This window comes from Chlamydotis macqueenii, chromosome 5 (genome assembly GCF_036417535.1).
Source record: "Chlamydotis macqueenii isolate bChlMac1 chromosome 5, bChlMac1.mat, whole genome shotgun sequence".
Taxonomy (NCBI): Eukaryota; Metazoa; Chordata; class Aves; order Otidiformes; family Otididae; genus Chlamydotis; species Chlamydotis macqueenii.
The window spans coordinates 20,023,135-20,167,313 of record NC_141560.1 but is presented as its reverse complement, the minus strand read 5'-3'; the positions used below and the strand labels follow the sequence as shown (position 1 = coordinate 20,167,313).

The 144,179-nt window shown below is 40.6% G+C and overlaps 1 protein-coding gene across 1 annotated transcript; it reads right to left on the bottom strand.

Annotated features, from left to right (window-relative positions):
- Positions 1 to 62,536: 62,536 nt before the first annotated feature.
- On the bottom strand, positions 62,537 to 132,599 carry KCNK10 (potassium two pore domain channel subfamily K member 10). The gene is made up of 8 exons (XM_086749005.1): positions 132,499 to 132,599; positions 131,532 to 131,589; positions 102,388 to 102,716; positions 92,666 to 92,783; positions 89,391 to 89,551; positions 68,415 to 68,601; positions 65,120 to 65,262; positions 62,537 to 63,160 (listed from the first exon to the last, which is right to left on the bottom strand). Exons 2-8 carry the CDS (start codon positions 131,581 to 131,583, stop codon positions 62,537 to 62,539), a joined length of 1,614 nt encoding a protein of 537 aa, XP_086605131.1. The 5' UTR covers positions 131,584 to 131,589; positions 132,499 to 132,599.
- Positions 132,600 to 144,179: the final 11,580 nt, after the last annotated feature.

Genomic DNA, 144,179 nt, shown 5'->3' with positions numbered 1-144,179 from the left:
ACCCAAACAAGGAATTAAAGCTAAAAACCCCTTCTCTTCTTTTTGCCATCAGGACATATTTGGCCACTAAAATGCAAATGCTGTCCTGTAGTACACCATTAATTCTCATTTTGCTGGTTCAATCATATGTATTTAAATATTAAATTTTTAAAAATAAAAAACTTAAATGTTAGGTTGTACAAGTCTGTCCAATATGAAGCATTAGGCTCTTCTTCTTCCTTTTCCTTCTGCCTCCATTTTACTAGTCCTTGAACATCTATTATCTTCTTTTCTTTTGTCTTTTTCCTGAGTTCATTCTTCTATACTGCTCCACCTTGCTGCCTTGTATGTCCAGAATAACATTTATAAAATAATCTCTGCTTACCTTCTCACATCTCTGTTACTAACCTAGGCAATCCTGAGCAATGGCACAAAACAGGGAAGTGTTGTTTTTTGAGGGGAAGGAAAAAAAAAAGCGCTCACAAGGCATCAGTATCTTGTCTGGGTTGGAAAGGATACATTTACCACAATGATGACCACAAGCAGGATTCAGGAGAATTCTCTCATAGCCTGAATGAACCCCAGCGCCTACTGCCACGAAGTCTCATATGCATGGGATGTCAAAATAAAATGATGTCATGTAACCCAGGTTCCTTTTTACTGCAACCTTCTGGATTTTTTTTTTCTTTTTTGTTTTTCCTGATGTTTGGGGCTTTTTTGTCCCTGTTAATTACTTCTCTGTTGAACTTTTAAATATACAACTGAAGTAACTTAGAAAATGTGTTTCTAACATTAAATACTGTTTATTAGAATAAACGTCACGTCTTTAACTTACCTTCCCTTAGAATACTATGACCGTGATCTAAATTCACGTTGAATTTCAAGAAAGTACTACAGCCAGATAAGTCAGCTTTGCTCAGAAAAGTACAAGTATAGACATGATACTAACTTGATTGAGTGGTTTCTGAGAAACCTCTGATCCCCTCATGTTTGGGATGTTCCTAGGTCCTGGAGCCACATTCACCAACCTCTACTTAACTTTAGAGGCACTTTTTCAGAAAGTCCATGTGTTCATCTCTGAATTCAGGCAGTTCAGTTAGTAGCAGTTTGATTACAAGGATTCCAGTTTGGCCCAGCTGCCTTCTCCCAAAAGCTGGCAAGAGCACTTTGCACATCTGATCACCTTGGTTATTGTCTTTGTAACCACAGTCACTGCTACCAGCAGTGCCACTGGTGACATGCCACCATACTGTCAGCACCCAGAAGGAAGTACAGCCTTGCTGATGTTACAGTGATTTTCCCTGGCTCACTAAGGATCCTGTAAAATGCCCTTTTATCAGCCTCCAAATCAGAATCATGATGCCAACATCTACAGCCCATGCAGTTCCCACTTCTTGTCCCAGGTGGACATGCAGAGGAGTAGGTATTTTTATGATGGCAAGACCGTGAGGCCATGATGGGCTGTGCACGCATGTCCTTTATGTACAGGTCTTACCTCTATTTCCTTGCATGTACCTAAGCTTCATACCTAGATGTCTCTGCAATAATATAAAGTTTCAAATAATGGACCAGTCTTAAATTCACCATTTGCTTGAAGTCTCCAGCCTCCAGATGAAAGAGAAGTATTCTGCAGAATAGCTTATAACATAAATGGACAAAAAAAAATCAAAGAAAAGATAATTTATAGCTGTTTAAAGTTCCTTGAGATGTGCTGTCTACACATATATAAATTCCTGGGTTTGTAGCTTTTTTTTTTTTTTTTAGAGCAGTGTAACTATTGGTGTTTTCTATGTGTTTTGTTTTTTTCAGGGTAGGCAAAAGAAAGAAATATTTGTTAAAAAAAATAACAGATAACTTGAACACATTTATGAATTCATATTCATTTAAGACAAATAATTTAGAAGACAGTATTTGTAAAAACAGTACTGCTTTCTTTTGGCATTTTCTAAAACAAGCATGCCAGATTATTTGAAACAGTGTTCTCCTTATAAAAATTGCTAATATTTTGGAGATGTTACTATTTTAAAACTCAAAGCCACAATGAAATATTCCCATTTGAAACAAAACATTAAGTTCCATTTTTTGCTTTTCTATTTAAGTAGGAAAAGGTTATTCAATTGATTTTGAGGTGTGTCAGGAAACCCACGTAAAGCTCTCACTCTACTTTCATATTAAATGAAGATGAAGAATCTGGGGCATAAAGAGAAGTTATTTTCAGTGGAGCCAGCTATGACGAAGCTGGCCCCTGGATAGTAAAGCCTCCTGTTGCTGCTATGAGGAGCTCTGGCTCTTTCCATCAGCTCACGTCAGGCTTTTATTTCAGGAACGCTTCCAGTTTGTAAGTGCTGGTGTCACTCAGCACCATGCTTGGTCCACACTCACTGGAGAATTGTCATGTGCATCCTCAGAGGGCCAGCAGGACGGATCCTTAACCTCTTAGCACCATACTGCTCTCCCACGCACTGCTTTAGCTCTAGGTAGCTCACTGCTAGTTCATTTTGCTCTCCTTTGAGAAGGATAATGAGAAGAATCTTGCTGAGCCCTTACATCGTGTTAATAATTGTATGGGAATAAACACAGTATGAATGACTGTAGGGTGCTATGTTGTGCAGGAATAACAACTGCCTATTTAAAACAGGATGCTTTTTCCTCTGTTCAACAAAAGGCAGGGAAAAAATAAAGAGTTGCCAGAGAATGGGATAGGTTTGTGTTACTTCAAATAAATAAATACATTTCTTTGTCCTGCACCATCTACTGCCTGTAATTTTCTTGGGCTGACAATCTTCCCCTGGTCTTGTTGACTCAGCAAAGACTGATAGATAGTTCATAAGCTATATTTAGGACATCCATCATTGCAGTGATAGTTAAGGTAAAAGAAATTTAATAAAAGCTAGAGTTCCAAATGAAAACATGTTTTAGAAATTCAGACGTGAATCAGGCTGTGGGGATACCAGTGTAAGTTAATAATGCATGAGCTAAATTCACTGGCAAAAAACCCATTAATCCATTGAAAGCCTAATTAAGTAGTCAATAATGCTTTTCTAACATAGAAGTATGAAACCTACATCTAGACTCTTAAAAGTAAAAGTAAGTATCCACATTTCAGAACTTGAGTTACTACAGCACTGATTAATAATGACAGGGCTCCATCATGCCCTTCTCCTACAAAATTGTTCTCCACTGTCTTTTCATTATTCTCATTTCAAGTCACAAGAGAAGAAACTTTTATCATTAAGTTGTCCAATCTATAATCAGCTTTCATTGTTGAGAAATTTTCTTCATATTCTCGGATGGGAGTGGCAATGAGGAAAGTATTAGATTAATTTATTTGCTTTGAAATGTTTTCATAGATATGCAAGCATTGCAATGAAATGCTCAAAGGATTAGATGAGCTATACCTAATTAAAAGTTCCTTGAGCCTTTGACCGTGGAGCTTGATGCAAGATCCACAAAAAGCCTTTCCAGATCCCTCAGGAGTCAGCAAGTTGTTGCTTGCTTATCCTCTAAGTACAGCTTGCCAAGGAAGCACAGTTACAAGGACAGCCAGGCTGCTGTGGGATGGACACACAGACAGCACTGCACACACAGCTGAAAAACTTCCTAGGATGAGTAGAGAGGACATTCACAGGAACCTTTGGAAAGGCTTAGCAGCTGCCATTTCTGAGGGTGCTTCATCTGTTGACACATCAGCGACACCTGCCATTAACCTGTTCTGCTTCCATGCTGTGATTTCAGATATCGAGTCATGACAGCGTGTGTCTGAGCCATGACAGAACATGTCCTTTGATGATAGGAGAGAACATAGGTAGCAAAATGAAAGATGTGTTGGCTCTAGCTCTAGATCCTGCTGCTAGTATTGAATACTCAGCCCACAGTTTTTCATAGAATCACAGAATAGTTAGGGTTGGAAAGGACCTTCAAAGGTCATTTAGTCCAACTCCCCTGCAAGGACCAGGGACATCTCCAACCAGATCAGGTTGCTCAGAGCCCTGTCCAACCTGGCCTTGAATGTTTCCAGGGACTGGGCATCAACCACCTCTCTGGGCAACTTGTGCCAGTGTTCCATCACCCTCATGGTAAAATATTTTTTCCATATATCCAGTCTGAATCTACCTCTCTCTAGCTTAAAACCATTACCCCTAGTCCTGTCACAACAGGCGCTGCTGAAGAAATGGAGAGTCTCAGAGCACCGCCAGAAACACACAGGAATTTCCAGAATTGGTTTGTATGCATATAGTTTGTTACCACTCTTACCTAAAACTTCCTTTAATTAAAGTTACCAAAGTCTTCTGAGAATAAAAGAACTTGAAACTCAGTGTTTCCCCTACCCAGTACAATAAACAAGAGAAAGAGGAAGCAATCTCCCAGTTACTGTTTTCTGTAAAGCGTGCCATTGCTTTGAAAGTGCACAGGCTATTTAGCTTTATTGCTTTGTCGTTCCTACCCGCAGACTAAACCCATTTTCACGTTATCAGCCGAAGTAAGAAAATTAAGAATTAAAACAAGGAAATGGAGGCTTTTTGAGTTCTATTTAAATTTATCTTTCAAGAACATTGAAAAATGTCCTTCATCCTTCCCTTTTGCAATCTAGGAACAGTAGTTTGTGCCAGAGCTGAACTCGGGGAGGACGCATGCTCTCGCCTCAATTAGTATTGACTCTGTCATGGTCTGTAGGTGTAAACAATGCTGACAACACTTACCAGCAACAAAAATAGAACTAATCAATAATGGGTCAGGAGGACCAGTGGTACATTCAACTTCTGGGAATATAAATCCTTGGCAAGAAAACATGATTTCAGCTTCAGAGTCTGTCACTGCAGGACTCTCTGAAGTGTTGGAACCAGGTTTAGTTTTCATTCTCAGAATGTATTTTGCTAATGTTCTTAATAGCTCCCACCAACACTATTATTATTATTGTTATTATTATCATTCTCATTTCCCACTAACACAGTCTTTTTTCAAGAAAAAGTGTTTCTGTAATTCACCAGAAGAAAAACAGACATCCCAGTCATTTTTACTCTATACCACTCAAGACAGAACGAGAAAATACATGCCAGAAAGTTTTGTCAATAAGGAAGGTATCTGAAATTTCTGGTCTTGCAGGAACATGATCAGATTAAAACGATACTAAAGGAACATACAGGCCTGATCCTGTGCAGAGTTGTCTGTTTATGTAATTAGTATTAGCAGTAGCTGTACTTGCCTTTCATACTAAGCCACAGACAGGACTTTTGGTTAAGGTAGAGGCTTGTCTGCTGGGCCAGAGTCGCTATGGCCACGGACTCTCCCCTATCCTATCATGCTGGCATTGTGGGATGTTGTTTTGCTCTTTTCCTGTGTTGTGCATCACTTCTTGAGGATGCACTGCACACAGTCAGCAGGGGAGCAGCACACGTGCAGGTATACATGCGCAGTCATGGACACCTAAGACTCCTGGATAAGGGCTTTGCAGAGAATCACTGTAACCAAGAAAATTCCCGTTCCTGAATTATGGGAAACCATGACAAGATAGATCCTGTATCGCATGGACATCCTTACTTAACCAGTATTATGTCATCTTAAACACAGGTCACCAGCACAGTCTCTATTTTCTGATGAATATAAAAATATAAATTTTAATGGCCATTCTTTCCCAAATACCCATTTTTCTTCTGTAGTCATTATTAGTGAGCTGCTGCTGCCAATAGCATTTGAATTACCAGTGACTGCACCAGACAGTAAAAAAAGGCTATGGCTGTGCTAGTCAGTCACCACGTGTGGATATAAACCTCCTACAGCAAAGAAATAAATAAGATCAGAGTCTGAATACAGTGCAGGGAGTAGTCAAATTATATAAGTGTTATATATGTCATGCTAATATTGAGTATTATAGAAAACTGATGCCAAGCAGACAATACAGATCTCTGAAAATAACCTCTTGGTCCTGAGATAATTGTATTTCTTCCTTGCCATCAGTCATTTTTTGAAAAGTATTAAGTTTAGTACAAGGTGCTAAACTATGAAGATTCCTATCAAGAGGATATTGAAGGAGTCGTCTTCTCAGCATAGAATGGGAGAACCCCATTGTCTTCAACCTGGCTTTCATTTTTCTATCATCTATGGCACTTGAGAATTCACATTAAAAGTTGCAGCTATTAGAAATTTTCTGTACATAGTGACCTTTAACTATAGCATATACCTATTCAATATATTAATTCAGCTAAATGTAAAAATAGAATTGTGTTTCCCTTGGGTATGGCAACAGTGCTTGCCTTGCAGGGATTCATCTATCTGTAATAACACTGTTCAAAGCTGCATATGAATACACTGTCTTTAAAAAAAAAAACAACAGCACATTCTTATTCTAAAAATGTCTTAACACCCTTGGTGATTGCTGTATCTTCTGAAAAAAATAGCAGGGTGCCTGATCAAGGCAATTGGAGACATAAATTATTGGATGAGAGGAAATCAATATTTTATTAGAAGTACAAGGCTTACTATGATGAACCTTGCAGACATGTGCCTTTCTGTTTATAGGTAAATCATTAGATTTCCTAAAATAGACAGGGCTGCTAGACAGCTGATTTCTTCAGCTCGGGGCAATGGAAATTATAATATAGGCATAAAGGGAAAAGGTACAGAATGGGAAATGCAGCTATAAAAATCCTCTTGGAGGGAAAGGAGAGGGAGGAAGGTACAAAATGTGGCTATACAACCATCATGCATCTGCCTTCTGCTTTCAGAGCTTCTCTTGAATCTTATACTTATACTTCTCTTGAACCTTATACTTAGCAGTGTCCAAAGTTATTAAATGTAGCCTATTTACTCAGTAGTTCTGAGCATCTGAGACTCCAGCTGAAGTCTGTTTGCCAAGATCCTGAGAGGTCCTCGAAATCCTGTTAAGTCATTAATTATAGCTTATCCAGAAGCTTTGAAGAGCAAGATCCAAGACAACATGGTGCTAATGGGAACGGAGACTGATGAGCTCCCACTGACAGAAGCTTGAGCCCTCATAGAAGCAGGCTCTTCCTACCTGGACTGAGCAAAGTGTGATGTGAACTCTTTCTGTGAACGTTAGCGAGAGAGCTGTCAAACATCCACAAGCCCCACGCCAAACTTACACCTCTTACATCACAGTGTACCCTTAGGCCCCAACACAGGCTTCTGCAGACATCATTGGGCACAGGTATCTTTTTGGCATATTTCAAATATACTTCTCTCTTCCTTTAAGCTATCTCTTTGCAGGTAGATATGGTGATGAAGAAACAATGTCACAGGGCTCCACAAAGCTGTCAAAATCACTGTTCACTTATCCGTACTGCCAAACCCCACTATTGATTAAAACATATTTGATGAATTCTGGTAGTTCCCATCTGCAGATCAAACGAAACCAAGAAAATGCAGTTCTAAGTGGAAAGACTCAATTAAGTGGCCTTACTGGAAACTTGCACCTTTACCCAGAACTTAATTTTGCCTGAAACCCCCTGCAGAGGGTACGTTGGGAGTATTCCCTTCTCAGACTCAGTGACGGTGACTTTGTGAATTGAACAGAAATCAGATTAGAGAAGTGGCTAATGATAACTGTAGTAAGGTATATTATTTATTTATCTTTCTTATCATCTTGTCTTAGCTTGTAAATGTTTGTTTTTTTTTTCATGGAGCAATTTGCTCACCAAAATCAATATCAGTGTACAAAAGACATAAGCTAGCTCCCACCAGACTGCGAGGAAAGATTCCTAGTGACTTTGGTGAGATCTAGGCTACATCCTATTTCATAGAATGAGTAGCACTTGTGATATTTTTAACAGCAAGTTCAAATTTTAAATAGCAAATGGTATTTAATTGATGTGATTCACTTTTCCAAAAGTGTCATTGCTAAAAGTTTCATTTGGTTAGGCTGCTTTTTTGGAGTATCTCAAGTATTACTACATTGTTTTGAAAACACTGTATTGCAAATCTAACCGTAAACTGTAGCATTACCAAGAGCTGTCTTCTTCACACAAATTCTGGCATTCCTGTAATAATCAGCATTTCAGTAAATGATACAGTACAGTACATGCTGCTGTTAATGTGCCTGTCACCTCACTGTCACTGCAGAATGACTTTTTTACTAGTAATTATGTGCATCTGGGAAGCCCTATCAGTCAATCCAAAATAAACCTAGACACCATCAGCAGTTGTACCTGAACATAGCACATAGATCATCACTCTGGCATACTATTCTGGAAGTAAAACACTGCCCTTGGCTACTCCTGTGCAGCTCCGCTGCTGGTGCTGGGGCTGGGACACACAGCGCTGTGAGCACACCTGCCTTCTCCACTGAACTATTTTGGTAATCGCTGGTGATTGCTCCTGGTGCCACATTGCAGGCTGTTCCTGCTGGCAAGAAATTAGCCCCAGTGCTCTGCCCCTGTGTAAATCGGTATGTTCGACATGAACCATACCCAGATCCATCTGCTCGGATCCGTCTTTTTCCATCTGCTGCCATCTTCTGTACTATCTGTAGGACATTGTCTCAGAATTATGAATCATCCTCGCTAGGCTTTCAATATCCTACTGTATCAGATGGGCATAACATATATTCCATAACAATCATTCTGGACATAGTTGCCTTTTGTTATATTAATGAGTTAGTAAGAAAAGAGCCAACTAGCTGACACTACTAAATTACTGACCTTTCAGGTAAAAAAGGCTAAAGTTTGAGTTCACATTAGTAACACAAGAGAAGGCATACCTGTGAAACGATGCATTTCCTCATGGTTTGACTGGAAATCGATATGTGAGGTACAATCCAAATCTTTGTTAGTACCACTAACTATGGCAGAGTAATTCCTGGAGAGAGCAGGTATAATGAGCAACACTAAGGCTAAATAAATGGGATGTTCAACAACTATGATGTTTTGGCAATACACCAGTGAACAGAGAGATTTTAATTTATTAGTAGCAAAGCACAGATGAGCCCACAATAGGGCTGCACAGTCTAAATTTCTAAATTATCCAGGGGTTAGGAAACCATATTGCATGTCACAGAGATTCAGTATATTTGATTACCCAAAAAGAAAGCTGAGGAGTAATTTGATCACTTCCTTACATGTTTAGACATAGAAAATGTGTATGTGGCAGGAGGCAGCTTCTCTGCCTGGCTAGCCAGAAAGGCATCGCAGGACCAAGTGGCTTAGAAGGTGCAGTTTTGTCACATATGAAGAAGGCCAAGTTTCCTTGTGACAGAGGTATTCAAACATTGCTAAGTTCTCTAGGCAGCGGCACCATCACTTGGAGTATCTAAAATGATGCAAGATGGTTTCAAAAAATCTATAATCCTTTTTTTCCCAGGAAATATTCTGCTTACAAGGCTGCAGACTAGGTAAGGAGGATAGACTGTGCTGGCCCTTGAGCTGGTGAATCCTTGCCACTTTTCCTGAATGCAAGCTGAGATTTTCTGGGGTGGCTGTAGGAGCTAAAGTTGTCCCTTCTCCTGCACAGCTAGCATGGGAGTGTGTTTTATCTGCTCTGTGCAACACAAAGTGGAGAATGGGCTGTGCCTTGGAGAAGTTTCATTCCTTCTGCTCCCTCAGTATCACAGCTACAACTACTGCTCAAATTCAGTAACTCAATACTAAGGACAGGAAAAAAAAAAAGAACATGAAGCTTGGTAGGTGCAATAAGTGATCTGTAACTATGGCTATTTATAACAGTTAATAGCAGGAGAAAGAGGTTATTTTATAGCTATGGGATATTTTTTGTAATACATTACGGGCTAACATCGAGGGAGGCTGAGGCAGATCAGAATCAAAGAGTGTGGAGAGTTCTCCAGGCCTCTCACTCATTCTTTGAGTTTCTATTTGTCTGGCAGTACTGGCAGCTGCTGGTTTTCCTTGGGCTGTTGGGTTTTCTCTTAGCCTGGTTGTTTCCACCAGGTGTGAGGAGTGGGGTGTGTGCTGGTATCCACATAGGTGTCCTGAATATAGCGAATGGTTTCCAGTTCTCTGGAGGATTTCTTCAGTTACTTTGCTGATCTCTTCATTGGTGATGGGATTTTTCCCATCAACACCCCAAAATTTTCAAAGGAACCAGTTACTGTGTATTTACTTGGTCATGTATATAACATTTCAGTGCTGAAAATGGCAAAGCCCATCTGCATTTTACATATGCAAATTATTTTTTAAGACACTTGCCCATCTAACTTCAGAGGACATAGGACATTGCCAAACCCACAGCTTCCTTGCCTGATATGTATTGACGGTGTCTCCATAAGGATTTACTTCCATGCAAATAGAAAGCCAACTTGCTCTGAATATTGAAAACCAGGACTAAAATGTGCTTTTGCAGTATGGCTGTGGTAAGACCTAAAGTCAATATATTGTTCTTGATAAGTGACAGAATTAATTCTCATAATTTAACAGATTTTATCTAAAGCTTTTATTTTGTTTTCTGTAATCTCTTATTTGCTTTCAATTCCACAGTGGCTAATTAAAACAAATCCAAATATGAGACAAATTCAGCAGCATTAACTGATATAGCAATCATAATGCATATTTTTATAATGCAGCTTTCTAGTTATGAATACCCTTTAGACTGTGTAATTCCAGGCTATAAAAATAGTGCTTGCTCTGCATTTATTTAAGATTTGTACTAATGGCTCTAAGCACTGTATCATCATTAATAACGATAATAATTATATTCATGAATCATTAAAGGAATCACTTCTGCAGCAGTTCATGCTGTTCCTTCACCTGTAAAAATCTTTTCTTCTCTTACAGTGCTGAAGGGAAGGCTCTGAATCTCCCCATGCTTTGTCATTGCTGGCAATTAGCAGCGCTTGCTGATGAAGCACACCCAAGACATAGCTTTTGGCTGAGCCATCAGAGAAGGTCTGCTCTGTTGTAGGAACCTAGCTAGTAAGGGACCTTCTTTGCTTTGGGATTGCTCTTGATGGCACACTGGCAAAGAGAAAGACCTGCCTTTGTAAAGATCCTTCGACATCATGTAGCAAAGGGACATATGCTGGCAAGACAACGTCTCTCCTTCTATTCAAAGCACTTTCTCCTCATAACTCATCTATTAGGACACAGAAAGAAGCAGCTGATTACTGTGACTGATATACTGAAGGAGAAAAAAAACCTATCTTTGCTACTATTTCCATTACATGCAGTTGCCATTCTTTAAACATATTGCATATGTGCAGGTGGTAGGAGATAATTGATCTTCATTGAGTTTCTAGGTAATAGCTTTCGAAGTTTCTCTGGAGACAGCACTATCAAGATGGATTCATTCACTGACCAACCATGAGACACTTAACATGTTTTAATAAAAAAAATTCCTCCCTCAACCTGCAGTTCTTCACTCCTCTTGAAAAATCCAATGGAATATCTTTTGATAGAAATAATGTAGTTTCATACATGTACACCTATATGCACACATCTATCCAATATTTGATTCAAGACCACCATAGTTAAACTATGCTGGACATTAAAGAAGTATAAGAACCAGTTTCAGACTTGCTGTAATGAGGTGGAAATCCAGATCATGTTCATCCATGCTCTGAATTTGTCTTGAGTACTTCAAGGTTTAGTATTAGTTAATTGTAGGATTAATTTGGAGATATCCCACTAATGGAAAAGTGTGTTAATGATTCTTATATCTTGCTATATTTAGGTTTATAGAAGGAAAAAGTATAGTTTATAGTAACCTTAAAATGTCCAAAGGGACAGAGTTGTTTTAAAATAGTGATGTGGAGGCCAAAAACATATTGGCACAGAAATATGTAATTCTAAGGCAGCTGAGGATAAAGGCACCCCAGCAGCATGTGTGAAATTCAGCTGCAGTTTGAAAACAACTCTCATAGCAACAAACATTACATGACACTGCTATGAGTTTAAAAAGGAACTTCCATCTAACAGGGAATGATGTTACTATTTCCATACATCCACATTGACAGACATGAGCCATGTTCAGCTTTTTTTGCTCTGTAGACTCAAACATGAATGGATCAAAATGCTTTATGAAAAACAAACTGTCACTTCCACAAAGTAGATGTTATGCACTATAGACAGACAGAGTAGGATTTCAGAACTAGAAGGACTGAGAAACAGAGTTGTTTTGGGTACCTCATTCGTTATCCATATTCAGAAATTTGATCCATGGCTCAGACGTGCCCGGATGCTCTCAGGCAATGGCAGAAACTGGAGACCCCCCCGCCCAGGCTCAATGCTCTGTAACCTCCACAGTTGCACAGCTGTCACCCTAAAACCTTGAAGAGGCAGTGAATTGGTGATGTGGTTATGGGTCTGTTGCAAAGTTTGTACAAAATCTGTAAACAAAATCAAAGCTGACTATTCTGAAAAGGGAATAATTGCCAGATTGAATTGGAAAACAGATTGTTATAATTAACTCACTTGGATGACACTTCAGTCTCTATAAGCATGACACAATGACTCTTCATTCAGGCACACGGATGTGACTGTGTCTTCCAATTCTTTATCTATTCCACCATAATTGAGCATGAATAATGTGCACCGAAAGCCAAATATCAGCCAAGCTATTGCCATTAAGAATGCACGCACATCTTTCTGTGTAGCTGAACTATTGCTGAACCTGCAGACTTATCCAATTCTTGTCACTAAGAAGCCCATCAGCATTGTATAATGACACAAATGAGTAAGAATTGTTCTAAATCAGAAATAGTATTAAAAAAAAAAGTGCACTACATATCAGAATATATATCTAGAAAGCTCTTCTGTTTCTGGTGGGGGTTCTCAGCCACGTCATTATGCAAGCCACGCCAGGTACATGTGCTTCTCTCCTTACCCCCTTCTTTTTCTGTTTAGGCAAATAATTCTCACCTGTAATTTAACAAAATACATATACTTAGCTTGTATTTTGATAAAGATTTATAATAATGCCTACTAACATGAACAAGACTCACTTAAAGATTATAGACTTCGTAAAATGAATCTTTACACTTTTATATCAACAGAAGGAAATAATAGCAGGTAGCAAGACTCCCTGTTCTGTGTTTCCCTGGAACAAATATTTGAAGATCTCAAAATGCTCCACAGAATGAATTCATCATTTCCATTTTGAAAAAGGAGACACTTAAGACACACTAGACAATTCATCTGAAGTCATATAGTCAATGATATATTTCAATAATTTTGTTCAACCATCATATGCTTTTTAATTTCTAAGTCTCAGCCCTGCACACAGCTTACATTGCCTTTTTAATCCACAATGATGTTTGTACACACTCCCTTCTGTATCCACTCATATCCACACAGAAATGTATATTTATACTTCATTTTCTTCCTCTGCCATGTGTGCATACAGACTATAGTTAAGATTGGCCAGAAAAACTACAATTTCATCATATGAAACATTTTGAACTTTCAAATATATAGACAGAAGACTATTCATAACCCTAAAATCTCCTGACTATTTTTACTGAAATATTGAAATGTAGAGTTCCAGTTACTAATATAACCTAGCCAACAAAAACAACTGTGAAAAATCCTTTTAAACCTTTACTACTTATCCTCGTTATCAATAGGTATTGGTTGTTAATTTTAACTAATGCAGTGAAAGGGAAAGTGCAGAGCCAAGGCAGCCTGCTATCAGCCTCTTTACACTAATGGCTTGGAAGATACTGTTAGTATGCTCATGCCCCTTCACTTAAGAATAAAACTATTTCAGCTTTCATACACACAGCATTCACGTAAATTACTGGGGATGCCCTTTACCACTTGGTGCATTGCCAATTACCAAATGCCATTACTTTCAAATACAATGAAATATTTTGGTACCACAAGGTTAAAGAGAAAACTTATCTGGAATGAATGAAAGGGCAGAAAATGTCACATGCAGAAACAGAAAGACAGATTGAATAGTTACAGCAGGAGTCAGAGGTCCAAAGCACAGATGAGCTGGTTTCCCCAGTAAGATTGCTGGCTGTGAATTAAATGAGGTATTCACCTGAGATTCAGGACAATTTGCACAGTAAAGGATTGTGAAGTGTATGCTAACTGCTTTATGCAGTTTCCTATGAAGGAGAGAAATGTTTAAGTATTTACGTTTATGTGACATTGTGTTTAAAACATGTCAGAGAAAAAAATATACTAGAAAGTGCTGTGCTGTGTCAGGTCAGCCTTTCTGTATCTAAATAATGTCCTTTAATGGATATTGTTGGTCTGGGGATTTGGGTGGTTTTTTTTGGTGAAACAACTACAGCATGTCGAATTTCCATATTTACGTTCAAATACTGTGGTCTGTAGGTAAGAATTACCTTTGAGGAAAAGTTTGCCTTCTGTTACTTCATAAAAAGCAATTTGCAATCTAAACTGAAATCATTTCAAATTAAAAGCAGTCAAAAAGTCTGGAGTCCAGTTTCCATTAAAAAGAATCCCAGCTTGAAGTATAGATGTAAGTCTGGAGCACACAACAATTAAATTTACAAAAAAAAAAAAATATGGCCACTCTCTTCGACAGAATGAAATTATTACATGTATAGAAAATACTCATTGTTATGCAGGTATACACACTGCCTATCAAATCCAAGAAACTCCACTGACGTCAGAGGAGGCTTTCCAAATATGTTCTCCATGATCTGTTCACAATTGTGAGTAACCGCTAGCAAAATAAAAGTAGCATGTAGTCAGAAATCAACTGTCCAAATTATTAAAAATAAGTAAATCAGGATATCTAATTTCTTTCTACCCACAAAACGTGGCTCTGTAGAACAGCTACAGATTTTATCTTTTGTTGTTGTTGTCATTTTCTCTGTACTTGTGCCTGTTCCCCAGCACTCTCATCCATTTGTCATTCCATTTTCCTCCAGCTAGTGATTTATGCTTTCCCTTCTAGCTAATAGTGTCTGATTTCAATTACTTTACTTCCTTGGAAGTCCAGTTCCTACAATAAATTGAAAAAATGCCATTTTCTTTATTACCCTGGGCACTTTATTTTAACACAAACATCCTGTGTATTATGGCATCTCAGAAAGGCTTGTGCCTGCTGTCTAAAATTGCCTTAGCTGTACCTTTCGCCATTCACATTCCCCTTTCTGTTTTCGCCCTTTCAGACTCCTGAAACCCCTTTGAAAACTCTACTTTCAAAACCAGCTTTCTGTGACACATAAATGTGAAAACCTTTCCATGTCAATGAAAAAGATACTGGGAGAGTGGAAATAGTAAGACCAGAAGAGAACATATGAGCTCCAAAAAACTTGTGCACAGCAGGAGGTGCAGAAACATCCACAGAGTACCTCCTCTCCCTTACTCACACACAACATAAAACATCTCCCCAAACCCCTCTAACAACCTTAGACCTTTGATAAAATACCCACAGGCACAACTCCAAAAAAAACAGATGGAGGAAGCAGGTGAATTCAAGGACATAGTTAATGGTCCCAGTCTTTCCCTAGTAGAGAAACCATAAGATGAAAGAGATCGAAGGCTGTGATCCCATCCTACACAGCCATGGAGGAAACCATGAAGATATGAAGCATAGACTGGCCAGCTACTGGCCACCAAGCAAGCTCCACGTACAAGAAGGATTTTTCCATCAGTTTCTTTTTCAGGATCACAATATATTTCTAATATGAAATGTACTAATTAGAAAACTTCATCAGCTTATGCACAGTACCATATAGAGCCTAATTACCCTGCAGGCAGTGATGAGCATTATTTATCCCTGGCGGCGCTGAAGGTGTATTTTCATAGAATCATAGAATCATAGAATGGTTAGAGTTGGAAGGGACCTTCAAAGATCATCTAGTCCAAACCTCCTGCAAGGACCAGGGACATCCCTGACTAGATCAGGTTGCTCAGAGTCTCATCCAGCCTGGCCTTGAACGTTTCCAGGGATGGGGCCTTCACCACCTCTCTGGGCCACCTATTCCACTGTTCTACAACTCGCATTGTAAAAAACTTTTCCTAATATCCAATCTAAATCTACCTCCCTCTATTTTAAAACCATTACCCCTCATCCTATCACAACAGGCCCTGCTGAACAGCTTTTCCCCATCTTTCTTGTAGGCCCCCTTCAGGTACTGGAAGGCTGCTATCAGGTCTCCCTGGAGCCTCCTCTTCTCCAGGCTGAACAGCCCCAACTCTTTCAGCCTGTCCTCATAGGAAAGGTGCTCCAGCCCTATGATCATCTTTGTGGTCCTCCTCTGGACCTTCTCCAACTGGTCCATGTCCTTCTTATGTTGGGGGCTCCAGAACTGGACACAGTACTCCAGGTGGGGTCTCACCAGGGCAGAGTAGAGGGGGAGAATCACCTCCCTCAACCTGCTGGCCGCACTCCTCTTGATGCAGCCCAGGATGCAGTTGGCCTTCTGGGCTGCAAGGGTGCATTGCTGGCTCATGTTGAGCTTCTCATCCACCAGCACTCTCAAGTCCTTCTCCTCAGGGCTATCTTATTAATATACAGTTAAATAGGAGTCTCGTCTGGAATAAACTTTAATCCCTCGGCATGTATCTGGAAAACCTGTGACCTGTATTGGGGAATTGCTCTGTATTCAGGCTGATTTACTTGACTAAAGGAGTATGTTCAAGCAATGCCACAGTGCTACTTACCTACAACACAGCAATTCACAAGGCTACTTTCATTCAGATCTGGTTCAGTTTGCAGAGGTGAAGAAAGTAAACTGACTTTGAATGGCTGAAGTCCTTCACTGTCCAGCCCTCAGTTTCTCCCTGAACTACAGCTTTTCCAAGCAACACCACTGGCTATGAGAGAATATTTCAGCATGCGGATGCAGATAGAAATACAGAGACATGGTAACTGTGAGATCAGCACTGGGGGTATTCAAACAAGAATGATGTGAGGCCAGTCCAACCTTTCTCTCCAGTGAAACACGTAATGAGGGTATATCTTATCAAGTAAATCCTGCTTACTAATACATCACTTAACACAGCAAGCTCAGAGTTTATTTTTCAAGCATTGTGCCCATGGCAGCGACTCTCACAGCAGAATAAGAGAGCGCCAAGGAAAGTGTTCAGTGGCATGAGTGAGTAAAGAGGTGGAAAAATATTAATATATGAAGTATCTGGGATGGGTCTCAGTTTCAAACACACTAAGAAGTCTGTCGTGTGCCATCATCTGAGCTGACTGACAGTTCTCTCAGTGGCCAGTCTGCCAAGCGATGAGAAACTGAAACAAAAGTACAGCCTTGTATAAAACCCTCAGGTGCACAGGTAAAAAGGGTGAAAACAGGAGACAAACATTTCAAAAGCATTTAACATTTAAAAAACATTTAATTTGTGCTCCTAAACCCTTTATATACTTTTGATAATCTCCCCCAAAAGATATGTCACATTTCTAGAAGCAGATTTATGTATGCCTATAGATTTGAGAAAGCTTTTAAGGGTGTAGGACCAGCTAACACTTTGAAAGTGGAACTGATGAAAAATAAAATTAAAAATAAAATAAAATTATTAACATCATCCCTGCCTTTCTAGAAGGAAGTAGAGAGAAAGCCAGCACAATGCAAACTCTGCATGTTGGAATTTCTCTCTCCCCGCGTACTGTAACCAAAGCTATTTGTGCAGAAGACTGGGCTTCATCCCTCTCATACAGAAATCAGTGCTTATTGTTGTCAGTTGGGCTCTATGTGATTAGGAATGGAGTCCAGAATCAAGCAGAAGGTGAAGGCTATCAGCGAGATGCAGAGCAATTATCAAGGGCTCCTGAGCTGCTGCCATACCTCTAACCCCCTGCTGTGATTTCCAGCCACTCCTCTTTCCCCAGTGATGTAAATCAGGAATACCCTCCTGAAATCAGGAAAACAGCAGTAGAGTTATGGCTAGAGTAAGGGCATGGAGAATCAGACTTGCCTTTCAAAGAGCTATTTGAAAGAGAAACGGCAACCCTGAACTGCAGCAGGTAAGGTGATAAAGTACAAAACCTTCAACAACAGTGAAGGGAACAAAGGAAACCACAGACAAAGCACATTTCTCTCTCTGTAAAATTGCCCATTTTTTAAACTTGCTCTTGTATGAAAAAGATCTTTTGAAGTTTGAATAAAAAAAAAAGAGAAAGATAGCAGCATTTTTTGCTTTTACCAAAGCCAGTTATTTGCTCCAACTGGATTTTAGCTTGTTTGAAAGTCTCCTCTACAAAACGATTTGAAAGGATGGGGAAAGCACCTGTAGGTGAACCAGAGCTTTGAACCCAAAATCAAAAGCAGAATATGTAAGTTTCCTTACATATACAGCAATCATTAAGGGAAAAGAGAGTTTAATTACAGGAAGACAGTTGATTTTGGTTTTACTCAGAGTTATTTTTTTCAAAGAATAAGAACTTGTGGTGTTTGCTACATCAAAAAAGAGACATCCTATAATACATCTTTTCTGTAGCTATTCAAAATCCGAAATCCATTGGAGTGAGTGAGAATTCAAGGAAAAAGGACTTCAACATAAATCTCCAAGTCTTCTTTCCATACTCCCTGTTGGTATTGCTGGTCATTATATGCAATAATTGTCTCTAACATTTGCATAGTTTTTAAACAATTTCAGAGGAGTATCTCTGCCTGTATTTTTAACATCACTGTGCATGGGGAAACATCTCTTTCAGTCACCTGGAAAACAAATGCAGCTAGCCAGCCATCAGTTAATCAATGGGAATATAGTCTGTAATTGTTGCACAGAAATTCTGATAAATTTCCTTGTTTCTTTCCACTGTTTATGAGGGGAGCAGCTGAACAATCTGACAAGCCCTGAGTGTATTAACTGATGCCCTTGGAAGTCCAAGGATCTCATGGCTGTGGTGCAGAGACCTGGGACCATTAGGTCTTATTTTTATACTGTATCACGTAAACCTGCAGCGCTGCTATTGCCAGATGACGTCAGCTCCCTGTGCATTTATTTATACATTAATTATTGGAGCAAAGTGGGAGTAAAATATCTCACAAGGGTGCATTGAAAGTTAGTTCATTGGTGTTATAAAACCATTTGAGACATGCAGATGAAAGCTTATACGTTAAGTGTATAAATAGTTATTATTTTCATAACCATTTGCAAGGACTGATTTCCCACTGCCTCTTCTATTAGGCTCGTATTTCAGCTGCTGTGTTAATGGTCCTCAGCAGATGCAGTCTCAGCCTGATTCCCTGCTTCCCATGTGTGCCAGGAGAGACACTTAAATACTGGACATTTTTCCACAGCCACTAGAAGCGGTCCTTTTCATGATACATCATATTACTGCCATGGAGCTAGATGTTTGATGTCCTTATGGTAATCTTTCTGCCAACCACTGATTGACAACAACAAGGATTGGGTTCAAATTTGAAGGGATTGCTAATAAAATGCCAGCTGGAGCATCTGCTCAGAAACTCAGGGAAAACAAAACTCAATTTTCTGTCTTGACTTTCTCTTAGGCAAACAACTCAATTGGCTTAACAATATTATCTTAAAGGGAGGAAAGAAGGGAAAAAAAAAGAAAAAAGGAGATAAAGAGAACAATGCATGACATCTAGTTCCTAAAGTACAACAATATCAGGCAACTCTTCCCACCAAGGCAGGAATTTGCCTAGCCCAGTGTTTTCCCCCTGCAGTGACACTGCCACTCCAGCCAGCTGTATTCACAGCTCTTTTCTTTCTGCAGCTCTCATATGTGTGGAGAGCTCAGGGTAAAGGCATTTTTGGGTGCCCGCATTAGTCTGCCCATCTCCCAGGACAAGTGCAGGCTCAGGGCAGCTTTAACTCACTCTAACAGAGAGTCTGCTCTCCGTGTCCTACTATTTTCACAACTTTTCTGCTAAGATAGCTAATAAAAATGCTTAAAACTATTCTCAGTAGAATGTCATAATTTGCAGGGTGGGGGTAGATCTTGGTATGTATTTGTCTGATGGTGAGTTGCACATCACCCCATGCCTCATCATGTTAATACATTCAGTTAAAGTACAGGAGAGAGCAAATGATGGACAGAGACAGGTATACATAACCCTTCCTCAGATTGTTTTACCTACCTTAACTTGATTTTTAATCTGTCCTCAAATTGTGTCTCTTTTCTCATTCTTCCACACTTTCTCATAAAGTACCATAACAGCCAAAATAATATGACCAAGCTTATTCCATACGGTACCCCAAGAATTAGTTGGGCCTGGTTTCTGGTCCATCATGGCTCAAGCTGTATTTGACCAGTGAACTGGATGTCAAAGGCTTGTTTTCTAGGCATTACTAACCTTTTGAGTTATCCACCTCCTGGTTTATAATGGAAAATAGTTATTCATTGTCACTATAATTGTTCTGATCCATAATCAAGGAAAAACAGCCTTGACAGATGGTCTGGGACTGTCTAGGTAGAGGTAAACATCACGCAAGATTATGAAACTCCCTGTGCTGTAACCTTTAGTATTATGAAAGGATTACTCAAAACTGTATAATAGTCCAATAAATAAGAAAATCAGACTCACGTAAGTGTTAATTGCTGCCAAAAGAATACGTTAAAGATATTGAAGAGCTCAAACATTCTGAAATTACTATGCCTTTCTAGACCAGTGTTCTTCAGAATAAAAAGGCTAAGGGGTGAATTCTTAACACAGCAAAAACTTGTCAAGAAAAAACAGTGTTTGAACAAAGGCTATCTGGTGCTAGCAGGAGCTTTTTCAGTGTTTAGAATTGTGTTTTGTGCACACACTGACACTTTTTAGGGGTCTTATTTGCCTTTCTATAGAGTAGCCAGAAGACATCTAGTTAAGCTTAACTGCAATTATCCTTAATTTAGGTCTGAGGGAGAAAAAACACCCACAAGAATTACTGAATACCAGATTTTCATCAAAATGAAAATCTCATTCATGAGTTGCTGAAATTCCAGCCTTTTCTTTTATTTTATTTCTCTATAAAGCGGCTTTTGTGCTTAATATGTCTGAGTTTGGTTTGTGGTTGATCTTTATGCATAAAAAGTCTGATTTTCAATAGTGTCCAGAACTCCAGCTGGGCTCCAGCAGAGGTGCAATATTCATGCTTCTTAGAAAACAAGCAGTTATTTGAATGAATTGTGTGTCATCACTTCTGTAATCTCTGCATTCTGAATAACCTAATCTTCACAGTTAAAGCCTGATGTGCTGAAGGTTGTGCCCATATGTTATAGGAAAGCTAATTTACCCTGGATTAGGAAAAAAAGGTCTCCTATTTCACCTGTGACCCTTCCATCACAACATGTTAGCTCTGGCTGCGCAGGGTAAATAATTGTGTGGGACTGGAGGCAGAGCAGGTGACTTGGAGCTGCTCCAGACCCTAGCCCATGCCAACAGACAGGGAGATACCTGATTTCACATAAGCAAAAAAGCCTCGGCACGTTCAGTGGTTTAGCTTTCTCCCTGTCATTGTGCTGAAAACCTGTATCCTTAATTTTTGTTTCTGTTGAACAGTTATAAAGCAGGCAAGTGAAATAGATGGGAAATCAGATATCCTTTTAACGCACTCCAGTGTAAACTCGCAGGCAGTGTTTCAGATCTGTCCCGCATGACATCCTTGTCTCTAAATTGGAGAAGCATGGGTTTGATGGAGAGAATCAGGAAGAGAAGAAAATCCATGGGTTGAGATAAAGACAGTTTACTAGGATAGCAAAGGAAAAGACAATAATATGTATATATTATTATAATAATTATAATTATAATAGGAATAACAATAGGAATAATAATTTTTAAAAAATACATAACGAATGATGCACAATTTTTCACCACCCAAAGACCTGATGATCAATACAGCCCATCTTGAGCAGCACACACAAAAGAAAATAAATACTCTAAACAATCATAGAATCATAGAATCATAGAATGGTTAGGGTTGGAAGGGACCTTCAAAAGTCATCTAGTCCAACCCCCCTGCAAGGAGCAGGGACATCCCCAACTAGATCAGGTTGCTCAGAGCCTCATCCAGCCTGGCCTTGAATGTTTCCAGGGATGGGGCTTCCACCACCTCTCTGGGCAACCTGTTCCAGTGTTCTACAACTCGCATTGTAAAAAAATTTTTCCTAATATCTACCTCCCTCTATTTTAAAACCATTACCCCTCATCCTATCACAACAGGCCCTACTAAACAGCCTCTCCCCATCTTTCTTGTAGGCCCCCTTGAGGTACTGGAAGACCGCTATCAGGTCTCCCCGGAGCCTCCTCTTCTGCAGGCTGAACAGCCCCAACTCTCTCAGCCTGTCCTCATAAGAGAGGTGCTCCAGCCCTATGATCATCTCTGTGGCCCTCCTCTGGACCTTCTCCAACTGGTCCATGTCCTTCTTGTGTTGGGGGCTCCAGAACTGGACACAGTACTCCAGGTGGGGTCTCACCAGGGCAGAGTAGAGGGGGAGAATCACCTCCCTCCACCTGCTGGCCACACTCCTCTTGATGCAGCCCAGGATGCGGTTGGCCTTCTGGGCCACAAGGGCACATTGCCGGCTCATGTTGAGCTTCTTGTCCACCAGCACTCCCAACTTCCTCTCCTCAGGGCTGGTCTCGATCCATTCTCCGCCCAGCCTATATTTGTACCTGGGACTGCCATGACCCATGTGCAGGACCTTGCACTTGGCAACACAACTATCCTTATGACAGAGCCCATGGCATCATTCAGAACTATTAGGACCAAGATGAAAAAAACAAACTTTTTGTTACTGCAAGTATTTCATCTGCTTCAAGAGTAAGGCCAGTGGAAGAAAGTAGATGTCTGTGCTATTTAGCATGTTTACCATGTTTACGTGTATCTGTGCTGCCTGTACTACAGTTAGCCAGTAGCAGAACTAGTATAGGGTTTCACATCTGTTGGCTTCTGTGTCACCTCCCAAAAAAGCCATCTCAAAAGTTTTCCACATATAAACGTTCAGGCAGATCTCCTTGCTCACTCCTAAGGGCTGAATACTTGCAGCTCTCACTGAAACCAAACCTTCACCAATATTCCTATTTGAATGAATTGTAACCTTAATCTAATTGCATATCACTTCCCAGTTTTGCATCTCAAAGATGTTGCACTTTGCAAAATGCAGACCTTGAGGAACTTTCAACTGTTTTAAAAGGCACACACTTCGGGTTGTAAGAAATATAGAACTATTTAAATAATTTGAGCTACATTGATTTAACATATCTGCTTAGACTAAACAACACATCTGTTTCATCCATGCCTAAGGACTGTTTTCATGAAAACTTAATAAACATGAAATTGGTGCTATTTTGCAGAAGCATTATGAAGTGGGGAGATGGAATTTTCATACAAAACCTACTTTCATGGTAAATGTTTCAACCAGATTTCCTTTCAGCAAACTAATGCATTGCTAAAAAGGTGTGTAAGGGGACCTAGGGAAATGGTGGATTTTGTTCCTCTTAAAAATAGGGGGGAAATACCCTCTGTAAAATGTTGATACTTCTGCATTCAAGCATTTTTTACAAAATCATTCTTACTATTTCTTAGCCCAGTGGATTAAGTGACTACCAATATCCTTTATATTTATTTTTTTCTTACACAATTTGTAAATAATAATGCTGTGGTTACTAATAATGCCATGAAATCAATTACTACTTTGGTAATCTATACAGGAATCTGCAAATCCAATTATCTAACAAATGAAATTATTAAGCAATGTCATCTGACAGGTTTTTCAACCTCAACCTAAAACCACATCTTTTCCTCTCTTGTAGAAAGGGAACTCTAAATATTTTCCTCTTTTGTTCTGAAGTGGCATCTTCAAAAGGTACTTAGCTTATGTCATGTACCATTAAAGTCTTGATCTCATGCCTGTTAAAATTAATACATCTCTTACTACTGATTTCAATGAGATTTACCTCTGACTATTAATCTCTAATGATTATTACTAGCTAATTTTTTACCAGTTAGTTTAAAGTCATAAAGCATAAAGTGGTATGTTGTTAAAAATAGCATTAAATGTAACAAAAAATGTATTTCCATACTACTATAACCAAAAAGACCCCTGTAAACCACCAGTCTTTACATAAAAATTATTCAGATATTCATCTCAATTTATCACGTTCGTTGCCCTTGAACAGAGACAGAGAGAGAGACAAGGTGATGTCTATGATGATCTTTAGGCTTTCTGCAAATTCCTTGCTTCCAGCACTTAAATAATTGAGTTCTGTATCCCAGACCTCATGAAAATCTCCCATTAAAGTCCATTGGATATTCTGCCATGGACGTTAAATATTATCTGGAGCTACACAGTTGTAGGTGAGGACACTGCTGTTCATTAGTCTTCAACTGAGCCCAAAGGCGCTGAAGTCACTGGGAAATTTGCTATCAAATTCAAGTGGGCAGCTTTGCCCCAATGGTTTCCTAAAGCTCCTTGCAGAAGTAGGGCCTATTACAGCTTAACAAGAGTAATTTACATGTAACTAATTGCCACATGTAATCGTGTGGCAAGCTGTCTTCTAGTCTATCAGACACTTTTTCCCTTAACAGGATTTTCCCCTCGATTTAAATAGAAGCAATATGAATATTTCATTAACTTTTTTTTTTTTTAATGACTGCTATTTTTAGGCAAAGAAAACCAAATTTTAGTCTATGGAGCCCAGACAATTGAGTCATCTGACAATTTCAGGAGAAAAAATTGCTGAGCTAATGGTATGAGGCAGTTTATTCAGCTGAGTGTTTATATATTTGCAGGTGCCAGGACCTCAGAATATATAATACAGCATTCATACTTAAGGATTTTTTATCTCTTTAAAACATTGCTATAAGAGGGCCTATTTCTGTTTACTACCAGGAGTCTTCCTATGAGTAGCGCCCATTTCCATCTTCCTTTAAATCCATCTTGCTGGCTCCTTGAGCTGGCAGAAGACAATCATATTCAGAACTTGAATGGAGATAAGAAGGGGGCAGGAAAAACACTGAGCAGTGACAGGAATTTTCCTAGGAAAAAATACTTATTTGTATCTATGTTCCAAAAACGTATTTCTGCTCTTGCTTGCACTACTCAGTTCCCTGTCATCTGAGCTTTAAATTAAAAAGATTTCAGCTTTGCCTGATATATTTTACCATAAACAAACACTCAATCACCATGACAACCATGTTATTTATGGTAGTGCTTTTAACTTTTGGTGATGGGCAGGGAAAGCTTCATTTGCCTTCTACAATTTATTTAATCCTTCTGCTGTACAGTTTTGCAGCCAGTGAATCAAATTTTCATTTTAGTCCAATTCCACTGCAACGACCCTAGTTCTACCAGAAATTAAATTCCATCTTTTGTTTTCGATGTGCAAAAACAAAGCAAAAATATTACAAAGTAGAAGACATGCAGTATGTGCATTTAGCTACTGGATACCTCTTCTGTATGAATAGCCTTGATGCTCCAGCTTTAAGCTGGAGTACTCCAGTGCCATGGCTGTGATTCAGAGGCAGCTCACATGGTGAGCAGCATCAGGTTGGGTCACTGTTTGATGGAGCTCCAAGGAACACCCACACGCTGCAGGAAACGGTGAATCAGATGTTAGCAGCTTCCCCTCAAAAACACCACAAAACAAATGCCTTAGTATGGTGCAAGGGTGATGGATTAAAAATTAAGTTAAAGCTTAAGCTAGATCATTTCAGATCACATAGCTGTTACAGCCGTTGCAGCCTAAGGATAGAACCTGCCTGCACTGCAAGCTGTTACATAGCATTTGGCTTGGTAGGAGCTTACTTCTAGCTAGTGATGACTGCAAAGCCTTTTGGCTAACAGAGATTCCTGCTGGGGACTACTGTGCGGGCATGGTGTGCTTGGGTGTCTTGGTATGACGTGGTCAGGTACTGCCTGTGTGCCATCACCGCATGGCACAGGAGGGAAACAGGACTTGAGGATTTTAAACTGGAGGTTTATGAAGCTCTGGTGATGGTGGGCCACACCGTTCCCAAGGTATAAGGGGGTGCTGAGGTATGAGGGCCCTGGTTTTGACCAAAGATTGTTTTGCCTAATATCTCTTGCATTTCTTCAGACAAACATGGGTGCAACCCACAGACATGCCTGTCCCCTGCATAAGCAGGAATAACAAGATCAATACCTGGAGCAAGCTCCCACCCTAATGACTATGTTATTCCTTGGATTCTCCCTTGCAGGCTCAAACAGCTGTCACCACTCACAATCTGCCTGGTGTTGGGCTGTGTGGCTGTTCATCCTAACTCCAAACCACCTAAAAATGGGCCCAGGATGAAACTCAGTTGCAGGGTTTTGAGAGATTGTATTTCACAGCATCCCCTGCCATTACAGATGTGAAAGAACCATCCAGCTTGATTTCTGTCACAATCTTCATGGACTCCAAAAGTGAGGGTGGCAAGAAATAATATTCATTCATCTGAGAGAAATTATAGACTCATAGAACAGTTTGGGTTGGATGGGACCTTATAAAGATCATTTAGTTCCAACCCCCTGCCATGAGCGGGGATACCTTCCGTTAGACCAGGTCGCTCAAAGCCCCATCCAACCTGACCTTGAACACTTCCAGGGACAGGGCATCCACAACCTCTCTGGGCAACCTGTTCCAGTGCCTCACCACCCTTATAGTGAAGAGTTTTTATTTAAAGGGTCTTTGACACTGAGCGTCTAGGAGAATGTGGGCCACATCCTTCGCATGTTTCTCCTCACACAGCATGCACATTGCAGCTGTGTTAACTGTAATGATTTTCTTGTGATCACTGCAGCAGAACATTTCCCCACTCTACGGTAGTTAGGATGACTGAAAGGAAGATATAAGATCATGTTTAAGGTTTTGCAACAAATAATCCAGCTCTATTTTAATTTGCTGGTTTATGTATACCTACTATTAGCTAGAGACTTTTTGGTGATGAACAGTCCTTTAGACAGACTGCAGCCTTGACCTCTAGTAGTGTTTGTAATGTGTGAAAAGATCGCTATTAGCCCAAGTATTCTCCAAGGAAACATTTCATATATTGCTGCTTTTCCTTGCACTCTGTGGCAAGCTACACTATAAATCTCATGCGATGTATGAAAGGACGGAACATGACTCCCATAACTAACCTCACATGCTCAGCTGCTTATTTATTGCATTACACATAAATTGTAACCTGAGAATTTTTCAGTAAGGGAACTCACAAATCTAATAATTAACAGGTCCAAGACTTTGCAATCTGTCAGCCAACAATTCAGGAAAAGTGTAAATCCTCAAATAATTTTTCAGTGAAAATCCTGTTTCCTCCATTGCATACAGGAATTTTTTAGCATCACAGAGCTTGTATGGAGCAGTAGCCTGATCCCCTTACACAGACTGTTCTCATGTACTCATTCACTAGATACCTCTGTAAGCCAGACTCCAAAAGGCTGCAGGGAAAATGTTTCTTCAATAATGATGGTTTTGCTATAAGACTGTGCAAAAAGGTGACAGTGGGAGCGGTAGATCAGAGCTAAAACAGAAAAGGCATCACAGAAGAAAAAACATGTAAGTGCCTAATCTTTGTAAACAGAAATTATCCAAAGTAATTATTTTTCTACTAGTCTCTTCCACCAAAAAGATGTTTAATAAAAAGATCTATAACCAAAAGAAAAGCTTTTACAGTATCACCTAACCACTGGCTGTGCTTTGTTTTCTGTGGTGAGCACACGCATGAACAGTTTAGTGTGCCTGTCACAGACTATTTGTGTTTAATGTACCTTTGAAAAATACTGCATGATTCAGTCATAAAGTCAACACATTCATGTGGACTTTCTTCTGGATCTTTCATTATCTGAATCTGGTATATCTTGTCTAAACAAAAATGTGTGACACTTCCATTTAGAATTGAAGGTGAAACTCCTGCTTTCTGCACCGAACTCATCTTGCATTTCTGCCTTAAAATAAACATAGCTTGCAGTTCACTGCCTTCTGACTTCAGGCAAGTATTCACCATGATTTCAAGATATTGGAGTCTTGGTTTTGGTCTTGGTCTCCGTGGAATGCCTGTCTATATCCAGTTGTGCAAGCAGCCAGTAAAGGGATTTCCTGCATATGTACTGTTGTTTAATGACCTTTAATTATTTTAACATTAATTTCCATCAGAATACTGCCCTGCCTGATGGACCATGCCATTAGGACTATTCATCTCAACCATTCTGTCCACAATTCAGTCTTTGAACACCAAGAGAGCACCAAATCTGCAAAATATTATGCAAAACTGGAGAAAGACTAAAGTATCTCAGACTCTCGTTGAGGAAAAAAAATGAAATTATGGAAGCCAGAACTCAGGTTTGATGGAGCAAGGGAAAAACTGCTTTCTCAATATACCCATTTGTAGATCAGAAACACTCTCAGTTTCCCTTGGATAGATTCTCCAGTTCTCCATTCACCCAGCAACCAGGAGGTTCTCAGGTGACTTCCTTCAAGCTGGTAGAAGCAGACATGTACAGGCTGTTTCTACAGTGGTCTTCTATAAAAAAAATTCTCACAATAAGCTTCCTATTAATCAAGATTTTGTTATCTCAGAAGTCATACAGAATTGTCATCATTGTAGACACCAGATGGATTACTAATGACAGGGGATGTGAGTGGGCAGAATGGGGACAAAACAGCTAGAATAAAACAGAATGAACTTTGCAGGCCAGACATATTTGGCAACTGTACATTTGTGCTTTTAGTATTTGTTAGGAACACAGTTCAGCCTTCTACTAAATGTTGGTGGTTTGGTATGTGGAGTTTCATAACAGCTTTAGTCATGACACAATTGCTTTAGTCATGCAACAAGTTTAGATTCATGGCTTCCGTTGCTCATTTCATTTTTCTTTGACAGCAATGTAAAGAAGATACACAGCGACAAAGATATCCTTCTTCTTTCACTGCCTCTACAGGAAAGCCCAAGAACTGTTCTGATTCATCAGGTGTTGAATACTTTTTTTTCCACTTGATAGGGAATTAGGTGGTACAAGGTTGGTGACTGGTTATAGGTCATCTTATGTTACAGGAGTTCTCATCTGCTAAAATCCCTATTGACCAGCATCATTACCACTTGTAGTTCTTTCCTCTGTACGAGTTGAATAACTGTCCATTGTCTGCAATATATTTTTGCACCTTAGGAAGATTTTAGTTCTCTCTGTGAGAGTACAACAGTTTGGATGGGCAATGGAAGTTGGACAAGCATTCTACTAAATCAAAAATACCACCACTGCATGTGCTGAAAAGCAGAAACAGGTTAACTATGATCACATTTGTCTAATATGCAGAAAAATTACAATAATGCAAGTAGAGAATTTCAGGACAAAGCTTACTTTTATGTGGGAAAGGAAGGGAAGGGAAGATGAAAGTAACAGAAAAACTTTGGTCTTATATTATTCATTGAAAACTGGTGAATAATTGTCTCACAGTATAAGGCTGGATATTGCAAAACTAAATTCTTCAAAACAAAACCCAAGCGCTTTGTGGGAACTCTTCATGGAGGTAGTGTTTGATTTTATTAAAAAGGCTTTAATGATAATGACTTGAGGTATCTCACAGCCTTCAGATCAGAATAAAGTAGTAAAATAGTCACCTAGTAAATTAAGAGGTAGCTTGATTTACTAGCCAAGTATCAATACAATACATAATTGACAGTGAAGTCTGCAGATAAAATATACAATCCATTGATTCTGAGAAAAGATGACCTTCCAAACTCAAGCTAATCAGCAAATGTCAACAAACTCTGGGCTTCGTGCCCCCCACCCCCCAGCCCCACCATGATTTTAAGACTGAACCCAGCTGTGGAAAGTGTGCTTAAAACAGTAAAATAGAGGGATTGGAATTTGGTTGCCCCTCTTACCAATTGTCCTGGATTCATTCTTTCTGTTGGAAACCTACAATTGAGGCAATTGCCACAAACATGCAAAATGTTGTATCTGCAGAGCAGGTACCTGGCATTGAGCATGACCTACCTCATTGAGAAGTTTTCTGTCTGTGTCACTGCATGCTAGAGTGTAAAAGAGGGTCCTTTCGGTGGATGCTGACACATCATCTGCAAAACCAAAACTTTCTAGAGAGACTGGACTCGGTCAAAGGTCAGGCTGCTACTGGTGGATCAAAGAAATTGCTTCCCAGGAAGATATCTGCCTTACCTCCTAGAAGGAAAAGTGGGGTAGAAGTTGAGGAGTTGCTCACCATGGGGCCACCTGGTTCACACAGGCCCCTGAAATGGCCCGCTCCATCCCTGTGAGGGTTGTACCCATCTGCCAGCAGTGGCTGCAGTGCAGCAGGGACACAACCTCAGAGGAGAAATTGTTGATAGTCTGTTTTTTTCAGGCCTGTTGGAGAGAGACAGAGAGAAACCACCTTCATTCAAAGCAGGCAAATGAGGCCTGACTGAGTCCCAAGAAGGGCATGTGATTAGAAACGCAAAGTTGAGTGGAACAGGCAGCACTAGAATGAATGGTGGGTACAACACTTGCGCACAGCTTGCAAACTCAAGTCCAGGCACAGGCAGCATTTTCTAAGGCAGTGTAGATACAGCTTCTAACACCATCTAGAGTTCACAGAGTACCCAACCCAAGTTATTTTTGTTCTACATAGATTTCATTCTACATTGGCATTACAGTTTTTCAAAGCTGGAATTTTATGATTTGTCTAGATCAACAGTTATCATGGCAAATCTTTTAAATTACTACAGTTTGTTTGCACTAAAGAAGAGGGAACAGTCATGTGAAGGAACATGAGTATTAGATTTTTGTTATGTTCATGCCAATTCAAACAGATGTATCAGTCTTGTCCCACCCATTAACATTTTAAGTGACAAAAGATATCATTTGCTGACATACAGAGAATATATAATTAAACAGCTGTCTAGTAAAAGAAACAGCTCACTGAAGAACATGTTGAAAGTAAACTGCTAATAAATACATTTGGAATCACACCGTAGTATATTAACTCATTTAAGTAATCCAGCGGGAACTAAGATTTGCCATAATAACCTTTGGGGTTTTTTGTTTGTTTTAATCTACCTGGCACACTACCACAATCAAATGGCTTTAAGAAGGACTTCAGAATATAAATTCCTGACCAATTAAATGTTTCAACAATGAACTTAACCACACATTTGTTAAAGTTCTGTTTGCAGCGCCCCAGCACAGCAAGCTGGCAAGACAAAACCGTATTCACTCTCATATGGTTTCTGCTGGGAGACTTTGAATATGATTATTAGGAATTGGGAGGAGGCATGGGAATCGATGCTATAATGAAATCCACCAATTTATTATGAGTGGAGAAACGACGATCATTCATTTATTACATTTTTTTACACTGAGGAATAACTTCATGGAAATAGCTATTCCATTTGCAGTGTTTTCCATTAGAAAGTCAGCATTTACCCTCACGTATTGCACTACACCTACAGGAGCTGCTGTCAGGTACTGTAAGGGCAGAGGAGCATATGATACTTTAATGTTCTGTATATGATATTTTTATGTGCTGGATAGTTGGAAAAAGTTGCTGTAGTATTTAATTCTGCAAAATATTAGAAACATATGCTTACATTTAAAATTCGTAAACATACAAAACTCTCTCTGTTCAGCAATGTACTGATCCTAAAGTACTGAAGGTCTTTGATGCGCAGTCGCTTTCCTAGTTTGAACACTACATGTGTTCTCCAGCAGTAAGCCAGGCCCCACCTTACTGAAAGAGCAAATGCACCCTATCAGTACAAACCAGCTTTGGTACTGAAGAGGAAAGTCTTCAACAGACAACCAAAATTAAACATTATTTCCTGCTACAAATACTGAATACTCATTAAAACCATGTCAGCTGGTATTGCTGTAATTCACAGCCAGCCTGAGCAGAACAGCACCATGTACCTGACATAGCCACTGACACCTGAAACGCTGATCATTTCTCAATGGTCTTTCACTGAAAAATGATAAGAGTGAGATTGTGGGCACATTTTGTTTCCCATATTTATGTGTCATGGAAACACCTGCAGTTTAAATAAAAGTTTTACTAATATATTTTTCCTGTGTTCAGTCTGTTTAAGAATCTGACCATGTCAGCTGGTATTTCTAAATCTTAGTGGTATTTTCTAACACAGTTCCATTCATAAGGATTAACTGCAAAGTATCTTAAAGGCATGTTATAGACATGACCAGAAAGTTACCGGTTAGAGGCATGTATTTAGAAAGAATTATAAACAACACTAAGTAATATATTGGATTTCATAAGCTATCTCAATATGAAACATCACTGAAATCTCCTCGATCTTTTCTCTTTTTCTGCTAGCCTCAGATATTCGGAATATTCTCCTGTCTTCCCGTAATTTCCTTCTGGCTGTCACAGAATTAAATCCTTCAAACAAAAGCAGTATGACTTGTAAAACAGTTATTAGTATTTACAAGAAGATTTCCCTCACAGTGTGCATCCATTTTTGATATGTGAATGGGAAGCTTTTGAGATTTCAGTATCACTATAGAAAGACAGGAGCCTAAGTATCTCTAAAACTTGTTGTCAATGTATCCAAATTCTCTGCAATTTGGCCCTTGCAGAAGTATTTGTACACGTTCAAACTGACATCAAACCTATCCGATCAGGCTTGCCCTGTGCTCTCCAGGCAGAGCTCTGAAGGGTGAAGCAGTGAATAACCACGCTATACATGTCAGCCACATCACCACTGCGGCCTGCTGAAATAGCTGTCCTTTGGCGGGGTTGGAACAAGCCAGAAAAGGGGAAACATAGGAGGAAATGTCAGAAGCCTTCACTGAAAAGCTAAACACAGAAAGCACTGCAGGTAAAAATAGCACTAATGAAAAAAAAGAGATTCAAATATGTTCAGCATCAGAGGACATTTGCAGTCGCTGCTGTGCTACAAAATACATGGCTCAGGTTCACCTCGCTTTGAAACACAGCTTCTCTTGTGTTTCCTGCCTTTGCCTCAAATTTTATTGCTCGTGCAGCAGATTGTGTTGATCTGAAGAAATCAGAAAGTATCTTGGAATAAGTGGTCATAGCAAAAGAAAGCTGTCACATGGAAGCAGACATCAAAAAAGATTTTAAGACACATTTTCTTTTCTCCTTTCCTGTACAGTCTCGGCTAAAGTTACAACCATGACAAGAAAGCCGGGGAAGAGATAGCAGTGTCTGTTTTCAGAAAAGGCTGTTGGGTGCAAATCTGAAATTATTTGTTCAGAGAAAGAGGAAAATTTAGAAACAATCTAAGAATCACTGCAGTATTTATTCTTAATCCACCCATCTGAAACATGGAGCTCTGTTATAAAGTACTGCAGAGAAATGGGGTTACGGAGGGAACAGCAGTGGCCAGGCTGTCACAGTTCAGTGATGGATGGGGAATGCAGCTCAACACGCTGTCAAAGAGCTAGCTATTGCCACAGACAACTACTTGCTTCTGTACCTGACAGATGAATTATTTTTCAAAAAGAAATTAGGGTAAAAAGGAGCCTTGAAATACATACTGTGCATTATTTTAAACTGTTAGTTTTACCTAATTCTAGAATTGGTTTTATCAACAAAACAAGGTATTGGTTTAGGATTGCAATGGAAGCAGCCTGGTGAAATATGTCTCCACAATCCACAAAGATCAATGGCTGACAGGGCTGAGAAACTTCATTTTTAATCAGCTGCTTCTGGCTAGGAGAAAGAAAAAATCAGGCAGGAAACATCATAACTTTCTTTTATATCAAACTTCCATTAAAGTCACTGGTTTTTGCCTATTTTGACTACTACACTGACATCTGTCTACAGGTCTGACATTGTTCCAGTCTTGTATTTTTTCACTCGTAGTCAGTTGCTCTTTCTTAGCTAGAGCTTGGAGTTGAAAACTGCTGACTACATATGTGAGCAACATCAAAAGACAAGATAGTTCTAAATAAATTTGAATCTCATACCATGCATACAAATTATAAGACACGTGCATTTTAGGATTTATATATATAAAAGCACAAATAAGCAGACAACCCAGTGAGTACTGCACTTCAGAGAGTGGGTGATCCTTTATTTCTAGTCCAATGGGGAGTGAGAATTCTCAATTTCTGCTTCCAATCCAGAAGAAAAAGGCAGCTCAGAGAAAGCTGTTTAAAATTTGACTATTTGAATTGTTTGGCACAAAACCTGGGAAAAGGCAGCATTGCCCTGTATTTACTTTTTAATTTTGTGGGGTTTTAAAATATTTGCCATAAGATGGTAGCATTTCTTATTGATCTTAAGTGGGATATTTTAGCCTCTTTAGATGTTGATTTAGATGCATCTGAAAGAATTTCCAAAGGATAAAAATTATCAGGGCTCATTAAGCAGCCTCTGATCACTCTGACCTGTTTGAACAACCTTGCCTGCTGCACTTACACTCAGTTTGGGACCTTGATGACAGAAAGCCAGCAACTAATGGTGGATAGCAAAAGAAGTTAAGTAACCTGCTCCTTTACCCAGTGAAGGGGTTGCACTGGAGAGCCTATCCTTTCCTGTGACTAAATGCAAAAATTCATAGGAAAAGAAGTAACAGACTCTGTTCTCAGAAATAAAGCAATTTGTGACCTAGGCAAGTCAATACTAGAGGGGATTTCACTAATCTCTGTGGTAGTTTTTCAGCTCTCTCCTTCTCTGCTTCCTGTTCAGACAGAAATATCTGTAGTTCCTGTAGTGCCCTTTCTAAATCCTCCTTGTGTCAGCACAGTGGTGGTCCAGAGCTGAGCTGGGATTAATCTTACTTCTCCATTCTGCAACAATATCCCTCTGTAGCCCTCTCTTCCACTGGAGGGGAGGCACAAGTCATTTTTTTCTGGGTTGTGAACAACATGACATCATATAATGAGAAGTGGAGGAGAGAATTTAAGTAAAGAGCAATGGAGTATGATCTCCACTTTTTTTGGGGGGAGAGGAAAATAAAGGGTACAAGAAACAAAGAACAAACTTTTTGAAGAAGAGAGAAAGGACCACCATCCTACTTCTAGAAACTTTCCTTTCAAATGTGAGCAAAATAGGCTTAATGGAAAAAAAAAAAAAGACATCACCATAAAAACTACACAAACTTCCGAGGCAGTTTTCAATAACTGCTGTGTAACATCCACCACTTAAGACAGAGACTCATTTACCATATCACCTCAAAATACAAATTTAATATGGTGCATTTGGTACAGCTAAAAAGCCATACATGACATGGAGTAGTTTTAGCAAGGTGATTGCGGGAGTGTCTATACAATGCAATTCCTGTTGGTTGAGTTAAACAAGCGTAACCTGTGTTTGAGCTCTTACATCATACCAAAACTGGCTGTACCTGTTTTCCTTAAGCTGGTAAATTTATGAAAATGTCAGCCACAATAACAAATTTGTGGCTTTGCAGGTATGCCAGGAACACATGCTCATAACAGGACTTTTCAAATGAATCTTTAGAATGCAGTTCAGCTGGACTTGAGCTAAGCGTAGCATATTCCCACAGTCACTCATGTTGACTTACGTTTCCCAAAGTCATTTTAGTTTAAATTTTATATGACTACTGTTTCAGTACTATGGATCCACTTCCTGGGAATTGATTACCAGCTAAGATGAATGGACAAACCATTATCTCCACAAAATAATTACTTCCGTCCAAAATCTCCTTTTCCTGGTGCTTATTAAAAGCAGAATACCTGCTCATCAAAGTAAATATAGAAAGGCATTCAGGAAAGCCTTGAGGAGTGGGGTCATTTATTTGGTTTTTGACTTTAGTCTTTCAAGCACTTGTTTCATAGCAATTTGGTCAAAATCATTAGTTGTGCAATGTGATGGTGATCTGGAAAATAAGGAAAATGGTCACATGGGAAATAAGGAGGTGATCGGTGACATCCTTGTCTCTAAATTGGAGAGACATGGATTTGATGGATGGATCACTCAGGGGATAAGGAATTGGCTGGATGGTCGTACCCAGAAAGTTGCAGTCAATGGCTCGATGTCCAAATGGACACTGGTGACGAGTGGCTTTCCTCAGGGGTCTGGGACTGGGACTGGCCCTGTTTAACATTTTCATTGACAACATGAACAGTGGGATAGAGTGCACCCTCAGCAAGTTCACTGGCAACACCAAGCTATGTGGTGCAGTTGACACACTGGAGAGATGGGATGCCATCCAGAGGGATCTTGACAGAGTGAAGAACTGAGCCCATGCAAAGCTCATGAAGTTCAAAAAGGCGAAGTGCAAGGTCCTGCACATGGGTCATGGCAATCCCAAGCACAAATAGAGGCTGGGCAGAGAACAGATTGAGAGCAGCCCTGAGGAAAAAGGCTTGGAGGTGTTCATGGAAGAGAAGCTCAACATGAGCAGGCAATATGCACTTGCAACCCAGAAAGCCAACCACATCCTGTGCTGCCTCAAAAGAAGTATGGCCAGCAGATTGAGGGAGGTGATTCTGCCCCTCTGCTCTGCTCTCGCAAGACCCCATCTGGAGTACTGCATCCAGCTCTGGAGCCCAAACATAAGAAGGATGTGGACCTGTAGGAGAGAGTCCAGAGGAGGGCCATAAAGATGATCAGAGGGCTGGAGCACCTTTCCTATGAGGACAGGCTAAGAGAGTTGGGGCTGTTCAGCCTGGAGAAGAGAAGGCTCCAGGGAGACCTTATAGCGGTCTTCCAGTACCTGAAGGGGGCCTACAAGAAAGCTGGAGAGGGACTTTTGACAAGAGCATGTGGGGATAGGACAAAGGGTTAATGGCTTGAAAATGGAGGAGGATACATTTAGATTAGACATAAGGAAGAAATTCTTCACCATGAGGGTGGTGAGGCACTGGAACAGGTTGCCCAGAGAAGCTGGAGATGCCCCATCCCTGGAAGTTTTCAAGGCCAGATTGGATTGAGCTTTGAGCAACCTGTCCCTTCCCAGGGCAGGGGACTTGGAACTAGATGATCTTTAAGATCCCTTCCAATCCAAGTCATTCTACAATTCTGTAATTCTATTATCTGTGCAACCACTTGGTGAAACTGGGAGGAAATGATACCAAGGTCTGACTTTGAACACTTCTACATGCACATTAATCCACAAAAATATCATAAATTGGTTTTAATGCAATTTGTTACATATATAAGAAACATTAGTTCTGCATATACCTATTCCTGCTGGCAATCCAATCCCTACTTGGATCTGGGGAATAGCTTGGATAAAGGCTGGCCAGGAGTAGGCTGCTTCCATCAAGGAAATATAATTCTGCTCACTTCCCCAAGGGCTCCTCAGATCTGGTTTGTATGTCAGGGGTTTTACAGAGAGCACAGGACTAGGAATCACACCCAGACTGGTGCTTTCTTAGGCTACCATGTGCTACATACAAATCTACTTGAAGACCATCAAGGGAAAGCCTACAACGTATTCCACCAAACAGCACAAGCCACTTCCTTCAAGAAAATTAAGATCTGTGGTAAAGACCAAAAAAAATCACAGCTATGATGTACCACAGGAAATGAGAAGGAGGCATCAATGCCACAGATGATGCCACAGGTCTCTAAGTTTTTGCTATTATAGATCAAGCTGTAACTTGAAGTCCCGAGGCACCAAGAGACACAAAGCATACATGTGGTTCTCAGGTCAGAAAGGTTAGTGCTCTGGGAGAAGTTCACAAAAAGGAACTGACTCTAGAAAACAACAATAACTTCCAACACATATTTTTTCCCCATCAGTCAGATTTATCATTTATGGCACAACTTAAATGCTTTTCCTTCCTTAAACATTATTCTCCTTCCATCATCCCATCTTGTCCCTGAAATATACTTACAACAACTTTTTCTAACCCTCTCCCTGTCTAATTAAGCTAAACAAACCAGGGCTTGCTTCAAATACCAGGTTCCTCAGATCATCTAAGTGGACTTACCTGTATCTGTTCTAATTTAAATCTCTTTTTTGACAGCAATATGCAGTATTCTAAATCAAAGCATTCAGAATAGTAAAAGTAGGTTCACATCAGCTAAAATTCCTTTTCAGAGATTAAAAGCTGAGCATTTCTTAATAATCATCCAGTCAACCCATCTACACAAACTTTTCTCCTGTGCTTCAAATTGACAAGTCCACAGTTTAGAGCAAGTATTGTTCTTCTTAGTATACAAAGTGCATGATCCGTCTTTTTAGGCAGGTGAGCACCAGTTAGAACTCCGTCTAATTCTGCTTATACAGGGACTTGTTCCTTCTTTTGAGGCCAAAACCTCCCTACTTTGTTTCCTTCTTCTGTTGACCAGCATGGTTCTAGACAAATCAAATAGCTATCAAAATTTATCATTTTTGGTCCATCTATTATTTTTTTTTCAAGAAATCATTCTGTAATTGTAAGAATGTCTTTTATAAGAACTTTGTTGATTTGACTCTGGAAAGCCAAAGACAATAGGGATGTAGTCTTTCATTCTGGAGAGACAGACTGAAGTTCAGGGCTTCCCAGGGAAAAGCAATGGGTAATGGATTTCAGAAAGTTCAGTATTCCCTCCAAAGAGCAAGCACTGGTGGTATCTTGCCTTAGCTGTGTTCTTCTCCTCAAGAAGCGTTACAAGAGAGCCTAGCATGAGTCAATCCTTTCTCTCCCATCCCTTTGGCTACCACTGTAGTGGTTAATCACAAGTTTTTACTGTGAATTTACTGCAATTTTTCTTGTGCTTTGGTTTCAGTAGGCTAGCAGTTTGCAGGCATTTTTATGAAATAATATTTAGAATCATAGAATCATGTTTGATGCTCCATAGTTGAGACTGACTTTGGGTAAATTTCATCTGCTCTTCTACCCTATTAGTTCTCCAGTCCAGAGAATAACGAGGCTGAACCTGCCACAGAAAGGCTCTCAGGTGAATGTAACAAACAACAGTGTGAATTAGAAGTGATTCCATAACAATGAGCTTAGGAGGGTCCTTAGCTTCCCACTTCTTGCTTTTTTTAACCTATTAAAGTTTGAGAGTACCATGGAAGGGATGCTTTGCCTCCACACTGCAACTGAAGGACTCTTGATTGTGGAAGAAGAAATGAAAAGCAAGGGATGAGCAAATAATGCTAGACTTTGCAGATTAATAAAACATAGAACGGCCTTTCATTCTGAAAATTCTTCAAGTTAATGTTCAGACTTGGGAAACCAAAAAAAAATATTCGGTAGATCTCAGGAAATTTTTCAGTTTAATTATTGAATCTCAGTTTGGTAATTTTTGGGTGACAGAGGCAAAAATAAGATATCCTTGCATTGGAAGGATTCAACATCAAAACATGAAGAAAAACCAGCCAAATTGTCCTATCTGTCTTCCAGTAATCCCAGAAGACTTCAAGTCTATTATGAACAAATTGTTATGGGAAGACTTGTGCTGGTCTGTTTGGTTTTCCTGCATAATGACATAGATTTACAGTCCTCACAACCTATGAAATCTATGTTTCCCAGCATAGGCCTAATTTGGTATAGATCAGATCCCTTCTTTCCTAAACAGACCATGCCTGTAATGTGAAGAGGTACCCCAAATAGTATTAGCAGTATTATTTTCTACCTTCTTACACTTTTGGCAGGAATTAGAAGTCCAGGTCACAGGCTCGTGCTTTGTGGAGCACTTATCTAGCGGAGTGCTGCTCCTAATACAAATAAGTAGGAAATGCTACAGGGCATGTAACACGGACAGACTTTTTAAAGTCTCTTTTTTTAGGCTGCTTTATAAACTAAGGCTTAATAAGATTCTTAGCTTAAGCTTTATCGTGTCCTTTTGACCTGAGATGAAGGGAAATGTCCACAAGCAGGAGGAAGCACTAGAGCTGAACTTTTCACCTACACTTTAAAGAGGATCCCAGAATGAGATATGACTAGCTTAGGTAACCACAGACACAAAAATAAGCCTGAAGGTTAGAACTAGTTTGCTTTGATAATTTAGTTACACCCACTTACACCTGTAATGATGAAGCTCTCCATTAGCGGTCAGGTAATAAAGATGGGCTGTGCACAAGCACAGCATTCCTGTGGCCCTGGACTCACAGTCGGTCATGCTGAGGCTCTTGCCTTTGCTACCTCTCAACTTAGCAAGCCTAACAGCTTGGGTGAGGTTCAGCATTAGTGGCCTAGATGCTTATTAGAATTTATCAGTTTTGTAAAGCTTATAAGGATTCCAGCATGAACATGGTTATCTTCATGCATTAAGTGTGCACATGATAGTACCTTGAGCATTTTTTAATGCAATATTGGCTTTACAGTATTTCAATTCACTACTTTCAATAATTAACATTTTCTATAATTTTTTCATAAAACCTATGGGACACTTGGGAGGAAAAGAGATACTGATTCCTTTTGCTTCGGTCCCCAGCTCATATTTGGAATCAGCGCAGTATTTCAACTTTGACAAACAGAAGATTCTTGGAAGTGGGTTAATGACTGCCTGGGGACTAGGAAAAACAAGTCAAGATATTTAAAGAAGCTGTTTAGCAGTCATGAAACAAAAAAAAAAGCCCTGAATGTCACAGCTACAAACATAAATCTGAAACTATAGGCCCATAAATTCCTTTGGGCACGTTATCTGAAGAAAATGGGTGGTATGTAGGTAACTTAGAATTATAGAAGATTTAGGGTTGGAAAGGACCTTTAAAGGTCATCTCGTCCAACCCCCCTGCAAAGACCAGGGACATCTCCAGCTAAATCAGGTTGCTCAGAGCCTCATCCAGCCTGGCCTTGAATGTTTCCAGGGATGGGGCGTCCACCACCTCTCTGGGCAACCTGTTCCAGTGTTCCACCATCCTCATTGTAAAAATTTTTTTCCTAATGTCTAATCTGAATCTACCCCCCTCTATTTTAAAACCATTACCCCTCATCCTGTCACAACAGGCTCAACTGAAGAGTTTGTCCCTGTCTTTCCTGTAGGCTCCCTTTAGGTACTGGAAGGCCGCTATAAGGTCTCCTCGGAGCCTTCTCTTCTCCAGGCAGAACAGCCCCAACTCTCTCAGCCTGTCCTCATAGGAGAGGTGCTCCAGCCCTCTGATCATCTTCAAGCATAAAAGTTTTTTCTTAATTAGTTTCAACTAAAATCAAATATAAGTAACATTTTCATGCTTGACCATATTCAAGCAGAATTCATCTGCCTTTGACTGAATTTTAAGAGAGATTGTTTCAGTACACAGATTTCCTCCATAATGATTCCCTCTGCCAATAAGCAAGTTTGAAGTTTCTCACTTTAAACAAGCATTTCCACAGTTCTCTTGGGAGTAGTTTGGAGGGTTTTTTTCTTCTTTTATAATACAGCTGCACCTACTTCAACTAACCTGAAACACAGCTAAACTCTGTCTACACTGGAGTCATGTGAGTTTCCCCAAATCGCATCATTTGCTCTCCTGGGAGAAATCTCAGATAAGTTTATCCAAAATAACTGGTTACATTGAGTTTCTGTATTTCATAAAAAAAATGAAATCTTATCTTCTGTTTATGCAAAAATCTCACTTGAATGAAAAAGGTGGTGATAAACAGTGTTTAGAATCACAGGAATAGCTGTTTTCCTTAAAGGCACCTAGAAAGGCATGGGTTTGATAGACAGACCACTCGGTGGATAAGGAGTTGTCTGGATGGACGCACTCAGAGAGTGGTGGTTAACGGCTCGATGTCCAAGTGGAGACCGGTCACGAGTGGCGTCCCGCAGGGGTCTGTGTTGGGCCTGGCCCTGTTCAACATCTTTGTCGGCGACATGGACAGTGGGATAGAGTGCACCCTCAGGAAGTGCGCTGATGACACCAAGCTGTGTGGTGCTGTCGACACACTGGAAGGGATGGATGCCATCCAGAGGGACCTTGACAGGCTGGAGAGGTGGGCCCATGCCAACCTCATGAAGTTCAACCAGGCCAAGTGCAAGGTCCTGCACCTGGGTCATGGCAATCCCAGGCACAAATACAGGCTGGGCAGGGAATGGATTGAGAGCAGCCTTGAGGAGAAGGACTTGGGAGTGCTGGTGGACAAGAAGCTCAACATGGGCCGGCAATGCGCCCTTGCGGCCCAGAAGGCCAACCGCATCCTGGGCTGCAGCAAGAGGAGCGTGGCCAGCAGGTGGAGGGAGGTGATTCTCCCCCTCTACTCTGTCCTGGTGAGACCCCACCTGGAGTACTGTGTCCAGTTCTGGAGCCCCCAACATAAGAAGGACATGGACCAGTTGGAGAAGGTCCAGAGGAGGGCCACAAAGATGATCATAGGGCTGGAGCACCTTTCCTGTGAGGACAGGCTGAGAGAGTTGGGGCTGTTCAGCCTGGAGAAGAGGAGGCTCCAGGGAGACCTGATACCAGTCTTCCAGTACCTACAAGAAAGATGGGGAGAGGCTGTTCAGTAGAGCCTGTTGTGATAGAATGAGGGGTAATGGTTTTAAAATAGAGGGAGGTAGATTTAGATTGGATATTAAGAAAAAATTTTTTACAGTGCGAGTTGTAGAGCACTGGAACAGGTTGCCCAGAGAGGTGGTGGATGCCCCATCCCTGGAAACTTTCAAGGCCAGTCTGGATGAAGCTCTGAGCAACCTGATCTGGTTGGGGATGTCCCTGCTCCTTGCAGGGGGGTTGGACTAGATGATCTTTGAAGGTCCCTTCCAACTCTAACCATTCTATGATTCTATGATTCTATGATTTCTAATTGTGTTTTGAAACATAAAAAATATGATAGGAGTTTTCTCTCCCAAATCCAAATTTTCATCATGTTTTGGAAAGTCCATTTATTATGTACTGGTAGGTTTTGCATTTCAGTCATCAGGCCTGTCTAGACTCTGGTTGCAGTATTATCTCAGTTTTCAAAACATGTGCTCATGACTTTCCTCCATCACCTCCGCATCCAAGGAGGATGAACATGCCCGTATTTACCATTTCAAAGAGACCAGTCTTTTATCTCTGCTCACAGCAGTAGAACTCAAATCCTCCATAACCTCTAATCTCTTGTACATGGGTCATTGCGGAACACAGTTATGAAATCACCATCCCTTCTGGAAAAAAAACACTCAACCAAAACCACCCGTACCCTACAGCACGAGTCCTTTGTACTGCAATGCCTTCTCAGATGTCACCTTTTCAATCAGACAAAGTACAACTGTCTTGCAGCCTTACCGGCTTTGTCCTTCCCCAGTTATCTCATGTAGCACACTAACCTGCATATGGGCACCGTTCCCTCCTTCCTGCCACCACTGCCAGCTCATAGGTCTATCTGATTTTTCCCACACCCATATGCCCTTTCTACTCCACACCACCCATACGCAGAAAAGACTTGAGGACTCAGATAAAAGAGCCTCTGAATGTGCTGAGGAGGAAAAAAAAAAGTTAAAAAAGAGCAGGGAAATAAATGTCTTTAATTCACACAAGGGGAGCAAAGAAGCAATGAGCTGATTCTGCCCTTGACCTCTTTCCTTCCCCTGGACTGGCAGGCAGCCCTGTGCACCTTTGCCGGAGAGGAAAGAAGGGCAGCTAGTGCTGTCAGAGCTAAGTACGGTGTAAGCAATCGAAGGTCTCCTCCTGCCTGCCCCAGAGGAAGTGCCAGCGCCATGCACTCACAGGCCAGCTGGGATGTGAAGCGTGGCTACAGCCCTGCCCTGCCCTGCCCAACCCTGCGTAAGTGCAGCGAGCCCGGCTCCCTGAGGTCAGGCAGCCCTGCCCTTCCTCCTCCATTTGCACCTGTGAGCAACATAGCAGGACTGGAAAGGTGTGCTCAAGCCTACTGCAGCCATCCCTTGGTGAGCACGGGACTGGCTGCACACCTTGGTTTTGGAGAGCACACAGGGGAGCTGCCTGGTGTGAATCTTCACAGAGCTGGAGAGGGGCAGCCTGCCAGGCCAGCCTTGATGGGATGTGATGTCTCAGGTAGTGGGTCCCCATCGTGACACCTACCTTTAGGTGGAGCACTAAACACATTATGGCCATTGGATACCTAGCAAGCACAAGCAACGGAGCAATTAATATCACCAAGATCTAAGTAGACACTTACTGACTTCTCACCTCAGTACTGCCCGTAGCACTTCTCACCTGATGAAGGCTTCTAATCACAGATGTCTCAAACTCAAAATGCATCCTCCATCTCATTTCCTCACCTTTCAGCTGTCTTACAGTGTTATACCATCCCTCTCCTTTTAGTATATTGCTATTCATAATACCTCAACGGAAGTCACAGACATGAAAAAGCAAAGCAAACAAAGTTGTGGAAAGGCAAGGAATTGCACCCAGATTTACCCAGTGCCATGGTTAATGCACGGCTCTGAGAACTGAGAACTGTCATTTGGCCACCGCAGGCTTTCCAGGCTGGTGTCTGTTCAGAGCAGGCAGCTCCTTCAGAGTTCACACAAGACCAAACATAAACAATAAAATCAGAAGTTTTAGATATTTATGATAGTCCAGAGTGATGGAGGCTGAGATTTCAAGTGCATTTTATGTTCTGGATATTATCTGGTTTCAGATGGGTTCACAAGTAGAGAGCACTTCCCACCAGAAAGACAACTTCCACAGAGCAGCATATTTGTCTGATGTCATTATTCCTTTCACTTCCAAAGAAACAAGCTGTATCTAACTCTGAGAAATTTTTGTCTGAGGTAAAAGAAATGTATGTACTAAAATTGATCCCATAGGTCACTATAATGGAGAATAAGGGAATGTATCTCCATAACAAGCTTGTGGAAGATACATGGAAATTTAGGCCTGCCTGAGCACGTCTACACGCATGGCTGCAAGTGCATGGTAGCAGGGATAGGCATCTTGCTGCTCTCACCTTGTAGCACAGGTGACAAGAGCAGGGACAATGCAGCCACACACACTCCCACATGGCTTTGCAAGCCAAGCAGAGTGCAGATTTCCAGGGCTGGAGTTGTTCTCCTTCTTAGCACCAATCAGCTGGTGTCTATACTTAGTCTTCTGGATCTGTAACAGCCCTCTCACCTCCACTTTCTAGGTCTGCTCCTGTTTACCTGTGCTAGCTGTTATGAAGCTGCTACAGGGATGCCTACCTATGCTGAAATTGCTTCTGACATATTTTTTTTTAGCACTAAAAGGTTCACCATCACTGTGTTACCTTCTGAACTTCCAGCTCCTGCTATTTGCAGCATCAGAGTCAAAAGGTTTCTTTGTTAAATCTAGCAAGGAACTAATTTATTTTAAATTGTTTTCTATTGTATTTTACACTACTGTCTTGAGGCATCTGGATGATAAGTAGTAATATAAATGATCACTTCAATTATTAACACTGGTGACCTTTGCTAAAACACAGCAAGGAGGAGAAAAGTATAGCCAGGCTGCTTTGCTAATAGTCATAATCAGCTAGGAGGTCTCAGTGGGAAAGGGAAAACATAGAGCTATATTGTCTGCTTGTTTGAACAGGGAGGTGGAGGAGAAGCAGCAAGCAGGAGGAGAAGGATTTGGTGCATGTTCCACTCCTACCTCTATTTCTCATGGTACTGTCACGTAAAATTTAACGGGGAATTGAGACACAAAGCCAATACAATCACCTGGTCTGGCCCAGCACAACAATAGTCTTGCTTGGTATGGAGAGCTACAGCACATTTCTAAAATGCTCCATGATCCTCAAATAGACAAGTAGCTTCCCAGTAGTGTTCTGCAGTATTTATTTCCCTTGGATTGAACCTCTGAGGACTGCACACCATTAGTAAATACTTGGGTCTTGCCAAGCTTATTTCAAGTGTTTGGATTTATCACGATGCTCAAAGGGACTGAATAGGTAAGCGATCTTCTGCCCCTGGGGATGACAGCCTTAGTTTGTGCAATGTGTGGAGCTCCCACTTTTCTTCTTTTGATTGCAAAACTCCATGTTGAGTGGCAGATGGGGGAGCTAGTGCAGAGGAGATAAAAGCAGGTTTCCCTCCCATATCCACCTACATTCACTCCACATTGGGGGTGAACGCTGTAGCTCTGTCTTTAGTCTCAGCCAGGGAACAGGCTGAAAAACACCAGAGAGTGAAGATTAGCAAAATCAGAGCCCATTATGGCAGGCTGCTCAGGCGGCAAAGCTGCTCAGCTCCCTGAAGAAGTTTGTAATTTACCATCCAGTTGTTCCCCAGTCCTCAGTCAACTTCAGTTACGTGGTTTCCCCTGGGGCTATCACAGTGATTAATGGTGGTTTTCTCAAGTGGAGACATCGCTGTAGTGTTATCACTCAGTGGATGAAGTCCTGAGTGCTGGCTGGAGCTGGAGCTGGAGCAGGAGCGGTGTGGGTGAGCTCCATGTGCTCGCCCCGAGCAGCATGGTGGAGGCACAGCTTTGTTCACCAGTGCATGGAGCCCTGGAGCACTGCTAGCTCAAACACAGAACAATGTGAGGTTGAAAATCCCAGTGGTCTCTCTCCAGAGATTTCTGGTACAGAATTTAGGTGCCAGACTAGCAGTGTACTGGGTGCAATACAGTAAAGAGGTTAATTAGATTTTTTTACTGAAGTGTGAAAAATCTCTCTTTTCCTGTTGAGATGTATTGGTTTTGTTGCTACCAGTGACATTGCTGCCATAAATAGCTGTGCTGGAAACAGCTTTGTCCAGGGCACTTGAATCTCTTACCACCCACAACTAGACCTGTCTCACACGCTCCATTCCTTCCCCTGGCTCATCTGCTTCCCGCACACAGCTCTTCCTAACCCAGAGGATGGGGAGAGCTGCTTCACGGTCACTCTCCCCTTCCTCTCTAAACTGAATGGGAAGCACCCCGACTGTATCAGATCAGCCATCCAAGCCAACCCAGGTACAGTGACTTCAGAGCAAACAAACACAACAGCACACTAACAGCTGGCGTGGATACTCTGTGCTGCTGCAGCTGGCCTGAGACACTTGGTAGTAGTTGGATGTCCTCAGCTGAACATTGTGGGTCTGATTTCCCAGATTAAAGTTTTTATTAATTCAGTCTTCACAGTTTTTAGCAGGCAAAGCATGAGACTGGACCCTGCTCCTCCAGTATTAGTTACCTTATATGATGGGTCAGCTTAAACTGCATCAGTCCGTTTGACTGTGAGGCAAATACTCAATAGATGCTCATCATTGGTAAGTCACTCTGCTCTCTGAAGGACTTTGCTAAGTGCCTAAGAAAGAACTTCACTCCTCTCCCAGAGTAGAAAACCTTGGCAATATTGCCTTGTGATGCTTAGGCTCTTCCTCTCCCATGGGCTTGTGAATTAAAGAGGTGATGACTGCCAGCAGCACACGAGGATGCCCACAAGTGCAGCCTGGCAGCACTCCCTCCCTTTCTAAGCCCAGCAGGGTTTCTGTCCACAAACACAAGTCTGGTCATCAGTAACCTGCCCCAGGAGCAGGTGGCAGCTGTCTCCAGCTGCACTTTGTGCAGCACCAGGCACTGCAATTAGCTGTGACGTAATTAGGAGTGAGGAGCAGAACACACTCTGAAGAGATGGTTTGGGGGCCTGAGGCAAAAGGCTCCATGGCCTAAGTCCATGGGCTAAGTAATTTGGAAATCCTTGAATAAGTGATGCTGAGCTCTAGCAAGGCTTCAGATGATCAGAGAATGAATGTCATCTCTGTCTCATCTGAGAAAACAAACAATAAAAAGAAGGTAATAAGAAGTTCCCTGTGGCTTCTTTTAAAAGAAGTATCATGAACAACATGAAAAAAACATCAAAAGCTTGTGTATAAAAATCCACACAATTTGACGTGTTGACTAGAGACTTTCCTCTGATAGCAGGATAGTGGAAAAGCTATGTTAAAAGGAGATAAGTACTCTAAAAGGTAGGACCCAAGAAACAATGTCTTCGTTGCTGTGCTTCTGACAAATTCAGTTTTCAGTGACTAGAAGAGTATCTGCTATCCTCTCCCTCCTCATCATGGGAGTCATGAAGACATAGCACGGAAAGGGCAGGTGGGGAGAGCCTGCAGTGGGGAGGAGCTGCCCCTGCAAGAAGAGGCAGAGGAGGAAGACCGAGCCAGCACCTCATGGCATGGCACAGCAGCTATCCAGGACCGCTCTCGCCAAGGGTTGGCCATGAAGCCCAGAACCGCCCCAGCACATTCAAGGACATGTTCATGCAAAAATGGTCATCTCATCTTGGTGAGTAGATTCTGCATGCCTACCATCTGTTAATTGTGTATTTACTGTACAGTGAAGACTGAAATGTATTAGAATAAGCAAAATGTATTAGAATAAGCAAAAGATCAAGCCATATGGTTTCCAATAGTCTTTTGAATTATCTGCAGGCTCATCAGGAATCACTCAACCATCTAGCTGAGCACTGAGACCTCAAGGAGCCAGTGACAATTCTGCAGAGAGAATTTCGTCTCTTTCCTTAGAAGGAAGCTAGCATTTATTTATTCAGCATTGGGGAATCTCATGCTTCAGAGCCACAGCTAATCACCACTGCAAAGCAGAGGGAGCACCAGGCAGCCACATACAGCACTAAGCAAGGAGCAGAGCAGGTTTGTCATCTCCTTGTTTGCCTAAAACCACTTTATGACAAAGCATCCGGCACACAAAATAGCACTACCACAAAGGACAGCTGGTCCCAGGTGGTATGCCACAGTCCATGTTCTAATGGGAGAGCTCATCTCCTCTATCCTGGCTTCTTACTACCTGCAGACCTCACTTTCTGGATACTTCGGTGCCCATGACAGACAGTCAGCACGTGCCAGCCACAGTGACAGTACATCCCTCTGGATGAAACATCACAAGCCCTTTTTGAAGTTAGTCTTTAGTTAAAATGTATGAAGTCCCAAGAGGGGGAGGGAGACAGCCAGCCTCGTGGGTCTGGTTGAAAGAGGCAGATGTGAACACCTCTAAATGACATATTTGCATTTGCCTCCTTTCATTAACCAAAGGCCTTTGTTGCCTTTATGCCTGCTTAGGAGACAACAGAAAGGAGGTATTGTCAAGCCATTCTGTGTCAGGCAGGAATCCACATTAATCACTCCATACTGGCTGCTGATGATCTCAGAAAAAAAGGGCACATTCCACTTTGAACTAGCGTGACAGTTAGGAGCCACTTGTAAATTAATGCAGATAACCTCAGAAGCCTATGGCTGCTAACACAAATGTGGTGACTGACTCACAAAATGAAAAAAGAAAGGAAAAACATGATCAATAATTCAGAAGATTTCCTGAATGAGATATTATATGATGCAGTGTGCTCTAAACCCTCAGTTATCACCTATTTTCTTTCTGCTTACAGCTCACTGAAGCAAGTTAAACATTTTTTACTCCTCTTTGATGCATCTATAAATAGATAATCTAACTGAAGTGACATGGCATGATAACATGTATTGACGATGCTGGACATGCACAGCCCTATTTTACTTATCTATTACCATTAGCAAGGGTCTTCAGAGACATACTGTCATATTGAAATGAAGTCCTCGTCCTTATCCAAGGCACAACATTGTATACTGGTATGTAAATTCAGTATTTTCATTTTGGATTAACACACCTAGGAGTATAGGAGCTAGTCTTTACACAGTACTCCAGGACCTCACTTCTTGAAAAGAAGAAAATTGGTTTCAGGTATTTAATCCTATCTGTAGCAAAGGCTATCAACTGTTTTGCTCTTCCTCCAGTCTTTATCCATTAACCCCACAGGAATATTTTCTGAAACTTAATAAAAATCCATATTTAAATTTCTCCTTTTGAAATATGTGTTTTCCTATCACCTTTCCTACTTCTAAACTCTTCAGTGAAATGAGTACAGTGCTGTCAGCAGAAGGAATAAGAAAGACCTGTGAATGCTGGGTCTCTGTGAGAGATACCTGGCTGGTAGGAGCTTTCCCCAGTGACTGCAGGACATGTTCCAGCCCACGCTATGCAAGAACATGCCCTCTTCCCAATTTAAATTAATCTGACTCCTGACATAATCCCACAGGTAATCAATGCTGCTGTGGTTCTCCTTTGGCATTAGTACCTGTCTTCATCTCTGCATGTTTCAGTTCATTGGCAGTAAAACATGTTGAGTCAAAACACACCGCAGCTAGACTACCATCAAAAGCAGCAAAGAGAAAATGCACAGATACTAGTGGTTCCACCTTCATTGCCAAACCTCTGAAGATCTGGTGAATCATTAGTCACACCAAGGACAAGGAAGCATCTGAAAAATCCTGTCTCTTCAGATGTTTAGATATCCTGCTTCAGGTCCTGGAGAGACCTCACTGCACTAGGGGGAATAGTAGAGATGAAGATTCATCTGGAAGTAGATGTCTCTGCCAATTTTTTTCCACACAAAATACAAGGAGGATGAACGTATATTCAGGGCTTTGCTGCTTACAGAGCTAGTCTCAGCTATGGGATATACCTGGAAGGAATTTTATCCCTCATCCTCTCCATTTTCCAGAAAAGAAATATCCTGCACACTCCGTTTTCTAGAACAAGGCTCTTTCAATTGCTAGTTTTGTATAATATAAATTAAATATTGTCTGGGTCAGAAAATGGAAGCATAACTCTGTGATATAAGGATAAGATTCACACGAGGCAGCAAGGAGATACAGAGATCCTGACTAGTCCCCATTCCTGACAAGCGTCACACCGGCTCTGCCATGCTCAGTCGTCAGCTAAACATGAAAATGCAGCACATAAAGAGGTCTTTGAAAATGCTGCTTCAATGCCTTTGCAATTTATGGCTGGGAATCAGAACATTTCCTGATGGAACTGAAGAGTGAATTTCCATTTCTCTATTCCTCTTTGCTCACAGAGGTTGACAAATCCCTACATGAAACTTAAACAACTTACTTATATAAGAAGTAAAATTCCAAAGGTATTTACTGCCCTCCTTCCTCCGCATTGTTCATAAATGATTGAAATGTCCTTTGGTAATACTATGCCCAAGCTATTTCCTCAGTTTGAAATTGAGCTGAACATTTACTATATAGAAATTTCTAACTGAAATAAATCAGAACTCCTTGGCAAAACCTTCTGTTCCATGATTAATATTCTACTGGATTCAGAAGTAAAGGTTTTTGAGACACAGCCTATTACAGCTGGGCAAAATGCAATTCTTTTTTTCATTTCCAATCCTTTAAGTTACAATACCTGTAATAGACCTTGAACAGTTACAGGATGAGCCTTAAATTTTTCTCCTTGCAATTTTATAGGTGATGTGTGACATGTTCTCCCCTCTTCGTTTTAGAGAACAAGATTTTTGCACCTAGAAATTATTTAATCAATGCATAGGTGACTTGATCTCAAAACCAGCCGATAAACATTAAGCTGATGGTGTGGTTCTGCTCTGACAAGTTGCTATATAAAAGTGGTAATTGAGCTTGGCCACTTTGTGATGTGTATTCAAAGCCATAGCAAAGTAGTGCCAAAACTAAATACCTTCTGCTCCTTATTCCTGTTAATCCAGTACAATTAATGCAGCCAAGTGAGCGGGAACTGGACTTGGTTTTTTTCTGTATTTTACTTGAACCTCACTGAGATCAATGGAGTGGCTCAGCCATCACAGGAGTTTTGGCTGGAAGAGGTGTGTGAGGGATCTCAGTGGTGGTCCATGTAGGTCCACTGTGGGAAATTACAAGCTGCACACAGCTGTGAGAACGCAACCTTGAAGAGGGCAGCTAGGAGAGTTGTTATCTCAGAGAGGGGAACTCGGAGGGTTGTTATTGAGCAGTGTGTTGCTGTTATCCGGGAACCGCTGTCAGCCAGCAGGGCACGTACTTGGCAGGCCTTGCTGCAGGCGCTGGCCACGCACATCAACACCTGGTCAGTACTCTGCCACTGAATCTGCTGAGGGTATAAACAGAGGTGGCTCAGAGCAGAGGAGAGAGAAAGGACCCAGAGCACACTCTACGAACAAAAGGGGACACCCTGAAGGTGCTGCGCCTACCTCCCTTCTCTGCTCTGACCCCGCTGATCATCACCCTCCTGCTCAGCAGTGTCTCCTGCTTAGTGGGGCTGGTAAGACTCTCACAAAGGGAAAACAATACGCTGGTAACTGCTTATGCTACGAACTGTAACTGCTTATGCTGGTAACTGCTTATGCAAGGCTATAATAGAGCAGTTTTATCTGCCTGTTTCATAGCCAATAACATGCTCAAATCTTTGTGTAGCCAAAGGACACTGAAGTATCCAAGTTCACCGCTTAACAGGTTGACATTTCAAGCAATGTTTTTTGACCTTCTCCACGCCGGATACATATTGATTGCAACACAAGCTATTAACGATCGCATTAATGGGCATGAAAACCTCCTCCAAAGAGTCTGCAGGTTCTCACTATGAGCCTGTTTTCCTTCCCAAAGCTCACAGGGCTATTAAATAAAGCTGTTTTTCTGGGTCCATAAGCACCTGTAGGTCTCCTTTTACTTCTTAATACAAACTGACCAGTAAACTGACTAAATAACAAAGAAATATCAGCTCACACAGAGAGGAAAAGACTTAACTATTTCCTCTTATTGAGCTACATGTTTGGACATACAACACTATTTCTTTGAAACTTTTTTCAGCGCCTGAGGGCACCCCCGGTGTACCCATTTTCCCATAATCTGCACAGTCAGTGGGAATTTCCTATATGTGTTAATAGCAGACAAGTCATCTAGACCAATACGCAGAGATGCACACAGTGGCTGAGATGGTCATTGCTTAAAATAAACAGCCTCAGGACCACAAATATGATGTCACCGTCGTATTTATAGAAAGTACCTCAGTTTTCTTGGCCTTCACAGCTTCCTTTCACACATGAAGAAACATATATCAGCAACTACCTTGCAGAGAGCTTAGATTAAACTCACTGTAGGTAAGCCCCCAGTTAGGGTGTTAATGAGGAGCAGACAAGCAGGAATGGGAAACCCAGGGAGGGATGCATGCCTGAGGATGGGCAAGAGAAATTGCCAAGCACAGCCTGAACTTGTTTTGCTGTTGCATTGAATTGGCTTGTTTGGGAACTGCCAAATAAGAGCTAATGAGATCAGATTGCTTCATGCAGGATTGCAAGTGGGCACGGCTAATTTATTAGTGCTCAGCCTGAATGAGGGAGGTCCAATCTACAGAGAGGAGACCACCTATTTTAATAGATCACAGCAGATTTAGAAAGGCAGAAATGAAAGTAAATTAATTATTTAAAGCTCTTCTTAGGCTGTGAAAGATAAAATAACTTCCTACTAAAAAGGAATTCATATTTGCAAGGTGAGATAGTAAAAATTTTACTTTCCAGTTTATTTCAGGGCAAGCCTAGGCTTCACGGAGATTCCTCTTTTCCCTCCCATGAAATATCCAGTCATACAATTTCTCTCAAACAGCAAGACTATGCTATTTGTTATAAATCATTCTCAACAGGCAGCTCTGCAGAAGGGATTCAAGGGAAAAACATGACATTTGCAGCCTATAAGGGGTTTTTTGTTGTTATTTTTTTAACCTGATAAACTATGTTTAGTTTATCAAATTGAGCAAGATCAGAATGAGGAATGGAAATAAAACAATGTAATTGGCTTCACAGTGCAGCAGGCATTCCCCTCAAGACGGACCTGCTCTAGGAAAGAGTGTGGGCTGAACAGCCGAGTAGGCTGTTGTCTTTGAGACCCCCTAGTTGGAGAATTAAAGACTTCAGTGTAAATCTGCTAGCACAACTTGTATCTTTCTGCACCTAAGGCTCCCTGGAAATCTTGATGTTACTCAAATAATGCATGTTTCCCTTGTAACATGCTGTCATCATTGGTTTGTCCTTAATCCCTCAAAAGTCCGCTGCTGCATTCACACTGTAAAGGAGTATCACCCAGCCTGGCTCCAGCCTCTCAGTGCACTGTAATGGATGTGACAATGATTGCCAGAGCTCTTGTCTTTCCTGCTGCTACAGTCAGGTCTGCAGTGTGACATCATAAAAATGACCTCATGAGGTTCCTGTCTGTCTTTAATGACTCTTTGCAAAACAGCCTCATATTACATGCTGTTTTGTTTGCTGCACACTTTCTTTCTCACAAAACCTCGTATGAAGAAGAGATTTGCAGGTCAAACTCTGCCCTTCGTGGAATTTTCTGTCTCTTTTTCTGCCCGGATATTTATGCAGGGGGAAGCAATTAACTTGCAATTGTCAGATCTGTACATAGTGCATGCAAAGAATTAATAGCTAGCTGACTTTCTTCTTGCTGGATTAGCTCTGAAAGGTTAACAAGAGCAAAATGCAGTGTGCATGTCTTTATTTTCATTGATGCCACCTGCAAAAGCATGAAACGGACAGAAGTCTGGATATGTTCAGTGAGATGGTGGCTTAGGGAAAAGGTTTTGGTCTGGGATTTTTGTTGTCTGTTTTTCTTTTGGGGGGGGGGAATTACAATATTCGTGTTTTTCCTGCTTTTGGTTGAACATGAAAGTCAACTGTCTAATCTAACAGATTTCTGCTAAAAAGTAGGACTATGTTGCTGATTTTACACTCTTTTTAAAAAGTGATTTTCATGGTTCTAAATGAGAGAGAAGGACTGCAGTTTCAGACCTCCACCAATGAACCTGTTCAGCACATTGCAGTTCAGTTTAATAGTGTGGATATCATAAACAAGTCCTTTATGCGCATGACCAAGGCTCACAGTCCCAACGTGCTCTGGAACATAATACAACCTTATTTTACTGCTTTATTCTTCCTAGTCATATAATAATACTCAGATGGAAATAGTAGCTCAGGTCCATTTAGCTTACTGCTTCAAGTCAAACCTATGGTGTCCATCTATCCTGTTTAAACTTGGTTCAGTAATGACATTTTCCTAAAAGAAAGCAGGGGGCTCTGCCCAAGAAACGGCACAGTCAAGAGAGCACCATTATGAAAAACATCAGCATCTTGTGCCAGAAGGGAAGGGGTGACCCAATGGGGAAAGTCTCCAGTGTCCTCTGTGGAAATGAGCTAAAGCTTTGCCAGAAAGCAGTTTGACATATGCCAGCCTAAGCAATATGCTTTGAAATCTGTGTGGAATCCTCCTTCCTGCACTATTCAGTTTTAGTATGTTAGTTCTAAATTTATTAGATTTTAATATAACTTTAATCTTTTTTCTACCCTGTAACAATTTGTGTCAAAAATAGTTGGTGTTACGCAAAACAGCAGACTACTGAGAAAATCATGTTTCAGCAAGACTCTTACTGCAACCCTCAGCATCCTGCATACAGATTTTGGAGTGGGAAAAAACTATTTCACAACTTGTCACACATCCACCCTCTTGCTTTTTTTTTTCATTGTCTTTCTGAATCACCTCTAGGAACAATTACTTGGGTCAGCTGGCTAGATAAGTCAGCTTGCTGGAGGACTCTGAGAACAAAGTAGCCTTCTGTATATGGTAGGCAACAGGTCACAAAGTCAGAGCAAACAGCTGTAGCTAGACAAGGTCGTACCCTGGCAGTGGAAATTAAGTGAACAAGCAGAAGGAGAATGCGCATAAAATAGAAAATGCAAATAATCATTTTTGCAATAAAAAAAAATAAGAGTGATGCAGGGTATCTAAAGTAGGTCCAATTAAGAGACACATGCTCATAGGGCAAGGAAGATAATTTGGAAATAGGGGGTGAGCTTTGGAAAAATACATCTTGACTTACACAATTAATATACAACAAGTAGCAAGAACCAGTATGGACTGTGTAGCCTAAACAGCATTTAAAGAGTACCACAAAAACAGGGGAAATTTTTTTTGTCCGTTCAGAGAAGGCTTTTTTCTTTTTTTTTTTTTCTTCTCAAAGTGAAGAGAAGGTTCAGCCATGAGGGGTCTCTATGTGCACTACACAGAAGTATCAACCATGCTTGCAGGAATTTTTTGTCACTCCCATTTGCTGACAAAGGAACTGTAGTTCAAGTGTTTGCACCCACCCTCTGTGAGTGCACTATGACTGGCCTGTGTTGCAGTTTCCCAAGTTGATAGAAAAACGACCAGGCAGCAGGGGAAACTGAGGCCTCACATAGGAGGTAGTCAACATGAAGACACCAGAAAAGCTGCAAAAAGATGAAAGAATTCACAGTAAAAGACAACCCCAACTATGTCTGTGCTTCACAAAGTCAAAAAGCTTCACCTCCTCCCTCCTCTCTGCATTAGTAACTTCCTCCAGATATCCTGGCAAATAATTTCTATGGAGAGAGACTAGGAAAGAGAGAAACAGAGCCTCGTCGAAGCTCTGCTTCTGGCTTCCCTACTGACTGGTCACCACACACAGAAACATGGCTCAGTATGAGCAGAGATATGGCTGGAAATTTGTGCCTCTCTTTTGAAACCAGTCCAGCACCACTGCTTCCCAAATTAGAGACCCCGAACACACTGCAATCTGGATTGTCAACCAAAGATAAAAGGTAGGAGCGGCAAAAACAAGAACAAAACCCAGATCCAGCAAGAGCAAGATTTACCAGCAACAGTTTTCCACAGGGATACCCAAAATGGAAGATTAATTACAGCTCCTCTGCCCTTGCTGGATGATAGGACATCAGAAAGAGAAAAAAAAAACAGGAAAAGCGTTTTCATCATCCAGAAGGTCTTTGTTGCAATTTTTTTTTCCATCTGTGTAAAACATTACATCATAAAATAAAGACAATAGCAGCAAAACTTATCAAGGTGGTACAAGCACATTCTGCTCTGTACCCTGGTAATGACATGAAAATGCCTTTCTAAAGCACCATAAAATCTTATAGAGAGAGAAAGAGGGACAGAGAGACAGGAGAGTAGCTAGAACATCCTTGCAAGTGGATTTACTGATTGTTTATGCTATAATTTGATCAAGAAAAATAGTAGATCAGCATCCCACTGAAATGTCTCCCCAATTTTTAAGAAAGTTATTTTTCAAATTCAAGGCTGAAAGTTACTAATAACGGTTTCTCAGCCCTGTCCACAAGGTCCAGATTAAATTCTATTAGTACTTGGAAAAAAATCAGTCTAAAACTACATTGAAACACTGGCCTGAATAAATTTAAATTGTTGGGAAGCTGTGATCCAGATACAAATCCTGCCTTTTTCTAATTATAGCTACTACATGACTCCAGGATCTGAGAAACTGCTAAATGGCAGGCTGAAAGCTGGTATGTTTGGCTTATATCTCACAATAGGCACTATAAGCTTTCCTCTTTCAGCACCCAGCTCTCACAAGGAAAAAAAAAAAGAGTGTGTGGGTGGAATATATTTGGGAGACTATAGTATTCTCTCTCACATGCCAAATATCACCTGCCTGTGATTTGCTCTCAAGGAGTTCAGTCAAGGAAAGCAGATCCTCAAAAGGCCACCTGCTAGAGAAACGTCCGCTTTCCCCCGAAAGCTGCAGCACTGGTATTTCCTGGTGATAAGACTCAGCTCAGATGTGACCTGTAACCAGATATGAGGGAGCACAGAAGTTCACATCTACCTGCATGGAGTGGGAAGGCATCACCGCTAAATCTGTGTGCAAGAACCAATATGTGCTGTGTGAAGAGTGGGCATGTGAGTGTGTTCACATGGGGCCTTTTTTTCCACCAGTTCCTCAGAACTCACCAGTGTTGTGGATAAGATGTGCCTTTAGAGTGACCTTCTCAATCCAGCATGATCCAGCTCACAGAGCATGTGCTGGCTACATCACGACACCTCCAAATTAGCTTTCGCAACTGCTTGCTCAGTGTTCGATTTCAACAGCATGAGTCAACAGAGTCTAACTTCATTATGTACTTCAGTTGCACTGGTGGAGGAACAAAATATGGTCCAGCTCAGCAATAGTATTAAGGAGTGTGGTAGTAAAGCAGATGGTGACCTTGGGAAGAATTAGGCAACCTAAAGGAATTTTCAGATCTGTGGGTTTTTTTGCTGATATATTTCAGACAACTAGTTTCATACATTAATCTACAAGCCTTTATTTAATAGACTTGTGTTGATTTGCCTTGTGTTTTCATTGATATTTAATTGCCTAGGGAACTGTTTCTGAAGCTGGGCTTATTTGTATTTAGTATTGATATAATGCCATCCCAGTAAGTGTAAACAGCACTGTAGAGATGAGATAAAATAGCAGGTCTTTGCTCTAAAAAGCTTTAAAATAATAAGCTAGCTCCACTTCACTGCGCTGACTTAATGAAGGCAGATTTTGGCCTTAGACAAGACAAAACATAGTTCAGAACAAATAAATGTACAGGAAAGACTAAAGCAGTTTCCAGTCACCTTTCAAATTCATACCTGTTTAGAAGAAGACTTCTTGTTCTAGATTAGTACGCAACATACCATAAAGCTTGGTCTTTGCCTGTTATTTATTTTCAGTGAGTGATGTGAAAAGTGAGACTAGCAGACATCATGCAACCTGACAACACAAATAAGCCCCTGAGAAAACCAAAGCTGGCAAACAAACAGCCCATATACAGCATAAACACCAATCCTTCAGGAAAATGCAGATTTTTTAAGGACAGGATTTTTAACACCTTGAACTCACAGACATACTTTCATTTATTGTGGGTTAGAGAATTTTGCAGAAAGTCTCTGGCATAGCCCATTAGTGCCTTTGGAAGAAGCAGACTTGTACTAGAGACATCATAAAGCCAGATAGCAGACGCTCAGATGATTTATAATTTTATAGCAACAACCAAAATCAGATTTCATTAATACAAATCACTGGGTTCTTTTATTTACTATTATTTCTAATAAGATTTGTTAGAAATAATGTTCCCTATTAAAGGATAATAAAATTCACAGACTGCCACATGGATGAAGTTACAAATCTTTTCAAAACCACTTATGCAAAATCTGCACAAATTCAGTGATGGTTAATGGTTCAGGAGGATCCTCTAGGGCCATGCCAGAATCCTGCACAAGACAGTAGAAAGTGGAACTGCAAAGCTGAAAGCTGTATAAAAACAGAAGCTGAGTCATCCTCTATGTGTGAGGGCTGCGGCTACAGAAAATCCATGTTCCCTTTTTTTTTCAGGTCTCAATTCCCGTGTCAACTCACTTTGTGCTCAGGGCAGGATCTGAGAGTTAAAGTCAGTAAGTCACCCTTTTCTTTGACTTTTTATTTTCAGGCTGCTGTGAAAGGGTGAGATTTAGAGCAAGGAATTTTGGATATGGTTCAGATAACATTTTCCTAACACTTTCAATAATGGTGGACCAGCCTCACCAGAAATAACTTCACAAGTTTTTTTATAAGTATTAATAAATGCCAAAGGATGAGAATTTTAGCCATAAAAACACTTGATGTTTGAACTGAGATTCTCTCCCAAGCTGTTGCATACAACTAAAACCAAGGGCTGGCCTTCACAAAGGGAAGAAGCAATTTAGGACATTAAAATGTCATTTTAGTTGTCAGACAGTTCTGTCTGGCGCCCTACACAATACACCATTTGCACTTCCTATATTGTAATACAAATTACATATATTGAGGTATTTAATAGGCAATCATACAGGAGAGAATATTTACTCCAGTAGCAGACTGGCACTTTTCTCAGCAACTTTCACAGACACACAAATGGAGAGGAATGGAAGAGAGCATTCTGCTTTCATGTAAAAGGTCATCAAATGCTCTTTTGAGTCTCTCACTGGGAGTTTATTCAGCATCACCCTTTGTCCCTGAAACTATCATATCCCGAACCAGGAGCTGCTGAAGACACAGCTGAGAAAACGTCAGCCAGAGAGTCCTGCATGGCCAGGCAGAAACTAGGGAGAGACACACACACCATCAGCTAGAATCTGGACAAGCAGAACTCAGGAAGTTTAGAGGTTAAAAATATGCCAAGATTCCATTGTCCTTCTGCCCCATCACAGCAAACAGTTCTGAATTTGGCCACCAAACTTTGCCTCCTCAGTCACTTTGTCCATGTTGACCTGTTTTCTATTATTTGCCTGTTGTCAAACTCCCTGCTCACACAGACAGGTCCTGCAAGATAGACTTTTGCTTTCCCTGACCTTTATCAGCAGAAGTGCTCTGGCTGTGACTAAGCCTTATATTTCACACACAGGAAATGCATCTCCCATATCCTTACAGCTTCCCGTACATCTGTGCAGGATTTTCCCTTACAAACAAGCGTTTCTTGTGAGAAGACCTCAGTTGAGGAACAGACAATACTGCATGCATTATGCTGGTTTTGGCATTTGGTCACCAAGAAGAATTGTTAGCACAATCTGTATGTATTGCATGCTTTCAGAGTCAGATGAGATGCTTTTGTGTGCCTGATCCTTCATACAAGCAAAGCGCAGGACAGTGTGACCGGGCAGTACTTTAATTCCCAAAAATGCCTGTCTGAGCACTTCTTAACCTTTTCTGTAATTCAAATGCAAATCTAAATTGTAGCTTTTGGTCCTAACTTCCCACTAGGCCACAGTAAAGCCCCAGATCTGAACAACATAAAACCTTAGTACATCCAGGTACGCTTCATCCTTCCTGGCACTACAGAATTAGCACAACATGATTCACTGTATTTCTGAGTGAGACTTTAGAAGATTTGCTCACATGTGGCACTTGAGGCTGAACTTCATGCCAGGCCTGCTCAAAACCAGGAGGAACAGGAGGGCTAAAGGACTCCAGTGCTTGAACAGACCTGTATCTTGCTGGTGTATGCCTGTGGCTTGAGGAGGATGGCCACAAGCTGTCATCTGCGTCATTGTGAAGCTGAGTACAGGGCTGCGTGGCACAAAAGCCTCCAGGAGCCACAGCAGCTCTTGAGTCAGATGAAACCTTCCCTGGAGACTAGGCTTACTGCCCTGCCTCCAATAAGCTAAAGCCAGAGCGCAGCCCTGCACCTTAAGAGATTCATTGGTGAACTCAGCAGAATTCAATTTCTGTTGGATCTTATTGAGTTAATGCAATCCCAAATGACCTGAAATTTTTCAAACATTGTTTTTTCATCCTTAATTTTCAGACAGATTACAAAATTAGAAAGACTATACAATATTTCAAGTGAAGTGAACCAGTGGACAGAACATACTAAGGACTATTTTCCTCTTCTGCATGAGTGGAATTTGGCTCACTCCTGCAAATCATGCAGAGTTAATTAGATATGAAAATATGCATACTCAAAATTTGCATTTGCATTGCCATGCTTCTATTCACAGCCATGGCAATTATGTATTCTGGTGACCAGATAGATTTTGAATTGGCTCATTGTGCATAAAATCTCAGAAACTATCACAGAAAAGGAAGAGTGCATTTTTGTGCATGTAGACATGAGCATGCAATTCCAAAAGTCTGTGTCTGTATGACCTGCGAGTGTCTGTATGTTTGACTAACTTGTAAGATTGGTATGTCTCTGCCACCTGCATCCATGCTTACTTTACCTGTAAGCCTACAGTTTGAATTGCAGGAACATTTATGATTTTGTGAAGGCGCAGGGAAAGATAGACAAGATTGCTGGTGCAATCCTGTCTATCTCATTTCCAGCATGCAAAATCTTCTGTCTGCAGTGGCAAACACAGTAGCCCACAGGCTGAGACTACAAAAATGTAGTGTGTTTTGCAATTCTGATTAATTATTTTGCAGCCTTTTAAATGTGAAGTGTCCCTGCGAAGTCTAGGGACATTTGTATTTCTTATATCCATATATCCAGACATCACGAAAGATTTTTTAAAAATGCCCACAGTTTGGTTACGTTTCACTTTAGTCTAGAAATGCAGACAGCTCATGTTTAGATTTTATCAAGATAAGAGATAGCAAATGTCAAACAAAGATAGTACCTGAAAGGAAATAAAACAAATAATTCAAAATACTTGTTTAAAAAGTTACAAAATATGATAGCATTAATGGCACTTAAAGCTATAAGCACTTAAGAGATTACCACCATATTTTTCTCAACTTCTTTTCCTAAATTTCTTTTTTCTTTTTTTTTCCTAAGTTTGTGACTGCAGCTTATGTCTAAACCCAAATCCAGCAAAAGGGGCAGAGAGCCCTGAGATTCTATGGTTGCCCTGGCTCTCATGTGAATAGCATATATGCTCTTATGTCTATTTTTAAAAGTTCTGATTCAGCTACAGAGAACAGCAGTTTGCTGACATGCAAAAGCTATAGCTTTCCTTCGGTCTTTGTAGTCTTACAGCATTAAAATTGAAGGGGTTTTTTTCAGTGGTAGAAAGTGTGAATGAGAAATTATTAAAAAAAAAACCAGTTGGCCCACTGTTTTAAACATCTAGCCAAATATCATTAAATTAATGTTTATCTTCTTTTAAACAGCATAGTACGAGATGTTGCATTTTCTTCATATGCACTTTCTTGCTGTGACTTCACATTGAATATTTCCTACATGAGAAAAAAAAAAAATCCATTTCCTTTTTTTTTGTCACTGGTTAAGAGAAATACCCGCAGAGTTTTTTCTTCTTTTTTTTTAATGAAAAGAGCAATCCGACCCTTAAATATGTCTGTGTTGATTTTTCAAAGCAGCACCTAGCTGGTGGCTGTGTCCACGGACATTCTTTTGGAGTTTAGAAAGATAATGCATCTGATTCAAAAATGGAAAAAAAAAAAAAACAAAAAATCTAGCTTGGATCACGTGCCAAAATGTAAACTAAGCCTTACTGAAAGTTTCTAGTTCACTCCGATCATTTCTCCTCTTTTTAATCACCAGGGAAAGGCATTATGGATGCATACTCCATTACAAAGATACACTTTTTCATTCCTTTCAAAGGTTCTTCTCACATAGCTGCCCTTTGTTTAATATTATGCCATGGTAGGAGCACTCTGGTGATATTGCCACGGTTCAACCTCTTCCTTTGTCTCTTGCCTTGGTAATCTTATACAGGCTGAAATTTCCATGTGCGTAGCTTTCTGTTGCCATTCTGCAGTGCTGTGTTCCTGATTTGTTTTGGCAGCGCAAGCTTGAGTCTTTATGGCACAGTGAAATATTCTTCGATGCTATATAATTCAGACTGAATAAGGAGTCTGTGTAAGGCACGTGTCTCAATATATATATGTATATAAAAACACTAACATTGTTAATTCAAGTCAAGCATATTTTACATTTAATTTCTGTCTTCAAGTAATGCCTTGTTTTCATGTTCCCTTTCTTTGGTTTCATTGGGGATCACTCCGTTCTCCAGGTCTGAGTGCTGCTGGATGCAGTTGGTCAGGACTGCAGTGCTAGAAGAGTTCTCAGAATTGCACATCTTCTCTGTCTCCTCTTCCTTTTTCTCTTCATCCAAGGAGTAGTTTCGGAAGGTCTCATAAATTTTACGCACATCCTCAGGGATGGTCTTTTTGAGGTCTTTGTTTTTCCTTTTGGTCATCTTAGCAGACGACCCAAACTTGTTAATGATGTTGTCCTCAGATGCCCCCTGCCCATGTTTATTGAGCTGGTCTGACCCTTTAAGGCGCAGGTTATTAGGCCTGTTGTTGATACTTTCCTGAGATGAGGCCTTGAAGCGTCCTGTTTCCAAGGCAGTAAAGACAGAGCGCTTCTCTGGAGAGAGCATGTCTAAGGAGTGGGCTCGCTGGTCCAGGCCCAGGCGCCTGCGCTCCATGCTCCGGATGGTGGCTGCCCGCTGAAGTTTGTCGTGGATCTCCACGCTGAGCCGCCTCCGTGTCTCCCTGAACTCAGCTGTCACGTTCGCTTTCCACTCCGCTGCGTGGGCTTTTATTTCTCCAACCTTTACAAGAAATGAATTAAAAAAAAAAAAGAAAAAGAAAAATGAAGCTATAGTATTTCCTACAGAACAGCAGCACAAGCACTTTCTTCTTTGGCATAAAATCAGAGACCAGCCCCAGCTCCAGTGCATCCATCTGGACCCAAACTTCAGCAGCAAAGTGGTTATACTGGGCAAGCTCTAAACACACCAGCTAGTGACTAGCTAATGGCTTGTGTGTCATATAACTTGTCTGCCTATTTCACATTTTCCCACTCCACACATTTTATAGTGTGTTACATGATGGAGGTGTTCATGCTAATCCCTCTTTGGTTAAGAACGTAATTCTTGACTTATAATGTCAGTGACAGATGGTCATGAGTGGACAAAATTAATCACATGTAGTTATACCAATATGCTTGAGAACAGCACAACAAGCAGTGCAGCAATAAGTAATGTATTTTCTTATATTGCTCATGGATGGAGCTGTTCCGTCCCACTGAAGGTTCTGTTCAGTGCCACAGAACTACAGAGCAATTAATGCTGGAAATACCTATTAGATAGGTAGCTGTCTTTAATGGAGGTTTCCATTGCCTAACTGTCCAAATACCACCCTCTCAAGCCAGCTGGAGAAGTTTTCAAGACATATTCTGTGTGGGCACCATGAGCATGCCCTTAAATGTCTCACTGCTTTGTTCTGTTTTACTCCTTTGCACCTGAGAGCAGAATAATGGCTAAGACTAAAGCATCTACATGGTTGCTGTATTGAATAACTATTTCTTCCAAAATTAGAAAAAAAAAAAAAAGAAGATAAATGACCAAGTAATAACTCAGTCAACACAGATCTTTTCCGAAGTTCAGCTGAAGGAGAACAGATTCAGGAGTACAATGTCTGCAGGAGCCTGCCAAGGTCAATGGTTTGCTTAGGTTGCTGTAGCCAGAAATCAGTTTCTGCATTCAGTGATCCACAAGGAAGTCATCTTTGGCTCCTTGAGCCAGATGAGCAGGTGTCCATTTAGAACTGTATTATTTGTGGCAGCAGGCATCTCACATCCACCATGAGAGATCAGTTTCCCACATGTATGTGCCTGCTGATGATCAACCTGACAGCCAAACTCTCTGTGAAGGCCCCTTTATTAATGGAGATGCACAGGGGATGCACCGGGCCTCAGGTAGCATGGTTGCCTTCATAAATGATAAACAGCACTCTGCCAAATTTTATCTGTGTCTGCTCTTTGGCTAACCCTGGTAGGTTAGCTTTGCTAGTATTGCAGGAGGAAATTGCCTTAAAAATTGAAATTATATTATTAACATCCTCCACAATAGGCTTCAGCTCTAGAGTCATGGCAATTGCCTTCTATTTTCCACCCTTATTTGAGTGAAGCATTAGCAATACTGTCTTTGAATCATGGAGAGGATGTTCTAAGTGAATTTAATCATGTTCTCCCTGATGCTGACTACTCAATTTCTTCAATTTTTAATAATATGGTACTCAGTAAGGGGCCTAAGTTGTAACCTTTATTCAGAACCATATTCCTTGGCATAGGGAAAGGTGGGGAAACTCAATGTAAACTCCTGGTTTAAAGGCAGATTCTTGTTTCCTAATGAAGACAGCCAGCTAATGTCTTCAAAACCCATGCATCTCCAATTTTTAAAGAGAATACTGGAATTTTTTTCACAATTTTGTAGCTAGTTTCAGAGTGAAGGCTGGCCTCTCTTATTCCATAATTGCAATCCTACTGATGTGTTCTATGTATTTGGTAGCATTGATAGAGGCATAACAACCTAGGTTGCTTAAGTTGCTTTTTTTCCTCTGTTTGTGCAGCAGCTAAAGATAAGAGCTAACTGGATACCAAAGGCAGCCTGTGAGTAAACCATGGGGAACTGGTCATGCAGTGGAGCATCCTTCTTTAGACATGCAGGAATCAGGCACTTCAAGCTCTCTTATACAATGACAAACCACTGAGAAATTACTAATCATACCTCTTCTTTTGTCTTCTTGGACAGGACTCTTAACCAGTCTCCAATCATACTCAGGACAGCAGCGAAATAAGCAAGGCCAACAAGGATCCAGAACCACACTAAGGGTTTATACCACTCCCGGTAATGTATGTCAGCATTTCCTCCTGCAATAAGTATATACTTTTGCTTAGGAATCATGAGATGCCAAAATTATGACAAAATATCTGTAATTCTGAGAAGTTTCTGAAAGTATTTCTTGCCTCTTGCCAATACCACTGTAGTTCTAATAGATGAGAAGCTTGTCAGATGGGAGTAACATAGTCTGTTCTTAATTTAAAACTCTTCAAAGTTACCTATTTGTGTGCTGCTATGTGACCTCCCAGAGCACCTAGTAAACACTTTTCTTTGTATTGCTCATACTCTAAAGCAAGTCTGAAATTCCTGCTTTGATAATACTTCACATATCCAAGAAAAAAATTTAATACAGCTAGTCTTCCTTATTCTGAACTGCCTGCAGCCTGGTAGTTGAGAAACTTTACAGTTCAACTCCCTCAGGTTATAGAGTTTCCAGATTTTTTTTTAGTTTAGCTACAAGATTGAGAGACCTATGTGCAGAAGAGCTTTGTCTTCCCCTCCAAATCAGGTTATCTGACAGGAAGCCAACTATGCATCAGCCACGATAATACAGATATACTATCAGCTTGGGTAGCATTTATAGGGGTGCATTCTCTAGGCAGTGACTTGAGAGGATTTATGAATCAAATGAAGCAACAAATATCCTATATGGTCTTCATTAAAGTCTTATGATGAGCTGGTCAAACAAGTTTGTGAGATATTTAGCAAATCTAATGGACTATGAAGAGCCCAAAATAAGTGCAGTAGCAGCCAGGCTGCTGCCTACCACAGAATAGAATAAACTTTTCCAAAAGAAAGCAACCACAACCTCACTTTTGAGACTCACAGTGCTATGTGCACAGCATGAATGAGAGTCAGTGAGAGGTAGGCACAGCCCTGAGCTGAAGAGGGCAAGTGGCAAAGAGTCCGCACAGCCCCATGGGCACAGCTGTATCCCTCAGTGCAGGTGAACAAACATCACTTTGGTGGCACCTGTGTAAATCTCTGCCTGAAAAGCAAGACTACCAGGGGACTCAGGCAAAGGATTGCATATTTCCTGGACTCCAGCATTGGTTAGACAAGAGCTAGACACCAACCTGTACTTCTGTATGACTACGGGGAGATTTTAGGCTTTTCCCCCATTAAAATCACCAGACAACACAGTTCAGCATTTCCCCCTGAGCTTTTTGCAGCCTGATACATTCCTATAACTTTTTAATTTTATCCAGACTCAGTATGAGTGTACGTATGGCGTTTGAATATTCCCATGGAAGGTCAGACATTTGAGAACTGGCAGGAACCCAAGTATTGGTTTTGATATTAATTTCTCCTCATAGACCACATGAATCACTCTCTTTTTACCAGTCTTTAAGGGTATAAAACAATGGGAGGTGGGGACAGCTGTTGCTATGGTACGAGTCTCTTCTTCTGATCATACGTGTCCCTGAGGAAGCTTGCTCTGAAACAGATTGTCTGGGTCTATCTTATGGAGTAATCAAGCAACTGAGAAAGTATGAGGCCACTTTTTTCAGCCTATTAGATATTATGTTTTTTTCAGGCTACATCGACAATTGTTTCTCCAACAGTAGTACAAAAGCTTTGCCAGTTTGCCAAGAGATGGGACACGTTCTAGGTGGAATAAATCAGCATAACTCCATTGATGCTGTTTTACCCAATACGATGTAGTATTTTTTATTTGATGTTGAAGGGACAGAGATACTGAGACATTAAAGTGACAGAAAATAAAAGTGACAGAAAATCTGTCTCAAAACCAGCAATAAAACCCAAATCTCCTGGTGATCACCTGCCTTAAAGTTTTATCATGAGATCGCCTCTGATGTTTTCTCATTCAGGGTCTTCCATTAGATTTTTGAGAAATCCTGGTTGTTAGTAGCCACCCAGCTGTGTATTATATTCTCCCAGTCATGTTGGATATAAAATAATTTAATTTAATATTCAGAGATTTTTACTATTATATTATTAAAGAAAATAATACCAAAGTGTGATACACTTAAGAAAAATATTGTTGATTATTTTTATTTCACATTGTGATACCACAAGGACAGATGATCAGTGAGCTTCTCTTCACATTTAAATGGCAGAAATGGACCAATCTCATACAATCACTTCTGTATCTGAATGCCTGTAAAATACTTCTTTTTCATATCTGGGGCTCTCTTTGTTCAATGTCTTTTCTTCCTCAATAATTCATGTCTTCTATACCACTAAGTCATAGAAAAGGAGGATTAGTTTTCTCTACAAAAAGAATTGTCAGCAGCTTTTCAGCAAAGAAAACTTTGTATTTCCCTGTAGTTTCATTTGACATTTTTAACTCATATTTCACTGATTTATAGGAAATAACAAAACAGGAGCATAATATGGCTGTCTGTAACATAGGCATCTTAATGCCTTTCATTCGGACCACTAACAGGAATAAGGAGTAGAGGTCATGCACTAATGGGAAAAGGAATCCACTTATTTTAACCACCTTTTCGTTAGCAAAGCAGTTGTGTGAAAAAAAAAATCTGTTATCTCTCCAGCCAACAATCTGGACTCCCTATTTGGAAATTGATAAGGATGGATATTTATAGTTCCTACTAGTACTGTATTAATCTTGGAGCGTATCCTCCTAGCACTGAGATGCATACTTCATTAGTCGTTCTCTTCCTACAGGAGTTTTCCTTAACAGGGCAACTGCAATGTCAAAATTTCTGCCAAGGTTAGAGAACAAAATGCAGTTTCTGAAATGCTGCAGCTCCTGTAGTAGCAGCCCACTACTGCATCCAACCAGAGATTTCTCCAGCACTATGGCTCTGCCCTATCTTGTAAAACCTTCATCCATTCATCATTTTGGCTACTTGCTTCTGCAGTCAGCCTCAGACTGAACCCTAATGGACTAATACAAATCTTGAATTCAACAGGAAGGTCATTTGACTTGTGCATAATTCATTGCACGATAAAGGATAATCAGGACTTCCCAGGCTCCCGTTATCTACACTGCTGAAAGCTTGCAATCTGCAGATGGCAAGATACCTGGATCTTAAATCAACCTGATGTCCTATCACATAGTAACCCCAACAGAAACACCTGGCATCATTTCACTGGAATATAATACATTGTGAAAAGCCTCCTCTCTACAACAAAGAACAAATTCTAAGAGCCAAGGCCCTCGTGCAGAGCACCTAGGCTGGAAGCTGCTCACCTGCTACAAAGTCACCGAAGCCAACAGTAGTCAGAGTGACAACCACAAAGTAGATGGACTCCAAGGCTGTCCATCCCTCGATGTGTTTGAAGATAACTGCAGGAATGGTCACAAAGACAATGCAGCCTGCCAGGATGAAGAGGATGGTAGAGATCACCCGGATCTTTGTTTGACTCACTTGCTTTTTCTAGAAAAAAAAAGAAATAACAAAAGAAAAAAAATATTTTTGAGTGGATTTCAGGGACTATATACCTCACGAATGCCAGACTGATCTTCCCGGTGTCATCTGGTATGTCTCTCTCTGTCTTTTGTGAGCTTATTAAGTGGAATACAGCCTTCCCTCCCCATTAGTGAGAGCCCTGCCCAGATAATAGTGAACCTCTACGTCTGGCCTCAGAAAACTGCGATTCCCATTTTCCACGCACTAGGCAGTTACTAACCTACCAGAAACACAGCCTGGAAAAGCAGTCCTAAGCTTTAGAAAGGCTGCAGTACACTTCAGATCAGGTTCAATGTGCAAGAAAAAGTGCACATACATACACACCTCCATACATGTCTACGTACACCCACATTGCCTCACCAGCAGCAAGCATAAACAATCAAGACTAAGACAAAAATAAACCCTTTTTTTCCCCTCTAAAAACCTGAGATTCTATGTAGAAATAATTCATGCTTTGGGTTTTCCAGACTCAGGATTTTCAGCTTTCATTCATAAATATGAAGGTTAAATCTCCTTTTCAAAAATAGATAGCTATATTATTGGTTTACTCCGGAAATAAAGGATTTATGTCAAATACTAAACAACCTGAGATAAAATTACCTACGTAAGTCCACCTGGAAAGCTCTTGAACTAAGAGTATGTGTGTTACTGGCTGCTATAAACTGAATAGAAATATGAGCAATGTAACTGCAACATTTTACATTCCTAGATCATATAAACTCTCAATTTATTTAATATAAACTTAGATTTTGTTTCCAGTAATATTGATGCAAGCCTGGACTAACACACTGACTCTGGCACATTTATTTCAGATTTTCTCTGCTGTAAATAAACTGAAAATTCCATTGAGTTTCATGAGAAACCTGGAGATTACTAGAAATATTACTGTGGATTAATTACAGTGGCAGTGTAAATTCTCTATTTATCCCAGAAAATGAATGTAGCGGTCACTGTAAGTCACGTATTTCCAAATTAGATTTCCAAATCAAGCATCTCCCTTAACCCAGAAATGAGATCTCATTTCAGAGTAGGACACTGCCTAGACAGGAAACGAGGTCTCAGAAATTATCATTATAATATACAGGAGGGATATTGCCTGAACTGGTTAATATCTAACCAGCTTGTGAGCAAGTACTACTGCTTCCACTAAAGTATGAGCATTTCTTTCAGAGGTGCAATGTCAGACTCCCATTAGGCACTCATCTGATCTGGGATGCTCTGCATTTAGAATCCAGGTAGCAGCATAAGTGTGTCATGCTTCATAAATAGTTTTAGTTCTGAAACTGTTTGACATGATCCCTACACTTTTTTTTTTTTCCTTTTTGTGTGTGCGCATGGTTTTATGTGTCTGGCTGAACAGAAATAGTTAAATAAGGTTATTAATAGGCCATAAATAAGATTAATCGAACACAAGACATGGAAAAAAAACTGCCACGGAAGTATCAAGGAGAAAAACAACACAAGAATATAAAACCTGCCTTGACTTCTTACTTCCTCTCCTTCTCTGGAGAGTCATTTTGAGCAATTTGCTAAAACGCTAAAGGATGATCTAGCTTCTGTAAGAGGTATGGACACACATTCACAACGGCATGATTTCAGGCTTTCTGTATGTGTGGTGAAGGTTAAGCAACCGATCACATGGATGTTATGTGGTGTCTTAGATTGGCACACTTGCGTTTTGTCATGGAAGGTGAGGATTCAACCAACTTGTTGTTTATTTACTAGTTTGGCCAAGGTGACTTGTTCACTCCTACTAAATGCTTCAATCTCCTGATAAATAAAAATGAAAAGGCAGACACCTTGCTACAGTGGAAGGTAGGAGGCACGTGCAGTGCTGTATAGTACTGGGAATCCTTGCAGAAAAAGTACTTTGGAGCTGCCAAGTACTAATAGTAAAGCAAATTTATGCATAGCAATCCTTCCTCCAGCCCCCATATAGCAACATTAAAATGCATTTCAATACGTGTCAGGATTGTCCTGGCTTATGGTAGAAACAGGAGTGGAAAGAATGGCCTGCAAATCAGTACCAAATGTTCAGGACTCCACTTGTTCATGAGTGATAAATCCAGCTGAAGCTTGTTGGTTTTTTTAAGTCAAAATGGTAACGACAGTAATGAGAGGATCTGCAGAAAGGCCTGACTCGCGGTTATTGTGCACCTCAGTCACTCACAAAAAAAAAGCAGAGCAGCTGAGAGTCTATTTTTTCCTTACTCTTCCACTGGTACAAATGAAGTCAGAAAGCAATGGTGAATAAGGCACAGCATTTTTAGAGCTACTGAAAATAGCACAAAAGCAAGAGTCAGAAGTAGAATGGACAACACATGAAATTTAGGATACAAGTGAAAAGGGGAGCCTTTTTACAGTTAGATGTGCATTCAGAAGACATTCATAGTAGAGTATAACTGCTACAGATAAAAAAAAATGCTAAGACATATATGCCATTTTTAATGGAATATGTACATTGTTAGTAATGACATGTGACAAAAAGATTGGTTTGCATGGGGTTTTTTGCAGAGGGAGTTGGCCTTGCTATTTTACTCCAAAGAACACCATTTTGTGCTGACCAAGTTCTCAGGAATAAGGAAATGCAGCCTTTACATTCCAGTTTTGGCACAGTTATATCAAAATGAGATTAGATTAGCCTAAGCCACTGCAATATTACACTGTACCAAGTCATTATTAAAATAAAAAAATATATATAAAACACTGTGTATATATAACACTAAAGGCTGAGAAGTCTGAAAAGGTTCATACAAACTTCTCTTTGAAATAGCATTTGCAATCTGGAGCCAAACACTGGCAAGTAGCTGAACAATTCTAGCCAGGCTTAACACATCCTCTGAGATCATTTTGTGGCATAAATACAGGATTTCCTATAGGTGTCAAAATGAAAAAGTAAGAGACACCTTTCTCCAGGAAAAACAGTTCATCTCATAGTGGTTTAAGTAAAATAAAAACACTTTTAAAAGACATCTTTTCTACTTTTTTTTTTTAGTTTGGTTTTACCAACAAGTTTTCTCCACACTCATGAAGCAGATAATTTGTAAGACATTCATCAAATATAAATAAATTAGTGCCTGCTAATGAGAGATACTTCAATTTAAATCCACCTAGAGCTAATCTGGTTAAAGAGCAAAGGAGGAATCTAAGAAAAGAACAGAGAGTTTTCTGTGATATAACCACGTATGAGGGGTTATTTCTATTTACCATCACCAGTGAAGGTGCTTATTTTACTCTTAAGGTGCCTAAGTGCTAAACTGGCAACATCACAAACATCATCTTGCTCATATTAATTCAAATAACGTACTGTCAACCTGCTCTAATGCCAAAAGGGGTGAGGACAGACATTCTCATGTAAATACCCTCATCAGTGGAATTTAGTTCTTATGCATCATTTCCGTCAATAATTGTGACATCACTTTTTTGTTATTTTCTATTATATACACAGGGGTCTTATCAGTTTTGGTCTCATCCAATAATTTTAGGAGTTAAAAGAAATTCAATTTTTTTTTTTTTCCTTTTCTCTCTCTCTGGTCCTACACATCACAACTGATGAACTGGATTCTTTTACAGCTCCTGCACTTTTCAGGTGGATTAACTCAGGCACAATTTTTCTGACCTGACTGTTGAAAACAAAAGGACCAAACAAGGTTCTTAATTTCCCAAGCTGAGACCACAGGGATGATACATATTCCTTTGAAAAGGGAGCAGGAGACATTAAGTGTAGGATCAAAAGATGCTACAGCCATTTATCAGACTAGACTAAATGCTAAATATATGGAACATATATTCCATGAACAGCATATTTCAAATATGCTTATTCCAAGGTTTGTAGTGTTACCTCCCATTTCACAGAAACTCCCCCAATTTACAGTACTACTCAACCAAAAATAGCACTGGAACATTTGCTGCTTCACAGTGATCTCAGATGGTTCCTCTGTCTTCCAAACATTTTCTTTTCTGAATTCCTGACAAATATCTCCAAGACACCAAGCAAGTTGTTTACCTTTTTGGCTAGATGACCAATGTCATATTTTTAGTGCTAGCATAACATGCCTGCATGGAACATGCTGTCCTCACCTCTCTACAAGGCTCTGCATTTTGGAGCACTCCTCCAAAGAAAATACATTTCTTTAACATTTCTGTTGTCCCTTTCACCTACTCTTAACTTTATGCCCTCTCCCATGATGACAACTATTCTTGGAACAGATTGTCTCTTCCTGTGCACTAATTAAACAGCTTGTCTTCTAAATCACTTTCTCCACCTCAAAATATTTCAACAAGAGGAAACCCAATCTTTGCACTCAAAGCATAGAACAGAATATCACATTGGTTCTATTTATTTCTCTGCCACAAACATTAGGTATGTCCTTAGTCAAAATATTTTTGCTAAGCTACTGTAGACAGTGCAGATAGTCATAGGTTCACACTGCTTGTCTTTCAGCTCAGTCAAATGGAAGCCAGCCCTGGTCCAGAGCCTGGCACATACTTCTGTAAGGTGTGATGCCCATCTCAACAGGCTCTGCGGAAAGCCTGGCACAGCACTGGGCTCACAGAGCTCCTTGGTGATCAGCAGTGTGGTCTCATTAACCTCGCTGCTGCTAAGGCCTGTCACTGTGGGTTTCTTTCTAACTTATTCTAGCTCCTTCACATTCAAAATGAGACTGAAACTAAATGTATTTTAAATATCACTGGCTTAGAGATAACATCTAAGAATAATATAACAATCTTTTGTTCTTCTGTGTTCTCTGGACAAAGCCATTCCAGCTTGCTCCAATGGACGTACCGCAGGACACTGCTGAGCCCTTCAGATGAGGTGGTGGCACCTCTGGGAAAGTGTACTGAAGAAAGGGCAGGAATGCTGGACAGGCAGAGGATGAGGGTGCGGAGGAGGGAATGAGGGAATAACAAGGTCAGAGGAGTGGGAGGTGCTTCATGGCAGAGCAGGTACTTCCCTGGAGGGACGGTAGCCCATGGAGGATCAGCAAAGGACCAGAGGACAAAGGTTGAGAAAGAAGGAACAGAAGAGAGAAACCACTGTGTCCTGACTCCAACCCCTGTGCCATTCGCTGCTGCACTGGAGGGACCGAGTGTGACCTGCAGCAATAACATCGGTGGAGGAGAGGTGTCTGGAGTGAAGCTGAGCCTGGAAAAGGGGGAGGAAAGGCATTTTGAACGTCTGTCTGGTTTTGTTTCCAAACACCCAACTCAGTAATTAAATATTTATGCTAATTGGCAATAAATTAAGTCAAATTCCACAAGTCAAGTCTGTTTTGCCTGTGACAGTACTTGGAAAATGATTTCGCTGTCTTTATTTTGACCCATGAGTTTTCTCACTCTTGTTCTTCTATTTTCTCCTCATCCCACTGCAGGGAGGGGAGTGAGCAAGCGGTCATGTGGGTGCTTGCTGCCAGCCAAGGCCTACTCACCACATCAATGAAGAGGGCAACACCCCTTGAAAGCATAGCAGCAGAATTCTAAGTAATATATTTTTAAATATATATAATATTTCAGACACCTCCATGGGTTATGAACAGTGGTTTGAACCATTCCACTAGAGACAGGCTTCCCCTACTGTCTAACAAGCTCTCTTGGTGCCTCAGTGCCATTTTAATTCTCACGTTTTATAAAGAACAGTGCTATTGCAGCACAAGAAAATGCAAAATCCATCCCCTGTTTCTTAACTGTAGTAGGTACTATAGAGGAGATGAGAGATATAAAAAGCTGTAAGAACTCACATTTGTTACCAAGCTTGGGAGAGACAATCCTGAACACAGACAGGGCACGGGTCTGAGTAAAGAAGGATTTTTTTTTTCATTGCTATTTTTCCTAAAAAAAACCCACACTTCTGCGGGGTGGTTGTCTAGACCCAGATGGAATATGCAGCAAGTTTCTCACAGAGCAGCAGGTTTCTCTACTGTTATTTTTTTAAATCTCTAGGCATGAATCTTGCTGCAGTCATAATGTGAGTACTGATACTGTGTTATGAAAACACAGAAACACTGGCTTGGAAATTTTCTAGGCTTGATATACCCCTTTCCAATCTTCTTCTTTTCACTAGAAAGTACACATAGGGCCTTCTGATACACACTAAAATAGTTCTTGCATGTTGCTGATCATGCTACTGAAAAAAACCAAAAATAACGATCCCAAACCTCTGTTGCGGCTGAGCTGTATTCAGCCCAAGAAAAAAATAAATGTAGAATAAGCGGTATCCATGTATATATATGCTTTTCTCAGACATTGGAGCAGACAAGGGACAACAGAGGTTCATGTTGCAGACTTAAGAAATTTCAAAGGACGCTTGCAGAAGCCAAATTTGAATGTATTGCTCCTTCCTTCAACTCCCTTCTGAGCTACACCTGTATTCCCCTGTCCCAGGGAGGGCAAGAATGGGTTAATAATGGTTGTTCCACATCACTTCCCTGTACCTGAATGGATTTTACCTTGCCATTCCTGGTAACCCTGATTTTGATCAGGATTGAATCAATGCTTCATCTTGCTCATCAGTGCAATTCAGGGGAAAAAACCAAAATGTAGTTATGGTGGTGCAAAGAGAAGTGCCACATAGCAGCAAGGCTAAATTTATGAGTGTACACTCAGCATCTAATTAAGAAATGAACTGAGACAGAGAAAGACAATTAGTGTAGCTAGATCAATGGAAGGTTTAGTTATCTATTGCATTACATGGCCACTTTCAATGACTTAGCAAGAAAAAGAAAATTGAACTTCATTTTAGAAATATCTCCTCTTAGGAGGGTAGAGAAATTCAATATTCCATTTTTTAGCTCTGTTTGGGCTTACATTTTTTGTTCTGTTAATTTTTTTGTTTTGTTTTGTTTTCTTCCTCTACAGTGGAATAAAGCATCCAGATTCCATCATACCAGATTCCATGTTGAGCTTCCAGAACATTTCCCTAGTGATTAGGAATGTAACAATAGCATTCGTAAAGCTAGAGGGGATACTTTGTTGGACTAGATATTGAAAGGTTAAACAGTGACCATTTGAAACAAGGAGAAGATCTTCAGGCTAGACTTCTTGTATCTGTTTCTAGACTGCAGATTTAAGTTTCTGCTTAGTTTGAAATAACTGGCTAAGCAACCTTCCCTTGCCCTTCTCGGGTACAGTATCATATATCATTCTCTCCAATAAATTCTTGCAGAAGCCTCCAAAGCATATTTTATATTTACCATGAGATTTCTTACAGATGTTAACACTACAAAGACTGCAATATTGTAGTCTTTCTAGAGAGGAACACTATTTGTAACTAGCTAAGTAACAAGCGAGCATCCTGCACAGGGAGTGAATTTTGCTCTAGGTGCGATACAGAGCCCAGAAGAATGGAAGGAAAGTAAAAGGAAGAAGACAGAGCAGCATTCCCAGGTAAAAGTGTGAAAAGAGTGGAAAATGTCTCATCCCTGCAAGTGTCCCTCCATGCCACAACTCTCCCCCTGCTCCTCCCAGCCTTCTCCAACATTTTGCAGGAGCTGCCATTGCAAAGGTAAAAGGAGGGCAGGAAGCACCTTCAAAAGGAAAGGTCTGGAATAGGGCTCCAAACAGTTCTTGTTGCCAGAATGACACATCTATGTGCCATGGGAAAATATGACCATGTAGATTACATTAGAGTGTTTAATATTATAGCCTGACAGTCCTGAAAGGTGAAGGTTGAATACCTAAAGCAACATAATGGTAAACTTGCCATCTCCATCCAGCCTGTTTGTAACCTTAAAGTAGCATCTCTTAAGTGAAAAAGTAGCACAGTCCTCATGTCCAGGATGAGGCACCATGTACAGGTACCTGTAATGAAGAGAAGGCAGCAGCCTTCTCTTCATAGATAGAAATGAAGTAATTTCTATCTATTGCCTTTCAAGATCCACCACCTCCCTCATACTCAGTCTCTGATGCTTCCCCGAAGGCTCCCCACAGGAGTTTTGGAGGGTATTCTGAACACTAACTAGAATGCCTCTCTGTATCTGTTGGGGAAGAGGGGGGATCAACAATCACCGTAATATGAGTGATTCTGTGTTGCAGTTGCCTTTCTGTCTTGCTTTTCCTTTACCCTCTATATTGCAAATTTAAACATTAAGATTTTCTTTAGGATATAAACCAGATTTTCAGAGATGGCAACACCTGCTTCACAACCCTGGCACATAGGATTTGGTATTTCAGGACTACACTGTCAGGGACACAGAGGAGTTTCCACAATAATGTGACCAAAACTCAAGGCAATGAGAAAATAAGGATCTTCACTATGAGTGCTTAGGAAAGAGTTTAACTTTCAGGCTGATGGTTGAAAAGTGCACATATTCTTTGGCATTAATGAGTGGCTTCCACTGAGGTATCTTTTTTTTTTTTTTAAGCTTCATATAGAGTATCTAAGAAACCCTAGCTGCTCAGTAAAATCTTAAACATGCTTTCAGCTCCTGTTTGTCTTGTGTTTCATGAGAGGTAATTGCTTGAGACTCACAGGGTTTATTTCCAGCACACTTCACTGCAATTAAAAGTTATGCGACTAATACTAATTTTAGCAGGAAGCAGGCAGGTATAGCTTTATCCTTTAGAATAGTGGTTCCTGAACATTTCAAATTATAAAGAAGGACTGTTTAACTCACTTCCTTCATTGGGATTCAGGCTTTGCATAAAAATACAACTCCTTGCCACTGCTTACACTGAGTTTATTCTTAATACTAACCTGGTTTCAAACCAAATGAGAGGTGGCAAAGACTGGGCTTTGATATACAGAAAGTAGTGCTATCTTTTCTCACCATAGAAAACAGAAAAGAAACAGATAGAGGGAACAATAGTTGGCAAAATGATAGAGATCATATTCCAGAGATAATCTCTGATGTACAGAAAAAATAGCCTGAGTACACTCAAATTAACAGTGGAAGAAAACCCCTTCCTGAAAACTTACTTCATCATTACTCTATTATCTTAATGTTCTTGTTTAAGGATGATAAATCATCATCAACCATAGATCAATCCATCATCCACAGAAGGGTTTGGAAACCCTTCTACTTAGTGTCAAATGCCAAATACTCTCTTACCTTGCACTTAAATCAGTTTATTAGCCACTAATTGCCTACTACACCCATCTTTGGTTTATTAATTAATTCTATGTAAACATTCAAACAGGAGCTAAAATATTAGTCACCCTACAAAAGAAAAGCTAAAGCAGATGAACTAAAACTCTGAAGATAACAAAGGATCTTGGGTCCATGTACTACAACAGCTGTGGTCTATCCACAATGTGAAAGCAATGTAATGAAAATTGCTTCCCAAATGAAAAGTGAACTATTACAATTTACAGTAATACAGAGAGATACCTGAACAGTGATAAATGAAGCTTTTGTATTAATCATGGATTCCTGACTGGTTTTTGTACAGTAAGTTTTTAAGAGCTGTAAAATATTATGAGCACTGCAGTGCAGTGAGAAGAGTATGACACCAGTAAGAAGATTTATTGGTTTGAACCTCTAATAATTTTAAATAATTAAGAAAAAATAATGAAAATATATTAAAAGGCCTCACATAAGCAGGCAAAACAATAAAAGACTCCCTCTGAAGTGCCCTGTAGTCAACAGCTACACTGCACAGTGCATAACACTCACAGAAAGAGGTATTACAGTAATAGCAGTGATAATTACTTTGGGGGATGGACTTCAATGCATATTGGGTTTCAGTTTTGGTGCACTGGAGCTGACTTTAGATTTCCAGATAACACTATACTCTGGACTTAACCTAGTTTAAAGCCTGTTTTTAGAATAGTTTTTCCTCTTCTGTTTATACTATCATCTTTTTAATGAGACTGATTTGATTCTAAAATTGGAGCAATTATTATCTTGTCCTGGTGTTGACATCTTCTCCCTTCTTAGAGCTGCTGCCTTTTCTTTCTATCAACCCCAGGAATGCCCTTTCAGCTACCACCAGGTTCAACACCTCCTGGGGCTCTCTTTAGAGGTAAACTAACTTCAAGACCTTCAGGATCCTCTCTTTGAAGTTGCCTCAGGCTGAGGCTCTATTTCTCACAGCCATTACAGGCCTAACAGACATTGTTGATAAAACCAAAATCTTTAAAAGAACTTTCAGAGATGTCAAGATTTGAATGTAACTGTTCAGGTTAATATTAACCCTTAAATTATATGCCAATTTGCAAGAGGTTATTGATTTGCAGGATTAAAGAAAGATGTGCTCCAGAGCCAGCCCATGCAAGCTTTAGACTCTAAAGCTGTACTCAGCAACAAAGACCAGTGGATAAGAACAAATCAGCAGAAGGGTTGCTGCACTTAAGTTACCCTGAAGCAGATTTGCTGTAAGCATCCCTAACTGAATTAAATACCCAGTGAGATCAAATAAAATGCCAAAAGCTGGGATCCATATATTTTGTCTTAAATTTGTTAGTACTAACAAACTATCTCAGCACTGGGCAGAAAAAAGATACTCTCCTGCAGCTCAAATCCAATGGAGGGGGAGAATGATCCAAAGAGTTAAATTAACATATTCAAGACCATATCGCAAGCCAGTGGTTGAGCCTAAAATAGAATTCATAGACAAATTTGCCTCCAGTGGGTCAAGAGTCACTGCATGTAATGAAGTCACAGCCCAGCCATTAGTTGTTTAGCTCACCCAGAGGATTATTGTTTGCTAGTATCTTCTGTTGGCACCGGAGCACAAGGACTACTAAAGCAGGTGATGATCAAAAGCAAAAATAAAACTTTCAGTCACCATAATTAAAGCACCGAATAGAAACATCAAAAAAGATGCGGCCTGCAGTATCTCACGGATGAAATTATTTCAGAGGCAGGCATTGTAAATTTACCTCTCCTGCCTTTTATCCTCCAGTTCAACTGTGAAGAGTCTACAGTCACACTTCTGCCATTGCTAGACACACTACAGCGAAGTGTCCAGATGGCCCTGGGTCTGGAGTGCTTTACATCCAAGAAAAACAATTGAAGGAGTCCAGGCAGGAACGAGCAGAGGGATGAATATACTTGTAGAGTACAGAGACACTAACAGTCCTCTTTGTAACAGTTATGTTACTGATGAACTAGAGAAGAATGCACCCAGAGTGTTCCAACCCTGAGCACACATCTTGACACTGAAGTCCTGGATTTCAGGAGTGCTCATGCATTTTGACTTAAACAGTTGTCAGACAATATTTTTTGAAAGGCCTGAAACCTCCTTCCTCGCCATACCCTATTGTTTTCTGCATACATCCTTTTTAAGAGGATGGAAGGAGGAGTGCACCCATGAGAAGTGGTTCACAACTCCCTCCAGTGTGGTGGGAGATACACTATTTGAATTTCCATACGCTTAAAAAGTCATTGTGCTGAAGTCTTATTTTCTAAGGCGAGCACATCAGCCTTAAATTGCTAGAGATAAATGATTCCAAAGAGTGTAACATCTCAGCACTGACTGTGTTTTTAAAGACAGTTCGTTTTGGTCTAAATAAAATCTGATGAGGAAGACAAGCTGAACTAAACAGAAGCAGAGCATTTGCTGACTCTGGTGCGTCCATGTTCAGTATGCTAGCTGCTGTATATTGCTCTTCCAAGCTGTTCTTTCTGCCACGCTTTTTGTATACGGCCTACACAGTTGCTGCAATTTCTGGATTCTTACAGTACCTGCATTTCTTAATTTCACTTTTATCATCAGCTAATTTACAAAAAGCATGTCTTCAGATTTAAAACAGAGGAACTGGAAATGAAATTAAAATGCTCATCAGATTCATAAGGCACTGTGGATGTATTGCTGGCAAGAACTAGAGTGTATCTAGATTTTTTTATTATTCTTACATTATAAAGTCCATGTTCAGCCGAATATGCTTTATGAGGATTATGAAGGATAACACACTGTCTGCAGATCTCTTCTGCTAGTATTTGGCCACACATGTATCCATAAACTTAGTGTTAACTGCAAAATTCAGACCTGGGTCTAGGTTTTATTTTAAATCATCCCTAAATTTCAGGATTTGAAATGTACATTCGGGTGCATACCTACTTGATATAAACACCACCTAAGTATCTGCACACGTAAATCAACTCTTTGTTGACTTACAACCACCTCCTTTTTAAACTTGTGCAGGGAACTGTGACTCTTAGATGGAACTTCAAGGTGTTACAGGCAAAAGAACAGATAGTGAGCTGAGATGGCTTACATCCATTTGTTCTGAGCTTGTAAATCAGAGCTCTAAAACACTTCTTTTTATCTGTACAAGCTCTCACCACACAGGTTATTTTTTTTCCTGAGCAAGCTATTCTGCTGCGTGGGGAGAAAAACAGAAGCAACTTCAAAGAACAAAATTCCCAACTATCGAGAGAGGCACAGAATCACAGGAATCAAATGAAAAATGTTTCAAGTCAGCATACTTTACACTCTGCATAATGTTTCTCTCCAAGACTACATCATATTTGGTCTTTCTGTAACAAGGTGATCCTGTATATTAGGAAAGCATTTGGATCATTTCTTCCTCAAAGTTTTCCTGCACGTAACTTACCAAGCTCATATGAAACATTACGTTTGCTGGTGAAAGGGAATTCTGGGAATTATGAAGGAAATTTTCCTTTGCCATAGAATCGTAGAACCATTTGGGTTGGAAAAGACCCTTAAGATCAACGAGTCAAATCATTAGCCTAACACTGCCAAGTTCACCACTAGACCATGTCCCTCAGTGCCACACCTACAGGTCTTTTAAATACCTCCAGGGCTGGTGACTCCACTACCTTCATAGGCAGCCTGTTCCAGTGCTTAACAATCCTTTTGGTGAAGAAATTTGTTCTAATATCCAACAAAAACCTCCCCTAGTGCAACTTGAGGCCATTTCCTTTTGTCCTATTGCTTATTACATGGGAGATAAGACCAACACCAACCTTGCTACAACCTCCTTTCAGGTAGTTGTAGAAAGCGATAAGGTCTCCCCTCAGCCTCCTTTTCTCCAGACTAAACAATCCCAGTTCCCTCAGCTGCTCCTCATAAGATTGGTTTTCCAGACCCTTCACCAATTTTGTTGCTCTTCTTTGGACACCCTCAAGCACCTCAATGTCTTTCTTGTAGTGAGAGGCCCAAAACTGAACACAGTATTCAAGGTGCAGCTTCACCAGTGCTGAATACAGGGGAATGATCGCTTCCCTACTCCCGCTGGCCACACTATTCCTGATACAAGCAAGAATGCTGTTGGCCTTCTTGGCCACCTGGGCACACTGCTGGCTCATGTTCAGCCAGCTGCCAACCAACACCCCAGGTCCTTTTCTGCCAGGCATCTTTCCAGCCATTCTTCCCTAAGCCTGTAGTGTTTCATGGGGTTGTTGTGACCCAAGTGCAGGACTCAGCACTTGGCCTTGTTGAACCTCATACAATTGACCTCAGCCCATCGATCCAGCCTGTCCAGATCCCTCTGTAAAGCCTTTTTACCCTCAAGCAGATCAACACTCCCACCCAACTTGGTGTCATCTGCAAATTTACTGAGGGAGCACTCAATCCCTTTATCCAGATCATTGATAAAGATATTAAACAAGACTGGCCACAAAACTTAGCCCTGTGGAACACTGCTTGTGACTGGCCACCAACTAGATTTAACTCTGTTCACCTCAACTCTCTGGGCTCAGCCATCCAGCCAGTTTTTTACCCAGAAAAGAGTACGCCTGTCCAAGTGATCAGCAGCCAGTTTCTCCAGCAGAATGCTGTTGGGAAATGATGTCAAAGGCTTTACTAAAATCCAGGCAGACAACATCCACATCCTTTCCCTCATCCAGTAAGTGGATCATCTTGTCATAGAAGGAGATCAGGTTAGTTGAGTAGGACCTGCCTTTCATCAATCTACGTTGACTAGACCTGATCACCTGGTTGTCCTATACGTGCCATGTGATGGGACTCAAGGTTACCTACTCCATAACTGAGGTCAGACTGAGGACAGGCCTATAGAACTCCAGATCCTCCTTCAGGCTGTTTTGTATATAGGAGTCACATTTGCGAACCTCCAGTCAACTGGGATCACCCTGGTTAGCCAAGACTGCTGATAAACGATGGAATGTGACTTGGTGAGCACTTTCACCAGCTCCCTCAGTACTCTTGGGTGGACGCCATCTGGTTCCATAGACTTGTGTATGTCTAAGTGGTGTAGCGGGTCACTAACCATTTCCCCTCGGATTATGGGTCTTCATTCTGTTCTCCATCCCTGTCTTCCAGTGCAGGGGGCTGGGTACCCAGAGAACAACTGGTCTTAATATTAAAGACTGAAGCAAGGAAGGCATTAAGTACCTTAGCCTTTTCCTCATCCTTTGTCACTATGTTTCCCTCCTTATCCAATAGAGGATGGCGATTCTCCTTAGCCTTTCTTTTGTTGCTAATGTATTTATACAAACATTTTCTATTGTCTTTTACAGCAGTAGCCAGACTAAGTTCTAGTTGGCTTTGGCCCTTCTAATTTTCTCCCTGCATAACCTCACAACATCCTTGTATTCCTCCTGACTGAATGGCTGTTTGCTCCTAGTTTCCCATTGTTCTAGCAGTATCTTCACATCAGCTTCACTTAATTTCTATCGTCCCTAACCACTTCTTCCAACCTCTCAGCCTCACTTCGTCTTTAATTTCCATCTGGCTTCTTCCCTCCAAAACCTTCTGCTTTACAACCAACCTGCCATTTGCTACTATCAATCACATCCTCTTCTCTGCCTATATATTTTCCCATCCATTTAAAAACGCTGTTTACAAATCAGTGTTTCCACAGAGTCTTAGTGCACTGAGTTCCTGGCTGGCTTCTATGGTATCAAAGTGCTAATAACCAATAACAGGATGTAATCAGATCTACTGTCTCTACTGCAACAATAAGAAATTCATACTAGATTATGGAAATGTAGGATTCCTTTCTGGTGACTGATTTTTTTTCTATTTCTCAGACATTTTATTTTGGTGGAAGCGACCCAGGAAACTGTTAGGCTAAGCTCTGAACACTGAAATTTCAGCTCATAAATCTTGTGTCATTTTGGAATAATACTGTCTATGTGCACCAAGTAGGTTGAATTTCATACCCCGTCCTGATACCTCTGTCCTCTGTCCACAGACAGGATGCCAGCAGATGGCAGATTGATCACTGTGCTGGACTGTTCCCCTGAGGAAGTTCTTGAGTAAATAATAATAAGAAAAAAAAAAAAAAGCAGCTTTTTTCCTTACAGAAAATCACAATGAATAACAGTATATTAAAAAATAAAAGATAGGGTGTTAATAGTCTCAGTGGATTTTTAGAGAAGTTTATGTAATAATACACTGATAATGGCTAGTAATGAAATGCAATAAAACAAAACAAAAGAGTTTGTGTTGATTTTTGGTATATTTTTATTAAATGTCAGGAAGTGGAGAGGAAACTTTTCCATCAGTCTTCCATTCACTTGATCTGCTCAGAAATGCAGCTGAAATGCAGGAAAGGTAGAGCTTTGGCAGTTGCTAGAAGAAAGCTTTCCACCAGCTCAGTGGGAGTCTTCCTCCTGCCCCAGCCCCATCTTCTGACTAAGAACTACTTTTGTAAGACTGTTTCAAGATCAAGGTAATGCCTATTGCTGTCTATCAGAAAAAGAAAAAAAAAAAGTGTGCATAATTTTCATAACACTTGACATGTCTCTTAAATCTAGAGCAAACCATTTCTGAAGAGATCGATGGGCAAACAGGTTCCCTAAGCTGAAAACCTGAAAGACAGGTAGCAGATTCTGTTCTAACAGGTCCCTGGTTCAATGAAGGTGAGTTGTTTACAAAGGAATTGTGTTTCTGTACAAAGTGCTGTATTTTCTTGAGACATGAGCTTCAGGGGTGCATCCATGTCTCTGGCTGCTTGCTCACATCCCAGTACTGCAATTCACACCCTACCAGCTGTGTTGTCAGGCCTGTCCTCAGCGTCATGCTGTAAGCCAGAGGAATGAAAGCAGTAACCAAGTCCAGGTACTGTTCACAGTGGCTTCACCTTAGAAGCCAGAAAATCCTGGAGTGCTCTCAGAAGCATGTTGTGCCCAGACCGAATGCCTGCATCTGTACTGAACTGCAGGGTGAGGGAAGATCTGTTGGGTTATTTTCATTCCATCTAGTTCCACTGAGAATCTAAACACTTGTTACAAGGTTTGAATGAAGACTATCTGAATGTAGCCTATATTTAACTAATGATAATGACAGCTGCTGTGTTCTGTCACTCTGTTCTGTGCACTCTGCCTATGGAGTACTTTCCTTTCTATCTTTAGATGCTTGCAGCCTCTATGTGCACAGAGCAAGCCAAAAGAATGGGGTTTGTTCTGCTGTTTATTATAGAAACAGTCTCAGGTTGTTCATAAGATCCCTTACATATGCAAAATAACAATAATACTTTTATGGTTTTATGTCACCTTGGAATGCATATTTCATTTCTGTAGCGTCTGGAAAGCTTTTCCAGGTAAAAATTATTTATAAGAATTATCAACTTTTTAATTAGATTTTGAGTGCATATATGGTTTTCTCGGATGGGCTGGGAGCACTGATTCATCACCAAACTCACATATTGAATGCTTGTGACCAGTGCATACACTGAATCTGGTGACCCTGTACATAGGCATTTTCTGGGGTACCACATGGCATGCAGGTGAGAACAGACTAGTAATCAGGTTCTGCCCCAGATTATTGAAGATGGGACATATAGGAATAATCAGTAGCTGAGTAGGTAGAGCTTGCATGGGGGATGCTTTGGTTTACATCTCTGACCTGGTTGATGTTTATTTACTTGTACCAAACACGATTACTCCAGTAGCACATAGCCAGTGTCACTCTGCCAGTGCCTCCCTTTCCTAAAATGGTACATGAAAAGTTCTTGTTTTTAAAAAGCATCATTTTGCAATTAAATACTTCCAGCCCTACCTCATCACAAATGAATAGTTGTTTTCCTGGTTACCTACACACCAAAATAGTGGCAACATTTTGGATTACAAATGAGCAGTGGCAGGTGTCCAGCTCCTCTGCTGAAATATTCTGTCAGTACTGTGGGGGTAGTGGGTATTTGATAAGAGCAGATCTCTCAGTTCAAATTGTTCTTAAAATTCCCACAGAACGTGTAGGCTGATCACTGCAATAGCTAAATGTGGCAATTTTAGGTTCTAATTTCTGCTGCTAATTAATGTAGGTTCAGTCGGGTTCCACAGAGGTCATGTCAGAGGCAGCAGAAGTGCACTAGCAGAACTCCTCTGGGAGGAATCTTCCTTTCATCTTTCCAGCTATGTCGGGGAATGCCAGGGGCAAAATGTCCCTTACATGGCATGGGCTCTATGCTCACAGTTACACTGTTGGATCGAGCAAGAGACCTGTTAAGGAAATGCGTTGGGTGAAAAGACTGCTGTGCCGACAGAGAAACCTTCCTCTCCTTCCCACCTGCCAGTGTACGCATATTGCCTCTTACCTAGCCTCAAAAATGATTCTAACCACAATGCAAGATCAAGTTGCCTTCAAATCCCATCCACCTGTACAGATGATGACAAAGTTGCAAGGATTTCAGGAACCCTTGGCTGCCCTGACACCAGCCGCGTAACATCCCTAAGGGTGAACGGGATAAACACGCAACTGGAGACAGACAGAAGCACATTCTCGAGGCACAGGCACATGGAAACTTGATATACTATAATGTCCAGGGCACACGCAAAGTTTCTTTCCATTCTCTTCCCCAAGGGTACAAGCTAGACTGTCCAAATTGTCTTTGAGCATGCACTAGAAGGCAAATAATAAAGGTACCTACTGAATGCCATCTTAGAGACTCAGCTAAAAGGCCTGTGGGGGCAGATCTAGCACTGATTTTCATTTCTGTTAATTGCTTTTTTAAACGAGATTATTAGAATTGCACGTGGTATGCATGGTGCAAGTGCATCATGGACTTGTGCAGTGGTAACATGCTCTTTCGGTTTTCAAGTCCTTTACTGACACTCTTTTTTCCCTTTTTGACTGCTGCTAAGTTTCGCAGTGTTATTTTCAGGCAGGTCCCTTTTGGAGTAGTGAAGTTTGATGCTATTCCTATATGAATTTTTAGGATTTCTTTTCTCAGACTTAAGAAATATATACTATTGTGTATCACCAACATTTGATTCAATTTATCATGTTATCATCCTTTTGCAGCTTCCATTTCAGCTATCCTGAGACATCTAGAGACATAATTTGCAGACACTGTCACTTGCATATTAATTTTCTTGTCCGACCCATTGCAGGGCCATCTCTATTAAAATAATGAGATCCCAGCAAAGACTCCAGTAGAATCATACCGGTAATGCTACCATCTAGTCCTAATCTCCATTTATCCTTTAAGCATGTACTGACATGTGAGACTTTCTCTCTTACCTCATCACAGCTTCATTTCCTTATAGCCTTTGATGAGAAAACTTGTCAGAAGCTTTCTGGAAATTCAATTTTTTATATCATTAGATCACTGATGCACACTCAGTGACTCCTCAGCTAGCTCCAAAAGAGTTGTGAGGCACATCACCCAACATTTTATTACGCTTTTTAGTGTCTTTTTGGCCTATGCTTGTTCCTTTTAGTTTCCTCCTAACTATTCTCCTAATTTTTATGTCCTCTCTTTAAAGGTTGTAGCAGGTTGCTTTACGATGCCCACAAGCATGCTGAATTTGAGTTCATTATGGAGACAGTTACAAAGTAAGAAACAAGAGTTACACATTGAACTAAATTTTGTTCACTGCTCCAGATTAAATCAAGAACTGTTACTCCACTTGTGGATTCATCTGATTAGGTCCAAACATTTATGGAGCCTAACAATGTAAAAACAATGTGACAATAAAATACATAATTACTAATATTACAATTATTATTATATTCTGCATTAGCTAACAATTTAAAGTATATATCATGTATAATACATTAATGATTATATATAATATGTCAGATGTTATGTAAATAACCATATATAGTCAAACCAATGATATTAAGAATATTTACTAAGATGCATGTAAATTGCAAACTATATCAGGAATATTTCAAATAGCTGAACCTCATTACTCAGAATATTGAAGGAAATTATGTATATCCTCGTCCAACAAATCACAAAAGAACAGAAATAATGGATTTTTGAGAATCAAAATAAAAGGAATAAACATACATCTTGGCTAAACAAAGTGACCACAAATCTCTAAATTGCTCTGGAAGCTGACAAAATACCAAAAAGGAAAATAAATAGTTTAGATGGTTATAAACAACAAGCAACTGCATTAACTCAGGAAAAGGAAGGAGTACTTTGAATACCAAAAGAACTCCCATTACGTGCCAAAAGGCTATACTCTATATGAAACATTAGTATCAGCATTCATCCGTGAGTCTTAAAATACTTTAAGTAGAGCATATATTATTTATTCATAAAATATCATGCTGACAGTTTAAGGGTCTTGTCCATGTCACCCAGAAAGCCAATACTAGAGCTGACAATTCATCAAAGGTTTTCTGACTCAATTCATATAACGACTTTGAGATTGTAGTTATTCTTGAGCAGAAGCAGACTAGAAGGTTCAGAGTCCTTTGAAGTGAAGCAGGTATAATAAGAAGCTAGGTAAAAAAAAGAAACGAGGGATCTTAGCTACTTCTGTTTTTGCAGGCCCAATCTGAGACACCTTTCAATAACCTTATTTTAATCTCATGAAAATGTAGGCCATTTTCAAGTGCTCTCTAGTCAGGCATGCATATGCTCACTCACCCATAATCACTAGTCACCTTTTTCCACATTTAGCCTGAGAGATACTCCTTATGGCTGGTCTGGGATACTTCACAGTAATTTAATAAAAAAGGAAAATTGTTCATACTCCAGTCTAATACTCAATTACTTCCTTTCAAAAACAGTTACAAGTGATTTGCTTTCATCTGTGGGAATGTCTTAGAAATACAGGCCTATTAAACTAACCAGTTTGGACAGGTTCTCATCCACTCCATCCCTGGAAAGACTTACCTCCAGTTATGCCGCCTCCATGAGAAGCATCACACAGGTCACTTTCTGCTTCAAAGAGAGAATCCCTGAAGTGAACCATCGGCAAATTAGCAGAACGGCATTTGCCAGGTCTGCAGCACTGCTTGCAAAGGAACTGCTCACAATGATACAGACTCAAAAGTAGAGGGTAATGGCAACATGAAGGGAAATTACATATAAGAAAGTCTATACAGAAATCTAGTGTAGGATGGATCCATGGTAGCCAGGGCAGGTAAATACTGTGAAGGCGATTCCAGTCAGTGGCATTAGGCCAGTTTTTGCAGCTGCAGATCTACTCCAGATCTGTCCTCTTGCAGTGAACGCACATCACTCAGCCATCTCTCTTCCCAAGTTCACATTCACTCCAGTAACCCTGCTTTCCAAGTCTTTTAGGCTTACTAGTAATACAGTCAGGACCTACTCTGCATCTCTATTCCTCCAGAAGTTGCACTACCTTCTCTCTGTTTTCAGTCAATTGATGTACATGTCCGAAGTAACCTGTTGTGTTTTGAAGGCTGTTTTACAACCTTACCTGGTAAAAAATCTAGCTTAGGAGATACATTCCCCAGAGATAGCCTCAAGAATGAAATTCAGAGCCTGATCTATAGCCTCTGCATCACCATCTAGAGAAGCCTCTTTCTCTCCACTTACTACAGAGGCCTCTAAGGACATTAAGCATCATCTCAACTAGACATGTAAATATTTCATGGTGCCCAACATGTAAAAAGGACTGCAGGTAATAGTAACAGAATTAAAGGCAACTTATACAACACAAGCAAAAAACTGACAGTGAACTTACTCTGAAAACTTTTTCCACCCTTGCAATACCCTTCCCAAAGATGGTTCCAAGTTGATCTCCAATCCCAGCCAGCAAGAAGCCAAACAGTGGAATCCCAAAGATGGCATACAAGATGCAGAAAACCTTGCCTCCAACAGTGCTTGGGGCAATGTTCCCATATCCTGAGGAGAAAAACAATTGTCAGACTCTCAGAACTTATGCATGGCTTTTTAGAAAAATTAATGGGTTTAGAAAAACTGCTTTTTCTGCAGGCATACCTTTGTTCCACATGTAATTCCTATCTACAGACCTTCCATGGCATGATGTCATTTCCCAGGCGAGCTATCACCTGTGATTTAGTTGTTCTTGTAGCCTCAGCTACCCGTATTTTTTATAGAGTCAGGTTCTATCTAAAGCTGTTGTTTGATTAATTAATCTAGCTTGATTTATCACAGCACAAAAACCTCTGTGCTGGCCTGGTGCCTGCACACTGATGTTCCTCTTGGGCTGTGCCAATGACTTCCTGATAGGAGTGTGATTCATCTGACAAGGCTCATTTTCAATGGTTAGCTCATAATTTCCTCAGCCCCTCATCACACTGACTAGTTACACTGCAGCCTCCAAACTGTACCCACAACTGTACTACAAAAATCTGCCCTTGAACTCTTTACTCAGTTCCCCTTTCAATTTGACAATAAAGAGCCTGACATTTATATTTCATGAGGGTTTTTTAACTTACTTTTAACTAGGAAGTTTTTAAACTTTCCCTCTGAACATTTTACTCCATTTGTATTTAAAAATCGTTATTGATAAAGGTACATACCTTCCATCCTCTGTTAGGGTAACCTGGGGCTATTGAAAAGATGACAGATTCTGACCAAGACATAATTATCTAACTGCATATTCTGAGTGAAAACTTTCATTTTGGCCCAAGTATGTTTGGGCATGTTTGGTTCCGACTCCCAGCTTTGTAACTCCAGATAAAATATTGGGAACATCTGATACTGGCAGAAAGGCAGCTCTCCACCTGCCCTATGCAGTAAACTACACGTAGTCATCACAGTTTGTTCAGGTATTTTTTCCGTTTCCCGCACCACCCGTGTGAATTTAACCTTAGGAACATAGAGTATTATGACTCCAATAGCCATGGTATTTCTGTTAACATATTAAAGAGGAAAAAAATAATTGTGGCAGCAATATTTGCACCTTTTTACTTAAGATCTGGTATCTTTATTAAAATGTTGTAGAGATTTGTATTCTGACTATACATAATTATTTGAATATTAAAAATGATCACACAATCACAAACCATTGATGAAACTGTGGACACATGGAGCATCCAGAGAGACAGAGATCTAAAAGAGTGTCTGCTTCATCTACAGCAATTCCTCCTGGTCCTTAGGGATTAAGGTTGGGCTCCCAGCTCCTAATCCCATTAGGTTTGTGACACTGGCACTGGATATATCTCTCTCTCATGGGATGATAAAAGGACTACTCTGACACACAATACTCCCTCACCCCAACCCACAGTTCTTTTCATGGCTGCAGCCATGATCCCAGATTTCTCTTACAAGTCCAAGAAAATCCAGGCTCCACAGATCAGGGGACTGAGGTTAACCAGGTAGTCTGCTGAGTGTCTGCGTAAGAGGAGCCCTAACAGGGCTCTAGTGGATAAAATAAAATAATTCTGATGCCCAGACACAATACATAGACCTTATGCAGCCTATAAAAATCTCATTCATGGAGAATTTAAAGCAAATATGGGCAAAAAGCCAAGCTCTTTTCAACAAGTTATTTAAATAGCAGATGTCAATGAATATGCCTACATAACTATGCCTACATAGTGGCATTTATTTTAATCGGTAATTTAAAAGCCTGTCACTTGGGTCTATTGACTAAACAAATATTAAGGGAGGGTTTTCTTACATTTGATTCAGAAATGTTTTCTTTCTTGCCACCCGCTGGTTTTATACTACAGTTAAAAATACACGGTAATGTAGCTTAGTATATAGAGGAGCACAGGGAGGAGCACGCTCTTTGCAATTGCTCTTTCATCCTCACTCTGATAACAAAGAAAAAGCAGAGCTAAAGGCACAGAGTCCACTGTTTGAGATGATCACCACAGCAAGTCTTGTAATGGCCACAGGATTTTTTTTTTGTTGTATTATCTGCATAAAGAACTTGCAGAATCCTGTCAGATTCTCACACTTTAATGAAGGGTTATGTGGTTATCAGATTATTTGTCTACACAGTCATCAGTGTGTGCATCACAGTTGTAATACAGAGAAGTACTTTATCCAGTATTTAATCAGAAGAACACTCAAAGACAATGCAAACAAAAAGTAACAATTTGCCAGTGATTTCCAAAACAAAATCAGAACTTCATATCAGCAGATTAATTTTATCATCAATGTTAACAGTTTATCATTTTTTTCCTTCAGAACATCTTCTGAAACCCCAGCAGCTTGAACAATCTCCAAAAGAGAAACTGACTCACAGAGGAGAGGATAAAAACCTTAGCATATCTAAAGCCAGCATTCAGAGATCAAGTGACTAAATACATTGGACACAATGTATAGGTGGGACAGATGATAAGGGCCCGAATAATGAACTTATTAAAATTAGTGGTTTAAGAAAAGTAAATGGAGTAGTTCAGGATAAACTTAATCTAATACAGAGAAATGTGTCAGTATTTCAAGACTGCGAATTATAAAATGGAAAAAAACTGGAGTTTTTTACACAATGTACAATTCATGGAATTCCTTCCGATTATTAGTATAAAAGTAAGGAAGGATCTTAAGGGTTGTGATACTCTAGTTCCAAGGAGTAGAATATGAGAAGAATTACTTATATCAAACTCCAGTGCATAAGCCAATATTAATTGATGTACTTTAAAAACTTGAAAGAAGGTTACCCTTATGAGTAAGTTCAGCTATAATATTAAAATTCAAATTCCCAGCAACGATAGAATAGTTATTTCATCAGGTATTGGTTCTATTTTAGTGAAAATTAAGACCATCTGCATCTACATCAAGAACAGGGTTGTAAAGCCTTAGCAACATCAGTACTACTTGTTTTCAGTTCAGCACTCCAATTCTACCCTAATTGTGTAAACAGCTTCGGACATTTATGCAGAGGCTAGGTGCCATTGACATATACCAGAGGCATGCCTTCTAAGAACTGAGAAGAATACAGTTCTGCCACTTTATTTCTTTGTGATCTACTTTCCTCAAATTTATTTCATTATCCAGGTCTCAGTGTGACTATGTATTTTAAAAGATAAACAATAAACATACCTATTGTTGTGATGACTGTTCCAGCAAAGAAAAAGGCACTTCCGAGGTCCCAATGACTGCTGTTGTTAGAGGAATTTCCTATGGGACTGACTCCTGCATTATCAGCATCAATAGCATGCTGCAAAGAAAGAGACAACAAATCAGCCTTATGCATGCCTTACCATATCCTGTGCAAGTCAGTATAGGCTCCAAAGTGAAATATCTAGGACCATGAGAACAGCTTAGATTTAAACTTTTTAATACCCACTCATAGTGGCATTCTCTGTACACAAGAGCTGAATATACAACTGAACTAAATATCTGTTAAGGTGGAAGAAAGATACAATGCATAGACAAATGACAAAAGATACAAAGCAAATGAGAAGTAGAGGACTGACATCCCAAAGGGATCCATAAATATTGTTCCTCTAGTAATAACTGCCAAAGGAAAAATTCCCCAATGGGAATAGCTGATGTTAGAACCAGTAAGAAGGGTGGTAACCAGAAATAATGTTTGTGAAGTCAACAGAAGCTAGTCAGCAAAGGATTTTCATTCTCAGACAATTAAAAATTGATTAAGTTCTTTATATTTTATGCCAACTAAAGAAAAAAAAAATAGGATCTCTATATCCCATTTGAAATTAACAAATACGATAGCTATGGAAACATCATAAAACAACTTTGTGATTAGCTAGGACTTCCCAGTTGCCACACTGGACATGATCGCATGTCCACAAATATAGCATGGTACAGAGACTCCTAGCTAGTGCTTGAATGAACTAAATCCAGAAGAGAAGCTGAGGTAGCGATACTGCTTCCAGGTAACTGTCCTGTGTTTCACGCAGCACTGAAGCAAACCAGGCAGACATATCAGCCTGCTGAATGTTTGCTCAGGAATTTCTAAAAATGCACCATAGTGTATCTTGGGGACATACCCATTTGCCTTTCATTGCAGCTTCACAGTCCCAAGAAGACAGAGCTAAATACATCAGCCTCCAAAGTACAGAAATAAATCTCTCATCAGCATCTGGCACATTCAGCAGAATTGCTCTAAGTTCACTTTTGAGATGCCCTTTGGTACGTATTCTCTAGTTGCTTGTAGATCTCATGCAATCTGTTCCCATTGTAGAGCAATTCAGACCTCACTCTGCAACACCAGCTAAAATGACTGCCTTTCAAAGTAAACCTTTCCTTCCTAAATGTTCCCAACTGAGATTAATTTCCATAAAACCAGTGCAAAAGAACCAAGCTTCTCTCTTTCTGCCTCTTACCATTTCCAACTCTGCTTTTCTCCCGTTCTGCTCCAATCTCACTTCATGCTGCTGTTACCATGCTACTCACACTACTGCCAGATTTTCCCCTTCTCTCTCACTCTGATATTTGCTCCTCCTTCTAAATATTGCCACTAGCCTTTAGCCTTGTTTATTTCAGTGAACATATTGCTGAGCTCAACAGCAGAGGCAATGCATTGCCTCTTACATCCTCTTCTTCTTCGACTTTGTTCAACACAGAATTCCCACCTATCAATACAGGTTTGTTTTGGCTTTTTGTATTCCATTTCTTTAACCACTTCTCTTTTCCCTGACTTACGATCTATGAATTGTCATTGTGATTTTTTATTTCGCATTTTCTATACAGTCCATGTGCAAAGCAAGGTTAACCATTTTATTTTACTGTTGCTCCACTTCTCATCTGTTCATGTCCATTATTTCTCTCCTGATCTTCTCCATATCCTCATATTCTCTTGTGCTTTTAGCACTGACTTTTAAATACATCCTTTTAACACCTCTTCTGTCCCTAGCATTCATGAGACATTTTTCTCCTCATTCACCTCTACCCTCTGATGGCTCATTTATCCCATTTTTCCTTTTCTTTCCATTCCATTTTGCACTTCTGCTCATTCATTTTTTGCCTATATTTCCAACTGACTTCAGCATCACAAATATTCCTCTAGCATATTTTTTCCCTTGGGCTAGTTTCAGCTAATCTGCTGCCCAGTTTTTAGTTATTCATAGCATTGCCCCGCAAAAAGGAAAGGAGTAGGAGAAGAGGTGCACGGGCAAGAACAGAGGCCAAGTATATCTAAAGAGATCAGTACGGGAAGCCTTTTCTAACAGTAGAGCTGCTAAGCTGATGTGAAATTACAACATGAGCAAGCTCCAGACTGGACTGGTTGCATTTCATGTGGACAGAAAGCCAGGGTTCCTCAGCACCTGTCCATACCTCAAAAAAAACAGGATATAGAGAAAGGAAGAGTTTAGGACCAAACCCTTTGAAAGGGCTTCTGCACCAGTTGCTGGCATATTGCAGGTGCTGTGAAAGCAGAGATCACTTGTTTGTTTACCCAGAAGAGTGTAAATCGGCATAACAGACAGGTTGCCTGTTTAAATAGGCCATGACACACTATCAGCTACCCCGGCATGTTGCTTCTGCCAAGGAATGCTGCTTGCCTTCCTCTTGAGTGTGTGAATGTCAGCAAGCTAATTACAACACTTTAATCACATTTGAGTTTACACAGTTCAGCAAGCCTATTAGGGCCAAGTACTAACCTCTGAAGTGAAGGAGCATCATGTTGCCTTAGGTAGCTTTGAGCTTCTCAGACTGCCTTCTCATCCAGAACAGATTCATTTTTTCATTAAAGCTTGGCTGATATCATTCATTTATAAATATCCAACTATCCCAATGCTATCTTTTAATACATGGTATTTGGCATTCAGTGATGGAGGACAGAAAGGGAGCAGTAAACAGGGGTGCAGCCCTGCAGTTAGCAGCACTTAAATATGCAACTTCAGGTCATGCGATGAGTAAAGGATGCCTTACTACCACCACCACAAGCCCACCTACACAGAAGTATCCTGCTAGATGAAGAACGACAGAAAACTCAAACAAGACTCTCCCAGCTCACACAGAACATGAAATTTTACAACAGTTTCCCATCTGTGAAACTTCAGATAGGCTTTGCAGCATAACCTGAAGAGCTGCATCCTCAGGCTGTCTTGGAGTAGGGAAAGAACCAATTTCCAGAGTGCTAACTGCTCTGTTGGCAAACCTTCCACATTTGAGGCATTTTAAACTAGTAGTTTCAGGTATTTTTATAGTTGAAGCATCATCAAAAGTAACAGGTCATCAAAGTACCCATAGCTATTTCACATTTATTCTTTTCCTGATCCTTTCTTCTTTCTCAAGAGGAGTTACATGGACAGTGCACAATATTTTTACAGTATTCTTTATTAATTCAAAAAGCATTCTTCTTTGATGAATAATTATTAATCTGCAGTAATTTGTCTTTTGAAATGCCACACGTTCAGGGAAGGCAATAACTTGGAATATCTCAAAGGGCTGAAATTGTCTTTCTTGCTGTTCAAGTAATGGATGTGTTCTAAAGCCAACAGGCAGATAGAAGAGAAGGAAATGACAAAACTACCGAAGTAAATCCAAGTACGCAGTATTATTTTTTTAAAAAAACATATATTTCTGATCATAATTTTCAGCTTGGATCTCTATCATTGTACAGAGGTGTATTTTACTCTTGGCCCCTTTGGTATCAACACACTAGAGTCCCTCTGTAACCAAAAAGACATGATCTGGCAAATCTACATGGAATTGAAGGTAAATACCACAGCAAAAGCCTAGCATATGTGGTGATACCGGGATGACTGAATCCTGTGTTCCCAAAGAGAGTGCAATACAGATTCCACCTCAATCTGGAATTTATCAGTTCCACCTGTTTGTTGCTATTCAGGCAGCCATATGTAAAGGCTATGAGGCATGGGCCCACCTTGGCTGCCTAGTAGCTAACATACAGGACTCAAAGTCCAAAGAAAAGTATAGTGATCACTAACTTGTCTCACCAAGTGTCAAAAGTTCCCCCTCACAACATAAGATCGAAATAGTATCTCTTCTTTATGGATAAAATCAACAATATTGCCCTGCCCTGCCCTGCCCAGCCATAGGCCCTGACGAGCTGAGGCCTGATCTGTGGGTTGATGTCCTGGCCCAGCCTCAGCCTGTCCCCATCCCCCATAGTCCAGGCTGGGGGATGCCCCTGGCTGCCATCCTCCCTGGCTCACAGTGGTGGGGTCCACAGCTGCCTGCTCCCTGTCCCCTGGGGTGCAGGTGGTCCTCACTGTGCCCAGATACTCACATATCTGATCCTCCTTGGTGCATGAGTGAGTACATGCCAGCCTTCACCAATGTGTTAGGTACTTTGATCACTAATTAAGACAATTTTATCAAGAAAAAGTCTAGTTATGCCCACAGGCAACAAAATAGCTGGGAGCTAGTGCAGCTGATGAGGAGACAGGAACCAAACAGACTGTTTCTGGTTTCTCTGTGAAGAAAAGCTTTTATCTGGTTCACTAGCTCATGTTTTTTTAATTTCTCCAGTAAGATCCCAAGCATGAAGCAGACAAATCTTTTCCAGGGACAAGCATAATACCTTCTTGAGTGCTGAGCTACTCAAAGGATGAACCCTCTATGCAACCAAGGATAGAAATTTGATAAGAAAAGAAAAGAAAATTCTTGTCATCTTTTTTCTAGTTCCATTAATTCCTCTCCACAGAACATGCTAATCCAATAATGATTATATTTCTCTACAATTCTTTTCCAAGCAGATTCCTATCAAGCATACAAAAAGTTGTTTCAATTGCCTTTCACGGTCTGATGTTACTCTATTATGATTATTAGGATGCTTCTCATTAGCAAGCAGCTTTTAAAGACTAATTCCTTAATAACTTTTCTCTCTACTCCCTACCTCTCTACTTATTCTCACCACCTTTCATACGGTGATGAAGGGATCCTCATTATAAATTCCCATTTATTCACTTTTCCACAGCAGCATTTTCGAAGGACCAAGGCCAGCAATTTTTGTTCAGGTATAATCAAAAGTAATAAGCTTTGAAAGCCCATCCCTTAAATATTTCTGCCTATCCCATAAGGTCCTTAGGTGACCATCAGCCAGATAGTGATCTACCTACACTTACAGGGCAGACCTATGGCATTCAACAAGGGACATGCACAGAGAACTAAGTCCAAAGGGCTTAGTTCCCTGCCAGCTTCTTAACTAAGTTCTGGAAGCAATGTAACTACAGGACAGCTACACACTTCTGCAGCATCCTACGCTCAATCTGTCTCCTATGTAACGGGAGTATCTCTGGACTGAAGTTACAAACTAGAGTGCCTGCACCAACTTAGACAGGACCCAAGAGATTGGAATTCTTTTTTCATATCCTTTTAGGGGGAATAAGGTAAAATAAAAATTGGGGCAGAAGGGTAGTTTGGACATATAGAAGACAACCAAGACAACCTCCAGAGGCACGGGCAGAAGGCTCAATAATCAGATGTTTACTGTTGTTTTTCTTCACATTTCAAATAATCTTTTCCTGTCTTCAGCAATAGGCAAGTCTTCCCCATAGTTAACTCAAAATACTTCTTTTCTTTTTTTTCTGCTCGATCTAGAGCTTTCTTCTAGCACATGAAAGCCACACAAATTCTCTTAATTTTAGAAGGAAACACCCTGAAAAGATAAGTTGGCTTATGACACTAGTGGACCTGTGAAACAGCTGAAAACTAAAACACCTTTACAGGATGTTCCCTTTTTTCATTACCTTCAGGGCAAAAGTAGTTCAGAACACTAATCGAAAGTGCCTATCCAAAATATGAACTCTTACTAACATAATTAGCCAGTAAAGCCTGACTAGCTTATTTCCAGCTCTGCTTCCTTTTCAGCTTACAGACTAACTCTAATGAGTTGCTGTAGTCATTAGTGGACATTGATAATCTGACTTAGTTCCCAGGTGGGTGATTTTTTTTTATATACTATAATCACTCACACTCCTAAATTAAACCCTGAAGGAAAAAGAAGAAGAAAGCAGCCAGCCAATAACCTAAGTAACTTCGTACAGTAGCAAGCCACTCTATCTTACGTCATTGTACAGGGCTCATTATTAAAGCAGGGCTCATTACAAAAGTTTTACTCATACATGGTGCACAGGCTACACAGCAACAGAATTTTAATACCCTTATCAGGTCAATAGGAATTACTTTGCCAAAATACATTGATGGCCTTACTGCCTGCCTCTTCTAATGAGAGATAACATCTGATGTTTCTGAGAGGCATAACCTCCCCATTATGCACAAAGGCAAGATGACTTCTTTTTTATCCCAGCTACTAATAAGCTTATGCTATGATATATAAGAACAAAAAAAAAAGTTTTGTAATATATTAGCACGTGTAACTACGTTATTTTTCTTTTCAACTGTATGTCCAGTCACTTGAGTCCTGCTGCCTTCTGCTATTTGTTCAAATGCGTACACTATAGCTAAATGTACTTGAAGCACCTGAAGTTTCATTGTCTTTTAGCATATTCTGATTTCACTTCTCTCTAACTCTGAATACTCAAAAGTGTTGAGATAGAGCTGATGATTTTCTCATTTTCTTATTCTGGTATTCACCATGTGCCAAGTTGTAGATCACTTAAGACATTAAATAATGAACTTGCTTCACTGCAACAAATGTCTTCAGAAGCAAAAACAGGCTTTAAAAATGTACAGTTAAGAGCTTCCACTTCAGGTGACTTTCGACATTATAGACTGCACTGTGAAATACTTGCTATTGTTAAGAAAAAAAAATTATGTCTTTGTGTTAGTATTAGGCAGACCTGAACCAAAACCCAAGAGATAAATACAAATTTAAAATACCTTGAATCTTCTAGGGATTTGCACTGCTTTCATCACTAGATTACTTCTGAAATCTATGAATGAACGTCACAGTCTGGACTCAGCAATTCACTTTTGTGTTACTAGCATTAATATTTGCAATGGGTTATTGGAGAACAACTTGGAAAGGATGTCTCATTGTCATAGTTCAGCCCTACTCGGGACCAAGCTACGCAGTCTCTCACTCACTCCCTCGACCCTCCAAGGGAACAGGGGAGAGATAATATAACAAAAAGGCTTGAGATCTGAGACAAGGACAAAATCAACACACTCATCCACACTAAATTTTAACAGCTTCCTCATCTAGTGCAGTACATCTTCCTTATAGATCTTCCAAAGGAGAATCCTTTGAAAGATTGAAACTTGGGCAAAGGGATAAATTTTTCCATCATTAGCCTTGTAAAGACCATGACACTCCTTTCCTCTTCTCTGTTCCTCTGACTGTTCCAGAGCCACCCCCACAGTGAAAGGATACAAGCCAGTTCTACAGTCTCTCTTTTTGTATTTTGTCCATATCCTCCAAAGCACAGAGGTGAATCAACACAGTCATTCTGGAGAGTATGATCTGTGTTCATCTAAAGGCTTTCAGGTAGTCAAATAACACTAATTATAAATAGCTCCCTTAGCAGTAGCGAGGTGCTGACTGCACAGAGAACAGAAGCCAGGACCCGTGGAGGCTGCCACATCAGTCTGAAATCACAGCTGTAAAAGCAGATGCAGCATTCTGTCCAATGCAGAAACGCATTGTGCCAGCCAAGGAGATGTCACTTTTGAGATCATTGACATGAAGGCATGAAAGCGCAATGTTAAGCCCCTGACATTATCTTCAAGCAGTGGTTCACTGTCCTTCTGTGCAAATCAATTACAGAGTTTTCTGTATTAGCATACCCAACTGCATTTCTAGAGCCAGTTTCTCCCCCAGACACACAGAAGAGTCCAAAGAAACTTGTTCTTTATTGACAAATCTGTTTCAATATTTCACATCACTTGGCCTTAAGACATTCACATGCTAAGCTGCCAAATCCATTTAATTTACCTTTGCAAAATGATCTCCAGTTACCCAGTGTAACGCCTGAGGAGATACTACAATCCCAGGAGACGCTAAGATTTGTTCGGAATATCTACCCTCTAATGACATAGTATGCCTGTTTTTTATTTTAGTGTCACCACTTTTGAAGTGAAAGAAGGAAAAATATTGTGTAAAATAAATAATTAAAACTGGTGAATAGCTTAGGCTAGAGAATAGAATCTATTTAGAAATCTTGGTACTGCAGTCAGTATGCAGGAGTCTGCCATCCTGTTGAGGTGCTTTGCTTGTGGCATCTATTATGTGCTTTGCTTTCTGCTAGAAAATAAAGCACTTTGCATATCTTTTAATAGTGACATTCCCATCAAGGGAATACAAACCTCTTGCTTTTAGTATTTTTTTAAGAATCCTTTAATCAGCCAGCACACATTATACCTAAGCAGTAGAGAGAAATACAGATCTCTGCAACACTGCCATGAGAAACACATCTGAACCAATATCCCTGAACAGAATTCACCCTGCCAACCAAACATGTTCACCTGTCTTTTGCAGACAGATGAAGGATGCGATCCAAGCCAGCCCTGATCCAAAAGCTGTATAGTCACACATCAGCACAATACCGCTTCCCGCTGAAGCAGGTTTGGCTTCTTAGATACAGTACCAGGCTGCCCAAAGGTACAGGTACACAGCTTCTGACTCAGAACTGACCTGTCTTCTGTGAACACAGAGCACAAGCAGGGACAGACCACATCTATCTGCAATGAAACAGAAAGAATTTGTTTTGCTTAGCAGAGGCAGAAGAGCATTGCTGTCTACGTGTGTGGGCAAGGGCGAGGAATCAATTAAGCAATGGGACATTGTCTGTGGAACACCAACTACAAGGAAACTGAACAAGTTTAGGCTGAAAAGTAGGAGAATGCTTTTTCCATCACAGCAATGAGATACCGGAACAGCTTCTTAAAAGAAATACTAAGCTTATAAATTTGATTCACTTACAGAGAGGCTTTTATAACACAGCTGGGTGGATGGATACAAGAAGCCAGTGGATACCTCTGTGTTCTTTCAAACAGCCTGAAATCACAACGGAGCTCTGGTGTGACACCCCAGAGGGAAACACATTGTGCTCCTGGAAGACTCAGACACAAATTCAGCTCTGAAACATGAGTCTGAAGTTCAACTTTGGAATATATTCCTTAGATATCTCACATTTCTTATCTAATCTCTATTTTCTCCAGACTAACTGATAGATTTCTACATGGAATCCTAGAAGATACTCTACTGAAGTCCTGTAAGATCCACAAGACTTTCCTTGCCTAGAGTTTTAATCAACGAAAGATAACTCTATCCTCGATAGACCTTTCTTGCATGTTATTCCATTTTCCACTTATCCCTATATAGCTGATATTCATTTCCTTCAAAATTGATTCTAAAGCTTTGCATAACAGACCAGACTAAAAATTCTGTAGTTCTTAAATGCCAATTATTTTCTGTTTTTAATTGTATATTCCATAATCATTCATTTCCCTAAAATTCGCAATAGTAAATCTGTAAATTAATATACCAGTAAGTTCAGAATTCTTGGCTAAATATTTATTTCAGAACTCTCACCTATCATTTTCTGTTTGCTCTCTTGGTTGCTGTGTTTAATTTTGGAAGAAGAAATAAGAACTTAACATAATTTCAAAATTTACATAAATCATGGGCAAACATCTTGCAAATCTGTCACCTCTCACAAAAATTTCTTCCACATAGTAAGTTCTGATTTTCTTTGCATATATTTTTCATTATTCTATTGAATAAATGTAACCTCTATTTAGAATATTTTAGGAACATATTTTCTGTTTCCTGGACTTTAAGACGACTGGGAAAGAGCCTGCTTTTCACACTGCCCACTGCAATGGCTCTGTGAACAATTTTGTTCCCCACTGACTCATCTGATCAACGAACCATCTTGTTTATCCTAACTTTCAAGAAGTACCGTCTTCTCCACGTGGCCTACCTGAATCAGTGTCTCCAATTCTAGCTGAGTTACACAAACATGCTCCCGAAGGAAGTCAGCCTTCTCTAATGCGATTGTGTTCTTCTGCCTGCTTTCAAAGGGCTGCTCCAGGGCACGAAAGACGAGTCCTCCCGTCACGAGGTAAACTACCACCACAACAAAGATGGCCACCACCGTTTTCCACTTCATGACTGTCTGCAGGCCTTGAGAAGGGGTTTCCATGGTAGCAACAACAGTGGCTCGGGAGGAAATGGAGAGTCGTGGAGCTGGGAAATGCCCGTTAGTTTTGGGCTTGGGTTCACAAGCTGGCACTGGTGAGGGAACAGCCACTGAAACACAAAGTAAAAAAATCATATTCAAAAGCAAATCCTTAAGGGCATCATCTTGATCTTCATATACGACTTTCTAAATACCATTTTCAAGACTCCCGCATAAACCATGTTATTCACATAGATGTGATTCTTCGCATCTGGAAGGCTCTACGTGTGTTTTGTCCATCCATACACAAGCTAGCTCAAGGATTTGCTTCATCCATTACCTCTAGAAGTGGACAGGCCAGTTACATATGCAAAAAATTCAGCAGGATGCAGAAAAACATGTATGCAATAAGAAAATGAAAATTTTGACTAGTTAGGATATAAATTACACAAGGTGGTGTCTGCTGAGGGACCCTGGCAGTGATTTAAGTCCTTAAATCATAATACTAATAATATTAATAGTGCTAGCAAATTGAACTGTTAGTGATCACTACCTGGCCTAATATTGACAGAAACAGAAAATACTTTGCAAACCACGACGCAGTTTGGCTTGCCAACATAAGCAAGCCCATATTATTTACATGGATTCACAAAACCATCACTCCTGAAAATGTTCTTAAAGCCTGGAAGCTTCACAAATTTTAGCATAAATTGTTCTTCTGCCAAAGCATACTAGACATCTGAGGTCAAAGTCAGTCACATGCCAAGCACAACGATGGACCTCCCAGCTTGGGCCTGAGACACTGTATAGCCCACATGACCTTAGCAGTACATCAGAGCTAGTAAGCCCTGACTTCCAGCCAGACTTATTAGCCCGACCACTGCGTCAAGCCACCAAGGCATCCAAATCAAAACTGGCTCACCTCCAAATAATTCAGGTGTCTCAACATCACACTTCCTCATGTCTGTTGCCAGTGTTAGCAATGGCAGGACGAGACCTGATTCCTCAGCATCCACTGGACTAATGGTACCACATGCAGGCTTTAAAGATGCTGGATTAATATTAAACCAAATCCCTGCTTAATCTTACCACAATGTAGCTGTCAGTGGCCTGTAATTTCTTTGAAATCAGATTGATTTATTTCAGATCAGACCTAAATCAGATTACCATTAAAGTACAGTCACTTTAGCTGCATTCTCCAAACTTATTCCCAAAGTGTCTTTACTGTTTTGCTCACAAATTAAAGCAGAAGGGTTTACAAGATCTGATCAGAGTGGCACCATAAACTGATTCTATACAATTTGAACATACAATGTGATTACACCTTCAGTCTGAAGTGGGCTACAACACTTTCCTAATAGAAATCATTTTATGATACTGAATAATTTAAGAACTCAGATGTTTACTACAGTCACGTTTTCCTGGAAGCAATACATCTCTGAAGCATTGCATTGAGGATAGAGCTTCCAGTTTGCTTGCTAACCAATAAACTACAGAAATCTACAGTTGCTTTATACTTACAGTTAATATTTCTTTTCATATGTAACTTGGAGGCTCCAGTACTAAATAGATTAGAAAGGATCCAAGATCAGAGGAAAAGCCTCTGTGATTAACCCCCTTTGTGTGTATTTGTTTTGCAACACCCTGTGGCACAGCTGCTCAGTTTGACCATCAAAAGGTCATTATGGTTCCCAAACTTATCAGCGAGGATGGAGTGGCATCAAACTTAAAAGTATACTTTCTCTTACTTCCACATATATTTCATGTAAGTTCTAAGAACTTGAAGTGACAACAGGGAGAAGAGTGGTAGTATTAGAAAGATGTCACATTTTTTGTGAAAGAGATTAATTATTTCATTCTCTAAATCTCCTGAAAGGAAGGAATTATTGTAATAGATACAGTGAGTTTCATCAGGAAATATCAGAAAAGTATTCAGAAAAAATGTAAACTAGAGAGGTTGTGCGAAGCAGTTATAACCTCCATTCCCCTATAGGCAAGGATCTTGAATCCAAGTCACAAAGTCTCCTTACTGAACTAAATAAAATTGAGTATTCCCAGAAGTGCCTCAGCTGATGTGAATCAGTGTAATATAACTTCCATGGATTCCATGGAATTCAATCAATTTACACTAGTTAGTGCCCATAAGTACCGTGTATACTGTGAATCAACACAACACAAAATCTGCAAGCTTGAGGGCTGATTTTGCACACTAGAGATTACTCAGAAAAATAGTCACAGGATCTGAGGCTCACATGGTAAGAGGAGAGCAGAATTCATACGGCAGAAACAGCATGCTACAGCTTTTGAAACAGCTACCCACCTTAACATGTGTCATAGTTTAGCCCTCCCTGGGACCAAGCTACGCAGTCTCTCACTCATGTCCCCCACCCTCCAAGGGAATAGGGAGAGATAGTATAAGAAAAAAGCTTGAGGTCTGAGATAAGGACAGGGAGAGATAATTGAAGTTACAAGAAAAACGGACTCAACTTGGGGAAAACTATTTATTTATTTATTATTAATAAAACCAAAGCATGATAATGAAAAAGAGAACTAAACAACTTCCCCTCACCCCCTCTTCCCAGGCTTAACTTTACGTCCCGTGCCCAGAGCGTCACAGGGGGGAAGAAGGAATGGGGGTTATGGTCAGTTCATCACACGTCGCTTTACGCTGCTGCTTCCTCATCGGGGGAAGAACTCCTCACATTCCTCCCCTGCTCCAGTGTGGGGTCCCTCCCACGGGCTACAGTCCTTCATTAACTGCTCCGGCATGGGTTTCTTTCCACAGGGTGTAGTCTCTCCAGAATGGCTGCCCCAGTGGGCCCTCCATGGACCACAGTCTCCTTCAGGCATCCGCCTGCCCTGACGTGGGGTCCTCCACAGGCTGCAGGTGGATCTCTGCTCCTCCGTGGATCTCCATGGGCTGCAGGGGGACAGCCTGCTCCACCATGGGCTGCACCACGGGCTGCAGGGGCATCTCTGCCAGGAGCAGCATTACTCCCCGCTTTCTTCTTCACAGACCTTGGCGTCTGCAGCCATTTTTCTCACAATAAATTCTTCACAATGGGCAGGCAGATGCCTCTCAGGTTCTCTTCACATCTCATCTCCACTTCTTGCAGCCAGGCCGGGCAGAGTTGGGCCCAGCCGGCCGCCCGGCGGGAGGCCAGAGGGTGAGGGCCACAAGGCTCGCGCCTCCCCCTCTCTGCCCCCATTGCTGCTTCTTCACTTCTTCTTCTATTTTTTTTATTTTATTTTTCCCCTTCTTAAATATGTTATCACAGAGGCGTTATCACTGAACATTCTGTCATCAATGGGCTCAGCCCTTGCCAGCAGCGGGTCTGCCCTAGGCCCGGCTGAGTCCACTGGACAAAGGGGAAACTTCTGCCACAAGAGAAAACCAACACAGCATGATTGGCATAGTCCAGTGTAGGTGGGTGAGACTTCCAGTGGAGACAGATCCCTGACTTTGATATCCCACAAATGGTAAGTCAAGAGGAAGGAATTCAAGAGCTGGTAGAGTTAAAACAACTTTTGTGAATTTTCTTTTCCTCTCTGCTAGTATAAATGTTGTTTCTTATTCAAATCACGTTTCTGGCAAAGTGTTAATAACAACTTTACAGTGAAATCATGGCCTGTTCAATTCTGTCTTCAAAGGAAAATGTGTTGTACTGATTTAAGAAACAAGATGGGAAGTTCAGGGTATGGAACATAAAATGTTCTTATAAATATTGTGTCACTTAAACAGCTCAACAGATCACTGTGCTTGGCTTGCTTATCTCTAAAATAAAAGATAACTCCTTTCCTAAGAACTGTGTTGAAGTCTTTCATTTTCTCCTGTTAGTAGTAGTTACTCTAAGTGTATGTAGAAATGTTGATCCTAGAGTATTTTATATTATATAAAGTAATACACAAGAAGACTCTACTAAAGCAGCTAATTGAGCAACTGATGTATAACAGAGAGAGTCTTCTTACATAACTGATGCAGAAGGCACAACTGCAGTCAGTACCCCGGAGATGTTCCAGGGTTGATTTTAAGCAGCAGTTAGGTATTGGAAAACCAGTGTAGATACTCTTGTCTAGCAGCTATCTCACTCTTTGAGAGAAGAGCGTGGGCTTAGGGACTTGAGCACATGGTAAGAAGTCAGAAGTCTCAGTTTCTAATTGGAACTCTGCCTCCATGAGCCTGTGCTCTCAGAAGAGTGCTACCATTTGCCTTTAAACCATGGTTTCACCAACTACAAAAAGATACAATAGTGCTTACTCCTCTAACATGAGTGTCCTGTAAGAATCCATGTCTGTACTGTTTTTGAACAAACATACAAACATAAAAGCTATATAAACTTCCAAAGTTAAACAAGTAGTTTTTCTGAAATCAAAGGATGGACTACAGTGGTGATTCAAAAATGTACAGAGGTACACTAACAGTTTAAGAAAATGAAGGACTACATAAATTCTTGAATTTGTAGAGATAGTTCAGACTAGAGTTTAGGACAAATGTAGAGCAAAAGAGAAGAGGATATGTTTACACTAAATGCTGAACAATCTCTGCTTTATTTATCCATGTTTTTGCAAAACAAGCTGCTGTCAGAACAGGTTTTTCCCACAACAGAGTTTCATTCATGTGTGTTTGTTAAATCACATTGAAGAAGACCTAAATCTGCCTCACTGAAAGCAATGATGAATCTCCATTCACATGCATGAACTAAATTAGTAGACCGGTACCCTCAAAGGAACAGGTACCCTCAAAGGAACACATCAGTGTTTCGACACAGGCCTTACCCCAGTAAGAGGATACTAGTGAGGAAAGAAAGGTGAGTTTCTGTTTGTTCACATAAGCTTCAAAACAAAGCAACTGAAGATACTGATGTTACAAGTCAAATAAAATGTTAGGATCTTTACAGTTGCTCACGTCCAAGAGTACCGCACTACCTGCACTTGATGCACTGACGAACAGTACAGCCAGGTCTTTCATTGATATGTGAGGACCTTAAGTACCTGTGACCTCTGCTAATATTGATGACAACTAAGGAATCAAAACTCTCATTCACGAACTGTCAAGAAGACCAGGGCAAAGCTTAACTCAGCCTAAGCAGATGGCAGTTGGACTAGATGACCATTGTAGGTTCCTTCCAACTGAAATATTCCATTCTAAAGTAAAACGCTGTAATGTAAAACATTGGAGCTGTTGAAATGATGCACCAGAAGACACTGCTTCAGGTTAAAAATTGTCCTTCATTATTGTAGGCATGCTTTGCTTTAGGAGACTGACATTTCTAAGAACAGGTATTGTGGTTTTGTTTAGTGAGGGGGGGCCTAGGGTGGCAGCTTCTGTAGGAAACTGCTAGAAGTTGCTCCCCTTTGTTCAGTGGACTCGGCCAGGCCTATGGCGGACCCACTGCTGGCCAAGGCTCAGCCAAATAGTAGCAGAATGATCCGTGATAACGCCTCTGTGATAACGTATTTAAGAAGGGGAAAACAGAAAAAAAAAAAAAGATAAGAGAAGATGTGAAGAAGCTGAGCAGGGGCAGAGGCGCAGAGGGGGAGGTGCGGGCCTTGTGGGCCTTCCGGGCCTTGCAGGCCTCACCCTCTGGCCTCTTGCCAGGCGGCCGACTGGGCCCAACTCGGCCCGGCCTCGGTGCAAGAAGTGGAGAGGAGATGGATGATGTGAAGAGATTCTGAGAGGCATCTGCCAGCCTGTTGTGAAGAATTTTTCTTGTGAGAGGAACAGCTGCAGATGCCAAGGTCAGTTCAGAAGGAGGGGGAGGAGTATTGCGGCTCCTGGCCAAGATTCCCCTGCAGCCTGTGGTGACGACCATGGTGGACCAGGTTGTCCCCCTGCAGCCCATGGAGGTCCACGGAGGAGCAGAGATCCACCTGGAGCCCTTGAAGGACCCCACACCAGGGGAGGTGGATGCCTGAAGGTGGCTGTGGCCTTTGGAGCGCCCGCTGGGGCAGCCGTTCTGGAGAGACTACACCCCGTGGAAGAAATGACCCACACCGGAGCAGTTTCACGAAGGACTGTGGCGTATGGGTGGGACCCCACAATGGAGCAGGGGAGGAATGTGAGTTCTTCCCCCGACCATGAAGCAGCAGTGTAAAACAACACGTGATGAACTGACCGCAACTCCCATTCCCTCTTCCCCCCTGTGCCGCTAGGGGAGGGGGGAAGGCAGTAGAGATAAAGTTAAGCTTGGGAAGAGGGAGGGGTGGGGGAGGTTATCTTGTTCTCTGTCTCATTTTCCTGCTGTTTGTAGTAATAAATGAATGGTTTTCCCCAAGTCGAGTCTGTTTTGCCCATAACGGTGACTTTAAGGATTTTCTCCCTGTCCTTATCTCAAACCTCGAGCCGTTCTTCTTATATTATCTCTCCCTATTCCCTCGGAGGGTGGGGGGAGTGAGAGAGAGACTGTGTAGTCTGGTCCCGATCAGGGCTGAACTACGACAACAGGTCAGACTAATTTCTGCCAGAAATATTTAGGTGTAGTTTGCCCTGTTTTACAGCAGCAGGGTGAGCTAGATAACCTGTTGTAAGTCTCTGAAAATAGTTCTAATTTAAAGGGAAAATCTCCAGACAGAGAGGTTAAAAGTACAGCCACCTCAGAAGGACATCTTCAAATAAGAGCCAAAATGCTGAGAGGATGTTCAACTGGCGTTTGACTAGAAGACGTTAAGCACGGCTTTGGCACACTGACCTATATCCTGGCAACTGTTTTACCCAATATGCCAAGAACATATGAGATACCAGAAAAACCCGTGTTTAGAGGAGAGTTTCACAACTGATTTAAACCAAATACAATTTTGTAAAAATTTACATAACCTCCTCTGTAGTATTGCTATCACAATTTTTACCTGTGAAAAAAAATGTAAGTTACGTTTAATGGAGTGTCTTATTTAGTACTTTATTTTCTTCCATGTTCCTGTGTTACCTGAGCATGCAGGAATGTATGTACCTTTTAATGAGAGTATAACAGAGTATTCTTGATGCATCTGATGCAAGTGTTGCTTTCATAGGATTCAGCACAGAATTACATTGAGGCCATATATACTTATGCGTTCTTAAACCCAGCAGCTGGCTTTAGGTTTAATAAATGAGTTGATCAAAAATGAAACTGGAAATTTCGTCTCCCATTTTAGTGAGTCCATCCAAGGAAGACAACAAAGCACTTTCAGCTCAAGTAAAAAGGTTCTTTGATGTGCCTTTGAAGGTTAGTACCAGTATGTTTTCCCAAAATATGGAACTTTTTTGAAGAAAGGACATTATGCTTTCTTCAAACAAGAAGTACTCAAAATGTCTCATGGAGTCTTCCTTATCTTTGTCTTAGAACTACAAGTTTAGTTTGAATTGTAAAGTAATCTTATCATGCAGTCCAGTTTCACTGAGAAAATCCATGAGCAAATCATCCTCCCTACAGCTTTCACAAGATCCTACATTGGGTTATTAGCACTTGTACATCCTTCCTGTAGCACTACTTAATAAGCCAGCATTCCCTCCTGAAGTAATTTAGAAATATGATATTTTGTCAAGTGTATGAAGTTGCAGAACAGAGATCTGGAGCACCAAGGCTCAGAAATGTCTGCGAGGTGCTAACCAAGTCCACTACAGCTTCCCTGAACTGGCCACTAAAAGTACATGAGTCTGCCTTCTCTAAAATGGATCGTAAAGGACTGGAGGATGAAGGGACTCCACTGGCCATCGTTGTTTTAGCATCCTAGCAGGATCCTCATTTATTTTGTATTCACTGGACAGAATACTCTAGTTGTTTGGGTCCCCCACACCCCTTTTCTGAAATGGCCACACAGTGAAGTTAACATCAAAAGGCTTCCTGATTGAACAGTGTGGAAAAGCAGGAAAATGAGCAGCCCGTCAGTGGATAACATATGATCTTGCACTCCAAGGCTCTGGCTCATCTCCAAACAGAAGTTCCTGGGGATACGCTTATCTAGCATTTGCTTCCAATCTCACAACCTTCCCACAGACTCCCCGAAATTATTTCAGCTACTGGCTGCTTGGGTTAAGATAGCAGGGCTGTGTCTGGAAGTCAGAGCAAGACTAAGAGGCATGTTAGAGGAAAAGCTGAGGCAATCGGTGTATTAAGCTATCAGCTATATCAACTTCTTATGAATATGTCACAAACAGAAAATGCATGTGGGTTTATGGATGAAGGGAATCTGTATGCCCAATGGGAAGTGAGTGGTTGCTATATGCATGAAGGAAGTAATGAAACGTGGAAGTTTCTGTCCATGTGTAACCAAAAAATCATTAAGCCGTTAAAATTTTGCATTATGAAGACATGGCTAATCATTTCCACCACCTGCTTTGCCTGCTATTCCAGCCCCCTCCCCACCCCCATTCTTCATCTCTGTCTGTTGTGGTTTTTAACAGGTTTTCTGAAGTGGAGAGCATCCATTTAACCAACACAATGAATGCTGGATTTTTACACACTGGACACTCAGAAATTTGACTCTGGTTTAGAAAGTATGGCTTTTAGAGCAAAAATCCCAGTAGACAATGATTGCGTCTGCCTTTGTGTTTGTGCAGCATCTTTGCATGATGTGGGCTAATTAACAGGTGACATTTCAGCTGTGATCAAGAAATGGGAGACAAAATCCTGCCTGCAGGCTATGATTACATATGGGGCAGAACACCAGTATCCCTGTGGCTGTTGTTCTGGATTGAGGCATAATAATAAGCACTGCTGTCTGGGGACCACGGGATCCATACAGCCATGGATCAAGAAAACTGTTCTCAGCACTGACAAATTTTACACCCATTTGGCCCTGGTCCCTCTGCATATCCCCAAGGTGTTCAACCACATGACTTCAGTGGTGAAAGTCATCACGAGCCCGCCACACAAGGGGAATTTCACCCTACTGTTTGTACAGCATTTTGCTGCAAACTGTCATTGAAGTGAGAAGCATTACTATTACATTTACTGTTCATGAAAGCAAAGCTTGATGTATTGCTTGTTTGGAAAATGCACAGAGTGCCTCCGAGCGTACAGCTTTTCACTGCAGCAGTACCCCACTGGTTAAATCTAACACTGTTTTCCCTGAAGTGGATTCTCTAATGCAATATTAGCGCTGCTGACTTCAGCAACATCTCAGCAGTCTGCTGCAAATGCAGTCATTGGTGGCAAGGCATTCAATGAAGTACGGAAAGAGAGACAGGTAAAAGCAGAAAGGGCAACATATATTAAACCAAACAGATTGAATGTGCTGTTACAAGAAAGTAGCAATGATTGCTACCAATTCATAGAATCATAGAATGGTTTGGGTTGGAAGGGACCTTCAAAGGTCATCTAGTCCAACCCCCCTGCAAGAAGCAGGGACATCTTTGACTAGATCAGGTTGCTCAGAGCCTCATCCAACCTGGCCTTGAATGTTTCCAGGGATGGGGAATCCACCAACATCCAACCAATCGCTCCTTTACCAGAGTGGGGCAGGGAGAAGAGAGGAATATGTTAGTTTACAAACTGCATAAGGAATAAAGTCACTGTTTGCTTCCTATTATAGGATAATGCTAATGAAATAGAGTAAAAGTTCATATATTGAGTTCTCTCTGTTGGTGGGGAGAGAAATGTCAGTAATACGTACCAGAGGGAATTATGTCTAACCATTGCTTTGCCATCCCTGGCAGCAGCTTTAGGGAAAATGTCATAGAAAAAGGTTTCTGCAATTTTTGTATAATTTGTTGTATATTCCCAGCTAGTGCTCGAAATTATGATTCTTGGTAAGCTTCCAAAAAATCTACATAATTCTGCTCCATCAGTTATAATTGAAACCTACTAATTAATAGCTCTTGGAATACCCAAACTGCTTAATTGATTTGGAACACGGTTGTTACGAGAAAACAAAAAAAAAAAAATCCACCACTGTTCTATAATGGCTTTCTTTCTTCTTCATTAGAAAATTATAGTTTAGGCAAAATAAAAATCTTAAACAGTCTAAATTGGAAGATGGTAGAAATTAAGAAAGCATTGTGGTCTAAGTTAAGGTCTCTCTTTCTGCAGAAAGAGCTTCCCAACTATGAGGAGTCTTCACAGAGTGGTGATGCTGGTGCACTGGAGATCAGAAGAACTAAGGGGAACTTAAGCCTCTGCTGTGTTTCTGGAGGGCTTCTTTAGTGGAAGACAAGAAACTTAGTTACGCAGCAAGTCATCAGAATGAATCTTGCCTTCCACTGAAGAACACTGTTGCTGTCATTTGATAGCAGTTTCTTCCAAAGGACAAATCTTGTGGGAATTTTCTCCAGTTTCTACTGTCCATACTATCAGAGTATCGCTGCTTCCATTTAGTTGTGCAGCAAGTGCCTGATTGCACCCAAGTACCTGGCTATCTGGTCTCCATGACAGCTATAGGTCTCCAGAAGCTATAGAAGTCCTCAAAGACTGAAGCCTATAGGGAGGACCTACGCTGGAGCAAGGGAAAAGTGTGAGGAGGAAGGTGCAGCCTAGAGGAACTGTTATGAACTTACCACAACCCCCCCATTTCCCATTCCCCCTATACCATGTGGGTGGGGGGGAGGAAGAGGAGTCAGGAATGAAGGAGTGAAGTTAGGCCTAGGAAAAAAAATAAAGACAGGGAAAGGTATTTTAACCTTTGTCTTTGTTTCTCACTATCCAAATCTATTTTAATTGGCAGTAAATTAAATTACTTTTTTCCAAGTCGAGTCTGGCTGGCCTATGATGGTAATTACTAAATGATCTCCCTGCCTTTATCTTGACCCACAAACTTTTCTATCTTATTTTCTCCCCATCTCCTGTTGAGGAGGAGGAGTAAGAGAGTGGCTGGGTGGGCAACTCCACACACAATTCACACAGGGGTGATAAAGATGAGAACACAACTCAGACTGTATTATTCAGCACTACGTTTCCTCACCAGTTATGGAGTATGCATGGATTTTGGCAAACAGGTCATCAGTTCATTACAATCATGCCCTAAGAATGTCATGAGTTAGATACAGAGAGCAAGCAGCCTCCCAACAAGAATGTATTTTTGTCACTCTCTACTGGAGCTGGGTCCATATGGAACAAAAACATTCATCTGTCTTGGTGAGTGGATTTGATTTTTATCATCTTTCATTTTCATTTTTCCTTCCCAAAAAAAGAATTTTATTTCACTATTTTCTGTACACATTTAAGAAAATGAATGTTGGCAGCATACACTTTCACATAAAGCTAAATGTCAAATTCATCAAATATTTCATGCTGGCAGGAAGTGCATACACTCTTAACCAATGAAGGAAAAGCAGGAATACAATGTGCTATGTCTGTTTGACAATTTTTGAAAATATAAGAAAATCACAATCTGCTTGCAGATGTTAAATGGCTAGAAATTGGGTGCTGGGTAAACTTGACTGGTTGAATTACTTATTAATCTAGTTCTAATCACTTTAAAAAGTGTGTAAAAGATTTAAAAGTCTATGCAATTACCATTCCCCTGGGCTATGCCATGTCCCTTTTCCTTGTTTTCAATGGATTTTGTGAGGCTGTTGAAAGACTCTCTGGTATTCTATCATTTCACTTCAGCAATTCTGAACCTAGTCTCCCTAAAGAGATAAAAAAGAAGTATGTATAAGCTAATTTAATTTTAGTCAAGAAAGTATAGTGAGAGAGGAGGGTTTGAATACCATTTTTATACTTATTGTATTTCTGAAAGGCGTTGCCATTTCTAATTGTAAATTCTTTAAGGCACAGAAGAATGGCAGTTCAAGGATCACAAGGATCTTTCAAAGCAGGGAAAGGAAAAACTCACAATGGCTGCTTAGGAAAATAAAAAGTCTGCAAGACTAAAATCTCAGTGCCCGTAACTATATAAAACCCAGAAAATCTCACTATGCCAACAAATCCAATCCTAAATCAGTTTTTGTATATGCTCTTATTAATAGTTACGTATTATAATTATTTATTTCATAGAGAATAAACTCTTCAGAACACGGGCCCTAGCATCAGCAGTGTTTACAACAGGAGTGTCACTGCCTTGAATATATTACAAATAGCACTAATTACCATATATCACTGTCTTCCAAATAATTCTGGGAAAATCTGATGCTGGACAACAAATATTTTCCTCAATCTTCCTCAGTCTTTCATGTGAGAAATTCAAAAGTATTTTTAATCATAGACTCTTTAAGGTTGGAAAAGACTCCCAAGATCATCAAGTCCAACCATCAACCCAACACCACCATGCCTATTAAAACATGTCCTGAAGTGCTCCTTCTTGCAGACTGATCCAGCTTTCATTAAGATTTGCACAGAAATCAGGTTCAAGTCAAGAATAGCTGGGTAGCTTTGTTAGCATAGTGCTGAGCTTCTGTTTATAGGCCTAGCCACTTAGAAGGACATATTTAGTTCAAAACAGTGCTGTACCAGATAGGTTCAAGTTCACAGTTTCCTCAGACTGGCCTAGCTCAGACAGCAGCATTCAACTCTCACTGGATACAGCTGTGTAGGTATAGCCTAGACAAAAAATAAATTGCTTAACCAAGATCACACAACAAACAACAAGGCTGGAGTAGAAATCCACTCTCCTGCTCCCAGACTTCTGTGCTTTAAGACCTATCCAAAATGAGCCGCTCCTATTTTGGACATCTGTACTTTGTTTCTTTAAATTTATGTCCATTTTTGGCTTTCGGACAACCTTTCATATGACTGCACATAGTTAGCAACCAGTGAAGAAGATTTGTTTTTCTTTCCTCAGGCTAATAGAAAAGGGAAGCAAACTCTGAATGGCACAGAAAAGGCTACTCTATTCAACATCTTTCTCTGCTTCACTTATCACCAAAATATTGAATGGTGACTAAATACTGACATGCTTCATTGTAACTGAGTGTTAAGAGTATAGGAATATAGAAGGAGAGAGTGAGTTAGCAAAATACAGGAGGCAAACACTGAATCTGTATTTAAAGAATATTGGAAATATCAGTTTCTTCCTTCAATAAATTTTGGCTGATCTCTTATCTTGGTTTGAATCACAGTAAATCAAACTCCATCACCTATTTAGATTTCATTTGTCCATGACACAAAATCATCATCAATGCAGTCATCTTTTCAACAGTCCACTTCGATTTTCATTGCAACTTTCCAGAGAATTATCTTAATATAAATGGAAATGTTGTTTGGACTGAGAGTAAAAATGTGAACTGTAGTCTCACAAACAAAAATTAGCACTGACCAACTGCAGACAGTGATGAATTCTTTCCTAGATCCCTTAAGAATAGGGCAAGAAATAACTGATTAATCTGTACCAAGGAAGCAGGGGATTATATATTAGGAAAAAGTCTATCTACAAGGATAGTTAAGAATGGGAAACAGCTATTTAGATATTGAAATCTCCTTTATTGGAAGTATCTAGGAACAGGGCATAAAATCATCTGCCAGAAGTCATTTAGGTCAGTGTTTTCAATCTGTGCCCTGCACACTCCTACGGACTCAAGAAGAAAAAGCTATCAGTGAAGGGTAACAAAAGAAAATAGCCTAATGTTGTACCCTTGCATTCATCATCCAGGATCTGTAAACAAACTGGTAAAATGCTAAGGGTATATATAAAAAAAAAAATTCAAAAATCATTCATCTTGGTATTCCAGTCCTAACTCTCAGCAGGAAAATGCTCTTGAAATCCTTTCTGTCCCTTTCTGTGTAAGACAAACACATCTCAACACTCCTCTTTGCATCACTTGTGTCAAGCCTGTAATAATCTTTCATTATTATCTAAATATCTCAAAGCATTTCACAAATAATAGATAAAACCCTGTGACACTGAGGAAAAACAATACTGTATGTGTTCACAGTTTGTCTCATGTAAACACTGCCACAGAGACGTTAGCAAATTAATCAAATTAAAGAGTAATTTCAAAAGTAAATTAAAAGAAGGTTCTTGTCATACGTGCATCAAGCAGGTGCAATGATTTGTTATCAATATATTAGCAAATCTTCAAGTTCTTTTAAAGGACATGCTCTTTTCCGCTACACATGACAAAATGATGGTCTGTCTGTTAGAAGATTAATGGACGGCCATAAATCAGACTCCTTTCTTTTGTTGGTTATAAAGGAAAAATATGACACCCACATGTAAGCTGCTCTTGCTGATTATTTACAAGAACTTCCAGATTCTGACCCAGCCTCTCTGCTGTCAGAACTGCAGTCAGAGCCTGCCCACAAACCTAAAAAGGTCTGCCCAAGAGTTACTCTCTTGCAAACACAGCCTTAGAGCTCCTGCCTACTGAGGCTACGCAAATGGCAGGGAAACAACAGGAAGCCCAAGGCTGGCTCACGTAGGTATCAGCCAGAATTTATCCACTGACATTATAAAAAACTCTGCAAAAGTCACGGTCATGGGATGCTGGGATACTTTCTCCTCCCTCCTCCCTCTCCCAGGCACTGCACTTTTCTAAGGCATACATGACAGCTCACTGGTCGAAAGAATGGATGTGCTAAGGCAGGACATGAACTCCAGGAACAGCTGAAAGCATCTTCATTTTTTTCTTTCTAGTTTGGTTTCAGGACAGCAGTCCTCGGGAGGTTCCTAGCTAACACTTATTGGCATTAACAGGAAGATGCACTGCTACTGACACCATTTGTAGCACTACTTACAGAGCTGCCAAGTCCAGACGAATACTTGAGGGAGATTTGTCTTGTGCTGGAGTAAGATTGTACACTGCTGGAGGGCAGTTCGAATTTTGTTTCCCTTGCTTTGCTTTCTCTCTCTCCTGACCTCTCTTCCACCCTGCCCTCCTCCAAATCCATCCATCTGCTCTTGTCCCTCACTTCTCTCCAACCGTGCTGGCAGCGTGGGAGCAGCATACCCGTAACTCCCTGCTCAGTTCCTCTTCTTGGCACTCAGCACTCAGCTACCCTTCTTCTTGCCTCTGACACTTGAGCCCAGATCAAGGAGCCAAGTACACGCTCACATGCGACAGGACTCATCAATGAACTTCAGGTACTGGAAAATGGAAAATAGAGTAGAAGAGCATTACAGTGAGGAGCAGGAAGAGTTGAAGGGAGATTAGAAGTGATTGACAGGGGCAAGTCCCAAATAAGGAGTCCTTCTGCTTCAAGACTGGTGACTGCGTTTGTTCCAACACACTCACTGGCAGCACTGCTACCATCAGGTTTATGAAGCTATTTATAGAGAAACTGAATACAGAGAAACCCAAGAAAAATTCTCACCTTTCCTTTTCTGAAATAAGATTAAAACAAATAGATCACTGCTAAAGCCTGTTTCCCTAGCATTAGATCAGTATTTCTTGTTCTTGCTGAAATTGAGGGTTCTAGTTCATGCAGGTCTCTGCTCTGTCAAGAGCCAAATAGGAAGCAAGTGCTTTTGGTACAAGATCTTGGGGTATACAGACGACTGTGAAAAAGAGTTTTGTCAGAAGAGATGAACATATAATTTTTTTTCCTTTTTAGGTAATATATAGAAAAGCTGCTTTCTTGTCAGTATGTCACAAGCCTCAAGTACAAGCATCAAGGAATTAATAGCTGCTCTCTGGTTCTCTGCAAACTTCACCTTTTGATGAAAAACAGACAGGTTGAAGCAGTGACGCTGCTGCTTATCCATAATCTTCTTTTTGAAGACTAGTAAAAAGAATTCCATTGCACCATGACATGCTGTTGGATGAAAGGAGTTAATCACTTTTCCTTACCAGGAAGTGTCCCAGTAACATCCCGGTAGCAGGATTCCAGTAACATTTAGCAAGAGTCTGAATCTCCCACCACAAAAGTTCAAGGTGTTCTGCTTCAGAGTACTTATAGGATGATGTAGGGCCAGGGCTTTAGCTGGTATCCTTCTGCTAGAGCAGCTGGACAGGGATCTTCCAAATGTCCTGTCTCAAGGATTCACATAAGAAATTCAGACAGTGGTCTCATGGCCAGACCAACCAGTGAAGGAAACCTAAATCTTGCAACTTAGCATAAGAAGGCCTGTGTACAAAGGAAAGAACATTCTTATTGACAGAAACCTAGTGGTAAAACAAGCCAGTGGAGGAGACAAACAACAAAGCAAAGATTCATGCTGTCCTACCCAGCAGGAAGCTATCTAATCTACATTTGAAATGTGATTGATGCTGGCTGGCTGCCAGGGGTACAGCCTAACAGTGGAGTGAAGGAATGTCTTGATCACCTCAGTCATGCGAAGGGGACTTCAGCAGCACCACTGACTACGGTATAGATTGGAACTGTGCGACGCCAATACATCGCTCAGCTGGGGCAGTAGAATATGTCCTGCAGGACTCTCCTAGGTTAAACCCAGAATAAGAATAGCGTCAGCACTAATTGTTCCCCTTCAAAGATTTCTTTGAGCGTCCTTATGGATGTATCTGCACTTTACTGATCATACTTAAAGAGCTCATACTGATGCTCCTCTGTAAAAACAAGAAGTAAGAATCTCTGCATCAGTCTAGTGGTGTCTTCCCCAATCTGGCTAATGATTGGCATCTACAGAAAAATACTTTGAATTCAAGCAAATCTTATTAATGATCCACCACTTCAATTAAGTGATAGTTTATCAAATTTTCTGGTCAACAACAATAAAAGTAGATCTCTCATCATGTGGTAATGGTCAGAAATCTTTTAAGAAGCACATCAATTGGGCTATTTTTTTATTTCACTGGAGCTACAGTACTTGCATATCCTGAGGATCCAGTTTATTTAGCGATCTTAAGTTCCTACACACCGTCTTAGTTAAAGTGAAGGAAGGCTTTCCAATACTTTGAAAACCCATTCTGGAACAGGACAAAGAATACATGTAAGATATCTATTCCAAAATTACTCTATGCAGAAAATGTCTTTCCCAAGGAATAGAACGTCGCTGTTTGAAATGCACTTGTTCAGCATAGCCTTTTTTTTTTAATTTCTCCTATTCTAAATTCTTTATAACACATACATTTTTCTTTTACACTTTAGGTGTGCAAGTTGCACTACTAAAATTGTCACAGTCAGAATGATTTACCTGTCTAGTTTGCATGTAAGACAACTATTAGAAAGTAACTGTGAATCAGAGAGCTCAGGTCAGCCAAAGGAAATAGGTTAAAGAGACTTCAGACCCACTATGCTGCTCACTGCAGTATGTAATAAACAGAATAGATGAACAGTGTCACTGGGAGGATGGCTGGGCACACAGAGTTCCAGGTCAATGACAGGTTGATTCCAGCTGAACAAAGCTGGCTTGAAGTTTACTGTATAGTATATACCTTAGGGTATCTCAGACGATAAGGAGTCTGGTACAGCGACTGAATTACACAAGGCTTTTCTTATCTCATGCTCAGCTTCTATTCAGATAATACTGTAGAAATATAGTTGTAATTTGAACTGTGATAAAACTTTATAGCTACACAAGGATGGCATCTGCTGATATGGCATGGCTTCTAACATCTCACAGTACTTCACAGTGTCGCCATACTGCATCGCTGAGATGTAGCCACACACATTCACAGATTGGACTTAAGAGACAGCTGTGGCCCTCTAATCAGTTTTGCCCACCATTAAGCTTCACCTAAGCAAAAGTATGCCTGCACTGTGTAGAGCAGGTGGACATGAACTCATTCTCCTGCACTCAGAGCTGGTGAAAACAAATGAAATCACTGCCAATAATGCCAAGCTCAAAGTAGTATTTTATAACTTTCAGCACAGCTGCACTGACCATGACAATGTAACTTCTAAGCATGCGCAAATTGAGAGTATACTTGCCCTAAATCCTCCTAGTGAGAAGCTACCCAAAGCCATTTGAGCTGAAGTTGAAAATATGAGCAGGAATAATCCTTGTGTCATTCATTTCCTTGCTGTACCTTGGAATACATCCCACTATAGAATTATAGAATCACAGAATAGTTAGGGTTGGAATGACCTTTAAAGGTCATCTAGTCCAACCCCCCTGGAGGAGCTCCCTGCAAGGAGCAGGGACATCTTCAACTAGATCAGGTTGCTCAGAGCCTCATCCAACCTGGCCTTGAATGTTTCCAGGGATGGGGCATCCACCACCTCTCTGGGCAACCCGTTCCAGTGTTTCACCAACCTCAGTGTAAACGATTTGCTCCTTATATTAAGACTGAATCTACCTCCTTTTATTTTAAAATCATTTCCCCTTGTCTTATCACAAGAAGCCCTGCTAAAGAGTTTCTCCCCATCTTTCTTATAAGCCCCCTTTAGGTACTGAAAGCGTGCTATAAGGTCTCCCCAGAGCCTCCTCTTCTCCAGGCTGAACAGCCCCAACTCTCTCAGCCTGACTTCACAGGAGAGGTGCTCCAGCCCTCTGATCATCTTTGTAGTCCTCTTCTGGACCCTCTCCAACTGGTCCATATCCTTCTTATCTTGGGGGCTCCAGAGCTGGAAGCAGTGCTGCAGGTGGGGTCTCACAAGAGCGGAGTAGAGGGGCAGAATCACCTCCCTCGACCTGCTGGCCATGCTCCTCTTGATGCAGCCCAGGATGCAGTTGGCCTTCTGGGCTGCAAGCACACATTGTCGACTCATTTTGAGCTTCTCACCACTAGCACACCCAAGTCCTTCTCCTCAGGGCTGTTGTAAATCCATTCTCCTCCCAGCCTGTATTTGTGCTTGGGATTGCCCCGACTCACATGCTGACCCATTAGAGTCAATACAGATGTGGTTAAATTGGTCATCTGTCGTAGTTCAGCCCCGATCGGGACCAGACTAAGCAGTCTCTCTCTCGCTCCCCCCACCCTCCGAGAGAGTAGGAGGAGATGATATAGGAAAAAACGGCTCAAGGTTTGAGATAAGGATGGGGAGAAATCCTTAAAGTTACCGTTATGGGCAAAACAGACTCAACTTGGGGAAAAACACTCATTTATTTCTAAAATTAGCAGGAGAATGAGACAGGGAACAAGATTACCTCTCCCCACCCCTCCCTCTTCCCGGGCTTAACATTATCCCTACTACCTTCCCCTCCCGAGCGGCACAGGGGGGGGAAAGGGAACGATGGTCGCGGTCAGTTCATCACGCGTTGTTTTACGCCGCTCCTCTGCTCCAGCGTGGGGTCCCTGCCACGGGCCACAGTCCTTTGTGAAACTGCTCCGGCATGGGTCATCTTTTCCATGGGGTGCAGTCCCTCTAGAACAGCTGTCCCAGCGGGCCCTCCACGGGCCACAGCCTCCTTCAGGCCTCCACCTGCTCTGGCGTGGGGTCCTCCACGGGCTGCAGGTGGATCTCTGCCCCTCCATGGACCTCCATGGGCTGCAGGGGGACAACCTGCTCCACCATGGTCTTCACCACGAGCTGCAGAGGAATCTTGGCCAGGAGCTGCATTACTCCTCCCCCTCCTTCTTCACTGACCTTGGCGTCTGCAGCCGTTCCTTACAACAGGCTGGCAGACGCCTCTCAGGATCCTTTTTACATCTCATTCACATCTCATCTCCTCTCCACTTCTTGCAGCCAGGCTGGGCCAAGTTGGGCCCAGTTGGCTGCCCGGTGGGAGGCCAGAGGGTGAGGCCTGCAAGGCCCACGAGGCTCGCGCCTCCTCCTTTCTGCCCCCTGCTCAGCTGCTTCACATCTCTCCTTTTTTTTCTGTTTTCCCGTTCTTAAATACGTTATCGCAGAGGCGTTATCACAGGACATTCTGCTACCAATTGGCTCGGCCTTGGCCAGCAGTGGGTCCGCCCTAGGCCCGGCCGAATCCACTAAACAAAAGGGAGCAACTTCTAGCAGTTTCCTACAGAAGCTACCAACTTAGGCCCCCCCCTCACTAACAAAACCAGAACATCAGCACAGCCTAAAGAGTGATTCTGCTGAGCCTAAACCAGATACTTACTGAAAGTTCTCCAGGCTCCATGAACCATATTTGACTATATCTCCCCTAATCATAGCAGGTCCTTAGAAACTTAGAATACCTCTGCATTTCAGATACCTGAAATACCTGAAATTTAGGTGTTTTATTCTCCAACTAAGACACACTCAATAGGATATCCTAATTGGCCTTAAGCTGTTGCTCCAGGTCTCCCTTAGGTCCATTATCATATATACTAGGCCCATGCAAATGTCTCAGCTGCCTTACAGTCCCTTAAATAGCAGCAGATGCCTATTTTCAGAAAATTGAATCAACAAATAATGTCTGGTAGCAATGAGAAATCCAGTTTGCAAGGTTATGTGTCAGTATGTTATTGTAACCCAGTAATGAACCCTGTTTCTCATGAAAGCAAATTAGTATGGTGGCTGTAGCATCATGAAAAGGTGGCTCTGGTGTTGTTTCTGTAGCTGTCATGATTGCTGCTACCCAAGGCCTCTCTGTATGACCCCTTCTCGTGCAATCCAAACTTAGTAATCAGTGATGGATCTGAATTAACTTAGAGGAATGTCTTTAAAGATGTGCAAGCTGCTTCCTTCATTTCAATTGGGAGTTTCTGCAAGCACCATTTCTTTTATAATTCTTTCACCATTGAGGTTTTTCACACATAGTAGCTAGTGACTGTCTTTTGTTTCTTTAAAATGAAAATCTGAAATCTGAGAAGATAAAAGCCCTGGACAAGCTGTCAGTATGTATTTGCTGGTTTCAAATCATGCCAGTACTATTATATTACAGTATCAAGCAAGAGAGAAATAATCCAAGGACTCTTTAACACTGAATCTTAAGAATCTCAGTGGCACAAGTTTAAGGTGCCAAAACCCAAAAATCCTCATCCAGTAAAGTCAGTAACATGTTAGTCAGTAACATGTTGGTTTTTCTTCCTAGGGAAGAAAAGATGAGTCAGTCCTGCTGAGAGATGAACATATGGCTCTAACAAAACTAGGTACTCAAAGCCCGATGCTTAAAGCACTGTGATGATCCTGTAGGATAGTGATACCAAAATAACTTTTATTGCTTTGTAAGAAGATGTTTTTAGGGTGTTAACTTTTATTATCCCCCTACTAGTTAAACAGTAGATTGTCTTCAGCAAGCAATGGCCACACAGTCATGCATAATCTATGGGTTATGAGAAAGACAGAGAACTGAAGCAATTTAAAGACCTATTGAATGCATCTCTTTGGGGGCAGAACTGAAGAACAAACAGAAGCAACATAAGCATGTTTCCCCAATGAAGGACTAGCTAAATAAACAGATCATCATCTATTAAAGATATTTACTTCATGAGATGAAGATATTTTGTAATATGTCTATAAGATTATTTATACTGTGCTTTAATTTTGCTCACAGAGGAGCACCCTGATACATTCCTGAGGAATCAACAAGAACAAAAAGATACTTCATTTTTTTTTAAATTATGTGATAGGTTACATGCTTACTTCTAAAAGGTAGAAAGAATGTAATCTGCTTGAAAACAGTGAATTCTAGTTGGAGGCAGCCAAACTTGTTCTCATGTCCACCATTTTGGTTTTTTTTTCCCTAGAGCATTTTCAGCCGTATACACTCTTTCCATTCTGCATTTTTTGCACTTCTGGCAGCAGATCTGACTCTGTCACACTTTGGGTCCATTCTTTTGTAATCTACATTACCTGAAGCAGCTTCCCTTTGTCTCTCATTGTTAGGTCTTTATTTCTTTTCAAATGTCCTCTAAAATTTCAAATAGTGTACTCAGACAAAATGCTAGACCTAACTATGTCTGAACTTTAAAAAAAAAAGACCTGAACCCACATCTAGACCTTGCAGCTGATCACTACCCCTATTCAGGACTCCAGATCCTAAGTGCAACAAGTTTCAAATCTCTTTCATATATTTTATACATCATGCCCCTTGTCACAACTCCAGCTTTCAGTAGGATGTTCCTCTTCCATTTTAAAAACAGGCTTGTGTACTCTCTTCCACCTTTTTTTTCCCCTCCATATAGGTTTTGATAATAGATTCTATCACCTTAGCAGCTTTCATTTCCACTTCCAACACCAAGATATACCTAGATTGAAATTTCCACTCTAACCTCAAAATCTTACCTATGCTTGTATTTTGGGACATCTGAATAACACATAAAAATACATACATTTGGGACACTTTGCCAATAGTAAGATTTGTAATAGCATAAGAGTTGTATTAACAGTTAAAGAAAAAGATGAAATCTGAATTCTTGGTCCCAGTATTTCCAGACCAAGGAAATATTCCTTAAATTCTGTGGCTCATTAACATCTTAAGGGATTCATAGTTCACTTTTGAAATATCATTTTGTTTAAATAATCTGAGTTAATGCTTGATTGTAACTGTGAAAAACAGCCCAGAAAGTATATTGGGAGATTTATAATGGTCCGTGAACTAAAAAGGATTAGTACTATCACCCTGAAGTACAAGGGTACATGATATGTGCTATTCTCACTTGTTTTATCTCAGTGGGGTAACCAGTGAGAACTGCATGGCATGTTGTTTATCAAAGTCAGCAGGTTCATCTTAGAGCACATTTTCCATTATAGTTAAAATGTTTTTCATATACATGCTTCATAGGCAAACAATAGAAGTACAATCAATGTCTCAGGAACTAGAATATGAGCAGCCTCTGTCTGACAAAGGCCAAGTCCCAGCATGTTTTCAATTTCATACAGAAAACAAAAAACAGAGGTATTCCTAAAAAAAAAAAAGTATTAAAAATGTAGTATTTAGCCTTTTGCTGAATGTCACTTCTTTCACATAAAAAATTCTATAAAAATCAGACAACTGTTCAGCATTTATATTCTCTGCTTTGGCTTTTGCTATTACACCAAGATTGTTACAAAATAAAGGTTAGGCATTCCCATCACACTGAATTCTCTAATACTCGACCTGTTGAATACTAGTGCGTTTGTTACCCTTTTCTTATCTTGACTTCCTCATTGTCCCCTCCCCATTTCACTCCAGCTACTTACCCTACTTACAACTAAACATCTAGAGCCGCTGTTCTCCCAGTGGTTCCAGGCACTCCTTTACTTTTAACTCAGTAAAGCCTGCAGGGACAACACAGTTCTGATTCTTTTAAAACTGAGAATCTCATGTTCCTTGCACGGAAGTGAGTCGTAAAATTCCTAGCTCTGGATTAAACAAAGAGTGTAACAACTAAACTGTATCACCATATATATGCACTCTTCTGTCTGAAGCTGATATAGTCCACACACTAGCTACATAAATCCACAAGAACACCATAAGCTGAACCAAAATCTACCCAATTACAATTGATATCATATATCTTTCTCCCAGAAACAAACCTCATCACTTCAGGTAGCATCAGTTTTCAAGAGCTGCCCAAGGGACTTTTCAGTCCAAAAGCCTATTAATGGATTACTCTTGTACATATGTGGCAAAAAAATAGCATTGGTATTCTTCACTGAGATAATAATTCTGTCTTAACCTTTCCCACTGCTGACAATTCTACTGCTCTCCCTGTCTTAGACTTACAGCTTCATACTGCCTTTGATTCTTTTCATTCCTTTTTTCTCATGGTACAGTTGACATCTTAATGATACTCTACCCTTCATCTTTTTTACCTTGACTAGAGTTCAGCCTTTCCTCACTATTAGTAAGATAGCTCCTGTCCAGTCTTTCACTCTGCCACTTTCTTATTACTAATTTTACTTCTCTGAATCCTTAGTTTTTCCATTTCCAGAGCATCCTAAAGATGACAATGAGGAAACTAATAGCTCTCTGCTGTCTTTCTTTCTCTCCTGATAATTCAGTCATATCTTCCCATCTCTTACCATATTAGGGCCCACAGTATTCATCTGCCTCCCCTGCAGGCTCCACATAGCCTTTAGCAAAGTTCTGATTTCTTCATTCTCTGTTATTTGTTTTCCAAACTCTTCAAATTTTCCACCTTACTGTATTTGGCACTATTGTGCGTACACCATGCACTGCCAGGAGTGTCCTTCTGTTTATCCAATTTCTATTCTCCTTCAGATCTCTTTAAAATAAACTCCTTACAGTTGTTCTGCAAGGCATGCCTATTAGGCACAGCAGAGTCCTGGTCTATCAGACGAGTCAGTAGCCAATACAATTTTTGTGATACAAGCAGCACATGGTCAGTACTCTGCTGGCCATGGGTCATTTGCTGGGATCAGAGCTACTTTTTTACACATCAGAGCTTTCTGTAGCAGTCTTCCTACACTGAGCTACTAAGAACTGACTTACCAGTGCAGAAAGATATTGTCCAGCTCACAGTCACACTCCACTTCTTTTCATATATCTTCTTGAAAACAGAGGACAGAACTCAACACCCTCATTCTACTCAAATCAAATTTGCCTTCTACATTGGTCGCCTTGAATGAAAGGACAGAAAAAGCATGAACTGAAGCAGTTTAACTCTCTGCAGGCAGTGTCAGCTTAATTTATATTAAGTAGCTGATGCTGAAGATTTTTCCAACAGTACCAGGGGTGACCCTCGTACCTGCATGAAGGCATTTGAGACTCAGCTCAGTTGTCCCACAGGGAGGTGTCCAGAGCTGCTTGAGGTGTCTCAGGTGAAGTGAGAAATGCCATGGCAAGTGACACAGGACCTATGGAAGACCTGAGCTCCTCTGGAGCAGCAGCTGGGGAATGTTAAAGGTATCCATGTACCTCTAACGTGAAACTCAATTGAGTCTTCAGTGTCTGTGAAGAAGTGCAAGTAATACTGGTTTCCTCTAGTTGTAAAGTGCAGAGATAACCTTATTTCTTAATTGATGTGTATGATGACAGGCTGTTTTGCTCCCTCCTAATTGTTTTAGCATTTGATTGCAATACATATGCTCTTCTTTCAACAGCAGATCTTAGATTGCTCTAAACAAGTTAATTATATTTCACAACACCCTTGTGCATTAGGGTAGTATTAATATTCTCATTTTGCAGTCAAGGAAAAACGGAGGAAAAGAAAGGGTAAGTGGCTTACTGAAGATTAAACACTAAGTCAGTGGCAAAATCTGAAGAGGAACTCCAGGCACTCAACCACAGCTTGAATTCCCCACAGACCACTAACTCCCATGCTAATGTGTGGATGATAATAAATGCAGAATTTTAGGGTTCCAAACCCATCCTACACAAACGATGTCTTTGTGAGAGGACTTGGGAACTTTTATGAAAACTTCAGAGTTCCAAAGGGTCAGTGTAGAGATAAACATCTACTTGGAAATTCAAAAGGCTTTGACAATCCATATCACTACAATGATGGCAAAAAAACTGCAGGCACAAAGGATGAAACAAGACTCAACTCCATTTTCTGCTTATTAAGAGCATCACCAAGATAGACATACTTCCCTTGGAAAATACATCTCGCCATCACTGTGCAAGACAGCAATGCTTGGGGATAATTTCTGAGCATATTGAAAATAGTCTCATCTATCCTTATTTTTCTACAAAGAAACAGCAATTTTAAGCAGATAATTTGTATGGGGAAATAAATGGCATTGCTGTAACATCCAGATGTCTCAGTCAAGATGAGGGACCCACTGTGGTTTAGGTACTGTATAAAAATAAATGTGCAAAGAGATTATAAGCCAATTTAAGCACAGACAACAGGTGGGTGTAACAAACAGCAGGAGGAATGCAGGAAAGAGCAGAGATGAGAACAACAATTACAAGAATTAATGTCTTCATATGCTGCTATAAACCCAGTCTTATATTCTGAAAAGTACAGATGGGAAGTTGTATGAGGTATGAATCTAAAAATCTGGTCTTTCACTAGTTTCAGTTATTATTGCTTTACCTGAATTGTACCAAATGGAAGAAGCAAAAAAAAACAATGATAGGCAGATCAAATATTTTATGATTGTGTATATTCAGGCGGATTCCACAAGTAACACCTTTTAAAATACAAGCCTACCATTTGTAAGGCCAGGTAGTGTGAGATCCTGTACCCCTACTCAATGTGTCCAACTCTCTCTAAAACACTCTTGAGGTACCTCCTTGGATTTTTTACTCATTTCTTACCTCATTCACTCACCATACATTAATAGTATATTTTTAAATCAATATATGTAAGATTCTAGGACATATTTCAAGTTGGATTGTTAGAGACAAGTCTCAATGACTTCTGGGATGGAGTTTGATCTGTTTGTCAATGGGATTACATAGTTTGATTGCCTGGGATAGAAGGGGCCTTCACTGGAGTAATCTGGACTCTATATACTTCCAGGTTTATGAAATATTTGGTCTATCTAGAAAACACACTCAGCATTCACAGGGAACACACAGATATTCTATATACCCAAGACAAGCAAAGATACTACACAACAGGATAAAAGCACACAGTTCAGTCTCTGCACCCTGTTCGTTCCAGTTTAATGGCTGAGAAATCTGCCTCCCCTTAGCTGTCTGTCAGACACCATCCCTCATGTCAATTCTATTCTTTCCACAAACTCTTTCTATGGTATATTGATCTTTGCTGATGTGAACTGAGAATACCAGTTTCATGCCAGATGAAAGCTACCAGCAGACTCTAATCTGTTTATCTATGCAATATTTATATCTATGTAAATATTTATAGTTCAGTCAGCATTATGGAGTTTGAGCATTAATTCATTTCACTAACTATCATTGTGACCATTGACACCAGCAATATCATCAGTCGCAAGCCAGTCATATCTCCACAACAAGGGCCTTGGCCTTTAGAAATGTATATCGTTTCTAGAAAATATTGCCTGAATAATTAGATCTAAACAATCTTTGAGATACCATAGCTCTCACTTACATCACTGGACTGCTAGCTTGCTTGCCAGGAACATCAGTCAATATATTTCAAGTACTGTTAGCACAAGTTAGCACAAATCCTACTAGGCAAAACTGGGGAAACTGCACGTTCTCTGTCTGATGACCAGAACAGGGCACGATCATTCAATACGCACTGAAATGAACCTGGTATTTGAGTGTGAACATTAACCGGACATGAGCTCTGCTTTTAACGCTTAGGACTCTTTGTATTCTTGCAATCACCAGCTTTCTACGTGTTGATCTTTGTATCTGAGAAAAGCTACTTCAGTCCTTAACTCCAAGGATATCACATAGAATGCAAAACATAACATCATTCTTCACATGTACATGCAACAAACTGTCTACATATGTGAGTGTAAATCAAATTCATTTTAGGGCTCTAAGTGATTTTGTGTAGATCTTTGCTAACATTTATATCCACATAAATATATTTTCATTTCAAAAAGAATGGAAGTCTGATCTACCTTGTCTTCCACTCACATCACTAATTCTTCAGCGGAACTATGTCAATACAATGTCATTGCACTGGTCCTCTATTGGTTAAAGAACTGGGCCTTAGACAACTTTTCCTTAACAATTTGCCTTTTTCTATTCCACCAAATTTTATCTATTTCCTGAGTCCCTTGGAGAATTAGAAATTAACATTTTTTGCTTCCTTCCTGGTTATACATTAGCATCCTTGCTGCCTGGCTAACAAAGTCAATGCACTGAGGGGAAATAACTGCTAGGATTCTGCAGTCCTTAGCAGGGATTCAGCTTGGCAGAGAGGAAATCTGCTGGGTTTGAGGTCTTTTACCTGTTACGGTACCCTCTGGTTTTGATCACATTAGTAAATTGTGACCAACCACTTGTTGGATCTATTCGCTTTAAAGCTGATTGATTGTCAAGCAAAGGAGCTGCATACAGAATGCCATCAGTACAGCCCCATGTATGCCTTGTCAGGGAAAGGGAGGAAAAGAATTTTTGCATTAAAAGGCATTTTTGCAATACATAAAAAGAATTAAAATTAAGCAACAGCAAACACACTTTCAGAAAAGCACCTGGGAAGAGCGATTTCACTACACACAATTTTGACCCTAGGATAAGGAATATACTGTTATTAAAATAATCAAATCTCTGTTAGCGCTACTATCCATGTGTTCGTTGTGAAGCTCAGGGTGGAAGAGGCTGATGTGTCTATTTCAGCCTTCACCTAATTAAAGATGTAGTAAGGCTTCAACTAAAGCTTAATTGTCTATACTATTCAAACAGCACATCAGATCTGTTCAGCAGAAAAAATGTTTGTTTTACTGTATTCCTTCTACACCAGGAAAAAATGTTTCAAACACTTCATTTTATAGACGTGAGGGCATGGAGGATGACAGACAAACTGACCACTAAAACCAAACCTGTGGAATAAAGATGAATAATCAAAGCCCATGCTATTGCTTCATTCTTCTTGCAAGCACTGCTGTACAGTGACTGTCTGCCAGCAGTTCTGCTGCAAACCTGAGCATACGGCTTCAAGTTGCTCTGCTCCCGTACCGATGCACAGAAATATGACACACCAGTATATAAATTACCAGTACGTTTTTTTTCAGTCACTTCTTCTGTAGGTTGCATATGAACGTCCTCCCCATGCCAGGAAAGGAGAGCATTTCATAATGGTTTATTTTAAAACACCACTTGGATTGTTTTATTGAAAACCACTGCACTAGCGTAAATCTCCTTCCACCATCACACAAACACACTTCCCAAGACAGACTCCAAACCTAACTATAGAGTTAATCAAACTATCCACTTGGGCTGATCAGTTGTTGATGGGACAGAGTAAAGAGTCTAAAGGTCCCTTTGGGCTGCATTATTTAATGTGCCCTTTTATACCGTCCACACTATGGGTAATATTGCAGCAGCATTTTGCTCCAGTTGCTTGCCAACAAACATTTGCCATCGAGGAGCCCTGAGCAAGCAGTCACATCTGTGTCCACTCTTGTACCACCCATTTAGCAGAGACAATGATCACTGGAAACAACAAAGGAGCCACAGATAAAACAAACAATGCTGTGAGCCAGAGATTGTTGCCATCCCAGGCAAGTTTGCCATGAAAATACTCAAGAAAAATGGAGGGGAGGGAAGAGAGATATCAAATATAGAACTATAAAACTTACACCTAGAAGAGGTTTTACCCACACATCCGCCCAACGCCACATGTGATGAGCATTTTCTAACGCACTGCTAGGATTGAGCAAGAAAGACTGAGCAGCGCACATGGGAAGCCGACAAGCATCCAACATCTCCTCCCATTTGGAGTCAAACAGTCTCCTACGAGTCACTAGACACAAGGAATAATAATCATTGTTATTATTATAGTAATTATAGTAATAGAGATCACCAACCTTGAGGATCCCAGTTCACCTGCTTTCTTGGAGTCTCGATTGGAAATTTCATCGCTTCCTTTTTGCACAGGGAGGAAAAAGAATTAAATAAATTCCCAACCTTCCTGTCTCAACGCTGCAGTCAAACAAATTAATTTCAAATTATAGGGAGCCTGCGCTGTTTGACTGAGGGGAACTGGTGGTTGCCAAGGAAAGAAATACACAAATAAATCAAAGAAGGTGGGGAGGGGCAGGGAGGGGAGTCGAGTGGAGGGATTTGTACCGGCGAAGGTGAGGAGGGGTGCAGGCACCCCAGCAGAGACAGAAGGAGAAGGGATGGAGGGAGGACCGGAGAGGGTCTGGGGGGGAGCGGGAACGGAGCGGGCTGAGGTGGGCAGCGGGTGCTGGGTGCTGCTGGCTCCCGCAGAGGCTCCCGCAGCTGGCTCGCCCCGGCCACCTGCAGATGTCGGGGTGGTGGGGTCCCTGCTGAGCCCGGCCCCTCTGCTGCGCCCACCTGAGGGGGCACCTGGGCTGGCGAGCCCGCAGGCTGGCGAGGATCGGGGAGTCAGCCAGCCCGCCCCACCCCACCCAGCCAGGGACACCTCCCACACGCGCACACACTCTGTAGCCTCAGCCACCTCCCAAAAATGAGCCCACCTCAGTTCAGCCCCGGGCACTTAGAGGGGTAACAAAAGTCAGCCATTTGGGGCGAGCCGCAGCGGCCTGGCTGGGGCGAGGCCGGGGACCACCCCGGCTGAATGCAGCTGCAGCCTGGCTCGCCGAGGAGAGCCGGAGCTGGAAGAAAAGGAGGAGAGGGGGAGGAGGAGGGAGCCACCCTATAGCTTTGGAGGGAATTCACAGAGCCCCTCTCTGCACTGGCTTAAAAAGGGGGTGGGGAGAGGAGGCGAGGGGCAGAGGCAGTGAGTCCCTTTGTAAGAGGCGGTGGCGGGGTGCCCTGGGGAGGGGGCAGGCTCCGGCTGGTACTCACCGGCTATCCTTCCCGGGAGGAGGATGCAGGCTTGTTTGGCGGAGTTTGCAGCCGGAGACACGCTCCACTAAGCTACGAGCAGCAGCAGCAGCGGTGGCAGCAGCACATGGCAGGAGTACGGCAGCATCCAGAGCCTCTGCAGCGCGGGGGGAGGGGAAGGGCCGGGGATGGTCCGAGCCCCCGCAGGCTCCGGGGGACCGGGTCCGGGCGCCCCGAAACCCAATGGACGCCCGCTCCTCGTCCTGTCCCCGCTTGTCTCGGCGCTGTGTATGGGGACAGACACCTGGCGTCCAGGCAGAGGCTAGCACGGCAGGGGTGAAAGATGTGGCCAGGCTGCGGGGAGGGGGCAGGAGGGCTGGGAGGGAGGCTGGAGGCCTCTCGGAGCCCCCCCTAAGCTCTCAGGGGGCTTCGGAGAAATCTAGGACACTTGGCTTTACCTTGTGCCATTACCAAACACTCGCTGCTTTCCAAGTCTGCATTCTCCCTCCCGCTCCAGGCTTTCCCTCAAACCCAAAACAGGCTGGTAATACCAGAAAGGTCTCCAGTTCCAGTTACAATACAAGTCCCAGCTCCCCTCCCTTAGCCGGGAAAACAAAACCCCAGCCCCTCCGGGGGCCTGAAGGAAGGCTGTGTGAGGTTAACCCTGTCCTGCCTCCTCTCTTCCACAGTGGAAAGCAACTCCTTGTGTGAAGGGGATCACTCACTGGGGATGGTTTAGAGGAGAGATCCACAAATTCACATGGATCATGGGCCAGAAACCCACATCAGAATCAGTCCTGAGGTCCATAGCTAGGGCCTTCTGAATTTTCAGGAAAGGTGGTTGTGATCTAAATCTGCTGCCTGAGACAATTTGTCTCTTGCTTTTTGCCCTGTACTTCTCTTTGCTCACCTGCCCTCTCAGTCTTGCTGTTCTATCTGTTGCTGTGATGCTAGCTAACCTTGTAAGACAAAAGGGAGAAATCTGCCTTGGTGGGGAGAAAAAAAAAAAAAAAAAAAAAAGAGCAGTCTGAAATGTGTGTCTCTCCTCAGGAAAGCCTTACTGTGGAGGCTGGCACACTCTTTTCATATCCAGATTTGGAAGCTACATAAATACACACATCCGTGCTTGTCCCTAGTCTTTGTTCAACCCCAAACAGAAAGGGGAAATCAGTATTTGTGAATCTACACCTTCATTTGGTGGTGGTGTGCAAGGTGCTGTAAAGTAGTAGGTAGTTTGAAGAAAGCAGATTGAAGTCATGCAGCAAGTTTTCTTGGAGGGAGGTGCTGGGTGTCTCTGCTTTCCCTAATCCAGGCACCCCTGTGGCTCTTGTTTTGTACTGTTCAGGAGGAGGCGGGAAAGGCTCCTCTAAGGAAGGACATGGTGAGAATGATAATGAGCCTGCTCAGTCAGACTTGAATTTGAGATTATTGCAATGATGACATCAGGAGCACAAGGTATTTCCTTTGCAAGCAAATCACGATGCATTTTGAACAGGCTTTGGGATTCCTGTTGACATTACTTCTGCAAACTAATGGAAACTAAACTGAGGGTAGGCTTTGCAAATTGTGCTGTGTGATCGCTTGAATCATGGTTGGGAAATCTTTTAATCATTCCAATAATTAAAAAGGCTTCAAAGAAGGCTAGTGAACTCCCAACAAGATCACTTATCAAACACGTATCAATAAAGAACTATTTATGTATTTATACACACATATATATAACATTTATATGCATGTTTCCTCAGTGTTCAAAACAGTTTCCAGTTTACTGGCATCTTCCTTGATACATTACTGGAAAAAACTAACATATAGACATAGATTACTCAATTGTGTCACACTAACCCAAGCACTACTTTGTCTTTGTGCCATAACTGTCAGCGGTTAACTGACGAGGTGGGTACTGTGCCGCAGACATCTGTCCACTGAGAACTCACCTAAGATCACCAAATTCAAACAGGCCACTGAAAGACCAACAGCATTAAATTCCTGCTAACATATGCAGGAAGTCTATAGTCTAGAGGTGAAATCTTTAGATAGTTCATTACCGGAAACACATCCTGATTGTTACTGTCTAAAGAAGAGGAATTTTCATGTAGCCATATGAATCCTTTATTATTAAACTGACCTTAGAGAGACACCTCCTATTTGTTTTACTTATAGAAACACTAAGAAGATAATAATGACACAATACCATATTCCTATTTCTTATATCCTCTTCATGTTCCCATATTCCCAAAAACTGTCTGTAAGCTCTACATAAATGTTTGCTCTAGTTATATGGTTTTAAAACTTTGTGGCAAATCAACTGTGATCTGTCACATACATAAATGCATGACATGATGTAATTGTTTTGCAATTTTTTACCATGTATGATCATGGAAATCTTGCTCAATCACTTCAATGCCTCAGACCTGCAGTTTTATCTAGTGGGCCAATTTATTCCCAAAGTAACTCATTTAAAATCAATGGGGTTACTCCAGAGATGGATTTGGCACAATAAGCGCATCTTTCACTGACTGCACAGCTGTTGCATAGAAATGTAACTATTATCTTATGCAAATAAAAGGCCTTTCACCTCTCGGTGATGTCGAATTCTCATGATAGGGAGAACTGGTGCCTTGAAGCTATAGTGTTTCAAGCTGTTACTCTGTCAACTTTTATAAGCTAAGTGGATTCAGTAATGTTTAATATTTAAACAAAAGACCACCAAGAAAAAAAAACCTAAATATAGCACGATCAATCTATTTTAGTACCTGAATAAGAATTTTCAGGACTCGACTTTATATCAGTAGTTTGTCAAACTGGTCTGCCTAAATTCTTCCTTGTCATTTAGGGCTGTTCAGAAATTAATGTCCTCAGAGTTGGTGTTAGTTGAGAATCAGTGCCTTACAGGACTGGGCCTGTGACAGTCACAACACAATAGACAAGAAGCTTTCTATTACGAGCAATCTCATTGAAAGAAAAATAAATGCTAAGTGCCCTTTCACTGTTCATTAGTAATACGGCATGAGTGATTTAGAGGCTGTTTTGATATAACTCAAAGAAAGCCATAGCAGAACAGATGAATAAATATTTCTTATACCTACTTAAATCCAGTGAGCAGGAATGGAAAAATGCATCAATAGTAGATAGAAATTATCTGTAACTTGTATGTTCCATGTCTTGGATACACTGAAAAGATAAAAGTATCTTAGATGAAAGTCTGGACAGTCTTTGTGTCATCACTTTGCAATATGCTCATTTGTGTATATAAGTATTCGGTTTATGGTTAAGTATATGGTTGTTTGAAATCTGGTATTCTGATCGTGAAGATCATGCTTCATTCAGTTGATTGCCATAGGAGTGCTATTATTTACACTCAGATCAAGAGAGACAGAGAATAACCCAAGTGAAGTGCATCCTGTTCTTTATATTCTATTGACCCATCCTTTAGTAGCTTGAATTTGGACAGGATCCAGTGCAGAATCCTTTTATAACTTCTTTATTCTCTAGGAAGCATTCTGGCTAGGAGGACATTTAAAGTCTTCTCTCTAGGATAACCTGAAGACCTTTATTTCGGATGCTTTTCAGAAGCTTTAGTGTAGTTAGGAATCAAGAAGTTAATTAACAATCAGGACTACTATGTACTGTGTAAGGAAAAGCAACATACTACTTTTATTGTCTTCTACTGCATGCAGTTTCTTACCACTTTTTAAGTCGTAGCATGCAGTGCTGTGTCTTCGTTCATTCAGGCATGAATCCACAGAACAGAAAATTTACTTATTGGCAGAAATTGTTTCAATGAAATCAGTGAGTCTACCTGAGGCAACTACATCTCAGTTACAACCTTTGCCAGTATGGTATCTTCTCAGATCTGACCTGTGTGAGTTACCACAGCCTGTCTGCAGGTTCCTTTGGCCAGTAACACTAAACAGAAAACCCTATGGATCCTACCTCTCATATCCTAACACATCATTCATATCCTCAGATCCATTTTAAGCATCCACCTTCTAAAGGCCAGAACAGGAGAGGAGGTACCTGGTTCACAGTTTGTAATCATCTTCTTCATCCTCAGTTATTTTCTGGTAACCATTCCTTATTAGCCAGGCTCCAGCTTTCAGACATCTATTATGTCAATCTCTTTGTATGGCCAGCAAGGACTATGGTGGTGTAGTCACCTCTCTACGAAAAAGTAGATGCACATTATTAGTGTAGTAGTATACTGTAGCATTTTTTTTTCAGTAAAAGATCTGCCATGTAAAAAAGTTTTAACTCAAGCTGCATAGTATTCAGTCTCTGTCTGAACCCACTTACATCTGTTTCACATTAGTTTAATTTTACTTCAGTACAATTACTCCTGAATCATAGTCATGGGAGAATTACAATCTGGCTCTTAGTTTTTCCATTATGTCCCTGAAGAATCCTCACAAGATCAAAGGCTGATATCTGACAAAAATAGCAAGCCTGATTAATAAAAACAAGCCACCAAATTCATTTTGTAGCAGTACTATTCTCTTCCCTCACATCATTTTTTCAAGATTTCTTATTAGATAGATACATGGTGCTTTACCTTAGCAGATTGATAACTTTCCTCTATATTAAACAGGAAATTTGAGTGTTCTCTTTCGGAGATACCTGTGTTTCTCTGACACTCACATCCGTAGCAGAGCCGCGAACAGCAGGGTAGGCGCAGAGGTCAGCCCGGGCTGCTGACGGCTCTCAGGACCCTGGACAGTTACGGGTCGGCGGGCAGCCCTCTGCTAGCGGCTCCCTGCCCCGTCATCCACCGGCCTCACTGCACCGGCGGGGCTGGGTGGACCCCGGGACTGATGGCACGGGAGAAACCAGCGATGCGAGAAAACAAGGGTATGAGCCTCCCTGGTGCACGAGCTTCCCGGCCCCAGGTAAGAGTTTGGCCTGCCAAGGCAATGCAGTGGCACTGCAGTGGGAATGCAGTCTTTACAAAGAAAGTAGCAGCAGGCACAGAGGAAGAGTAGCACACAAAATATCCAGAGAGGGAAAATGAGGAGCAATGGACGAAGGGCAGTCAACATCAGGAACGTACTGACAGAAGTATGGGCAGCCATGATAGTGGTGAGGTAAAAAGGGAACGGGAAGACCCCAAAGCCTGTGATTTGAAGGAAGGATTGGAGAATAGATGGCCTTGACATAAGAAGGATAAGGACAAATGGATGGGACACAGACTCTTTAGCTTGAAGGCAGAATGGGGAATAAATGAGTGGGATTGTTTAATGCACTACAGAAATATATTAAATCACAGCCGCACATATAAGAGTCATACAAGGAGTAGTATAAAATTGCACTACTTGAGCAGATCAAGGAAAATACAGCCAAATAACATAATTTTATGTATATGCTTGTTGCTCTAATGCTTTTTTGTTTAAGAAAAACACTTTTGTGTAAGAAATTGCACTTAGAATATGCAGGGATCTTGGGCAAAACTTCAGATTATATTCTGTATTGCAGCATAGCCTGATCTGCAGGACTAGTAGAACCAATTCGGCTACATGGAAGAATGCTTATCCTGTACTCTGACCTTACTTCCCGCAGACATGACAGCAGCCTTATCAGCCAGTAGGGCAGGGTCAGGGGCCAAGCACACCAAAGACATTAATGCTGGTCTCAGAAGTATTGTCTTACCACCCATTTTACTGAAAACTTTCATTGTTTCTTAGAATCAAGCACACCACTAACTGCAGCTGTTCCTTTCAGTGTTTTTCAATGCAGCATATTGTCTTAGCACCCTATTAAATGTGGGGATTAATGCAGCTATAGAATAAAGTAGGGAGGAGCAGTCTGCACAGACACCATCCACTGTGACCAGTCCTCCTATAGCTTTCAGTCGTGCCTTTTTCTTTCCTACTCTGAACAGCAAGGGAAGAAAGAAGCTATACTGAGCATTTAAAGGGCTGACTACAATTCTTGCATTAATCATCACTTTTAGAGTACTTAGATGAGCTTTACTACTTTCTAAATTAGGTAACGTATTTCTCACATGGTTCATGTAGTAAGAAGCTATTCCCAGAATGTGAAAGCAATGGTATTTAGTATGGAGCTGTAGTATAAGGAATGACATGAGTCTTCCTACTCAGTTTGACTCCTAGCACTCTCCTGCACCTTCCCCCACCTTTTAGCTCAGGATATGCATCTTTTTAGCCACACAGATGTAGAACTTTTGCAAGTACTGGTTTAGCCATTGTTTGAAAGTCTGACACTGAATTGCCTGGGTCTCTGTATCTGCACACCATTGGCACCTTCAGTGCTGAATGTCTCAGGGGAAATGACTGAAATGAGATATCTCAAGCAAAATCAAATCAATAATTATTTTGTTGTAGGAAGAGTGTGGTCTGTGTTCTGAGTGCAAATTAGAAATCATTAATATTAATTATAGGAACAGTGTGCCAGACACTATAACAACAATCGGGAAAACAGCTCATGACTGAACATCTTCATATACTATCAAGGAAAAAGATAATCCATTTCTGAAGATGTGTAGCCTAGCAGCAGGTGCATCCCAATTTGAGTTTCTGCACAAATTGTACATGCACAGATATACAGAGTCACAAAAAAAAAAAAAAAAATACAAACGCCTGAGTGGAATCTAGTGGATCTGGTAAAAAATAAAGCAATGAAAAGACTAGATTCACCCTAACATATAATGTCACCTTCTACAACAACTACCATTCTCCATTTCATTAACTGTCTCATAGTATTTTGTGGGAGAAGATGTAGTGGAATTACAACAGTTTAGATGCAACATAGCAAAAGACTGCAGTGTTATTCACACATATCGTACTCTCAACAAAGTGAGAAGCTCACTGTGAATCAACCCATAGGCTACAGCCTACAGACCAACAGGTGACATACATTTCATTCTGCTACCCATGAAAAGAAATATGTCACCATATATAATTATAGTAAGATTCTAGACTACGTGTATTCTGGGAATATAAAGGCAATAAAGAGGTTATGTGAGTTGGGAACTGTACTGACATAACATATCTTTATGCTGAAGAATGGAAAAATGTAATGTACACTAACTTCCTAAGCTAACGGTTGCAGGTGATCTACAGGCTGCCTCCTTTATACATTTACATTTTGAATGCATGCATTCTTTAAGCTTTTTAAGGAGTAATTCGGGAATGCATCCCTATAGTTCTAAAACAGCTGCAGTTACTTCTCTCTGTAATACATAGAAAAGCCTTGAGAACTTCTGTTCAAAAGGAACAATATAAACCACTATATATTTTTTACATCTTGATACTGTATTTGTCTATAAAGATCTCATTTAGTAGTTCTAATCTGCTTCCTTACTGTACAAAATAATGCAATGCAGGTAATCTCTAGTTCACAGAGACTTTATATGGTTACGGAGCAGTCAGATCAAAATGACTTGTATTACAAAATGCGTATACAACAGATAAACACTCTGATTTCTTTTTTTTTTTATTGTCACAAAGAAATAGTTTCACGAGGCTGTCTATTAAGGGAAAGACCTCTCCCCTCATTTAGAACACTTCTTTGAAATACTGAAGAGTATTGGGGATTGGTGACTGTTTTATTAGAGCAGCTGTCAACCAAAGCTTTCAGAAGTGACAAGTGATTTCCATCCCCAGCTGAAGACACTTTGAAAAAAAAAGAGTTGTCAGACAGTGCTGAGTATTCACTCTGAGAAAAAGATGCTCCTTTAAAACATCTCCACTTGACCATTCAAGAATTCAGGAATCCAAGCCAATTAGTCCTGATCCATCATTACAAATGACTATAGCACAAGTTCCCAAAGGTATTTAGGCAAGCAACTCTGATTGAGTCAATGGCTGTTAGGCACCTAAATATCCTGTGGAGCTCATTTTAAGCACACACTACCAAATCCATCAGTACTATAACCACGCTAATGGAATTAAAGAATAAAAGAATTTAGCAAAGAAGTATGTTGGCAAGCATCTTGAGTAATGGAATGAATAAAGGCTCTGCACCATCAGAATTAGCTATCTGCACAGTGGTAAAAATGGACTCCATTGTAGAGTTCAGAAGTAGTGCAAAAGCGTACCTTTGTGGTGCAAGTTTTCTGAATGCCAAGTTGGAACTCAGAGCAGCTATGGCTATAAAAATGTTGACAGAAATTTGACAGTACTAGCATTAGATGCTGCTAAATATATAAACAAGCATGGAAGTTTGCTATTACAAGGCCTTGCTAGATAGATCAATAACTTGCCTTTGCCAATGCCTGTACTCGATATTTCAAGGAGAAACATAATACAGCTAATTCTATTTTCTTTAGCATCTTCCAGCTGAGTATCTGAAAACACTTTACCAGCAAAAGCTTATCATGGAAACCTTTTAGAATAAATATTATTATGGCCATTTACAGATGAGGTAATTGGTATATAGAATGGTCTAGCATCTCATCTAATTTCATGAGAATCCTGAATCCAGAAAAAAATGAAAATTAGATTTTCCAAAGCCCAATCACTGAATCAGAAAAAAAAAGGGTAATTTTATGACATAAGAACCCAGACTGGTATACTAAAAAATATTGTTGTTAGAAGTAAAGAAGTAAATAAGAATCAAGACATAAACCTATCTGTTACTATCATTTTGCTTGGTAAAAATACACCTCTTATTCCAGCAGTTTATTCCACACAAAATCCATACATAAAACCACCCTCCCTCTAAATTACCACAAACATCTATAAATTATACATGCGGCTATTCAGGTTATAAATCAGCATTTCATATTCCTTTTTGGCAATATAGCATAATCCTTTAATTATAATAAATACCTCATTCTTGATTTTGTTACTGTCCAAAAAGAATAAATCACAAAGGCTCTTTAATTTTTAATTTTGTGTAATCACAGAAATCTATATGTTGTCAATTTATCCTTGTATGTCAACTTCCTTTTTCTCACTCCCATAATTCTCTTTGTCTTTTCGATCTTCATTCCAGTAACTTGAGAAGCAGTGGCCAAAACTGAACAAAACACACGTATGTTCGTTAAAGACTTATTGCAACTTTGTTTAATTACAAAGCAAACTTTCTTTGCATTATCTTCCATGCTTTTCAACGTTGTAATGCATTTTGTTTCTCTCATAACTACGTAAAGATATGCACTCAGGGCAAACTATAGAAAAGCTAGGATCCTATTGTTTCCTCATTTCAGGAACTTCACTGACGCGCTGAAATCAATACTCACTTAAGCTGTGACAAATTCTAAAACAAATGAAGTGATATTTGGTATTTGACTCTTCTACAGTCTTTTCTGCTTCAGAGGTGTGGCATCTTCATAACAGACAGGACTTGTTTTGGTTCTGCTTCACTCTAATTTGGGATGGATATTTGAACAAGTGAGGTTTTTTCTTTGTTTATGCAATGAACACAAAACAACAAGTTTTGAGATGCAGTGAATAGGTGCTTTGTGCATGAAAATTCTCTAAGATTCTGTCTGTCTGTCACAAAATTTTCCAAAATGAATAATATTTCAGTTTTGGCTTTAGGAATGATGTCATTAAAACAAACATCTAATTTTGGCCTATTTACTTTATTTTTGGCCTGCCATGACATTCATTATTTGTTAATCAGAGGTTAGTAATAAAAGGCAGTCAACTTCCTTCTGTTAGTAGTTGTTTCTGATTCACACATAGTGGTAGGAGGAAATCCAGCTGTTGCAAACATTGGATACATAACAGTCTGACAGCCCACAGCATCTTTAGAACTGGAGAGGCTGCCATGGGAACTCACAACATTAAACCAGTATAGCTATATGTTTCATTATTTTGCAGAAACAAGTTTTCAGATCAGTAACACTGCAGCAGCCACAACACAGCAAACACGAGCTAGTTACCAGTAATGTAATCCCCAGAACCCACTGAGATCCAAAAGAAATGGCCAGTGAAATCTTCAAATGAAAAGAAAATTATCAGTAGCCAAAAAAAAAAAGCAGTCTAGCTCTACTTTCAACAAATGAAATGACAATAATTTTTTCTTACACACAAAGAAAAAGCAGCAGAATTGATGTGGCTGAACTACCCCCATCCCCATTTATACTTTGTAAATCCAAGATTTTTGCTAGTCTTGACTTTCACTAAAAGAACCATTTTTTTTTCTTCAGTCATTTCCAAAGCAACAAGGAAAACATATCTCTGTATCTGCAAATCTAAAGACAATGGTCTTACAGGGAGCTTTGTCTTCACCTCTATTTTGTTTTGATCATGAGTGCTTTGTTTTGTATGTGTCATCTTCCTTCTCAGATCTTTTATTCCACCTAAAATTTGCTAATGTTGTTAAGGCCAAGAACAACTGAGGCTATTTGAAACTTGCATTAATCTTTAATCAGTCGAGGAACTTGTGCCTTAAATTGCTATCTCCTCAATCCCCTCAGTCTTTCCATAGTTCTGAGACTGATTTGCTTACTCAGAGTAAATTCAACCCCCTCCAGCCTTGTGTGGAATTACTGTACTCCACTACATATATTCATGTTTAATATTAAGAACCACTGGCCCTACTGGCTTCTGTGACACTAGATTAGGGATAAATATTTTTCTATGTTTAGGTCTCATTCATATCATGTAATCTGCAGTTTTGATATTTATTATTCAAAGGACAGGTGTTTCTATTGATGATAAGAAGAACGCAAAAAGACTCATCCCAAAAGTGCAGACAAGTGCACTAACTCTAAGTGTCTTGTCTCCATTTTTACTACCAACTATGAATCACATTAAGGTGATTTAGACTGCAACCTACTCAGGCACCCAAACTGGTGTACACAAGGTCACACAAGTCACTAACAAAGCTATAAACAGACCCTGAGCATCCTGACTCTTGGGCCTGTGAAACATCCATCAAACTGAAGTCCCTTTCTTTTCTGATGCATCTGTCATGTTAATGGGAAAAAAAAAAAAGATTTAATATCAAATTTTAAAATAGGAAAATTCTGGTTTTGTCTAAATCTGAACATAGAAATTCCTGAAGTCTTATGGTGGCAGTAACAACATATAAATTTAGTAAGTAGCAGACATTTTCCTTGGAATGTAACTTTTAGCTGAAGGGAAGTCCTAGACAATATAACAGAAACTACTTACACCAATTCTTCCTAAGATTTATGTTTTTTTTTTTAGTATTAATGAAATTATTCCACAGAAAAATTCCTCTTAGAGGATTTCATTGCAACAGTTAAACTTCACATACTTCGTTTCCATTCCTGCCATTTTCTTGCCCATTGCTTTCTTTCACACACAGTTACAAGTGGTTAATGTGACCAAAATTGCTAATGAAACACAGCATTCAAGAGATTTTCTCAGTCTGTTTTCTTCATCTTCCAGTATGCATAAACGCACAGGCAATATCATTACAGTGCCTTTTTAAAGTTAAATAAAACCCCCAAACTCTTCCAGTTGGGAATTTCAGCCTTTTTGTAGCAAAACTATTTCACATTCGTGCAGGTATTGAAAATGTATCAAAGTGCTACGGAAAATCATAGTATATCTGTGTTGTCTTTTGTAGGCAATTCTAAAGCTGCCCTCGAGAATTCCTCTTCTTGACCTTGGTAAAGCTGAAGGAACTCTCTCCAGCACATAGGATCCCAGTTGTTCAAGCATGTGCATGGATTAATATGCTGCTAGGCATGCTGTAGTAGCTGTGTGGAAGGTGGATGTGCCACATAAAATGCCACACTGACATTCTTCTGTCTGCCTGCTGCAGGC

What these genes read in the sequence shown, in the direction of transcription:
- KCNK10 (XM_086749005.1), bottom strand. Translation starts at nt 131,583, where the DNA reads ATGAAATTTCCAATCGAGACTCCAAGAAAGCAGGTGAACTGGGATCCT. An exon ending in GGGTGGAAAAAGTTTTCAGA is followed by an intron (nt 68,602 to 89,390) that starts GTAAGTTCACTG and finishes TTTTTTTTCTAG; the next exon opens with AAAAAGCAAGTGAGTCAAAC. An exon ending in CTTCGGTGACTTTGTAGCAG is followed by an intron (nt 65,263 to 68,414) that starts GTGAGCAGCTTC and finishes TACTTATTGCAG; the next exon opens with GAGGAAATGCTGACATACAT.